Source organism: Dermacentor variabilis, chromosome 3 (genome assembly GCF_050947875.1).
Source record: "Dermacentor variabilis isolate Ectoservices chromosome 3, ASM5094787v1, whole genome shotgun sequence".
NCBI lineage: Eukaryota > Metazoa > Arthropoda > Arachnida > Ixodida > Ixodidae > Dermacentor > Dermacentor variabilis.
Window position 1 is genome coordinate 124,554,930 of NC_134570.1, and position 123,010 is coordinate 124,677,939.

The window sequence follows — 123,010 nt, forward strand, 5'->3', positions numbered from 1 at the left end:
TCGTCCTTGTATACTGTATTGTTGAGGCGTTGTATCATCGAGAGGCGTTCGGAGAGCCCGATCATCACAAGGTTGAACATCTTCGGCGAGAGGACGGAGCTCTGGGTGTGCCACGCTCTCCGAGCGGGACTTCTTCCGACGTGAGGACCCAAGTGGCCCCGGCGTCTATGATCCTGTGTTCCAGCAGAAGCATCGTATCCTGCGACGAAATGCCGGGTCCAAAGCCGATAATGTGGTGTGTGAAATAATCCTGGTCTTCGAGATACCAGTCGACTCTGTTGAGTACAGCATGCTCGACCACCTTACCCAAGCACGACGTGACCGAGATGGGGGGAAGGTTATCGACGCCAGGCGCCTTGCCCGGTTTTGGAATGAGGATCGAGTGGGCGAGTTTCCAGGCGTCGAGTAACTTCAGGAATACGGTTTATCGGTACATAGCTCGAATAATATTCGCATTACCTTCAACGGCCGTTGTGAGATGTGTTATGCTGTAATTTTTGCTAGTTATAACCATACATAGAAACAATAAAGCCAGAGAAACTATAGGAGAAAATACTTATGTCTAATTAAAATGTACAAATAAGATAAACGGGAAATGAAAGTAGACGGAAAGCTAACATGCCGCAGATTGGAGCCGAAGGCACATCTACCGCATTACGAGTGTGGAAGGGATCGTGGGGGGGGGGCGGAGTGCTTTTGAGCTTGAGCCCCCCCCCTAAATGTTTTTCGTGCTGACAAGCACTGCCGACCAAAACAACCCCCGGCGCTGGAAATCATTCTAGATTTTGTCTAGCATGTCTTTTTGCTACTCGAAAAGACATTTCGGCGTGATCATTGCAAACTCTGGCTGGATTTCGTGACAGCGCCCGTGCACCGGGAGTCACATAATGCAAGGAGCCCCATCTAAGCATCAAGTCTCAAGAGCTAGCGCTTCGACGGCGAGCGGTCTCGTCGCGGCATCACTCGGAGGCCGCGGAATCTAAGGAGCGCTTGGATTTCAATTCCAAAACTTTGTGGGTATAAGGCACTTCTAAACTTTTGATGCGAAAAGTGCATTACCATTTCTAAAGTCGTGCTTTAGATTTTGAATTCCGGAACTTTGTGGGTTTAATCTCGTTATAAACATTTGACGTCAAAGGTGCATTAATTTTCTAAAGTCGTACATCGAACCATGCAGCGAGACAAGCCAAATCAACACACTATCAGACAAGTCGGCAAAGAGAGCAGCGAGGTCTGATGAGACGGAGCGTTGTGGTGGTTCAGCTGTGCCATCATGTCACAGAAAAAAATATAATTTTTCACCGGCGCAAAAGCATCCATGTAAAGACACTAAAGCCAACAAAGGTAACTACGTTCTTATTTATTTTTTCTCCTTTGACTTTTATTCGCGAGCAGATGATGGTGGCTCAGTCTTGTGTGCGCAAGAGAAAAAAGCGTTGAGCAAGCGCGCCGCCTTCCGTCATGTTCGATTATAAGGGGGAGAGGAGGGAGAGAGGGAGGGGGGGGCGGCGGGTCTTAGGATTTTGTGATCTGTGATTTTGCAACGTGTTTATTTGCGTTGTTTGACGCATTATATACAGTGGATTTTTCTTAGGTATCTAGATACATAGATACTTACCTAGATTGTGGTTGGCGCATAACAGCAGTATTCGCTTTTGCGCCATTAAACCCTACCTACCTAAACGAAGAAGTCATAAAAGGACTTCCTCGTTCCCAGCAATGAAATTGTGAAATGACTTACCCCATGCTTTAAATCATCAACATCTTTGCATGCATTAAAATATGAACTTAAGAATTACATTTTGTTTAATTAGTTGCCCTGATTAACTTACTTTGTATAGAAAGTGTGTACTTCATTTGATAAATAGGGCTATACAATTTGGATTGGTAATCTGCGAATTTTTTTTAATTTTACTTGCATGACTCCTTGTATAAAAATAGAATGTATTCCTTTTCTCTACTTCGTTCACTCTTTATTGTAGATTGCATGATTTTACACTGCTGTATTAATTAATCATTTTATACCAATCTTCTTGTTATGCGAGGGTCCCGCTGCAGTCGTTTGTCTTTGGGACCCTCGCCTAAAAACCAACTATGTATCTTGAATGAAAAATAAACTGAAACTCAAACATTCAGCTTCGACCACTCGTGTGCTGTCGATGTAGTTCGTCAATTATTTTGTGTGCAAAGTACCCATATATCCAAGTGTGCGCCGATTCGCTTTTTATAAATACGTAGGCGAAAGAGTGGGCGAAAGTTTGCGTGCCTGTCGGGGTAGATGTGTGAAGATAAATTGCGCGAAACTTACTATGACAGGAACCGGCGCTACACCCTTTGTCATTGTTTAACGATCGGTACTCACTCTTGCCAACGTTCCAGGGTTGATGTCTTTGCTTTGGAGGTTAGCGATACAGCGCTGGCGGGCGAGTGAAGTCTTTTATTCTCGGTCAAAGCCATGTAGCTCACCTTGTATCTTCGAGTATACTGACTGCCACATTAGGCGAAAATTCCATGAATTAAAGTGAATGGTCGGAGCAATATCTGGGTTCTGTGGCATAAAAGAGTGGAGAAGATAGCACAGATGCGTCGTGTTTGCCGTTTCACCGTCGTCCCGCTGTCGCCATTCTGTAGCCATCTGGCCGTCTTCGTCACGCTGCCGTGATCGATTCTCTTGTCGTCATGATGTCTTGCTCATGCTGCTGTTGTCACCTTCGAATGTTTCTGCAACAATTCTCCACATTCTGCTCCTTTCGCAGGACCTTTTCCTTAAGCCTTAACTAAACTAATGCCAAGTTGTTGCAAGCTGAGCAACACTTGCAATATCGCAACACGTTATTGCTTATTTCTGAATTGCCGCTGTCACTTTGGACGAGTATGCGGCAAGGGGAATTTCTTTCAGTATGAACGAGACCATGAAGTGGATGAGAGTCGTTTATCCAAGACCAATAACATTCACCTAAATCAAGGTTAGATGGCACCTTCAACCTTCAGCACCCATGCCCACGGCGTGGGCAGTTTATCTGGGGTGAGCTTGGGAAAGAAGACAGTCGTGCCCTTCCTAGCTGCTGGCCGTTGGCCCACTTCTGCTAAAGATTGATCTGACGCCCAAGTAAACGTTTTTTCGGTGGGCAACCCAAGCATGGTAACTCTGCTTTGCGGCAACAATTCCAAAGACTCCAGGAAGAGCTGCTCGTTCTTGGGCCACCTCATCACGTACACGTACACCACGTCAGCCTTGGCCGTGTACCACACGTGCGGCGTGGCCGTGTCGTTCTGGTGCTTCCAGGGCCGCGATCCGTAAACGGCTTCGCCGTTGACCGCAAGCCACGCCCCCAGCTGAGTGAGCCGCTCTTCGAAAGCTGGAACGATAATGCCGTCCTTGGTCGGGCCGACGTTAATGAGAAGGTTGCCGTTGCAGCTGACCGTGCTGGCCAGGATGTCGAGGAGCTCGCCGATGGTGCGGTAGTCCAAGAGGTTTGCATCGCGTCTGTAGCCCCAGGAACGCTTGTCAATTGGTAGGCAGTTCTCCCACTTGTGTGGCTGAAGCACGCCCGGATTGAACTGGTCATCGCAGTTGAAGAAGTCGCCATGCTTGCAGCGCACGCCTTTGCCCCAGCGGTCATTGACTACCACGGTGGAGCGGACGGGGCTGTCATTGTACAGCCAGGCGAGGAAAGACGTGCTGTTCCAGTAAGTGTCGGGCGCTTCCCATTCTCCGTCAGACCACACAATGTCTGGTTCGTATCTGCACGTTCGAAATAAAGACGGTCATATTGTGTATAAAGTCCTGAACCAATTCGGCCAGCGCTGCAAAATCATGTTCGTCTGTAAGCACACGCACAACGCGACATATGAAGAAACGTGATTGCTAATGTACAGATTGTATATAATTAAGGGACAATGCAGCCAAGTCCAGGAATACAAGTGGCATCTGAGACCGCCACTGCGGAACACAAATTCATTTTGCCGAGTCTCCCTATCAAGAGTCTGGCATGCGCACTTCTAGTACCATTTATTATGTCCCATTTATTATTATTATTACGTCTGTATGGGCAGCTGTCTCAAAAATTCTCCTTCTCTTCATCTATCGCAGAATAGGATTTTGTCTGCATAAGTTACAAGGCGACCTCTTCCTCTTTTCACCATTGAAGAAATCCATCCCCCTACCCTGTCACCCACCGCGACTATTTACGTCTCGATCACACAAGCTGGACTGGAAAGTCTTGACTATTCGTCTCATTGAAGCTCGTTCATCAGTTAGAGTTAGAGTTAAAGAGCGTCACAAGTGTTTAATTGACAGCGCATACTAATGCTGCCGGCGACACCGCCGCCATGACAGCATATCTCACCCCGCTCCATGAAGAGGGAGGGAGAGAGGGTGAGCATGCAGGACACGCGCACCTCCCCCCATTCTCGTCTGTTTTGTTATGCATGGACTTCTATGGATAGATTGAGGTAACTACTTCATTTCACTTAGTCATACAGCAAAAGTAAAGCAAGGAATTACAAATTTTACAAGACGCCAATGCGCAGCTCTCCCTTTCCTAGTACTCTTTGCAAGCGCTGATTGAAGATATATCAATGCAATGCACACTGATGTAGAAAGTTACCCGCGCTACCAACCGCCACTCGTATGCTGCAAATGCTCGAGTTTCCATATTTACCAGAGGAAAAAAATTGAACATATTACGCACACTCGTGTGTTCCCTTCAAGAGTGAACCATACTGTTGCACATAGAGCACAATTTGCACAAAATGACGCTGTACTCATGCGTGCATCGCGAGTCATTCTTTTAGGTCTCTGTGGTTACGCAGATATTCGATTTTCGTTCCGTATAGCTTGACTAGGAAAAAAATATGTGCTGTCTAATGTGTGCGAGTCTAATGTTCGCTAATTGGGGAGCTTATTTGTCATGCGACATAATTGCCGCATTCCCCTCATCCACTTGGGCCTTTTTCCCTTACAAAGACCTCGAGCGATGTTTTCCAATGTTATCGCCACTCATCATGACACTATTCGATCAGGATACACAACAGCAGCGAGACTTTCATCTTCCTTGTGGTGTTTCCACCAGCCACAGGTGCGCCTTACTATTCTGGGCATAACTAATAAAATGGTCAATCACCCAAGACAAGTTTTAAAAAAAACAACGGTAGTGCTTCTGAATGAGACACATGGGGACTGAATGCAAATCTACATGAAGCTGTCTCAACCGCCACCTCAATAGGTGCCTTTGTCATTCCGCCTATGACCGACACAATTAAATTTAAATTGTCGCCTATAACAACATCTAATGCTGCTGCACAACGGGTCCGGGAAGAGCGACCACGCAAATAGGCCATATTTTACGACTCAACAACAGCAATTGCGAGTTTGCAGTTTGTCCCGAGCTAAAGAACTTACCACCAATCGGTACAGTATAGATAAGAAATTATCACCAATGAGCCCGTGAGAAAGGACATGGCATAATATTTTAGAGGCTGCCAGGAAATACCGGTATTACCGTTAATGACTTGGTGACGAGGCAGCCCAGTCCGCCCATAAAGAAACCCGAGTGGTTCCGATGCCACTATAAAGAACCGACGTTGCAAGACAACTTTATCTCGCAGCTCGGACTATAACGCAAACATTTTGGTCGTGTGCTAGTTTCCCCTTTGTGTCACCTATGTAAACTTGATCCTTCGTTAAACGGCCCCTCACCAGGCCACGCAGCAAATATTGGTTATGGCTGCAAGTTGTCGCGTGGTCTCTAGGTAGCGTTCTAGAGCTAAAATTTCCCAAATTAGTTCATTTATAGCAGAGATAGAAATGTACCAAGTGCGGCGAACCCATGATTTCAGGAGGCGAGCGTCGCCGCCAAAATAGACACTCCCTTCACTTGCCCCCGTCTAGACTCCGAGGCGAAATTCCTTCCCTGCGTTCCCCCATACTCGAGCCGGAGTACTGCGTGACGAATACGTCACGAGCCCCGCCTTCTTTCTTTTTCTCTCTGTCGTGTTTTTTGCTGAGTGACGCCTTCCCGGTGACGGTCTCGCGCACGCCCTCTTGCGTTTGTCTCGTTTCGCGCAGTGGACGATGTTGCCCGCTCTGCACAAGAACAGCTGATTGGCGGTTTAAATGAGTGCCACAATCAGGAGCACTGAGGCAGACGCGAGATGACGAAAGCGCATAACCGCGGCGCTGGAACACGGTAGAAAATGACATAGTTTCGTACTCTGCGAGGGCGACCGCACGACGTGGAAAAAAGCCGATGAAACGGAAATACCTGTCTCTTGCTGCGGTAAAAGGTTAAACAAAACAGACATTTGGTTTGCATGCTTTATTATTTCTCTAAATTTTAATTCGTCTACTGAAGCAACAGATTAAACAAATAACTGATGTTGCCTTGAATAATTATCAAAGTTTAGCGTCCCTCTGAGGGACGTCATAGCACTGTCATGTACGCGGGCCTCCTAGTGTGATCAACGTCGACTCTCCGGCTGGGTGCGCGTAACCCACTCCGAGAAAAAGGGGAAACAGCGTTAGGTTTGAAATTCAAGCTCTTTTCGTGCCACTTGGGGATGTAATACTTAGCAGACACGATCGTTAGCGCGAATTGTATGCACTCCGCTGCCAGCTCAAAAGGGCCATACCTGGTGAAGGGGCCTTTTAATGCTGCAACCGCCATCACAAATATCCTTGCTCCCATGCAACGTTGTTATTGGGTCGCGGTTGCACTGACGAAAGCATACTTGTTCCACATAGGCATGTCTGGCACGCACATGTGCGAGTCCTGCGGCACCGAAGCAACTTCTCGTTATGACGTCCAGCGCCGCCTTCTCCGAATAGAATAAAATTGGCCGGACTCAAGACCGGCTTCAGAAGGGAAGAACTATAAACCATGGCCGAGCGCGTCACTGGTGCAGGAACCGACGAAGGCGTTGCTACAATGCTTGAAGCCGACCAGTCTGCGCGACAATTTGTAGGCTTGGCGTGCTCCTTCATGCGTGCCCGCGACTAGTGCATGCTCTTTTACATTCTTGTTTCAACTTTTACGTTTTCAATTTTAGCAATGCAGAGTAGAAAACAGGACGTGTGTCTGGTTAACCTTCCTGCCGTTTCTTGCCTCCCTCTTTCATGGGTATTCGAAAGGCCCACCTGTATTAAAAGCAACGTAGTGTGCAGTAGTATGGCGGAATTAGCAATCAAAACAATTCGGACCATACGATTGGCAAGAAAAGAAGGCTTTAGCCGAAGTCGAAGGAGCGAAAGGATCAAGCGGAACCTTCCTGAATGAAAACTGTTAGATACATGCGTATAGCGGTCGGCGTGGTGTGTACTGTGCTATGGAATGATTCGTGTGGTGGTTGTGCTGATGTAGTATGAGTTATTTGTATACGCGGGAGGAGTACGAGCAAAGAGAGTTCCTGAACATATACATTCCGCGCTGACTGCCATATAATGCTACATGCATATATTCGACAGTTCCCGTTTAGGGAGCTTCCGCTTAATTTGCTTGCATGATGCCCGGCGCGGCATAAGCAACGCGTCGATTCCCTCATATATAGCGGAGGAGGGACGGCTGCGTGCGCACGCCTAGTTAATGCACGAGTGGCACATTTCCTCGTACTTGGTTCCCTTTAGTCACCTTTCATCCTCGCCATTCGGGTGTTTACCAAGGCGTCCCACATTGCTTGCTATCCTCCTTTTAGTACAGGCTTAGGCATTTGGAACCCAAGTTTAGCACCTCCATTTCACATACGGCGTATGGGGAACGGAGAAAGCGGACGGGCTCGTAGAATGGCTTTGCGCCGGCGCGTCTATTGTCATCGCGAACACTGTACTCTGTAGGGCAGCTATCAATCGTGCACACAATCGGCTTAACATGCGCATTCTGGCACTCTTTAGAGAAATAGATTTTTATGGTTTCACATATAATTTTTCGACCGACTCGCATATAATGCTACGCATTAAAATGATATACGGCGTTAGCACACCGGGGTGAATTCAGTATCAACTGAGGGGCGCGTTCAGCCGATCGTTTTGATGGACGAGCTTCGTGCGATGTGTCCCCGTCTCGTTCCGAAGGGGACACTAATAGAATCATCATTATCCGCTTATACCGGTGATTTACTGTCTCTTGCGGTCATGCTGAGCGAGCGCAGGCAGCAGGTAGCACAAGGTGCTGTGAATTTTTAGTAATATCTTCAAACCCATCTACTGATGATTTAGCATAGCAAGGACCAATAAGTCATTCATTGTAATGTGACCGTGATCACCTATTCACGATCTCCACCAGTTCCGGAATGGCCTTGGCGGGTGGAAACAGGGCAGTCTCGAATCCGGATGCCTTGTCGGCCAGGTATAGCGGGTGGTACCAATCCATCATGGAGTGGTACACGCCGAACCGCATTCCTCCGCGGATCCTAACAGCATCTGCCAGGTCCCCCACCAGGTCCCGGTGCGGTCCCACGTCTTGGGCGTTCCAGTTCCACGAGACGTTCGAGGGCCACAGCGTGAAGCCCTCGTGATGCTTGCCGGTCAACACCACGTACCGGGCTCCCGACCTAAATGCGCATGTGAATATAGCTTCAGTACAGAGGGCGAAAACTAGGTGATATAGTGGGATCATCAGCCTTTGTTTAACAGCTTCGAACACTGCAACTAACACATGTTCCCTGGTAACAACTACAACAATTCTGTTTCCTCGAGAAGCGGGATGAACCAGAGCAGCCAAACCACACTCTTCCATCAAGGAAACGCTTTTTTTTTGCGCGTAATTCACAAGGAAGAAAATAAGCTTGACGACTGAACAGACAGCTAACTAACAAACATTTGGTTTTGTTACTTGCATAGCAATATATCTTTACAGGCGAAATGGTGAAAAGAAAGGATAAAATTTACATTTTTTCCTGCTTTCGCCTCTGAATACACATATTGTGGTGCCAGAAATAAAACTAGAAAGTGGTTACCTCTCTGTCCTGTCGCATTCTTCCCTTCTTCGTGAATTGTCCACAAAGTAAGGCGTTTCCTTGATCAAAGAAGATTACACCATCCAGCCAAAGCAGCTCATATATGTTAGAGAGCCACACACTACATCTTGTTACTCAAAAAAAAAAAAACTGAAGCTACAGCTAGGGTAACTCCGCTTCTCGAGATTGCTTACTTGAAAGTGATTACGTGGCTTTCCGACCAAATCGTAGTACTAACATTGCTGTTAAAATCTGGCTATTGGCCAGATTTTAACAAAATTTATTTTTTCGGTCATTTGCTTTAGGACATGGTGTTGCGATTGTGTACCGTCTTGATATCGTACATATATTAGTGAAATCATGAGAGCTATCCCCAGTGTCGAGATACTTGTGCCACAAATGTACTACGAAAACAACTGATGTCGCGTTTAATGTTGTTCTGCACGGAATCGAGGGAGCATTTCGGATAAAATCTTAACGCCAATGTATTACACGTTCTCGGCGCGTTCTCTTGAATGGAGACGACATTGCTACTGCCCGGTTTATATATCATGTATTGCTCATCGTTCTATAGAACCCTTTTATTCTGCATTCCTTCGATGAGATAACTATGGGCAATTTAATTATATGTAAATTAAGCTAGTGATACCTTTACTACTATCATGTTCGACTGTTCAGCTCTGCGGCAATATGCCAGGCAGGGGAAATCTGGTAAAACAAAAAAATTCACGCAGAAACTCCTCTGGGTGTTGCCTAAGTATGCGTAAACATTGTGTCACTTGCTGATCTCCATGTCCCGGTGTCATTATTGCTTTTATCAAACTTTATCCGACCAGTATAAAAGACAGCGCCGCGGCGACACGAACTGCTTCGGACGACGGCGCAAGGTGAACTGATGAGGCAAGCAAACTACTGGAGGTGGCGGCGCCAGGTGCGCTGATGACGGTCCGATCATTATAAGCCTTTGCAGTTCCTTGGCGCCTTATCCAACCGCGTTATCCATCCAACCATAATCAACCGTGACCGACCATACTCCGGCGGCGGCTGCGTATGGCGCGACCGCGCGGGCCTCTATATTGAGGGCGGTCTCCAACTGGGACACAGTGCAACGAGTGTTGATACTTTCTTGCGCGTCGTGTTCTCGCAGCTTAGTTCGTGGTGAAGCGAGAGGCAACAGGAAGGTCGATTCGCTCGCTGCTGCCTGCACTATCTTGAAAGCGATCATCTTACGTGACGGGTGGCCGAATGGATGGACGGACATTTTTCCTCGTTTGGTAGGCATGTTAATGCTTACGCATTTAAAGGAAAAGCTTCCACTGTACAGTGGCACGAAGCTACGATGGAAACGCAATTGGGTTTCTCAGAACAGTTTTTAAAAGAGTTCGTCCTTGTCAATGCATCCAACCCGAGGGCAACGCAATTCCATGGCGGTCTCTCTACCATTACGTTTTCTTTTTTTTTTCTTTTTTCTTAACTACGAAGACTTTTTTCGTAACCATACGAGTGTCCTTCGTGGCTCTGCACTATATTTTATGGTGGATGCCAAAGGCTTCGTGAATTCGGCCCCAAATATAAAAGTGAACTTGACCATTGGCGGACCTTCGCTAAAAGAATGCATAGCATCAGGATTTGCTGCAATTTTTTTTTTTACAAACCATTTCAGTGCAAGACCATCTTTGGAATACGGGCCCAGTGATTAAAAAGTATGTAATAATTGTGCGAAATTGTCCATAACCTTCACGTTCTGGTAGCAGCTGCTCCGAGGAGAGATCTGCTGCTGGAAACTGCTGCATACAGCATGACAGATATTTTTGCTTACAAGATCTAACTTGAATCACCGAAAACAACAATTAGCGTAAAAGAGCCATAGTCTGCGCCGCTGGAAGTTTAGTGCCTACTACTTGGTGAAATACGCAACTGTTTTAGGCTAACCGAATTCAGGATTCGCTAAATTATCTGCGATATCTCACTCTTAAATGCTAAGGGTTAATTTTTTAGGTTATAGCAACTTTGCAAAACTGCCTGCGGCAGATTTTGTGGCACAGTTCCAATTTCTAAACTAATTGCTAGAAATTGAATAAGTAAGACCTTGGCTGATAAATTTATGGCACGTATTGCAATTTACGAAGAGTTGTCCGTGAGTTTGTAAGGCCTGTCCATGTGGAACGAATTCTGAGAATGGCGCCGCGTTCATGATATGCACCGTCAAGCTTGCAGTAAAAGTGGTTTGTTCTTCCCCTTAATTGTTTTAACAAAGCACCGTTTTATGTATTGAAGCATAAAAATAACTGGAACACCAATGTGACTTCGCACACTATGGGAATGAATTCATTATGCAGAAAAGAAGTGAGGCGTGCAGACAGGACACAAAAGTAGAGAAGTGGACAACACGTGTTGTCCACTTCTCTACTCTTGTGTCCTGTCTGCACGCCTCACCTCTTTTTTGCATAATGAATCCTAACCAACTAGCTCAGCTTTCTATCGTTCTATGGGAATGAACATCTCGAAACCTGTATCATCCGGAGAAATCGTTCCAATTGGATGCACCTCACAAGCTCACCGGCTACAGTTCAAAAATTGATGTACAGTAAATTATTTATTTAAATACGTGTTTTGTGTATTTGTGGCAATTAGTCAGCTATGTATTTTGATTTCTCATAAAAGTAATGTCCACGTCTTCGAGAAATCCAGCTCAAGAATTACATCACGTTAAACAGCGTAATACAAGACACAGGACCACGTTCTGCGCTTTTTAGCAGGGCCGGAACACGGACAAGTCCGGTTTCAAACCCTACTCCAAAACTTAATGCGCACTTTCTGCCACAGGTGATTTAAAAATATTGCTGTCTAGCAAAACCAAAACGCTCAGTATCGCCATGCCACACGGCTGCACTGCACTCACTTGGCGAAGATGTCTGCCCAACGAACGGGGTCGAAGAACTCAGCCGTGAACTCTGGGGCGAAATCCTGGTACGTGAAGCCCGGTCTGTAGTTGCGCGTCATGAACTCCACGTACGCGGGCTGCATTTCATGCCAGTTGTGCCAAAACCACTCGCTCCCGAAGCTGGGCACCGAGAACACGCCCCAGTGTAGAAACACGCCGATCTTGGCCTCGTCGAACCAGGACGGCAGGGGCCGAGTGTCCAGCGACGACCAGTCGGGACTGTAGCGACGGGCACGGGACGAGCCCGCCGCCGCGGCCATCGCGAGTAGAAAGAGCCCGCACGAAGCCGAGAGGTTCATCTTTGCGGTTTTCCCTGCCGGTCGCTCACCTTCGCGGCACTAGTAGAACGCGGTCTCTCCGACGCTATGCCTTTTCGAGCCGGTCCCTTTCAGTGATGCAGAGTTGGAGGCACCTGAAATTGGTGATCGCCAGTCGAAGCCTATATGCGGACACTATTCAAGCATGCTAAACAACCGAATGCGCAGTCTTGTAAGCGAGTCCTGCAGCCTGAGACAGAGTTTGTGTCAGCGTCAGCTCAGACTGCTTTTCATTAGACACATTCGAATGGTGAATGCAGTCCTCACTGCCGGTGGCGCTCAGTTCAGGGAATTAAAAGCGTCCCCTTTCGATTCCTAAGCGTTGCGTCCACTGGCTGCCGGTTGTTGGGGCAGAGATACCGTGGCTCACTCAAGAGAAACGCAAACTTCTAGCAAAGCGGTATTCTGCGGTAGATAAAGCCAGTTTTTTCGATAAGGCTCAGTGAGACGAAGAAGAGAAAAAGCTTCACTTACGCCCCGAATCGCCAATGGGATAAAGCCGGCAAAAGTGTGAGCGAAGTCGCCGTCTCATGGAGACTGTGTGTGTTTTTTTTTTACTTTAAGATGTAGAGATTCCCACTTGCTATGCGACTCATCTTGAAAGTATAAAAGCGCGGAGTAAAAAGAAAAAAGAACATAAAATCGGGAAGGGCAAGATCATGTAGCGGGAGGAAGTGTGTTCGCACACTTCTCGGCAAATACTCTTCTCTCGATTTTACTCTCTCTGGTGATAGTCGATGGGCGTTTCGCCCGCAGGCAAGAAATCAGGCCCCTATCTTTCACATGCCTCGCCAGGACGTGAGAGCAGCTCCGAACGACGGCTGTGCGCGTGCTACAGAACGGATAAGATATAACAGAGCCTCAGCAGGAAAACACTCAGCTCGACGTCCAGCTGGCATCGCGTTGCTGTCTGCGACCGCGTTGCTGCTGCGAACCTTTTCTCGAGCCCAATGACAATTCATTCGTGCACAACATCGTACATGTACCAGTTGTGTCGATGAATCATTCGCAGGCTCTAACATCGTCGGCGCGTTGCTTCGTCTATTCAACAACGTGTCTGGATTTTGACCTTTGATATTTTGACATTTGGGCAGATTGACATGTGAAGTTGTTCAACAGGTTCTCAGAGCCCTTAACCTGACTGCAGTATAAAATTATTACAATATTTATTAGTGGTTTACCGTGTCTTAGCTTTTTGCTCTATTTTTTGCATAGGAATTCCCCCATGGGCGTATTATAATTGTTTAACAAACGTGCATGGGCGTATACAGACAGCAACGGTTGCTTGCGGAACCTGCTGCCACTAAGCAAGCGGGCTTATTTTTCAGAGAGGTCTATCTCGAATTACAGCACTGCTAAGCATTCTCCTTGATTTATTCTTGTTATGTTTGAGGGGGTATGCCGGCGGACACTAATTTTATATGATGCAAGTGTACATGAAAATAGAATTGAGCATGTCACGTCGGTAATGAAATTGCCGGCTTAAATGTGAGAAACTTGACAGTGTTGTTAGTTGAGCTCTGTTCATATTTTGGTCACCGTATGGTACGTTTTAACTTTATTATTTAGGTGTGTGTGCGTGCGCGTGTGTATGTGCGTGTCAGTGTGCGTGCGCGCGTGTGTTATGAAAGGGTACATGACCCTTGACATGGCACGCAAAGCTCACCAATATGCAGTAGTATCGCTACTACCTCCAGGGGCGAGTGATGCGCGTTGTCGTTTAAGCGATCTCTGTGATGGAATATCCAGAGTAACCTGGTAGACAAATGGTGCGGAAAGCTCTACACAATATGCAATGAACCCTATGACATGCAATTCACGATACCTAAGAAAGCCGGCTGCTCAATAGAAAGAACAATTCACAGACATCGGTTTGGCAAAGCCTGTACTAAATGCTTGTTGTTAAAGACAGGAGAAAGTGACAGCGCTGTCTGCTCTTGTGAGGAGGTTCATAAGCGCATAGAAAACATGCTTTACACTGCAAGAGTTCTGATACTCACCGTAAGAGGCCATTTTGCGAAAGTACGTGCTCTGGATAGGAGGCAGATATCGCTAGATAATATCCCGGATACATGGCCGCCAGAACACTCACAACACTGTGCAGCACGCGCATTAGCGCAATTGCTTGGAGAAGCGGGAATATCTAAAAGTTACGAAATTTTCGTTTGGAGCTTTGATTACGACACTGTACTCGTCGAGATGACTCACTATTGAACGTCTTCATACATACATGTCTCGCGTATTCGCTCATATTATCATGTTCCTGCGGCTATGATGTGTGTGCTTATGTGCGCAGTGTTTTCCACCTACGGGGATCGCCGCGCATGAGTCAACATGAACGCTCGAATTCCTGTGAACTGAGCAGAAACAATTGTTTTTGTTGTCTGTATGGTAACTTTAGAACTGTCGTTAGTGTAGTAATTTCTCTATGCTTTGTCTGACGTTTTTTTTAAGCTCCTCTATAAACTAGCAGAAAGGAATAGTCGACGCCGTTAACAGACACGAAAATCTCCTTGCATATAGTCAATAAAACAGAGAGAGAGAGAGAGGGCTCTTTATTGGAAAAACAGAGAATTTTGCCGGCACGTATATAACTGCTGGCATGCTACTCTGTATAGGGATGGGGAATGGGATTAAAAGATTCCAGAAAAGAGTCCGAGAAAAAAAGGATAAAAGTAAATATGAAATGTCCGAGTGGACCTGATACTAATATTTACAGGTGACATGGCGGGTAAACTTAAGCTTTTGTATAGGAAGGATGCAATTTTTAAAGCTTTCCTATTTGACCAATTTCTGTCAGGTAATTGAACAATAAATCCAAAACCCGTCGCTGGTTTGAAGGGCCGGGCATTGGACCTAAGATGCTCGGTAACGTTAACGGTTCGTGGCAAATCATGTCCATTTGGTGCTCAAGAAATTGTCTCTCGTCGCGGTACGCGGGGCATTCTAGTAATATGTGCTCAATTGTCTCTAAGTTGCGACAGTTATCACAGTATGGGTTAGTGGTAAGTCCTATGCTGTACAGATAATTGTTCGTGTATGCCACATTCAGTCGAAGACGATGGTACAATGTCTCTAAGTGTCGAGGAAGTGGTCGTGGAATTTTCGGTCTCATTTCTGGGTCAATGTAACGTAGGAAGTTATCTTGGTGAAGCGGCAGATTCAAGATGCGGTCTTTTTCTTGATAGGCATATTTTTTTGCCATGTTTGAAGCATCGGCTTTTGTAAAATATGTTCTTTTGAACTTGCGGTAATGGAGTCCATTTCTGGCGGCTTCGTCCGCTCTTTCATTTCCCGAAATGCCGGCATGGCCAGGTATCCACTGGAACTTTATGCAATGCCCAGCAATCTTAGCCCTGTGGTGAAGATAAGCAATGTCAAATGCTGCTGGTTGATTATTGCAACGCTTGTGCCTGTTCCAGATACTTTGTAGGGCTCCTTTTGAGTCTGTGAAAATCACCCATGTCCTTGGCGGCTGCTGTCGAAGTACATACACAAGGGCCTCCTTAATGCCATATAGCTCCGCTGAAGTAGATGATGTCGCTCGCTCAAGACGAAACGAGAATGGTTGCCCTGTAGAGGGTACAAAAAGTCCGCATGATGAACGATGTGGAGTTGTAGAGCCATCTGTGAAAATGTGCGTTGCGGCTGCGTATTCTTTGTGCATATATTCTAAAGCTATCTGATAAGTCGCTGCCTGAGGCATTTTCTTTTTCGCACTGATTCCAGGTATATATGGCACGATTTCCAGTGGGGACAGTGTCCATGGTGAAATGTTGCGCGGCATAATTTGTGACGCCTGAGCAGGAATCGAAATAGATATGCTTCCGACGGCCTGCCCAAAGCTAGATGTAGCACGGGTTCTGGAAATATCCTTTAAAAAGTGAGTCTTCGTATGAATGACGTGGCGGAGGTGTATCCGAAGTGTCTCCTGCGAAGATAGCACTTCCAGAGGCAGGCATCCAGCTTCTGCTACAGTCCCTGACCGGGACGACCCCTTCGGAAGGCCAAGACATACGCGAAGGCAGTTGTTTCGTGCTGCCTCGAGTTTTCTCTTGCTTGTGGGAGATATTTTGTGCAGGATCGGGAGGTAATATCGTAGTGTTCCGTCGACGTAGGCCTTATGGAGGAGCACCATTGATCTACAGTTGCTGCCCCACTGTGTTCCGGCTAAAAATCGGAATACGTGCGACGCCGAGGAAATCTTCTCACTCAGTTTTTTCACTTGGGGCGACCATGTGAGGTTCCTATCGATCGTTACTCCAAGAAACCTTTGCGTCTTGACGTATGGAAGGGCACGACCACCCAACACTAGTGGGTATTTGTCCATACACCTCCGCGTGAAAGCCATGGCAACGCTTTTGTCGGGGGACAATTTCAGACCCCTTGGATTTAGGTAGGCCGATATATTTGCTAGCGCTCTCTGGAGGCGTTGTTGGGTGGTACTGCGGGAACGCGCCGCACTCCAAATGCAGATGTCGTCCGCATACAGTGTGATTTTGACGCCAGGGGGCAGGTTTCTTTTCAGATGGATGAGGACTAAATTAAATAATACCGGGCTTAACACAGCTCCTTGTGGCACTCGCTTCTCGACGGCATAAAGCGCCGTGGGGCCATCCGGGGTACACATGAAAAGTTGGCGTCCTTGAAGATAGTCTTCAATCCATGCGTAGAGCCGTCCTCCAAGACCAAGGGTTGCCAAAGCGTCAAGTATTGCTTTATGATAGACCGAATCATATGCTGCCTTAATGTCTAAAAATAATGCAGTAGGTATGTTTCCAGAGACCAATTCCTCTTCAATTGATGAGACCAAGGCAATGACATTATCAATTGCGGATCTATTTTGCCGGAAGCCATTCATTTCCTCCGGGTAAACTTTTGCAGTTTCCAAGAACCAATTTAGTCGTTTGTAGATCATTTTTTCGAATAGCTTCCCTACGCAGCTAAGCAGAGATATGGGTCTGAAGGAGGCGTAATTTGTTGGCTGCTTCGCTGGTTTCAATATAGGAATGACTTTCGCAAGCTTCCATTCCGTAGGAACCTCCCCAGTTATCCATGAGGCGTTGTAGTATTCCAGAAGGCGTAGGCGAGATGTGTGGCCTAGATTTGCGAGCGCTGCATAACTCACGCCGTCATGGCCAGGTGATGATCGCTTGTTTACGTCGCCGATTGCTGCCGTGAGCTCTTCGATGGTGAATGGTAGTTCTAAGTCAGGAAGGGTAGCTCGAGGTGGACTAGGCTGACGACTTGCAATTTGCCGCAAAGGTTGTGCCCCGTTGGAAAGGAGCCTGCAGTACTGCTCTGCCACCTCTTTCAGGGATGCGCGCTCATGTAATGAGAGGGCGATAAAAGGATACAGCTGTTGCGGCTCTTTGCGAATGCCTCTGACGACTCGCCAGATTTTGCTCAGCAGTTGTCGTATGTCCAGTGTCCCACAAAAGTCCCTCCACCTTTTTCGGTCCAGTTTGGTGAGGTAACGTCGTATATGTCTTTGTGTACGTCGACAAGTTCTGAGGTCTTCGATATCCTTCGTACGTAGAGCCTTCCTTTCGGCACGCCTTCGAATGGCACATAACCTTTCAAATTCCTCGTCGTTTGTTGGTACATTACAATGCTTAGTGGCAGAGCGGGTACTTTGTTTGAGGCAATGAGCTATTGTCGGTATTATTTCTGTATTCGTAGTTGAGGCTGTGATTCCTTTGTCTACGGCTGCTGTGTAAGCTTCCCAGTCTACCGACTTCAGTTTCACTTTTCTGGGCGACGTCCGAAAATGGAGGGCAGAGATTAGGAACGGGTAGTGATCACTACCTCGAGTCTCGAAATCTGTACACCATCCGAACATAGGGGCCACTTGACTTGATACGAATGTGACGTCAATGCAGCTAACAGTCGTCGGATTTTTAAGGTATGTTATGCTGCCATCGTTCAAGGGCTCTATATTGTATTTTGCAAAAAGCTTCGCCAGCTTGGCACCCCGAGCACATGTATGTGAACTGCCCCAGATCTCGTTATGTGCGTTGAAATCGCCACAAATAATATGTGGAGACTGAGTGTTTGTCAACAAGTTTTCCAATCTTGTCACGTCGAAAGGTGATCCTGGTTCCAAGTAGACGCCGATCAGGGTAAACACTTTAGATGCAATCACTGTGGTTGCGCAAATATATTCGTTCTTGTCATGTGGTGCTACGTCAATCGCAGAGGCAGGTATGTCGTTGCGAAATCCAACGAGAAGTCGGCTAATTCCATTTTGTCGCCTTGAATGATGAAAATAATACCCCTTTATCCTAAAGTGCTCGTCGACGCGAGACTCGGAAATGACTAAAAAAGGGAATCGGTACACTCGCGTAAGATGCTTAAAGTCTGCTAACTTAGAGCGCAACCCGCGAGCGTTCCACTGGAATATAGTACATGTGCGGAAGTGTTTGTTGGTGGACACCGCTTGTGAGACGATTGTTGGCGAAGCCATCGTTGCTACTGCGAAGAATCACGGCTTTGCGCCGTGAAAGATGACGGCATTAGCGGTTCCAAAGCCAGGACGGCCTCTATTTCAGGGATGCTCTTAAACGATGGGCTGGCACGCAGAATAGCCTTGATTGCGGCGAGCATCATGGGAATCAGCATACTTGGTATCTCATTTGCAGTGCTACCATCTAACAACTTTTCTTGGTTCTTCCTGTTCTTCTGCTGCGACCTTGAGGACACTTGTTGCTGTCGTGGGCTTGAGGTTATATCACTTGAGGGCTTTGATGGATTCGTTGCAGTTGAAGGCCTTTGCTGGTTTTCTTTCGCGACTGAGGCGTAGGACTTTTTCAAAACCGTGTCGCTGCGCTGCACCGTGTGGTGTTGCGTTTGGTTTGTAGATGTATACATCACATCCGGATTCGGTGGTGGTTCTCGTCGTTTCCGCACTTTTCCTTGGATTTGCTCCATCGTCCGTGCAAGAGTGGCTGATTTCTTCTTAGGACACCCTCCGTATGACGCAGCATGCTCAGCTCCACAGTTTGCACACCGAGGCTGGGAACGTGACGTACACTCCTTATGCGTATGTGGACCAGCGCATATCTTGCAGTGGATGGGGCCTTTACAATATTTCGCTATATGTCCATGTCTTTGACATCTGAAACATTGAGTAGCATACCCCATGTATTCCGTCACAGGATAACTGCAGAATCCAAGCGACACTCGGTTTGGTAAAGGGGCGTCCTTAGAGAATTCCAGGATGACCGAGCGTCTTCGGGTTTCCGTTACTACGCCATCTTCGTTAGGGACGTAGAAAACTTGCCTTTTAGCAGATATGACTCCTTGTTCGCTCAAATACTCCTTGAGGTCGTCATCTGAGTACTCAACAGGAACGTCCTGTATCCTCCCGTACGTGGCAGAGTAGGAGTATGGAACTCGAGCTTCTACAGGAATACCCGATAGATCTGTCACTGTGAGGAGACGATTGGCTGCAGGAAGTGTAGACACTGTCACCATGAGGCTGCCATCCTTGTTGAGACGGTGGCTGAGTATCTTTTCTTGGGCTGTTGTCACGACCGCAGAAGCCAGAAGATTTGGGTTTACTTTCCATAAGCTGCTGTCAGGCTGAGTTAGCTTGAATATAACAGGAACACCTGCGGCTCTTTTCTTTTTGTAAGAGACAACAGTGAAGGCTGTCTGGTCCATCTCTTCGTTGTCTCCTGTAGATTGCCTTGCGTCGATGTCATCTTCACGTAGCCTTTTCCTTGCTTGCTCATCTTCTCTGTGGTCTACAGGAGCAACGTGCTGACCTGATTGCTGATTGCTTGCGACGGATGCCATCAGAGCATCACGAAGGTTGGCCGACGGCGGAGGCTCGCCGCGCTGCTTCGGTCCGGTGCGCTTCGGGAGCCGCTTGCTGTGCTTCTCTCGCAGGACGGTGACCCCCAGGCCGGCGTTCGGTGAAAGAGAGGCACAAAGAGTAAAAAGGCGCTCTACACTTGCTAAAAAAGACTTAAAATTACAGACGGGCACACATACCCTATTAGATCGCAACGTAACATCATTTTCCAGCCTGAATCAGTCCTCACTTAACTCTAACGAGGAGCAGTATATTCACTTTGCTACAAATTGAACAATTTCCGTGCCTGTTAGTATACTATATTGTCTCAATGCCTATTAGTATAACTGCTGTTATTCTAGAAAATAAAGGTGGATTTCAAGCAAAATGTCGCCGCTTCCGCGAGAGTGGCATTGTTCATACCAGAGTGGGTTCAGAAAGCGACTGAACCAAACGCAGCGACAGATTCTTCAGCATACCGCAGCAGTTTCTCGTTTAAGGTTCGGCACGGCGAAGCCCGCGCCGAGCGCCAGGAGCATGCCTGCCGACTCGCTGTGCGGCGAAGAGACAGCAGGGAACGACCGCAAACGTGGCGCAGGAGTAAATAACATTTGAAGAAAGACATCTCACGCAGCGAAAAAGAAAATGAAATAACTTCCGAATTCTGAAGAATTCTTTCTTTTTTGTACCTTCGCTTGTACATAAAGCTGAGAAGCTGAGTACGCAAACAAAATGTACACCGAAATGAACATTTACAAGCATTCATTAGTTTCTTGTTCTGTAATTACGCACAGTACTTGACCAAACAATAGATTCACTCAAAGATGTAAAAGATAACAGTACAATAAGTAGGAATGCCATCTAGCCTATGAAAATTGTGAATATGGCACAGTTTTGTCCGTAGCGGATAATCTTAAAAAAACATTTTACTGCTCGAAGTTACAACGAAACAGTAATACAAGATGAGGTAGCATTGTAGTTTATGCAAGCAAGATTAAGGTAATGGTAAGCTGAAAAAAGTTATGAAGAACCAACCCGGGTTGCTATCCAAGAATTCGTTTGGCATGGTTAGTTCTGACACTATGTTGCACTACGTATTATCGGGGGCGACATCAGTTGCGTAGGTAGACGGGAAGGCTTGAGTGGCAGCTTACCATTGGGCGCATTTGGTACCCACAGCGATAGACGCACACTTTACGAAAATGAACAAAGGGAAAAGGCCGAGTGAGCTGAAAAATAGTTCAATAAGAACTCTCGCATGGTACATCAGGAGACCTAAGAAAACAATCAAGTTAGATGGACGAATCTCTCAACCTCTGGCAGACCTCAAGTGTGGTGAAATAATGACGAACAAAATATTGTATACCAACCCAAATAAATCGGAGTGGTCATTCCTGCTTGACGCGCCATGGTGGCCATGTCACGTGATGGCCACTATGGTCACGATGCCATGGTTGCCTGTCACGATGGCATCATGGAGTTGCGCGATGACGGCTTATATCGAGTGCTCGACAATAATAACTGGCACATCAGATAAATCAGGGGGACGTTTCTATGGTACAAGATCATATCATGAATAAAATTAGGCTTGCGAATAGAGGCATCAGAAGATGAGTACTACGGACCTTGTGGATCTCGTTCAGGTTGACGTCAGCGTTTTATTAAGCGTTTATTTCTGAGAAAATGGGAAGAACAAGCATTTCATTTGAGATTGTCCGAATTCTTTGTGTAGATTACGTACGACGGTGATAGCGAGAATGCAACGTTATTAAACGAATATAACGCGAAAACAAGTTCATTTATTAGTACAGTGTAGCACAAGGGATTCACCTTCACAGCATAGCTGTAGGGCACGCATATAATGAACAGGCTGAAAAGAAATACACACAGTCTTGTAGGTTAGTAGTAAATTGGATAGACCATTCGCATCTTGGCAAAAGGATAGGGTTACTCCTGAAGGGAGAAAGCCTCGTGGCCTAATGCGTCAATTGCGCAGTGATGATTATGATAATGACGAACGCGTTTATAGAGAAAGTAAGATGGTCTTGGGGACCCTATGGGTAGGCCCCAGTTCCTGGGCTCCAATAGCCTCGGTCGGCCGCAGGACATGGTTCAGAAGCGCCACTGTAACTAGTGAGTCCGAATTGGAGAGCTCTACCTCCCATTGCTCCATGTTAGTGATTAATGGTTTTCCTAGGCAATAATCTAGCCTTTTGGGTTTCCGCTCACATGCCCTCGAAATGTGGTAGACCTCCGCACCACGGCCACAAGTTTGGGTAACGCGTCCAATGTAGCGCGTGTAGCTTTAACAAATGCGAATAAAGATCCACCTGTATCTTTCTAAGATCGACAGCCTCTTCCCTCGAGATCAAAATCAAGAAAGGGGCTGACAGATGGAATAGCACACTCTGGTATAAAGTTTGTAAACAGGGATAAGGTGCCTCAGAAAGGCTGGCCAACGTTTCGATAGGAGGACCTATCTTCGTCAAAGGCGGCCTCGTCATCCTCGGCATGTCAGTGACGCCACGTGCATTCGTCGTCGGTGGCGGCTGGTTATAGAGGGAGACACTTCAGAGGTAATGAGCGCTGTCGCCCGGCATCTGTGACCGCCGTTCCCAAGAGACGAGGGGACAAGAGCGGGGGAGTGGGAAGGCGGAGAGAAAAGAAAGAAAAGGAAAGGAGAGAGGAAAAAAAAACGGACGGGGACACCAAGAGGGAAAAAAGGGGGGAGAAAGAGCAAGAAAAAAAAAGTAAGGCGGGCATGGGAGGGCGTAGGGGAAGCGAGAGGTTAGGGAGCAACGAAAAACTTAATAAGATTTTTCCCGACCCGCCCAGAGTAGCCTACAGACGCTACACTAATTTTAAAGAAATTCTTGTGCGTGCCAAACTAAGAACAAAGACGAAGCTGGGAACCGGTCCCTGTGGCCGCCCCAGGTGCTCTACATGCAAACATATTCAATCTGCTACTACAGTAAAAAGTACAGCGTCAAATTACGAACACAAGGTAACTTCGGCTTTCACCTGCACATCAAGCAACGTAGTCTATTGTCTAGAATGTGCCACTTCTAGCAAACAATACATAGGTGAGACTGGACAATAAATTCATACAAGACTCAACGGTCACCACGCCGACAGAAAACGCAATTTACCTAAAGCAGTAGCCAGCCACATTAATGAACATGGTCATATATTTGACCAAAGCAAGGCTCTATATACTACAACCAAATTTCCGTTCACCTCGCCAAAGGAGATATACGGAATCATACCTCATACCCCAGTTTAACTGCCTACACCCGACTGGAATTAATTTGGCCCGTGGCAACCTAGAATCAATAAAAGCGGTAACTTAAATCTTAAGTTCTCATATCATCGACCAAGACACAAAACACATTATGCCACCAGCTAACCTTAATTCTTAACCTCACCTATTCCTCCATTTCGAAAAATTTTTCCTGCCTACTACTCAATTTAATATATTCTTTCATGCTTTTAAGTTTATAGCAACTGCACGACCCCCTTTTCCCATGTACACCGGCCCCCGCCCGTTTCTGCCACGTCACCCTTCTATTCGTTATTCCGATTACGGTTCCTCCCCTCCTATTTCTCTTTTTTTTGTCTGTTTTCCATTATATGTTTATTGAAACACCCTCACCAACACGTTCAGAAGTCCCAGGCGTTATTATACCTTTTTCGGCGCCAGAGCCACACCAGGGTATCGCCATTTCTGTATACTGCCGTAACGACACCTACGTTGAACTGCTGGGGCTAACGGCCCTTGGAAGACGATGCCGCTGCCTTCCAGATACGCCATACACTGCATCCCAGAATCCCTTTCGCCATCTTAACTACAAGATTACTCGACGCATTGCTGCTATGCTACTAAAGTCACGGTTTCAACTCAGGGTTTTTTTTGCCTGTTGTGTTACTCGCGCAATGACCGCCTAACCGGCTCTTCTAATGCCACAAAAACATGCCGCCAACGACACCTTTGAATGCTCCCTAACCTCTCGCTTCCCCAACGCCCTCCCATGCCCCCCTTCCTTTTTTTTTCTTGTTCTTTGTCCCCCCCTTTATTTCCCTCTTGGTGTCCCCCCATTTTTATTTCCCCTTTCCTTTTCTTTCTTTTCTTTTCTCCCTGCCTTCCCACTCCCCCGCTCTTGTCCCCTCATCTTGGGAACGGCGCTCACAGATGTCGCGCGACAGCGCTCATTACCTCTGAACTCTCTCCCTTTATAACCAGCCGCCACCGACGACGAACGCACGTGACGTCACTGCACTGAGTCTTTAAAACTAATATGCCGAGTATGACGAGGCCGCCTTTGACGAAGATACGCCCTCCTATCGAAACGTTGGCCAGCCTTTCTGAGGCACCTTATCCCTGTTTACAAACTTTATACCCCACTCTTCCCCCGAGAGGCACTTATGAGGCGCTTATTTGTGGCGCTTGAAACACTGGTTTTCCAGAATTTCTGTAGCGCGGAACGGGGTATGTACCGCGGGCGACGGGGAGGGATCGTCCGACGCTGCTCGGTAACAAAGTTGGCGAGCTAGCGCGTCGGCCCTCTCGTTGCCCTCTAGTCCGGCGTCGCCCGAGCACCAGTCCAAGCTGTGGTGGTATGTTGGCGTGGGTTTGAGTAGTCGCGCCGCGGCTGTAGGCAGCTTACCCATCGTAAAGAGGCAGGACGCGTTTTGCGAGTCTGAAATTATTACGGGTGACCTACCCTCGCGCTCTCGTTCTCTGATGACCAGGGCAAGGGCCGTGGCATTTGCCCCCGCCAACGAAGCGGTGTGCTTCGACAAGGTCGTTCCCAAAATGAATTTTTGGCTAAAAGCCGTCAAGGCATAGCCTCGGCCACCTTCCTAGTGCCTGGCCGCGTCAACGTACGTGGTGGTAGGGTCCGATTCCATCGGCTTGCGGAGCCACTCTAAGACCCTCGCGATTGGCCAGTGCGGAATTCGCCAGTGCGGAGGCCGGACCCTCAAGGTCAGCAGTGTGGAGGGTTTAAAAAAAGGTCACATGCTGCCCGTACCATGTACATCTCCATCAAAAACTTGAAGACCGAGGTTTTGAAAACATACTTGACTTTGCCAATTGGATTTTCACAAAATATTAGGAACCGGACTTTCTCAGTCACGTGCTTCGGACGGATGAGGCTAATTTCTGCAGAAACGCACAAGTTAATCTTCACAACGCGCACTACTGGAATGATAGGAATGCCCACTGGCTGGCACAAACACGGCACCAATACCATTGGTCGTTTCATGTGTGGTGCGGTATTTTTGATGGCAACATCATCAGATCCATCTTTTTTTGACAACACACATACGACTCAACGCTACGTCAACGACATCCTCGAGGGCCCCGTGAACGATGTCTGTTACAATGTTCCACTTGAGCACCAACGTGTTTCAACACGATGGTGCTCCTGTGCATAGTGGTATCCAGTCTCGAGCGTGGCTCGGCAAGCTTTTTCTTGGGCAGTGGTTTGGTAGCACGGACCTGTACCCTGGTTTGCAAGGTCACCGGACATGACACCGTTGAACTTCTTGTGGGGCTACATGAACGATCACGTATATAGCAGCGAAATTTACCGCACGAGACGCGCCAAATGCAAAAATAAGCAGAGCCTACCGTGAGATTGCAACGTCGCTGGTCAAAGCTCCAACAGCACTAGTGTTGTAAAAGAGCAAATAGTGTATATTGCTTCAGGCTGTGACCTGTTTGAGCAAGTGCTATAAGCGGCAGTGGAAAATAACCGCTAAAACTGGTGTAAGACATGACTGTTTAACGTACCTTCATGATGCCACCCTATTCTCACATAAAAAAATCTTGCGACAAAGATATAAATAGATAAAAGACTCCTTTGTTTTGCCTCTTTTCCGGAGTTGAAGAGACAGAAAGGGTAAATGGCTAAACCAGTTGCAAGTTTCGATATTTCTTTGTGGGCGGTTGAGACGCCTTACGTGCTTTTGGTTTATTTTTGATGAAATAAACTCCTGAGCAGCTCTTTTCTGTTCTTCCGAAAGCTACCTTTTCTTTTTTCGTGCCCTTTTGCGCACTGTTTTTTCAACATTGGTTGAATTTCTTTTGTCGCTTTGTAACATGATACTCTAAGGTTAAAGCTACCCCAAGTGCAACATGATCTAGCACAACATTCTTGCGTCTGCAGATGCTGACGCTTATCGCACCACACTAGATAGGTCGTAAAACCTCTCGATCCATCCTACATGACTAAGCCTTATACGATACGGCGATAAACGAATGCAGCCCTATATCTTTCACAGGTTGCTGGAGGCGCTTGAGTAGCGGCGCGTGTGCACGCATCTCTTTCCTATTTGGCATATTTCGCGGCTATTTGTTTCTTCTTGGAAAAAAACAGCCAGGCACACTTCAGCACTAAATGAATGCTTCATTAGGAGGTTACTTAAGGTGCCCTACAACTTTGTAATTGACATGTTTGCTATTCAAGCAATAATTAAAAGGTTCACCAATGAAAAGCAATTATAACACTTAGTGATGGAAAAAACACTGGCTGTAAGTATACAGACGAGTGCCGCTACTATGCAGTCGGTACGGTTTCTCAAGAGCGCTTGGGCTTTTTTTAAAAATCTAGGTCCAAGTTAACTCGGACACCCGGTATATGCTAGTCTACATTGTGGCTACACTATAAAGACGAAACGGCAGCATGGCATACAATATGCAGAACAGAAAAATTCCGCATGTATTACTGCACGATCATCTTAAATATCAGTCTTACTTCCCGTACATGGGTAATCTAACGGGACATTATCTTGACAACTAACTGCAAGTAATGTATACGTCATACCCGAAGGTGTACTTGGCCTCTTGGCAAGTAAATGTGACGTACTATTGTGAACAGCTTCGGCCATAGTTCGCGAACGGACGATGACATAGACAGTTTGCACAATTCATGTGTCGTGCCTTTTGCCTCAAGGCGCCAGACCAACTTGTTCATGTGTCTACCTTAACGCTTGAGCACATCTTTTTTCCATTTGCAGCTGCTGCGGTAGCCGATGAGTGCGGATAGGAAAATTGCTTGAAAAATAATTAGGGACACCTTAACCAAACCGACAGGTCAAAATCATCAGCTGTCCACGATGACATCTCTCATAGATGCTGCGCGACGTTGTGTTGCTAAGTCTTCAGAACAAATATAGAATGTGGTCCGACTGAAGAAAAGCTGCCGCGGAAGGCTTCCGACGATTTTCTCCGCCCGTCAACTTCGTAGCATTAAAAAAAATTGTGGCTGCATTTCGGGAAACCTCCGAAAAGCCCAGAATCAATCATCACTGTGCTTGCAGTGTCGATACTAAACGCTCTTAGAATTATAAATAATTTCCAGCCGAGGAACGGCTACTTTTTATCAAGAACCCCGATAACGTCGGTGAGACAAGCTTTGTGGTGAATTTCTGTGTGCAGGGATAGCTTTGAGTTCTTTTATTTTTATCTTGCTGGCATCATCACTATACGTCACCGCGCGAATTTTCCGAACATTAAGGTGAGTAGGCCACGTGGCGGCCCCCACGCGAACTAAAACCCTGATGTCCTAAAAAAGGTGGACATGTGAATTCCTCACACGGTGTTCTTGCTATATGGCGAGTGACCGAGGGTATCATTCCTGCATTCAATGAGGCGACGAAGTGATACGGCATTATTTAATTATTTGGGCACTCTACAAGCATTTCCGTAAATCAAGATTTAGCGAGCGCCTTTGACTTTCAACACCCACGCCCACGGAGTGGGCAGCTTGTCTGCCGTCAGCTTGGGAAAGGTGACTATTGTGCCCCTTTTATGGGTTCGCTTGCTCGCGCCGTCTCCGACCAAATCAGCTGGTCTCCACGTAAACCGATGTTTGGCAGCAAGCCCCAGCATGGTAATGATGCCATACGGGGACATTTCCAGTGAGGCCAAGACGAGTTGCTCGTTCTTGGGCCACCTCATCACATACACGTAGAGCACGTTAGACTTGGCCGTGTACCAGACGTGCGGCGTGGCCGTGTCGTTCTGGTGCTTCCAGGGCTTAGATCCGTAGACGGCTTCGCCGTTGACCGCAAGCCACTTTCCTAACTGAGTGAGCCGCTCTTCAAAAACCGGCAAAATGACGCCTTCCTTGGTTGGGCCTACGTTGACGAGAAGGTTACCATTGCAACTGATTGTGCTGGCCAGGATATCGAGGATCTCGTGGATGGTGTGGTAGTCCGAGAGGGTTGCATGGTGTCTGTAGCCCCAAGAGTATTTGTCGAGAGACAGGCAATTTTCCCACTTGTGCGGCTGTAGCACGCCCGGATTGAATCGGTCCTTGCAGTTGAAGAAATCGCCATGCTTGCACGAAACACCTTTGCCCCAGCGGTCGTTGACCACAACAGTGGAGCGAACGGGGCTGTCGTTGTACAGCCAGGCGAGGAAAGACGTGCTGTTCCAGTAAGTGTCCGGCGCTAGCCAGTCTCCGTCGGACCATACAATGTCTGGACGGTACCTGCAAGTGCAATAATTTCATGATTTTGCAGGTAGTTACAAAACTAAGTGTCGCCGACGCAGCAGAACTGCATAAATCCGTAAAAGGCTATTCCGTAAGTCCGTAAACAACCACCGTGAGTGATGCGAAAAGGTGTACTTATTAGATTTTAAGAATATCTAAGTGCAGTGTATAGAGTCATAATTTATATTGCAGTGTTTCCTTGACAATAACCTCGAGGGCAATTTCGCGCTGATGTTGGTACGATCGGCCCTTAGAGGCACTGCTAAAGACGTTTTAGGATTAGTTGGTGGCTGTGGTGTGTTTTGCGCTTATACCTTTCAAGGCTTCTAAGGGTTTGTGCTTTATAATGTATCTCGTTCCCTATTACGTTTTCATTCTACGAAGTAATTGGCACTTCAAATCACGAAACATATCTTGCTTGAATGGTTGCAAAAATATCAAGTAAAAAATTCGCGCTGTCTTTTGGCCACTGTTATTCCATCCTCTGTGGTCTTTCGTTCCTGGCACTGGGCGTGTTTGGTCTCGACGTGGTGTCACAAATGAGATCAACGAAGTGTTGTCGGCTGTCCATGACGACGACCAAGCTGTTCTGGAAGAAACTCTCTGCGCTCATTTCTTGCCTGTTGCCTTAAGGCGGAGCGCCGTGTACGCTATCTTCTAGCCAGCAAGCCTGTCTGTCTAGCCCTCGCTTCCTACTAGGAACACCGTAAGTCCCAATTTAGACTGAACAATAAAGTTTCAAAACTAGACCTTCCACTTCATCGTGGCAAGGTCTTTCTCTGCACCAGCTAGTAAATATTGACTTCGAAAACACCACTTCCTGCCCGACATGGTTAAGCAGATTCGAAGAACATGCGTTTTCATCGCATCCTAACAAGGCACATGCCGATATTCAAGTACGAATATTGCTCTATTTCGTCCGTTCAAAGTGCGTCCACTCCTCGTGAGTTTGGGCTTCAGTTATGGCCTGAATGGCTGCAAGAGTTTAGCTGTGAACTCCACCACTAATTTCGTGAACCATCGCCACGAAATATACAATGCAGTACAGTTTCAGACATGTGTCCAGCAACCAGGTGAGACGGTGGTCAGCTACTATGATTAACTTTGCAAGCTCTGCAAGAGATGCTGCTACCAGTCGATAAAAGTTAAAGGAAGACTTATTAGCGACTGCTTCATTGTGGGTCTGCGTGACTTCCATCAGTCATCAAGTTCCTCCATCAATTATGTCATGAACCGAGTTTAACTCTCAGGGAAAGGTTGATCCTAGCAAGGCAAGCCGGAAACAGAAAACACTAGAGCAATGAGCTTTCGAAAGTTCAAATGGCATCACATTAGCTCAGCCTACACGCTGCTCACTCGCGTGGCAACGACCCCATCGAGAACGGTGTAACTCACGACGCTACGACAAAAACGGTCCAATGTCATCGGATTACTGTGGCCGTGCCCCACATACTAGCAAAGTGTATCCGGTACGCTACTCGTTATGAAATCTCCGAAATAAAGCAAGGTATTTGCAAAACGTCTACCGTGCCCTGAAGAGGCAGTTTTCCACAATGGTATGCTCGAGCTACATGCCGTTCATAGCTCAGAGCAAGGCAAGTTCACCAAATGCATGCTCAACGCCAACACTGAAGTCTTGAAGGTGAATTATGTAGCTGAGGATTCAGTATTCTAGGACGCTTTTCCCAGGACGCTTTTGCTAATTTGTCGCCTTCCCTCAATAAGATTACCAACATCCCTCCAGAGCCAGTACATAAGTCACAATGTGTTCTAGGCATATTCATGACAACGCTGTTTTATAGAGGAAAGTGAACTCAGCAGCGCTTATGCGTGGTGCGGTCTTTTCTTGTCCCGCTTTTTCGTTTTCCAGCAGTCCATGGACTCCTGGTGACCAAGTTTCTCGTCTTCGTCTAGAATGTCTTCGTCTAGAAAAATAGCCCCAAGTCAAGACACCCTCAAAGAACACGGCTGTATTAAAGGAAATGCTTTTCTCAAAGCTACAGACAGTTTATTCTAAGGCCTCGGCTCTCTCAAGAATATAAGATACAGTTCAAGGGAGGCGAATTTACATTTTTACTCAACGTTAAATGGTGCATTCCTAAAAAGGTGGTCCGCCTAAAGCTGCCCAATCTAGAGAAAGAAGCCGGGTTTCCATGTGTTGATACACCTACATCTTGGTGCTCCCAATCAGCGGTTTTGCGTAATGACACTGGCGATAAATGACTGTGCGTAGAGCTCACCAAGCTAAACTACGCCGTCTTGCGAAAGCATCTTCTTATTCCCACAGTTGGCAAAACCTTTGGCTTCTCGGAGGTGACACATTGTTTTCCAAATTAGACGTCACACCTGTCACGTCAGGATCTCAGATAAATGACAAGAACTGGCCACATTTTTCCTGCATTATGGGCATTGGTGCTTCTGTCGGATGCCTTTCGGCATCGCCTCAGCACATGATTTCTTTCAGAGGTATACGGCCCGGATACCTTAGAGCTTGTATGGCACTGTTTGCATGATCCACGACGTCCTTGTCTTTGGTCGCACTTTAGGAAGGGCATGACTCCTGCACGCAACGAGTACTGAAGCCTCTTTCTGAAGCGGGTATTGCGTTCAACAAAAAAGTGCAGGTTTCGTCAAAGTGAAGCTTCTTAGGTGTGGAGGCGTTGGCAAGAAGCATTCGCCCCGATCAATACAAGCTATCGAGAAATGAACGCGCCAAGTAAGGTGGCTGGAGTTCAACCCTTTTAGACAGGATCAAACATCTCGGACGCTTCCTCCCTCACGTATCAGAATAACAGCTCCATCAGAGAGATTTTCAGAAACAGCTCTTCGTAAAGATGTTTCCATGAACAAGAAGTGGTCTTCTCTTCAACAAACTAAAGCGTGTGCTTACCTTGTGCCTGTGTATGGCCAAGTATTATCTGCAATACCTTATGGTATCTTTGACTGGTCGCCTCCATCCCCTGAAGCAGAGTCGGGCAGATCCGGCGTTCCCCGAGCTCAGCGGTAGAGAACAAGCGCGCAAGCCGAACATGCGACTTGCTCTTGGAGGAGGAAATGGTAGATGCGAACCCACGTGACTACTACCGACGTGCGATGTTTGGTCTATCGAAAGCTCCCCGCGCTGCCGGGAAAACCGGCGGACGCGCCGGAGGGGTCGAGCGTTCGTCGAGACGCCAGCATGCAGCGACCTAGGTTGCCTCGGTTACGGTGGGCCGTCGCCAACAGCAGTGACGCGGCGCTGCGATGACGTTTCGATCTGGACGACATCTCCGACGACAGGGCTCGGAGCGCCTCAGAGCGCTCGAAGATGGAGGAGAGCAATCAAGAAGAACCAGAGGAAAGCAGGGCGCGCACCCTCTTTCAACCAGCCGAAGATGACGCCGCTCGCGAGAGCGCTCCAGAGCGCTCAGAAACGACCAGCCGGAGATGGAATTAGAGTCCTCTCGGCAGATCCAAGTTCCTTTGCTTGGGAGCCATTATGCTCCAAACTGGGCCCTTAGCTGAACAAAGGCCTGTTACTTTCGCTTACCGGTCTTTGACAACGACATGAGCACGCAGCAACAATACTATGAAAGAAGCCTTCACGTATGACCTCCGAGTTTGCAATAGTCTCCTGCTCAGTGGCACTCCGATCACTGTCCCAGCAGCATATAGTGCAGCGACTCCGATTCTCATTCACCGAAGCCAGCAAAGTATGAACACGTGCATGGCACGAGCTAAGGAATCGGTATGGCAGCCAGGTATCAAGACGGACATTGCACCCTCACAGCTAAATGTGAACAGTGTGATTCATGCCGAAAAATTATTCCGAACGTCACCAAAACCGCAGTTTTCAAGCCTTTTTTCAGAAATACTTAGTGCTGACCTGCTTCACCTCGAAGTCGCGAACTACCTTCTAGTGGTGTATTACTATTCTCAGTACCCTGAGGCCGTCACGATGAATGCTACAACTTCAGGGCATGCCATCCAAGTCCTCAAGAGCATCATCGCTTGACATGGTATCTCGTCAATGCTGCGTGCGGACAACGGATCACCATTCCTCTATAGTGACCTTGCGCCAGTTTTTGGCCTCATATAGCACTGAACGCAGTACTACTAGCCCCAACCACAGCCCAACGGAGAAACAGAGCGCATGATGCATGCGGTCAAGAACTTGTTGCGGGAAGCTCAGGACCCATAGATGGCTTTGTTTGAATATTGCGACGCTCCTAGCGCCGCTGCTTTTAATCCCGCCCAGACGCTCATAGGTAAACGGTGCAGAACTCGGCTGGTCAAAAAATTAAGATAGTTATAGCCTTTAAGCATCGCTCAAGAAGTAGCTGCTGCCAATGATGCATAATATAATCACCCCAAGCAGCACACTTCAATCGCCAACATCATGTAAGGGAGTTGCATTCATTGATCGGCGATACTCGTGCTTGGGCATCCCGAACGTGTGTCTCCCAGAGTTTCTAACATGGCACAGTGCCTCAGGTAGTATCGTACAGTGTACAGACTGAGGAAGGTGCTGTGCTGCATCGTAAACGGATTAACTTAGTACAGATTTTTTAGAAAGTCTCTGCAACCGCCAGCAGATACTCCAAAGCTACTCGGCCCAAGCATTTCGGCCCACCGTCCTCTGTAGCAACTGACTAAACTGCGTAGTCTGCAAGCCTGATGTCACGTAAAGAAGCCTCCCGACAAGAAGCAACTCTGTATTTAGTGGCTATGTAAGGAATTGTGCGCCGCGTGGGTGACTGAACCTTTAAATACAGTGCAACGTCGGAGATACTCAAGGGTGCAGATGTGGGGGCGCTACCTCGGAGGTGCTGGGGTCATTTGCCAGCTGCTTGCGGCTGCTCAGGCATAAAAAAGTTCGCAGAGCCGGCGTGGTGTCTGGCATCGTCATGTAAATGAAGTCCTGTATTTCGTTCCTGGCACTCGGCGTGGTTGATGTCGACGCCCTCCAAGCTACACACGGCACCATAATTTCACGTGGGAGCTGCATTTTTCTGTTCAGCCACGACAAAACAAGACTATGTTGCTCTTCTGGTAAGATTCAGTATAGAATTTGTCTACTGTCCTAACCGTCGAAATTCCTGATGATCTAGCACTATCTTTCTTGGTTGTAAGCAACGTGTCCCTGCCATTGGGTAGTCTCCATATTGCTGATTTCATGTTGTCATCGTTGTTTAGCGCTTACTCAACCTTTACAAAATCTTGATTTCGAATGTACTTCTGCGTACGCACACAGTGGTGCCCTGCTGCTTGCAACATAGTGCTAAAGCGTTGCTTGCAATGACACATCGAACTAATTCAATTCGCCCCCGTAATGGCTCTTTTGTGTCATTAATATGACATGTAGAAATTAATCGAGGTGCTTGTTGTATATTCACGCTTATAATTTACTTCGATTCCGGTTGGCTTTACGTTGAAATTGATAGCTTCCACGGCAATTTTGATGACTTGTCTTGGGCAGTGTGCTTACCGCCGACGAACCGCTGTGCGCTCAGAGACGAGGCTCGTGGCTAGCATGAATTTGACGGCCATGCCACAATAAACACCCTGTAAAGGAAGTGCCGCCATCTGCTCGCTGATTTGCTTTTCATTATGTTTGACAGTCGATGGGGGCAAAATGCGAAAACACCCGTGTACTTAGATTTAGGTGCACGTTAAAGAACCCAAGGTGGTCGAAATTTCCGGAGTCCTTCACTACGGCGTGCCTCATAATCAGAAAGGGGTTTTGCCACGTAAAACCCCATAATTTAATGTCATTTTAATTTTATGTTTGACAGCGGCACTGCTGCGGCACGCACACAAGCAGCGAGGTAGGCTTTTTTGAATACTTTCTTTTAAAGACAAAACAAAGTGTCACGCAAGAGACAACTCACTGAAAACATTTGAAAGTTATGTTTAGAGGGTGTTGCAAATTATAGTGTTAGCTTCAGTCGAATATAAAACCACAAAAAAGACAGTTGTACACCAATGCCTTCGAAAGGACCGAGTAAACTCTGTGGGCTTGGACCAGTATAAACTGGGATATAATAAAGAAACGTGAAAATGTGCCGTCATCCAGTTTCACTGACGATGAAACAAGCGGTATTTAAATCGCTAAGTATGGACAGCTGGGCTAGTTGGTTATGATTAGCATTATGAAACATCGTTCCAGCGCACAATTGAACACGGACGAGAAGAGAAAGACAACACGGACGCCGATATCGCTAAGTATGAACAGCTGGGCTAGTTGGTTATGATTAGCATTATGAAACATCGTTCCAGCGCACAATTCAACACGGACGAGAAGAGAAAGACAACACGGACGCCGGCGTCCGTGTTGTCTTTCTTTTCTTGTCCGTGTTCAATTGTGCGCTGGAACGATGTTTCACAACGGCATTTAAAGGCGTGTCGTAGAGCCGAGTGAAGAATAACAGCTATACTGTTGTGAAAGGGATTGCTACACGGCTGAGTAAGAACTGCATGGTCGGCGCTCTGAAGTTAAGCTAATTTGCCATTTCGCCAGGTTGGTATAATAATAAAGGGGCGTCTAGCAAATCGTAGCATTTGCTACAAAGAAAACCCATACGGGTTCCTTGAAAGAAAAGCCTCGCAGTTGAAGGAAAATTCGTCCTGGTCCGGGACTCGAACCCGGGACTACCGCCTTTCCGGGGCAGCCGCTCTACCATCTCAGCTAACCAGGCGGCTAGCAGATGGCCGGGCGAAGTCGAACTTGCCAACGACTCGAAGCAAAGGCAAGAGTATGACGTAATAGTTTTTCGGAAACCCGCGACGTGGAGAGAAGTTATTAACAGAGGGAAAATGAGACGTCCACCCAATCGTAGGAATTGCTACAAAGGAAACCCGTACATGTTCCTCGAAAAAAAAAAAAAAGACCTGGAACATCGCAAAGTAGCGAACTCTCCTGCTTCGCTTTCGTTCCCATTCCCTTCTCTCTTTCGCTCTCCCTCCTCGACCGTTGCGCCGCCTACTTTGCTTCAGCGTTGCAGACGACGTTTCGCCGAGTGAGTCCACAGAAAGCAAGGCGGTAGGCTTTAAAAGGTCGCGCTACTTTCTAGCTCCGAGTAACTTCCTGTAAATTACTTCCTGTAAATTAACGTAGAATACGGAGGATTATACAAATTCAGTAACTGCAGCTTTCTTTACTGATTGGATAACCATTTACAAAAAAGTATCTAAACGAGTGCTAACGCCATCCCATGACGACTACGAATGTATCGTGTACGCTACAATTAGATACGCGACATTTGTCAAGCGCGTGTCGCAAGATCTTGTCGCGAATGGTTGTAAATAACACGCTTACGATCGAACGCTGACATCCCGGCCCCCGGAGGCCCTCAGTGACTTAATCCGTACTGTCCTTACCAGGTGAATTTTTAGCGCCTATCAGATATGACGCATAAAGGCTGACAGAGGGCGCGAACGATCGTTGCTCCGAAAGTTCGATAGACTATTAAAAGCTACAGAGCCGCCTATGTACTAGTCTTCGTGCGTGCTTGCCAATCTTCTAAGCACATGCAAAGGCTCGAAGATGTGTGCTGGTACTATTATGTCTCTCGTGCCTCAAAGTCGACAGAAATATGCGCGGCCGATCATCGAGTCGGGACTCTGCGTAAATAGAAAATGAAATCGTTTTTTTTTTTTTAGCATTCGTTCGCGAAGCTGGAAAGCGGTAACAAGGGCATAGTGAGCTTACATTGAGTAAATTATTTTTAGTCCGTCAGGTTAGTGACTGATCTCTAGTAACCTTTCATCGTGCACGAAGAGACGCACTTCTCGTCGCGAGCGGAGTTGTACCATCAGTAATTTAGAGGTGCATGCATTGAGAAGATTGCGCTCGCTTCGAAGTAACATTTGCGAGATATGCCTTTAGTGAACTTATGACGAAGTGAACGACTAAACGAGCCAGGGAGCGAGTGGGCCACCGTGCGTTTTCTTAACGAGCGTTTCACTGCCACAGTTTCACCTTAATACACTTTAAATCTCGCGCGAATTAGCACGTGCATCTCAAAGACCTATGATTATGTCGTTCGGCTAAGAAGGCGTCCCGTAACTTCGTTTCGGGAGAGCCCGCACGCTTTTCATCGTTGCCTTTTACCGCAAATTCATCGCCGACCGCCAACGAAGAACACGAACGAAATGGGCAAACAGATCTATTCGCTCTAAACAAAGCAAGTAATCTATTACGTTATGGCCCGCCGCAAATTACGCAAGCCTCGACGCGTGCTATACAATGAGAGACTAGCAACTTACTTGCTCATACTTGCTTGAGGCTCATTTCGCAGTTCTCCCTCCCAATTAATAACTCGTTGAACCCTCGTCTTCTTAACCCATCGCGCTTGCCAGACGGTATCGCGAAGAGCTTTTTATTGCGATAACAGTTACATGGACACTCCAGGCGCATTTCTGGCGTCGCCGTGAGGTTCCGTGTAAAGTCCAAGAGCGATAAAATCGTCACCCCGCGCCGTATGCTGCACGTGCGAGTGAAAGCGTGCGAGCGTGGTCCAGCGAACGCGGCTCATTCTTCTCCAGTGGCTGCTGCTTACGGCGCGGCCGTGCGGGCGCCGAATCTTGAAAGCAATCTGCGACGTGGCCATAATGCGCGCCCGCGCGGATCGCACCTTCAAATCCAGCTCTGATGTTCGCAGGGTGCGCGTAGTGCCGGTAGCTTCATATGCGCTGTACTTTCGACGTTTCGTTCGCGTTGAAGCGACAGATGCACGAAGGTCAATTTGCTCGCTGCTGCTGCCACGGTTCCTCACCCCAGAATTTTGAGACCATCGAGGGAGATGTGTTCATGTTTCCCTGTGCGCGCGTGACACCGTGCTTGTTAATTTAGTGAGTAAGCGAATCTTTACAAGTTGGTACGGCCCATAAAACTACTATCCTTACTTCGCATAGCGAATCAGCTGTCGCAATCGATGTTCGCCTTTCGGGCAAAACTGCAACCTTCTTTACGGCGACGCTGCTAAGGGCTACTTTCCCCACTATCTTATCCGCGTGTAGAAAAAAAATCTCGTAGATATTGCAATGCCGGGCCGACCCGCGGCGGAGGTGAGGCAGGCGTTAGACACGCCCTACACATGAGCCGATCCCAAAACCGGTGCAATACCGGGCCGATCCGCGGCGGAGGTGCAGTTCGCCATTAAAGGGGCCCACATACACAGCTTCACTGGTCATCCTTCTTGGCAAAGTGGAAAAAGATATTAAATTATGGGGTTTTACGTGCCAAAACCACGATCTGATTATGAGGCACGCCGTAGTGGGGGACCCCGTAAATTTAGACCACCTGAGGTTCTTTAACGTGCACCTAAATCTAAGTACACGCGTGTTTTCGCGTTTCGGCCCCATCGAAATGCGGCCACCGTGGCCAAGAATCTTAAATGGACGGATGGATGGATGGATGGAAAAACTTTATTTTCGTCAGAACGCATGTGCGGACGATTCCGTGCTAGATGGCCATCAGCTCATGGCTGACGGCGACCTGGGTGGCCCACTCCACGGCCCTGGTCTGGACGACCGGGTCTGAGCTGGCCAACACGGCCTCCCACAGCTCGAGAGAAGGATCACGCATAATATCCGCCGGTGGCGGCGCTATGCTACAGCTCCATAATATGTGGTCATAGGTGGCCAGTTCCTGGCACCATTTGCATTCCGGCTGAACGTCCGGGTAGATTTTGTTTAACACGTATGGGTTATAGAAAGATCTCGTCTGCAATCTTCGCCAGACGCTTTCCTGCGCCTTCACCAATTGCTTGTCCGGTGGAGAGTAAATTCTCCGCTCAAGTTTGTAATGGTTAGTAATGTCGTGAAAGGACACCAGCCCATCTCTCGTGGACCTCCCTGGAACGTCCGGCTCACCTGCTCGGCTGACGAAACCTCGAGCATTCATGTGAGCCGCCTCGTTCCCAGGGTTCCCAGAGTGGGCCGGTACCCAGACAATTTCCACCTCCGTAGTCCCTCGCCCCGTGGCCCGATCTAGTAATCCTGCCGCTGTGACAGAGATTCTGCCCCTCGCCAAATTTCGGATGGCTGTTTTAGAGTCGCTGAAAATCAGGTCAGCTTCAGTATTACCTATAGCTATCGCTATCGCCGCCTCCTCTGCAGTTTCTGAGGAGCGGGTTTTGACTGATCCAGAGGTGACTAAGCGTCCCCGCCCGTCCACCACCGCAACTGCAAATGCGTCCTTGTTCTTATACTCGGCGACATCTACGTAGACTGGCCCGTTGTACTTCCCGTACTTAGCATGTAAAGCTCTGGCTCTTGCCTTCCTACGGTTCTCGTGATGAATCGGATGCATATTGTTAGGTAAAGGTTTCATGTACAAGCCCTTGCGCATTTCTCGCTTCACCTGAATTTTCATATCCCCAGCTGGAGGATCAACTCCAATGCCGATCCCTTCCAATATATCCCTCCCTACTTTCGTTTTGGAAAGTCTACTGAGTTGCATCGCCAAGTGTGCTTCCCGCAGTTCTTCCAAGGTGTTGTGCACCCCTAATCCCAGCAGCCTTTCGGTAGAAGTATTGTTAGGCAACCCAAGGGCCGCCTTATACGCCTGTCTAATCATAGCCTCCACCTTGCCTTTCTCCGCCGCGTCCATCTTCATATAAGGCGTCGCATACACTATTCTACTGAGCACAAACGCCTGTACCAGCTTACACAAGTCTTTTTCCTTGACGCCTTGTTTACGATTGGCGATTCTCCTGATAAGTCTCACGGTAGCATTGACAGTATTTTTCAGCCTTTCCAAGGCCTCCCTATTCTTCCTGTTAGTCTGCAGATACAGCCCCAGGATCCTGATCGTTTGAACTTCAGCGACCGGTGCACCCCCCACTTTCACCTTCAGCGGTGGTGGCGGCACATAGTGCCTCGCATGTATCCCTCTTGGTTTATGCCTAAGCACAAAAAGCTCGGACTTGGGCTGAGAGCACGAGAGTCCTGCCTCCCCCGCTAGCTCCTCCACAATATCCACTGCCTGTTGTAAAGTTTCCTCCAATTGTGCGTCGCTTCCCCTTGTTACAGTTAGCGAACTTACATAGTGACGCCCCTAGCCAAGTCACTCGTTACAACGAATACTGGAATGTAAAAACATACCGCACGACCTATGGACTTCAAACACTGGAAAATCAGTTACCGAGATTATTAAATAAACTGAATAGAGAAAATATACAGCTGGAAATATGTACATTTTAAGAACTCCGGAAATATTATATGTCCGAAAGGTCAGGTCTTTGACTGTCACTGAAAATCTGCAATTAGGCTACTCTCTTTTTTCTCTTATTCCGTTATCCTCGTTCTCAACATACTTATGTTTTAATTAAGTCATTTCTCCTTATTCTAAGTGACCATGATTTCATTACCCACTTTTATTATATATGCGTTGATGTTATTTCCACCTCATGAGTGACTAGTATTTATGACTTGTATTTAAGGCTTGTATTTAAGACTTGTATTTAAGACTTGTATTTATTACTTGTATTTATGACTTGTACTTATGACTTGTATTTTTGAATTGTAGTGAATTGTGTTTTTCTTACCTCAGCAAGCTGTACATTGGTACGATTTCTTTCTTTTTTAATTGCTTCAAGGTATTTGTTCTGTCATTAATTTCTGCCTTACATCACGATCATTCTTTTTTGTTTCTATTTTCGGAAAATGGAATTAATTTATCAAGGTGTATTGCGTACGGTACTGTGTATTGTGTTTTTTGTTCTATTTCTTTTTCTGATGTAAGCAATGCCGCTATACCGCTGTCATGTGCATGAGGGCCTGCGGCTTTGTCAAGCTGTCATTTATGACTGCTTTTACTCCTGGCCTCCATTGTCGTGTATCCTACACGTGACAGAAATAAAGGCATTATTATTATTATTATTATTATTATTATTATTATTATTATTATTATTATTATTATTATTATTATTATTATTATCCCGCGACATCGTGCTTAGCAGCCCAACAACTTAGCCACTAAGCAATCGCGGCGGGTGTTCACACAGTGGAAGGGCAATGAATGTTTTGCTTTCGCTGAATCCATGTCGACGTCGCAAGGCGCAGCAGCTCATTTCATGGAAAAAGGTGCGACGCCCTGTCGCACTTGGTGTAAACCTTAGTTCAGGGCATTCGCAAACAACAAACACAACGTACACGGAAAGGCAACGGCGCAAACATGCGTTCCTCGCCAGTCTGTCAACGCATATTAAGCATAAATGGTGGTGGCTGTAAACAGGTGGTGGTGGTGGTTGTGTAAACGACTTTGAACAAACGAAGCCGGCGCGAAGTCCTACGTGACGCCAGTAGGCCAACAGCGACGCGGCGTTGGCCTCGGTGAGGGCGCGCGAGGAGGAAGCGGCATTCTTCAAAGTCTGTCGCTAATTTACCAAGTTAAAACGGTTTAGGTATACTTACTCACGAGTACACTGACTCATACTTGCTTCACGCTCATTTCACAGGCGTGAGATAGAGCGTTAGTGGGTGGCGAAGGGTATGAGTAAACTTGGAGTAAACTTGGAGGTTGACAGGGAAGCGCGAGAACAAGTTAAGGACCGCGCAAAAAGCGATGGAACGAAGAATGTTAAGAACGTTAAGAGACAGGAAAAGAGCGGTGTAGATCAGAGAGTAAACGGGGATAGCCAATATGCTAATTCACATTAAGAGAAAAACATGGAGCTGGGCAGGCCATGTAATGCGTAGGATAGATAACCGGTGAGCCATTAGAGTTACAGAATAGTTGACAAGAGAAGGGAAGCGCAGTCGAACACGGCAGAAAACTAGGTGAGGTGATGAAATGAGGAATTCGGCAGGCGCAAGTTGGAATCAGTTGGCGCGGGACAGGGCTAATTGGAGATCGCAGGGAGAGGCCTTCGCCCTACAGTGAACATAAAATAGGATGATGATGACGACGATGATGATGATGATGATGATGATGATGATGATGAAATGCTACGTCAACTAAGCACCGTAAAAGTCGACAGAAGGCTAACCTATTGACGATCTCCAGGAGTTCCGGAAGAGTCTTGGCTGGCGGAAACGAAGCAGTCGAAAACCCCGTCGCGTTGTCGGCCTGGAAGAGCGGGTGAAACCAGTCCATCAAAGAGTGGTACAGGCCGAACCGCATCCCTCCGCGGCGCCTGACGGCAGCGGCCACGTCCCCCACCAGGTCCCGATGCGGCCCCACATCTTGGGCGTTCCAGTTCCACGAGACGTTCGAGGGCCACAGGGTGAAGCCATCGTGGTGCTTGCTTGTCAGCACCACATACCGTGCACCCGACCTGAAGAAGGCGCATGCGACTCGTATGAGTCAGCAGTGATTGCAGGGTAAGCAAGGCTCGCGAGTATCGTGAGGCAAAAAGGTGTGCATACATTTGTGCATATGTGTAGAGTGTGCGCACGTTTCTTGATGAATATTCATGTTTATGTAAGGCGAAGATTACATTAGCAAATTCACAATAGGATCACTTATTAGTTGACTACGTGGCCCTGCATCAAACACACATCTCGTAGGTCGACAAATCCACGTTTTTGTTCGCACGCAGGGACATCAGCTAGGGTAATAATGCCTCTAGTTCCTCTACTCCTCTCAATGGTAAAAAACAAATCTTAATGCCATTTTGAATGTCACATGTTCAATATTACTCAGCCACAAAGCATGAGGCAGCAGCATAGAACGCATTTACCAGTAACAGCAAATATTTTCTTTTCTGCACTCACTTGGAGAGGCGGCTGGAGGTATGAATTGGCCTTTGCGACTTTCTCAGTGGTTATAGCAGTCTGCTTCGAGAAAAATGTGAACAGTTTCTATAAATGATGCGCACCGTGCTTGACATGTCCTCTTTTCATCGCCCCGTTGGAATAGTTTCGTGTACATCTCCAGAAATACGGAAATCGCTGTACTCGAGTCATCCAGTCCCTCACTTAAAGGAAACGCCGCTTCACTGCGCTTCATAACAAGAGAGCGACGATGATAGCTAGCGCGAGTAATTTCAACGCGGGCATTCGAAAAAATAAAAAAAAAACGCAGTTTCGCCCGAAAGGCAATCGTTCCATTGCGACAGCAAATTAGCAGACAGCCGTACCAAGTAAGGATAGCACCCTTATCGGCCGTATAAAAAAAATTATGGGGTTTTGCGTGCCAAAACCGCTTTCTGATTATGAGGCACGCCATAGTCGAGGACTCGGGAAATTTGGACCAGCTGGGGTTCTTTAACGTGCACCTAAATACATAAGGTACACGGGTGTTTTCGCATTTCGCCCCCATCGAAATGCGGCCGCCGTGGCCGGAATTCGATCCCGCGACCTCGTGCTTAGCAGCCCAACACCATAGCCACTCAGCAACCACGGCGGGTATCGGCCGTAACAACTTGTAACCATACACTTGCTAACTAAATAATAAGCGAGGTGTCAGCGCTCACAGAAAAGATGAGCACATCACACTCAATGACTGCGGAAACTCGCCGTGTAAACGCTGGCGTGAGGAAACGCGGCAGCAGCAGCGAGCGAAGTGACATTCGTGCTGTCAATCGCTTCAACGCAAAGCGAAAGCCGAGGACGCACAGCACGCACAAAAGGTGGAAAGGTCTTGGTAAGTCGGCGCTACGTACTAAGACTCAGCCCCCAACGCAGATCACTCTCAAGATACGGCCGCGCGAGTTGCAACCGGTCAGACACAAAACTTAAAGGGACGCTGAAGGCAAATACTCAGTCGGCGTGGACTGTTTAATTATCACTCCAGAAACCTAGCAATGATTGTTTCGTGCCGAGAAAAGACTGTTTACGAGAAAATTGCATCTGAAGGGTCCGAATACAGATCTCCCGCCGCCCAACCGGGGGAGTGGTGACGTTGCATACGCCATCACCACCCTTTGCTGCCGTCGGTGAGTAACGGCGCCCAACAGAAGGCGGTACCGAGCCTAGACAGAGCGGTGGATTCGCCGCTGTAGCTGCTTTTTGGTCAAGCGTAGACTATTTGGGCATCCCGCGACCTCACACGGAAGTTGAATTCTCTGTTCCTTGCAGTTTGGGCGAGTTTCGTGAGCGAGCAAAACCAGCGCAGCATTACGCGATAACGAAAGTACTGAAACGCGAAAGCGTGGTAGGCGCAGAGTCAAGCGAAAACGAAACCTTTCGGCCGCCCGCGTCATTGTCAAGGGTAATTTCAATGAGTTCTTCTTTCTAAAAATGAAATACAACTTGACAAGTATATAGCATTTGATTTCATCTTACGATACAAGGATGTTTTTGGCAACGAGCAGTTGCGTACTAGCGACATAACTTAACTGAGGAGTGCTTTCGTCATCGGGCAAGTGCTTCAATGTTCCGGGAGAATCTCTAATAATTTCCTGCATTTACCTAAATTGCTCGATTATTAAGGCTGTTCCCGATAATATTGACGCCTTAGTGATTCTCTGGCACTAATCTATCACTTTAGCTTGACTTAGTATCGGCCTTTAGTGCCCGTTTAAGAATTAAAAAAAACATGCAGCACCTATGAAAATTTTTGGCCAGTGGCGTTTGTCGGTTTCCCGGAAAGTCGGGGCAGGCATGCCACGACACAGCAGCGGTACTTTGCACAGGCTAGTGCACATCAGCGGTGCTCTTCGGTCACAGGGAAAATCGAATCAGTAATCGCCCACGCACACGCCCCCCTTTTTTAATTCCATTACGATTGTTCGCCTACTTCAGGCACCTTCTTTCTATCTATCTATCTATCTATCTATCTATCTACCTATCTATCTATCTATCTATCTATCTATCTATCTATCTATCTATCTATCTATCTATCTATCTATCTATCTATCTGTCTGTCTGTCTGTCTGTCTGTCTGTCTGTCTGTCTGTCTGTCTGTCTGTCTGTCTGTCTGTCTGTCTGTCTGTCTGTCTGTCTGTCTAAACTATTACGCCATGTGACCCAAGTTGTCTACCAACTTGAGCCACTAGGTATGCTCTCGGAGTGAGGGTGGTGATGCCGTCGTGATCGTTCCATCTTCGTCATACAGTCATCTCAATCCCGTTGTAGTCATGCCGTCCTCGTAACGCTGTCGTGCCACCGCCATCGTTTCAAAAAGCTAACTACGCCCTCATTACAACATCGTCATTACTTCAGAATCGCCGTATCATAGTCGTCCTGGCGTTGTCCCCGCACCGCCTTCGTCATTCCAGCGACGTCATTGCATCCTCGTAATTTCACGGTCGTCGCCGTGTCGTCGGCATATCGCCGTCATCCTACCCTCATGGTGACGGCCGATCCCAGCGAGCAAAGGCCACAGAGAAATGGGGCGATCAATGACATTGTACGTCGCATATAACCGAAGAAATAAAATCTCAGAACGACCACTACAGATTCTATAAATACAGGTACCTTCGGCTACATTGTCTGAATGCTAATTGCATTAACCTTGATAGACATCTTGAGATTGGTTCTGCCGAAATTCCTTTTTCCTGGCGACATTGGAAAAATCTGGTGAATACTGTCTTCCTACGAGGTTATTAAGAACTCGGATACCTAGAGATGATCGTGCTCAGGCGCGAGACGGATGGTCCGACGTTCGAATGGAGGTGGCGCAGTGAGTTTCACTGCGATCCCAACTGTAAATAAGGGCGAACATATTAGCGTGGTTGGGAGGGACGCTGAAGGACGCTTTTGAAGAGCGGCGACACGTCACAAAGTAGGAACAATATGATGGAGAGCTATAATCATCATCAGCAGCAGCACCCTGATTACGCCCACTGCAGGGCAAAGGCCTCTCCCATACTTCTCCAACTACCCCGGTCGTGTGGTAATTGTGACAATGTTTTCCCTGCAAACTTCTTAATCCTATCCGCCCACCTAACTTACTGTCGCCCCCTGCTACGCTTCTCTGACCTTGGAATTCAGTCCGTAACCCTTAATGACCACCGCTTATCTTCTCTCCTCATTACACGTCCTGCCCATGCCCCCCCCCCTTTCTTTTTCTCGATTTCAACTAAGATGTCATTAACTCGCGTTTGTTCCCTCACCCAATCTGCTCTTTTTTTATCCCTTAACGTTACACCCATCATTCTTCTTTCCATAGCTCGTTGCGTCGTCCTCAATTTAAGTAGAACCCTTTTCGTAAGCCTCCAGGTTTCTGCCCCGTACGTGAGTACCGGTAAGACACAGCTGTTATACAGTTTTCTGTTGAGGGATAATGGCGAACTCCTGTTCATGATCTGAGAATGTCCCATTTCTTATGGATTAGGATTGTGTAGGCGGTCTTCCAAGAATCCGGTACGCTCGACGTCAGGAGGCATTGCGTATACAGGGTGGCCAGTTTTTCTAGAACAATTTGCCCACCATCCTTGAGCAAATCTGCTGTTACCTGATCCTCCCCAGCTGCCTTCCCCTTTTGCATAGCTCCCAAGGCTTTCTTTACTTCTTCCGGCGTTACTTTTGATATGTCAAATTCCTCTAGAATATTTTCTCTTCCGTCATTGTCGAGGGTGCCACTGGTACTGCATAAATCTCTATAGAGTTGCTCAGCCACTTGAACTATCTCATCCCTATTAGTAATGATATTGCCGGCTTTGTCTCTTAACGCATACATCTGATTCTTGCCTATTTCTAGTTTCTTCTTCACTGCTTTTAGGCTTCCCCCGTTCCTGAGGGCATGTTCAATTCTATCCATATTATACTTACTTATGTCAGCTGCCTTACGCTTGTTGATTAACTTGAAAAGTTCTGCCAGTTCTATTCTAGCTGTAGAATTAGAGGCTTTCATATGTTGGCGTTTCTTAATCAGATCTTCCGTCTCCAGCGATAGCTTACTGCTATACTCTCTAACGGAGTTACCACAGACTTCTATTGCACACTCCTTAATGATGCCCATAAGATTGTCGTTCATTGCATCAACACTAAGGTCCTCTTCCTGAGTTAAAGCCGAATATATGTTATGTAACTTGACCCGGAATTCCTCTATTTTCCGTCGTACCGCTAACTCCTCGATCGGCTTCTTATGTAGGAGTTTCTTCCGTTCCCTCCTTAAGTCTAGGCTAATTCGGGTTCTTAGCATCCTATGGTCACTGCAGCGCCCCTTGCCGAACACGTCCACATCTTGTATGATGCCAGGGTTAGCGCAGAGTATGAAGTCTGTTTCATTTCATTTCGGAGTGCTATATTCGGGTGCAACTTTAAAAGGCAGCGGCATGCCCCCATAGAAGGCAGATGCTCACGAACCTCCGCCAATGCGCGAGCACTCTAGAATGACGTCATGAGCCGGACCACCGATGACTCCGCCAACGTAGAACATGCAGCCCGACCTTCGAGCTGGGCCGAACCCCGTCAGCGGGACTATTTTTTTCGTCGCGGAGGCATCCGCTGCCGCGCTTCGGTCATCTGGACGAGGCCTCTCCTGTCTTCAGCTGTACCCCGTTATAGACAGATATATTTCCATTGTAATCGCGTTAAAGAGATTGGAAGCGGTTTGAATGGTTGGAGATTCGCTGGAAGATATTTCCTAGACCGCCAAAAGTGTCCTTCGTATTGCAGCCAGAAGCGGAATCAATTTAAAAAAGTACATAAAACTGGTTTCATCTCTAAGGAGCAGAAGACGTGCCTAAATGCATAGTCGTTAACAGTATTTCCTTGCTGCACAAAAATTTGTAGAAACTTGGCAGGAGTATTTGATGTGCCGCTTTGCATTGTCTTGTATGTGATCATTTCATAGTAGAAACAAAAATGAAACAAATTTTAAACGCCTTCTTGGAGTAATAAAATTAAGTGTCTGCAAAGAGATTCTGGAAGATTTTTCCACAAGTTCTTTTTCGTGTTAAGGCATAGTGCAACTCGCTACTCATTTCCATTTAATTTAGTCATCATTTGTTCAAATAACTTGAATATTCTGCTGTAGGTTATCATATAAGTAGTCGAACTAATTAAATTTAGATAAATACTATAAGGCGACGTGGATGCAGCAAGGTTTTGCAACGCCGGTGAAAGGGTAGAGGAAAATAAAGTAGAACGCACAAAATGTTATTCTCTCAGTGCATTTCTCCCTTGAATGATATTTCCGCCCCCTAAGTCGCTCTACCCTCGTGTTCAATGCCTTGTATTTCCTTACACTGCACTACGCAGATTCCTCGAGAACTTACACGAACAAGCAAGACTATCTATCGGAACTACGTTGCCTACGTTGGTTGTACATGCACTGTGCTTAACTCCCTACGTATTGAAATAAAAGCAGACAATCTCAATTTGCTCATATTAGGATAGACGGACGCCACCTATTTATATTTAATGGAGCTAAAAAGCTACTAGTGGAGGTGAATTATGATATTCCTGAAAATGCCCGTGCAACGCTCTATTCCATGTCTTTGATTTTCGAAATGAAGACGTGTTGCCGGCTGCCACACGGCTGTTGACACTTGATTGACAGACGGCCGAGCCCCTGGCCTTGTGCACAGCACTCCTTTATTCTCAACTCGACATTCTCGCCGCTAATACATCTTCGCACGTTGCCACATCCACCCCCTTACGCCCCCTCCCCTTTAGAAGATGCCTCCGCGACGAAAAAAATAGTCCCGCTGACGGGGTTCGGCCCAGCTCGAAGGTCGGGCTGCATGTTCTACGTTGGCGGAGTCATCGGTGGTCCGGCTCATGACGTCATTCTAGAGTGCTCGCGCATTGGCGGAGGTTCGTGAGCATCTGCCTTCTATGGGGGCATGCCGCTGCCTTTTAAAGTTGCACCCGAATATAGCACTCCGAAATGAAATGAAACAGACTTCATACTCTGCGCTAACCCTGGCATCATACAAGATGTGGACGTGTTCGGCAAGGGGCGCTGCAGTGACCATAGGATGCTAAGAACCCGAATTAGCCTAGACTTAAGGAGGGAACGGAAGAAACTCCTACATAAGAAGCCGATCGAGGAGTTAGAGGTTGGATGCTCGGTATGAGCTGCACGTTCTATTCTTGGCGGCGATTACAGGCTATAATTTATGAGTGACATTTATTTGCCACTCAGTCCTGGTGACGACGTGCTAACACACTTATTTCTTGCTCTTTGTTTCAAGAAATCGTCGATTATCTCCCTTTCAGTGCGGTTTTTCGCCTTCCTTAGAAAGGTAGTTTTGTCCAGGAGTGGCACGCAACTACAGCGCTTGCAGTGGTCGGCCAAGTGCCCGCCCATGTTGCTGCTGACCGCCAACCGGTGCTCTCTCGCTCGATCATTAAAGCATCGTAACCGTTTGTCCAACATAAGCTTTTCCGGACTTTATGGGAATATTGTAAACTACATCGCTAACACAATCGGTGTAACGTGTTGCGTGCTTCTTTGAAGCATGTAGCCGGCAGCCTATTCGCCATCAGAGAGCAAATCTTAGCCCGTTTGCATGGGACGGAAAACGCAATGCCAACATTGTATCTGCCTGCGACTTTCTTTATATTGTGTGGCAGCTTATGTGTGTGAGTGCATCATTCGCTCCCTCGTATGCGAACACTTTCACAGGACAGCTTGAAGCAGACCTGCTGGAATACTACCCTTTAAAACCCCACACCTATCTGCGTTACATTGACGACGTATTTATAATATGGGAACGCGTCACAAGCACGTTAACTAACTCTACGCTAACCGACTCAATCGCTTTCAAACGACTCTACTAGTTAGATCAATTTCTTCGACACGATGGTCTACATAGAAAATGGAAAACTGAGAACAACACTTTACCGGAAGCCTACGGATAGCCAGCAATAATTAGACTACAATAGTCGTCACCCGCGACACTGCAATCAAGGAATTTTTGTCGCACAAGCGAAACGAATAAGAAGAATCTGCAGCGAAGACCACGATTATATCCACCACCTAAATGACCTTAAAAGAACGCTAGCAGAAAGAAACTATCCACAAGTTGCTCTCGATAGAGCTTATGATGTCGCGTCAAGATTGGAGAGACAGTCGGAATTAGCGAAGAAACAGCCTACACCAGAATCTGACAGACCACCAGCGTTTATAACAAAATATTCTAATGCGCTCCCAAACATAAGTAACATCTTATAAAAATACCACCCAGTATTATCAAGGAACGAGCGTCTGAGAAAAGCGTTCCCGGATGTACCAAGGGTTACCTATCGCTGCAAATGAAACATTAAAGACATGTTAGTGCACGCGAAAGTCAGCCAACATCATTCCCCTGTAATAAAAGCATGTTGTCACCCCAGGTGCAAAACCTTCAGGCACCTTCAAAGCGACATTAAAATTAAAAGCACCCCAAATTGTTATACACACGAACAGAAATCTAGCTTTACTTGTAGCGCTGTCCTGCGTCTCTGTCACGTCACTGTCTTTTTGAATTGCGCTAAAGTCTTTGCCATTATGAGTAAACAGTACCAACTAGCCCAAAAATCAGCTTTGTTACTTGTAAAAGTTCGGATGTGATTTATATGCTTGAATGTTCCTTCTCTAAGAAACAATGCATCGGTGAAACGGGACAATTAATGAACGTCAGATTAAACGGATATCGCGCGGACACAACTAAAAAGCTTGAATATGCCATCGCCGAGCATTGCAACCAGCCAGGTCACAACTTTGATGAACTTAAACTCCACAACTTCCAGTCAAATTGCCGTTCTCAACGAGAAAGAAAATACAGAGAATCATACCTTATCCATACGTTGAAGACATTGCAGCGAATTGGCAAAAATGAATACTTCTTTTTGGGCGAGTTGGCTCATCTTGAAACACACGGGTAACAGCGCAAACAGACGACCACAAGAAGGGAGACAAGTACGCATATGTGCGTATGTGTCTCCTTTCTTGTGGTCTTCTGTTTGCGCTGTTACCCATATGTTGCAATAAGCATAAGCGTTTCAAGCAAGCTTTAGAATCTATTCGCTATGCTATATTTCAAGCTATAGGCAACCACACTTACTTTGGTTGCTTGGTAGTTATTTTTTTTCTTTCTTTCCGTTTTTTTTATTTTTTTCTTTATTCATTTGTTCCGTTTCAATATTTTCTTAATTTTTTTTTGCCAGCACCGGTTTCTGCCGCTCCTGCTATTATCTCTTTCAGAGACACGATAGCCCACGACCTCCAGACACGCCGGCTGCCACACGGCTGTTGTCACTTGATTGACAGGCGGCCGTGGCCCTGGCCTTGTGCACAGCACTCCTTTATTCTCAACTCGACACTCTCGCCGCTAATACATCTTCGCACGTTGCCACATCCACCCCCTTACGCCCCCCCCCCCTTTAGAAGAACCCCACCTGTATATACTGTGGCGAGGAATGCATATGTCGCCTTGAAGAAGACAAGTCCACTTGTCGAAACGTTGGCTCCTGCTTTCACCGTATTCTCGTTTTACTCGTCCTAAATTTCCATCTCCCGCCTTCCCCCGGTTTTCCCCAGCTAATGTGCGTGTGGTATTACGTGCGTGTTCATTGTTTTGACTTCTGCACTTTTTTCCCGCGTTTTATCGTCTGCAAGAGCCTTTCGCGCACACCCGTAATAACGGACGGAGGAAGTCGAGCGTCTTCCAACTGGATAATGTGATTACTAAAACATGCGACGGGATTGCGCTCGCATGACTTCATTAATGCCGAATTGAGGCACGCGTTAGCTATTCCCCTCTTGATGAGTTCAGAATTTGCGCTGTCAAATTGTAGAAGGGCTTTTCTTAGCCCTTGGGTTTTACATCCAGCGCATGTGGGCCTTCGCGAACCAAGTTTACGGTCGAGAAATTGAATTCAGTTATCTTGTGGCAATTTCCACGTGAAATCTAATTCGCCCGACTTCAGAGCACACATTGATAAAGACATACCAGCTCGTTCTATTTACTGTACTTGTGCAATGTTATAAAAAGTAGGCAGGAAAATAACGTTAAAACAGTCAATCACGTTCGTGGGCCAGTAATTACTAACAGTTATCAATTATATTTTTGAATCAATTATGCTTATTTGTAATTGGTTACTTTTTTTCTGCAATCTGTACAAGTCTGCTGTGTATGGAGCTTATCGAATAAGTGCGAGGTAGTCCGTCGAAATCGCATTTTTATAACAATGTAGCGCCCTCTGTCGGTAAATTGAGGAGGCACGCATATCCGCCAGCGTTAGAAGACAAGAAAAATAAGGTGCGTGGTCCGCGTCTTTATCGCGGTATCACGGTGAGCACGGTATGGCGGGTAGAATTCTGCAGCAAAACAGCGGCAAACCAAGCCATCGAGGATGCCGTGCTGCTAAAATACCCTCAAGGTGATGCTCCAACCCATGTCATGGCGAACGCTTCCAGTGTGGCTTGGCGCTGTGCTCCATCAACGAGTTGGCTCCGAGTGGCACCCATCGGGCTTCTTCTCTCTGAATTCATCCTGGTGAAAGTCGTGGCAGCGTTTACGGCCGTGAGCTCCTTGCCAATTATACCAAGCGTCAACACATCCGACACATTCAAGCGTGCCTGCCGTCTCACATCTTTATCGACGTTAAATCGGCTTCTGTCACTTTGTAGTGCCATCTCTCGTTAACTTGAAGAGGCGCACTGGCATTAGAAGACAAATAAAATGAAGGTGTGGGGTCTGTCGCGTGCACGTATGCATAAAGGACACGGTCGGCAGGATGCGCTCGCACCACCAGACACGTTGACCTCTTTTACTTGTGTGCCGTCCGCACAGTAATATTTCAGAATGATAGCATCCCTGGCAGTAATAGCATTTGCTGCGACAAGATGCAACTGTGCGAATCGCTCAAACATACTGACTGCCACAAAACGCCTAAGTGACCTTGGCCATCGGAGCTCATCAACTGCTGATGTGTGAGCCAATTTTCCGCTGAGCATGGAAAAGGAAATGTGCGTGAAAGCGCGCTCACCTCGCGAAAATGTCGGCCCAGCGGTCGGGGTTGAAGAACTCGGCCCTAAACTGCGGAGCGAAATCCTGGTACTTGAAGTCCGGCCTGTAGTAGCACCTCATGAACTCCTCGTGCTCGGGATCTCCTTCGCGCCAGTTCCACCAGAACCACTCGCTCCCGAAGCCCGGCACAGAGTACACGCCCCAGTGGACAAAGACGCCGATCTTGGCCTCGTCGAACCACGAAGGCAAAGGCCGAGTATCCAGTGACGACCAGTCGGGGCTGTAGCGACCGGCCGAGGAAAAACCTGCCAGCGCCCAACAAATTATGAGAACAAGTAGACACGCCGTAGACAGGCTCATTTTTCTGTCCGGCACGTGGTTCACGTGGTATCCGTGCCGAGAAGTTGCTTCGGCCTCTCGAGAATCGCGGTATTGGTGGGCTCCTCCACCTCGACAATTAAGCCGTTCCTTCTTGAGTGTTCCAAGATCTGCCAGGTGAAACGAATAGCTGGACTTTGTGAATGCCAGCCACCGTTCGTCTAAAGGTCATCCTGCGCAGCCGTCATTCGAAAAGGTTACGCAATTGCGAGTACCCTCTATGTCACCTCAAACTGTTTCTACGCAATAACGGCACGAGAGAGCCCATTGTTTGCCATCTGTTCAACGCAGCTGTTCAATCAAATGCGAACAGAACTGCTCTAGTTCTGTAAGAGCCTTAGCTGTAACCGTGCTTTTTCTCCACATGCAAACTGCGATCAACACAAATGCACAGTGCATTTCGCTTACAGAAACATGCATTGGCAGAAGAGCACACAACGGTCAACGTTTGTTTATGACCTCTTTATAAAGACTTGAATCGTAGTCACAGATAATCGATGAGAAGACGAGTGACGTACCACAGGACGCTGCGCAGCTCAAGAGGACGTTACTGGTACTTTCGACGCTGGTCGCCTTGTTAGGAAATGGAGGGGTACATAGGAGGCGGACTGTATTAAGTATGTTCATCTATATTTATTGTAGAGTGCCTCCTTCTCTTTGAAACACTTCTCGTTAAATGCGACCAAGCTTCGAGCGGTACAAAATCGAGCTGCCGTTTTATCTGGGGCTCACCAAGATAGCAAACTGAGACCACCTGTGTGGAACGTCACACGTGTTAACAACACTAAAAAAATCCCAAACACAATACTCGAATTGTGCTGGCCCATGCAACTGTTGTGTGCTTTTCGTGCTCTCTGTCTAGGCTATTTCACAATTTGAGTTTGAGCTTACTTGCAGCAAACACCAACAAAGGCAATGCTACGGGTGACCAGGAGAAAAAAAACTTGTTTAGGACATCTTCAGGAACTTGGACACCACAACAATGAGCAGGACATGCAGGTTTGGTGAAGAGCGCAATACAATGCGACAGCACACAGTGCAATGCAACAACATTTCATCTTGTAGGTTCTATAAATTAGACATATGCTTTAAAAATAGAGAGCAAAAATAAAACAACTTAAATTGGACATGACACCATAGCAGAGCCATAAAGCACAAGTGACCAATTTACCGATGTTTGCATATACTGAGAACTGCTAATCGGTGAAGCGCACAGGGCTATCTAGGTTTGTTCATAGAGAGAGACTTAGGTATTAAAGATCTCTTGCGTTAAAGATCGCAATTGTGACACATTCGCTGTACATGATGAGGCGGACACCATGTGCAAATCATTGCTATTACAGTGATTTAATCGTTCTTGGGCCTAAACACGCTGAAACGTAATATCCAATTACTCCAACATTTCTGCTTAGCACCCACATCGAGAAGCGCCACCTCAATACCAGCGGCGAAATAAATTGATGACCCAACTAGCATTTTTGTCACTCTTTACATGCCTCACTGCTGAAACGAGGTGTTGTAGTTTGTCCGATAATTTAACGAAGTAGCTAGGAAAATGAAGAGAGGCATGGTTTTTGATGCAGACATTACCAGGAACAAATCAGAAAACGGCAGGAAGGCTATCTTTCTCAAATGATAACGTCACTGAGCATAAGAAAGCCTAGAGACGATGGGCATCAAATATTCACTCAACAGAACTACATCCTTTTGGTTAACATTAGGTTGCACTAAATATAATACGGAATTAATCCGGGTAATACTGTGCGAATAGTTCCCTGCATGTATTAGAGTTCTTAATTATTTTCACTTAATATTTTTAGCACTTTTACGCTGCGGTCATGTTTAGATACCTCGAATGAAAGGTCTCTTACACGCTTACCAGGAACACGAAAAAAGTGCTTATACTTCAGTAAGTATAAACACAGGATTACACAATTCACCATATTCTAAATACAATCCCACGAGATTTCAAGATTTCATAAGTAATGAAGTGATTATTTAGTAAGCTTTAAGTTCATACTAACTACGTTATGTCTTTATGAAGGGACGTAGGCCAAAAATTCCCTGTCAGTGAACAAAAAGTCTACTTTCAGGCCGATGAACGAAAACACACTGTAGAATAAAGGTTGGATCAATAGGCTTAAGGTGCCTCAGACAGAACTGCTGTCTAATACGGGTGTCACAGGGCGCACTTTTGATCGCGATCAAGCCCGATCGGGATCGAATTTCTTGGTCGTGATTGGCTCCTTTGCATAAAATGCGCGAGAGAGCCAATCGCAGTCGCGAATTTCGATCCGGATCGGCCCCGACCGCGATCAGAAGTGTACGAGTGAAACCGGTATCAGGCGCTTAATTTGTTCATTTTTTTTCATTATTTTCATTTTCGCCGTTCATACTCGTTCCAGCCAAATAGAAAGCCTACCTCTAGATGCGTGTCCAGTAGTTTTCTCGGCCGTTTGATTACTCGCGTCCCGTATTTAGCAGAACTTATACGCAGGCTATAGAATGATGTGAATGCTAACACTTGTTTACATCCGCATTTCAGGTATGACGCAGTCTTGAACAATCGCCACGAAAGCAACAAGTCTTACATCGTCGCTGCGGACTGCAGGCTAGCTACGCATACACTTTCAATGGAAGTGCCCAGTCCTCGCTCGCGCATGACTCAACGCGGAGTAAAACAATAGCCTGCTCAGATAAATGTCGTACTTTTTTTCGAGCGAACGTTATTTATTGCGGGAGCAATTGTGCAGACGCTTAAGGCACCGACGTCATTGTTATGCGGCCATGATATTGGCGCTCATGCGCTTCCCACGCGTGAGAGGGCTGGAAGGTGGCCTTCTGAGGGCACAGAACGCTTGGCTGCAAAGGCAACGAAACGAGATGGACGTGCCATCCCGCTGCGCTAAGTCGGCTCAGCCAGGGAAGCGATCTGGCTACTTCTATTGGCCACGAGCGCTGTGCGCGCACACATTCTTAAGCATGAAATGATTTTAGCTCGCGCTGTCGGCGACCTTCAAGTGACCTTGAGCCAAAGGCCACAGTGCACTCAAACCAGTGCATCCGGGCAAGTTGCAGAAACGCCTTTCTGGTATAACCCCTGGACCGAGTTTAATGAAATTTGTTGCATATGAGAGGCAAAGTTGAGCTGTCTTGCCTGTTGGAAGCGTAATTTCAATTTAGGGGCTTAATTTTGTAAATTTTTTTCGAAAATTCGTGTGTGACGAAAATGGAAGCACGAAGTTTACATATTAATAGCTCTGCATCAAGGACAGATATCGCGGTTCTGTGAACAGCATCTATTAGATCATTCAAAGCGGACCAATTCAATACGTCAATTTATATCTTACGTGAGTTTGTTACGTTGTGTGCTAGGGTTCTGTAAAACCTGCATTTCCATGTCACTGAATTTTTTTAGATTCTTGTGTAACATATCAATTTTGTCCACGTTAGATGTACCATTACATGCAATTCATATTGTCGCGATGCAGAACAGGACGTGCATCTTGGGCGTGGGCAGGCTTATGGGGCTTATGGCGTAACCGTAACAGCCATTGAGCAACTACGGCGGTAACCCGCAGTGTTGTCTGAACAAACCAATCAAATGCTCCCCTCGTTCATAGGAGGTCAATTTTGTTTGCTTGAAAAACGAATAACATTGCCTGCACTGAGCTGTTTGTCTTGTCTAATTGGCTCACAAGAGGCGAGGAGCATGCTCAAGTGGAGAGGGATTGGATGGGGCCGAGCCACTGCACTGAATATCGATAGCCGGATGGAGAGGGTGGTGCAGGCGTCTGCGATTGGTCCGCTTTCTCTTACTGAGCTTGCGGTGGCTCGCCGACAATCGCGACGGCATGCAACGGAAGCTTAAGAATGACGCTAAAACGGATCCTCAGCAAAGAAGAGTCGGCAGAAAGAGGTCGTAAACGTGCCGAAAGTTCTCGAAAACGCTACACGGCCAAGCAAAAACTTTTATTACACGCAAATAAACCCATGCTCTCCGGCAGGGGCGAGTAGCGAGTGTCGGAGCGATCGGCGGCAGCCATCTTTTATTCCTTTCGGAACGGAACAGCCTGCGGCTATTCAAAAGAAAATTCAGTTTTGTTCGGCATATTAATGCATATTTAACGCGTACACGTCACTTCGACGCGGTGAGTTTTTGTGTTTTTGTGACGTCGCGTGACAGACAGGGGAAGGGGGTGCAGCCCAAAAACTTTGGGCCAATAGTTGGGGGGCTAATGGCAAAAGGCGTTGAATCATAAATAACTATTATTGTTTTGTTCGGTCAAATTATGCATAATGAGTGTGTACACGTCATATTAGATGGGGAGCTATGGCGGTTTTCGTGACGTCGCGTGACAGACAGGTGAAGTGGGGGTGTCAAAAAAGTTTTTGACCAATCGCGGTGGGCGTAGTGCAGAATTGGAATAGAAAAGTTTGGAATAGCTTTATGTTATAGCGCCCCATGCTGCTGATATGAAATGTAAAGGCCATGAAAAGAACAAGTTGAGGACAAATATTTTAATGAAACTTTGTTAACCTCCCAGCCTTTTTGCTATTTGCATCTCTCTCTCTCTCTCTCATTCAAGAACCTTGTTTACATTTTGGTACATATGCAACGACCAGGGAAAAATCTCAAAGGCGCTATCCTTTGTTAGAATGTATTGCGCAGGAGCAGCTGTCATCGGTCGTGTATTGTGAGCAATTGCAACAAAATTATAGTTGCAACAGAAAGATCTCGGGAGGTACAAACCGGGTGTTATTTTTAAATTATGGGGTTCCACTTTCTGATTATGAGGCACGTCGTAGTAGAGGACTCCGAAAATTTCGTCCACCTGGAGTTCTTTAACGTGCACCCAAATCTAAGCACAACGGGTGTTTTCGCATTTCGCCGCCATCGAAATGCGGCCGCCCTGGCCTGGATTCGATCCCGCGACCTCGTGCTCAGCAGCCCAACTCCATAGCCACTGAGCAACTACGGCGGGTAGTGTGATTTTTAAAGATGAAAACCGGGAAGGAATCGTAGGTGTTGTCTCACAGCCCAATATTTGGGATTTTTCCGTTATCATTTAGAATGGATTACCACAACGATGGTCTCGTCATGAATGCAAACGCGCTATTGAAACAAGTGAAATACCTACCAGGAACATGTAATGTCAAAGATAGCTGCTCGCAAATCATGTGACGAGATAATCTCTACAGATATTCGTTTTCAGACATCATTAATGCATTTAAAGGAAGCCGCATTGAGAAAATCAACATAGAGAGACGTGTCTGGCGATCCCTTTTTGTATTTTGTTCTCTTGACTTTAACAAGACGAAAAAACTACAAAAGATAGTGCACAAGGGCATACTTCGCAGGAGGTTTTATGTTTTTCCTTACCTTACAATGCAGCCATTGTTATCATATGCATTGAGATCATTTTTCTTGTCCATATGCCGGGCCTTTCTTTCTCGTCTGTTGTTCTGTTTTACTTGTTGCGGATGTAGGCTCTTTTGACGAAATGAATTGTATTGCCAGCGAGACGATTTAGCAGCCCTTTTCTCATCCTAAGTAACATAATCGGGTAAACAATTTGAAACAGAACAGCGCGGTTTTGACGAAGACGAGCAGAGAGAAAAGACGCGGACGAGCGCTGACTTGCAACTGAAGTTTATTGCTTGGAACGAGGAAAATATACCAGCTTTAACCAACAGGAGAAACCAAAAAAAAATCCATACGTATATTCACAGTCAATTATACATGCTGCACTGTACAAGGGAGATAACTGTAATCATCATATCCCAGCCGCTAAAAATGCCAGTTCTTTGGACGTAATCGATAAGGAGGGGCTACTGACGCATGCATCTTTTCAAACATCAAACATGAAAATCAATTCGTCTCTTTTCAAGAGGGAGCTGTCTACGCCATTCTGTTGTCATGTGACAGGCTTTATGTCGGTCAAACGGGGAGATGCCTTAATGAACGCCTGAAGGAGCACAACAACAATGTGCATAATACTGTAAAAGGGCGTCTTGGCGTCCACTGTAGAGACTGCGACAGCAGGGCTTGCCACCCTGACCTTACTCGAACACAAGTTTTAAGAAAACGTAGTAACCAACTAACGCGTCAAATCATCGAAGCAGCGCACATCTCCTGGTCATAAGACGCATGCGTCAGTAGCCCCTCTTTATCGATTACGTCCAAAGAACTGGCATTTTTAGCGGGCGGGGGGGCGGGGATATGATGATTACAGTTATCTCCCTTGTTCAGTGCAGCATGTATGATTGACTGTGAATATATTTATGGTTGTTTTTTTGTTGCTCCTATTGGTTGGAGCTGGTATATATTCTTCGTCCCAAGCAATAGCAATAAACTTCAGTTGCAAATCAACGCTCGTCCGTGTCGTTTCTCCCTGCGTGTCCCCGTCAAAACCGCGCTGTTCTGTTTCAAATATGGCTTACCAAAACGGCCAAACGTCCGCTTTAACGGGTAAACAACCTCTCAGCGTCAATGCTACCGCTCGCAATGCAGAGCAATGTTAACGCTGCGTTAATTAGTTTTCTAGCGCATTGGCACGTTTCTATGGTGTGCAACACGATTGGAAATGCAATGCAATGCGTTATCGCCATATACATGTAAACGCGGCTACAAAAGAAAAGCAACAAGCTATCGTTCACTCGAGGCCTTCAGCATCTGTACACTATATATATATATATATATATATCGGTTCTCGCTTCAGTTTCAGACGAAAAGTCGCATATACCATATTCATATTATAATATGATGAACAATATATCATCATGACATGCTCGCTGAAAGTGGGCAGCGTTCATTAGTTTCGTAACACCTACATTCATTATTATTATGTAGGAAAGGCCAATCTTCTAGGGATTTCCATAAATTTTGTTCAAACGAAAAACAGAGAGGTTTTCTGGCGTATATTTGCACTCTAAGAAAAGTTTACACCCTTTGGAGTGCCCCTTCTGCCGCACAACGATAATCATCTGCCTTGACGCGTTTCCTTTCTTTAACGCTGCGATCCCGGTACTTTCCAGTAACGAACGGCACGCGCGTTATCAGCATGATAGCATTCCTGACAGGAAAGTAGCGGGCGCGGCGTTTTCAAGAAAGGAAACGCATCAAGGCAGATGACGATTATCGTTGTGTTGCAGAAGGGGCACTCCAAAGGGTGTAAACTTTTCTTAGAGTGCAAATATAAGCCAGAAAACCTCTCTGTTTTTCAATAAAAAAGCTTACTCTCTCGATCTCTTTCTCCTCTCTCTCTCTCTCTCTCACTTATATGTATAGTCTCATGTCTATACCCTGGACGCTCGATGGAAATGCACACGGGTAGTGATACCACCACTTCATTTGTGTAGGGGGCCAGCTCTATTCTCTAGTGAATTACAGAGTGAAACAACAAACTGTATTAAATATCTTGAATACAACGAACATATAATTCAGTCATTAAAGGAAATATTTCCACGCATTTTTTTCTCAGTAGGTTGGTGCGTCTGCTCGAGCGGATTCTTACCTGTATAGGTGGGCATGTCCTGGAGACAGTGCAATTGTAAACTGCTCTCATCCCAGAGATGGCGTCCATGGCGTAGTAGAAAGTGGGTGACAAGAGTGAACCGGGGTCGCCTCGACGACGTTTATCGCGCGGTGTAGGTTTCCGCGTTTTTATAATTTACCGGAGAGGTACGTAAGCGAGTTGTTGCAAAAATGTATCGCAGTATGTGGCCATTCTTACGGCACTTACCCGCTTCACAAATACTCCACTCCGCATGGTGGTGGTGGTAACAACTTTATTGAGATTCTGCTCAGTTATCTGGCAGGCCCGAGTCCTAGGATGGCCCCTCACGAGGAGCGACCCTTTCGGCCCAGGCAACGAGGGCTTTTTGTCGTTTTTCATCCGGCGTTCTGAGCAGCTCCTCCCACGTCTGTTGTGAGGGAGCTGGCAGGAGCGACCTGGGAGGGGGTAAGCCCTCGCACCCCCAAAGAATGTGATTTTGGGTAGCCAATGTTTGATTTGTGCAATTTTGACATATTGGGTTCCATTGCCCGTTGGTAATTATGGATAGCCAATGTGGGTTGGGGAACGATTTAGTTTGGATTCGACGCAGGATCGAGGCTTGCGCTCGCGTGAGGCTTGCGTTTGGAGGCGGGTAAATTCGCCTTTTTTGCTTGTAATAGTTTGTTATTTCCTGGTATGTCGTCGGTGCCTCATCCATGGGATCCGAGTCTGAGGGGCACATCTCCCGGTTGATTAGACCTCGGGCTACCCAGTGCGCCTCCTCATTCCCTTGATTCCCCGAATGGGCAGGGACCCATACGAGTTCAACAGTGTTTTCGTTATTAAAGTCCCGTAGGACTCGCGCTGCACATACGCCTATGCTGCCTCTCGAAAAGTTGACTATTGCCCTTTTGGAGTCGCTTATGATTGTTTGCACGGAGGGATTCATGATGGCCAAAGCAATGGCAGTCTCTTCCGCTTCCACGGTGGACGCTGTTTTTATGGTCGCGGCGTTGAGGATACTTCCCTCTCCGGTCACGACGCTCACTACGTAAGTTTGGTGATTTTGCTTTGCTGCATCGACATAAGCGGTGTGCTGGTTGTTTTGGTACCTTTCCTGAAGGGCCTTGGCTCTGGCAGACCGCCTCTTGTCGTGTCTCCCAGAGAGCATGTTCTTGGGTAATGGTTTTATAACCAAACGGCTTTTGACCGCACCGAGTAATGTTGTTCTTCCTGCTGAATTCATAACGGGATTCAGCCCGAGTTTACTTAGAATAACTCTGCCAGTTGCGGTGCGGGAGAGTCGTTCACGTTGGGCTGTTTTATGGGCCTCCACGAGTTCGTCTAGGGTATTGTATATACCTAGCTCAAGTAATCGTTCAGTGTTCGCATACCTCGGGAGACCAAGGGCAGCTTTATGAGCTGTGCGAATGACGCTGTTAACCTTTTCCTTGTCAGAAAGGCGTAGGTGGTAGTAAGGGAAGGAATACACGACGCGACTGATCAGGAAAGCCTGCGTCAAATGGCAGATATCAGCCTCCTTCATACCGCGGTGTCGTGTGGCTACTCGTCTGATTAGGCCACATATTTGGCGGGCTGTCGTCCGTAATCGGACAATCGCCTCAGAATTATGGGTGTTATGTTGAATTAACATGCCCAGGACTCTTATAGTCAGTACGGGCGGAACTGGGCCGTCTTCCATACTGACTCGTATAGGGAAGGTGGCGTCCCTTTCGGAGGCGTGTTTGGTTGATTTATCACGGATGACGAGAAGCTCCGATTTCGTCGGCGAGCACGCTAGACCATTCTGTCGCACAAAATTTTGTACGGTATCCGCGGCCGCTTGTAATGCTTCCGTGATTTCTCCATCGGAACCGCTATTGGTCCAGATGGTGATATCATCGGCATAGATGGAGTGTTTGATATGCGGGATGCTTTCCAGTAATGGAGGCAGGTTTCGCATGGTCACATTGAAAAGGAAGGGGGAGAGGACCGCACCCTGAGGGGTGCCCCTTGTACCTAATTGAAATTGTCCGCTTTTAATGTCCCCAAAATGTATTTCTGCAGTGCGATCCTTGAGAAAGCTTGTAATATAGCTATAAGTGCGCTTCCCGACATTCATTTGGGCTAGATTTGTGAGTATTGAAGCATGTGACACATTGTCGAACGCTTTACTCACGTCCAGCCCTAGAATTGTACGGGTGGCTCTTATAGGGCCCGGATGTAGGATATCGTGCTGTATTTGCCACATAATGTCTTGAGTGGACAGATTTGATCTGAAGCCTATCAACGTATGGGGCAGCAGCCCATTGCTTTCAGTGTACTCGTTTAGCCTGTTAAGAATGACGTGTTCCATAACCTTCCCCAGGCAAGAGGTTAAGGAGATAGGGCGGAGATTCTCTAGCTCCAGCTTCTTGCCTGGTTTGGGTATGAAAATTACGTTTGCATGTTTCCAGCTGGTGGGTATAGTTCCCTCTTTCCAGTGGATGTTGAAAAGATTTGTGATTTCGGTAACCGACTGATCGTCTAGGTTCCGTAGCATTTTATTGGTGATGCGGTCCTCGCCAGCCGCCGCTGTTGTCTTGATGTTGTTTAGGACAGCACGTACTTCAGATTCCATAATGTCGCTGTCTAGTTCCCTGTTTTCCTTTCCGGTATAAGCTACGGGTAGAGGAATATCGGTGCTTGTATTAAAGTAGCGGTTTTTTAGAGCTTCAAAAAGGGCATCATTATCTCCCGGGAAAGAGTGTATGATCCTCTGAAGGTTCTTTTGTGATGCTGTTTTAGTCTGACTAGGGTCAAGTAGGTGTTTAAGCAGGAACCAGGTGTTTTTGCACCCTAGCTGGCCATTAAGGCGGTCGCATAGCTGGTGCCAGTGTTCCTGACTGAGCTTTCGTGAGTATTTCTCGATATCCCGTTCCAGTTGCGCGATGCGTCTGCGTAGGCCACGGTTGTGTTTCTGCGCGAGCCAGCGCTTCTGCAAACTCCGCTGCGCAGACCATAGATGGACCAATTTAGCATCTGGAGCCGGGCCGTCCTCCTCCTGGTCTACCTCCGTCGTCGAGTTAGCTGCGTGTTTGAGAAGAGTGGATATCCATTCTTCAAGGTTTGTAATGGTTGCGGGTTCGCGTCTATTGCGAACATACCGGAAAGCGTCCCATCTAGTGTGCTTAATTTTCACCTTATTTCGCTTGTAGCCTCTGGAGGGTACCGTAATGGAAAGAATGTAATGGTCGCTACCAACGTTTAGTTCGGTATTCTCCCAGATGGCATTGTCTATGTTCCTGGTGAAAGTCAAATCAGGCGAGGTGTTTTGACTCACGCTATTGCCTATGCGGGTTGGTCTTTCAGGGTCAACAAGAAGAGTAAAACCAAGGTCTTGAGCGGTCTCCCAGAGTTTAGTGCCCTTCTTTTGACATTTTTGGTAGCCCCAGGCCGAATGGTGCGCGTTAAAATCTCCCAGCAGCACGAGTTGTGCATGCTTTGCAGCTTTATATGCTTTGCCTATTAGTGTAGCTACTGCTAGGCTTTTATCCCTAGGGGGGCTATAAACATTCAGAATGTAGAGCGTTTGGTCCGATCGTCGTTTTGGCAGGATTTCAACGAAGGTGTATGACACCTCCGTGAATTCAAGGTTTAATTGGTTGGCGGTCAGATTTCTGTTCACCATGATCGCCGTGGCCGGAGAGATATCTGGAGCGGTAATTTCATTGTAAGCCGCAAAACCTGATAATTTTGCCGCTATCCCAGTTTCCTGAAGGGCAACTATGTCAGGTTTGGTTTGGTGATTTTGAAGCGTGTATTCCAGAGACCTGCGTTTACGGCGGAAGCCCCTGCAATTCCACTGCCAGATTACGATTGGTGCTTTGGCCATAACGTTTGTTTTTGCGGTTCCATGCACGGTGAAACCGTGCTAGGTGCTTTTGTGAGCACTCCGGAAGCGCGTTGAGTCACAGAATCGCGTAGCATGTTTGGTTCTGGCGTTGGTGCAGGCGGAGTTACCACCTGAGGCTGAAGGTAAGGTTGCGGTTGGGATTGGGGTTGTGCCGTGGTTAATCCAATGTGGGACATAACTGCAGTCATGGCGGAGCTAAGAGCGGCAACACTTTCTACCAGCTGTTTGTTTTGGGCGGCTTGCTGAGCAACCATACTCTCGATCACGCGTTCCAGTTTTGAAATTCGGGGGTCCGGCGCGGCGACACTCTCGACGGGTACTGCGGCGGGGCCTTCCGCCTTCCGTTTAGTGCGGCGCGCACCATCTACCTCCATGTCGTTTTCTGCATCCGCTCCACGCTTAGCACAAGCCACGATCTCGCTCGCGTTTTTTGTGCTGGGGGCATTACTAGGAGTATGTCCATTTTCTAATTGTCGAATTTTGTTATTAGCTGCAGCTAATTGTTGTTGGAGTAATTTCATTTGCTCCGCCAGCTCCCTTACCTGCCGGTTTTGGGGCAGCTTCTTCCGGGGCTTCGGCTGAGGCTTGGCTGTTCCCCAGGCGACTTGTGTGCTCTTGGAGCTCGAGCGGTCTCCAGGTGGCCGGGACGCCGACCGGTGCCTCACGCTATCGCTCCGGCCGCGAAGAGGTGGAAAGGACTCGGTTCGGCTCTGGCCGCTCACCTGACCCCGCTCCTGTGGTCTGGACGTTCTCGCCGACGCCTTCTTGCCGTTTTCGTCTCCTCCACATGGTGACGGCGTGGTGTTAGCATTGGCTGGCTTGGCGGGCTGCTTTTTTCGGATAAACCGATATTTGCAACTCCTGCTGCCGGTCGGGTGGCCTCCACCGCATACTACGCAAGAGGGAGAGCAGGTTGGCTTTTCTCCGTTGGGTGGCGAAGGGTGTTCTTCCCCGCAGCGCCGGCATCTTGGTTCTGTCGGTCGGGGTTGAGGGCACACGTCTGCTCGGTGCCCCAGCTTCCAACAGTTGAAGCAGGCCTCCGGCCGTTCTCGGAACGGGAAGACTTCAAACGTGAAAGCCAGGTAACGTACGAATTTCGGGAGCTTGACTCCGGCGAAGGTGATCACGAAGTGGCGAGTCGTGCCCATTCTCCGCGCGTTCACAATTGTCAGGTCAGGATTTCTGTTGCGAAGCTCGGCGTAGATGGTTTGGTCCGTTTCATAGCTGTATGCCCTGTACACCACCCCTCGCACCGAGATGTCGTGCGCCGGAATGTACGTTGTCACAGGCGTATCAAGCTTATGCTGAGCGTGCTGCAGCTTTGTGATGTTGTAGTAGGCCTCGGCACGCTGCCGGTCCGGGGTACTGACCGTGATCGTGTTGTTGGTGGGGTGGATCCTCACCTGGTGAATAGGGAGGGCTTGGCGAACGTCGAGGTTGGCGGCGGCGCATATCGCGTCCGCGAGTACAGCTGGCCCAACCTCGGTCAGGTTGACGGCACCTTTCGGTCGAAAGACCACCTTGTAATCGTCCACTGGTAAGCGTGGCATGGGTCGACGGCGCACGATCGGAGGCGGGCGGGCCCGTCGTCGCGGTATCGGTGTTGGCTCACCCTTCGGCGAGGCTTCGCCGTTGTCGGGCCTCGATGCGGCTCCGGTCCGGCGTCGATATCTCTGCTGCATGTCCAGGGCCGTCTTCCACGTCCCGTCAAACAGCTCGGCTGGGTCAATGTCTTCGCCTTCTACGGCGTACTCCATGGCTGGGCTCGGGCGAGGCGAGGCAGGCAAACGCCGCACAACGCGGCCGCGGCGGAGGCGAGACGCCGGTTGCCCTTAGGCAAGCGTGGCGCCCCGGCTTGATCAGGATAAAAGGGCTAACTGCCAAACAACTGTTACTTGCAGGGGTCTTCCGCTGGTAAAATCGGGTGCCAGATGAGTTAGGGAAGATCCATAGCAACTTTCGTGGTCATAGGTAGCCCGGTTGCGGTGAAATTGTAGAAAATATGCGGACGGGTGAGATGTGTTCCACAAGAGAAGCACTTCGTCTTTCTCCACTCCGCATAGGTTCCAAACTGAGCGTTGGATCTGAACCATTTTTATTTTCCTTGTCGTCATCATTGGTACGCCACGCTTCGACCATAAAGCGCACTTCATTGTTATCTCTGAATAGTGCTACACTGTCTGAAAATTTTGTTGCACGCTGGCAAATAACCACAATGTAAGGAAATGTCACGCGATGCTACACTGGTCAACGAACGCTTGGGTTCAGGTAACCTCTGCCTTACCACTACTGTGACCGCCACTAAACTAGTCCCCGCCACTAAAATAAAGTTCATAAACCAAGTCCATACGGTATTATGCGAGCTTGTTCGTATGGTTTGCATAACACACGTCCTGTTTTTTCTTGGAGTTCAGAATATTTCTTTTCTGCACGGCAGTGCATATTTTTGGCAACTTATTTGAAGTCGTGAACATATCGTTCGCCTGGTATCGATTCCCTACATTTATACATGTGATAGAGAGAGGATGTTAGGAATACTCATGACTATAGAGAGAGAGAGAGAGAACAACTTTAGTAAATATGCCTTACTCATGACTATGCTTTTTTTAAACTCTCAAAGCTATCTATAACCAAGTGCGAACTGGAAGACGTGCATCTTCAAACGTTCAGAAATAGTTGTTGCGGCAATACGTGGACTTCTATTAAACGCCTACCCTGTATACTAAGGCCTATATTGTGCGCAGACAACTTGGTGAGGGCGGACTTAAATGCGAACTCACATGGTATTCTACACTGTTCTGTTGGTGCGTTAACTTATTCATTACAGCAAGAAACGTGACCATTTTCTTTGCTTTTATGATTTACCTTTTTATTTCCAGACTGAATGTTATGGCCTGATCACTGGTGTGTTGAACGGATGTGTGGTAGGAACAATTGATCATGCAATTTTTTTTAATTATCATGTGAATGAAGCACCGCAAGGAAAACGAATGAAAGTGATATCTTATTTTTAGTAGAAGTACTGAGAGTTTAAAAATCTGAAATATACAAAATATACAAATTATTCCTAGTTCAGAACGTCTGTGGTCAGATCACGCGAAAAGAGAAAAATTATTTCGGAGATTTGTTTTCGTCGATATGAGCCGTAGTCAATCCCATGCTACGAGGAATAGCAGTAGCTTCGCAAATGTTATAAGGGCTAAGTTCCTATTGTGCAGTGACCATTTCTATTTACTCAACGTAGCAGGCGCCTGGGTTGTTCATTACTGCATTCTTTAAGCTCGCAAAGCAATGGTTGTCAGGTCGGGAAGCACGCAGAAACCAACACATACTTGATTATTGCGTTCGATCACATTTTCTGTGCAGGCAAAGTGGTCTAGCATGCGTTCAAATGGTGCTGGCGCGTCCACGTGCTGTACACTTATGTGGACCGTTGTACATTATTGTACAGCAATGAATAAGGGCAACTGCACAGGCTGTGTCCAAGTTGTAATATATTAGACAGCCAGTCAAGTTTCGGTGGAAGGTCGGTCTGAAATCCAATGCGTGTTCTTGCGCGAGTTAAATCCCCACATGACGGAAAGAACTGCTGGTAACAATTTGTACATACGCTGTTAATGAAGCACTGATGTATAAAAGCAACCAACGAGGCGAAGGGGGAGGAGGGAGGGGGTGAATAAAGTTGCACTCGGTGTTATTTGAACACAATTATGAAAATACCACACACTCATGAGTATCTACCGTCGTTCCAGACATTGTTAACACTAGCTATACGTCGGATCAAATATTGACGACCTAGCTGAGACAAGATTCTGTGTCTTCAATGATGCTGTCATTTAAATGTTACCTTACCGAGTGGACAAAAGCGCGCATTTTTGAAGCATTGGAGGCTAGTTTCGACGATACCTCGAGTCGAAGTTTTATTTTTCTAAACTCCTCAATCTGCCATAAATGTTGCCAAATGGGACAAATAGTTCAGTCGTCATATCAGACGGTGCACGATGTTGCTAGTAGAATAATTTGCACACAAATGTTTACCGACACGTAAAAAAAATCTGTCCAAGAAACTAATCTATTTCTATAAGTGCGGCAACCAAAGGGTTCATTAAATGAAGGCCTGGGACCTCTAAGCCCGCGAAGAAACTCGCAAGCCTCTGATAGCCCTAAACAATTTATTGTGATAGCGTTTCTACGGACAATCTTGGTTTCGTTTCTACTGTGTCACGGCATCATGACGCAGAAGGTGGTCAACCTGACCCTGCAATCTCCTCAGATATTAAAACGAAACTTACTCAAGAAAGGCTGCGACACTGAAGTTATTTATGGCGCTTTGAGGCTCCCGTGCATTTTTTTCTATGGTGCAGAGGGCTAGGCATTCCATTTCACACACACACACACACACACACACACACACACACACACACACACACACACACACACACACACACACACACACACACACACACACACACACACACACACACACACACACACACACACACACACACACACACACACACACACACACACACACACACATACAAAAACGAAATGTGGTATTATTTTAGTACCTTTGAATGCTCAACATTGCCATTACACTCAAAAGTGCTTCGACTGGGGCTAGTTAGTATGACATGACTGAAGTTGAATTGAAGCGCGCTCTTAAACAAATGTACACCTTTTGGGGCTTACCTTGCCACACAGCGATAATCGTCATCCGCCTTGCTTGCATTTCCTTTCTTGAAAACACTGGGCCCGCTACTTTCCTGTCGGGAATGCTCTGTCTTGCTGATAATGCACCTGCCATTCGTGACTTCGAAGTACCAGGCTCACCGCGTTAAAAAAAAAAGGTAATGCGGACAAGCCTGATTACGATTATTGTTATAAAGCAAGATAAGCCCCAAAGGGTGTACATTTGTTTAAGGGTGCATTGAAGTGAGCACACACCGACACTGACGAGAAAACAAGAACTGAACACGGACTTTGCGCAAGATCCGTGTTGCTCTCTTTGTGATAATAGATATTTGCGTTCACAGACATATTATGAACGCATGGAGTCGATGCTGGGCCAAGATTGTGTTAACGGCTGATAATAAGTACAGAGAGTTACGCGCCTTCGTGCAAAAAAAAAAAAGTCAAGACCATGCATGGAGTTAAAATGGTTGCACCCATTGGTGTGTGTACTTGTCCCGCAACCATAATCATCATCTGCCTTACTTGCGCTTACTTTCTTGAAAACTCGGCGCTCGCTACTTTCCTGTCGAGAATGCTCTGTCATGCTGATAACGCGCAAGCCGTTCGTCACTTGGAAGTGAACACACACTAGGCAGTAAGTAAGGCACACTAGGCTGACAGCGTTAAAAAAAAGGAAATACGGGCAAAACAGATGAGGGTTATCTTTGACGAACAAGGTAGGCCCCAAATGGCGTAATATTTTTAAATGTGCAGTAGAACTGTAGGAAAAGATGTGCAGCTCAGAAAAGATAACACTCGGACAGACGCGTTATGTTTTTTTTTTTTTTTAAGAATAAGGGGGGCTAACGCTTTCAAAAAGCTGTCTCACCAACGACTGCTACAAAAAAATTCTTCCATTTAAGCTGCAGCCTCGTATTTTAAAAGCGATTATGAAACTCCTTACTTACTAGTTATTCCGCGACTATTGAAGACGTGTCTTACAAAAAAGATGTTTGTGTTCCTTTTTTTTTGTATGGTCTGTCACGTAGTCTACCACACACAGCGGAGTACTATAGAACTCTTCATCGGGTGACGTGGAAAGGGCGCGCGGCGAGCCTTTCCTCCTCCCTGGCCTGGGCGATCCTGCGCGACGCTCTTTGAATGTGTTGCCGTCGCGCGCTGCGGAACGATTGGGATATGCCTTAGGTCGCTGTTCGTGAAAATGACGTGACGTCAGTTCATACAAGCTCGTCGCGTAACCGCTGTATGTAGCCTCTCGGTGCAGCGGTGACCAGAATGTGAGGAAATTTCTCTCGGCTGCGCCAACACGCGACGCGTACCATCAGCCTCAACGTGTGTATGCCCTGCAAGCCATCTTGGCTTTACCCGCTTTTGCTCGAAGAAGAGCAGCGCCGTCTACGAATTTGCCAGCCTGAACTGGAATAATGTTCCGGCTCTCCGAGCGCTTGGCGTGGAAACTAAAGCATAAGAGCGGATGCTTGTGTACGGCCAACGCAATGTAACCTTGAAACACCTAAGCGCCAGTCGGTACAAAATAATTTTGCCAGACACCGGCATCGTTCTCGAGCATTTCAAGTCTAGTAGACTTGAAATCACTATGCTATGTCTATGCTAGCCAACTGCAGGCAGCGCAGCGCAAAGCTCTTCGCCTTTGTTCTGTTGCTCAAAGTGACGATAGCACCAAAGCTAGTCCTTTACTCTATTATAACACGATTGGCTAGCGGATGGGCCGGCGTTTGTGTCGCGGTATGGTGACGAAGCGCCGATGAGAAGGCGACGGAATCGTAGACGTAGAGAGAACGTGTTTTGACTGTTCTGACCTTGGTTTGTTCACTGTAGTAGGCTGGCGCCGTAGCGTTACCTGGTTTTTCAAACTTCAGAGGAGCAACGAGAAGGTATTACTGATACAAGCACATTACTAAGTACATGTTTTATGCTTAGAACCTTCAAAGCACGTAAAAGACATGGCGAGCCTACAAATAACCTTAAGTAGGGCTTTGATTAAAATGCATCGCGATTCTGCATCTACTGATGCTTTCTTGTAGAAAGACATCGGGCCGGCGTTTACAGGTCCACCGGTTATATAACCTACACGTATGGCCTGCCCAGCTCGACTATTTTCTCTTAACGTCGAATAGAGTATCGGCTTTCTCCGTTCGCTCACTGATCCGCACTGCTCCCTTCCTGTTTCTTACCGTTGCACATAACATCTTCCGCTCAGTCGCTCTTCACGTGGTCAGTATGTAGATGCAACTTACTACTTTGTTGCAGCTGCAGCTTCTTGGACGCGCTTCCATGTGCAGTGCGAGCCTTAAAGGTGTAAAGTGCAGCTGCACACATGAGCTGTTTTTTTTTATAGCCTGCCAGTAACTTTTCTGTACTAGTGATGCAGAGTGCAATGGGAAGACGGCTAACTGCTTGCATAACGCATTTTGATCACTCTATAGACAGTTGTGCTTCTAGTGGCTTGACAATCAAATTTTACTGAGGGCTTCATTACGCATTGCTCGTTTATGCACTCATTGAAATGTGTGTTTCAGGACATTTGAGAACACGAACTTACCTGTAGTAGAACCCATTGCTGCTTCCTGGATGTAGTCTGCTGTCGCAAAAAAAGAAAGTAAGCGCAAAGCCACGCAGTAACAACTGCTGGCGCGCGCTTCGGAATAAGCGGCACGTCAACATAAAATATAATGACGCATACTGGTATAGGAGGCCACAAGCTTCCCAGCTAGCACCGCAGCAGACGTGCTAATAAGTAATTGAAAACGTTCAGCAATCGTGACTGCCGATGCAGCCTTTCGAAAGAGCGAGAGAGTTGGCAAGTACCTATCGTCTGCGAGAAAAGTCTCGCGTTCGCAGCGAGCAGGCGTCATAGCAGGCGACGCTTGTAGCATGTCGCTCAAAGGCGCAACACCTTGTCCCAATTTGACAATACAAAATTTTTATTTACATAAGTATTTGATGAGTATTTTTTACATAAGCACATGCACGGTTGTTGTTGCTGTCGTAAAAATAAATAATTATTCGTTGGCGCTAAATCGGGAACAGAATTGCAGAACTATGCAAGCCCTGGTTTGGTCTGGTGGAAAACCGAGCTTTGATGTCAAATTCACAAAAGCTTTATGTAATGTATTGCACATTATATAAAATATTGTAGAAATAAAATGCGATTTTACGCGAGAATATCTTAATATAGCTTCGTTTTTGTCTGCCGCCAGAAAACGCCACTAAATATCGAAGCCAATCCGAAGCCTGTACTTCCCATCATTCCCATGTAGGTTGAGGCAACGCTCAGGAGAGCCCTTTGTGACTCTGTCACCGTTACATGCATAGATTTTCTGTTACTATTTTCTTTCTTTCGTTTTTGGCCTAGGGGACGTGCACAAGCCGATTACCTCTTCTGAGGGCCTGGTCAGCAACGGAAGTAAATGCAAAAAATAATCTCTATCTGGTCAACGCTCAGACCTGCTTTAGATTACCTCTTCTGAGGGCCTGGTCAGCAACGGAAGTAAATGCAAAAAATAATCTCTATCTGGTCAACGCTCAGACCTGCTTTAGATTACCTCTTCTGAGGGCCTGGTCAGCAACGGAAGTAAATGCAAAAAATAATCTGTATCTGATCAACGTTCAGACCTGCTTTACTCAAGGGCTTCATGTAAGGCCCATTAATTTGAACAACATGGATTAGTTCCGTTCTCTTCGCAAGCTCGCATTAAAGAAAAACATCCGAAGTCATTTATTTCATTATGCACACAGCACTTTATGTCACGCCATTGCCTCTTAGCTAAGATTTGGAGAAACCATAATGGAACGGAATATAGGCCAATGTGCACGGCCAATTCGGAACTCGCGAAACCCACTGCGTCGTCTCAGTGGCTATAATGGCCTGCTGCTTTGCCTGAGGTCGTGGGTTTAAACCCGACAATTACGGTCGTTCTTTTTCTTTTAATCGACAACTACAGGCACGTGTATCTTTCCATTGTAATTAACAGTAAGAAGCCCCAGATTAAGATTATTCAGTCTCCTCGACTATGGCACCCCCCATTGGCCCCTGTTTAGATACGGGTCGCTAAAATCATTGAACCAAAACTAACGATAATTTACGCCGAGCCATACACATCAGGCGATTGTTCCTCGTGGTGTCCGTGTGTGCGTTTTTAGCCGTCTCACAGCTTGGAAAATCTATAGCACGATTAGGTACTTAATACAGGTGTGGCTAATATCGATTACCATGTCGCACCGAGGCTAAAGTGTTCAACGAGCTCGAAAGGCCAATTTTGGAGTTTTGATTGTTTTTTCAATAAAATGCATACTAAACCATTACAATACAAGGTTTATGCATCGGCAATTACAAAATAAACTGTTGAAGTGGTGTCGCTAACTTCATCTGAGCTTGTGGCCTCAGAGTCTAGGCTACGTGAAATTCAAATAATAAATGGTTATTCAATCAACTAATACATGCCGTTCCTCGCTCTGTACTGAACCCTGTTTCCAGGAGTCGAAGAGACAACTGTGTTAACGTCAGAAACAGTAAGGATGCAAAAGAGCCTAGTGCAGTTCATTCAATATGTCAGATATACAACCAAGGTGATTCTTTTCTCACCGTCATTGCGCTTTATTTTGTGAATGTTAACTTATCCGACACATTCTTTTCCTTTGCTGCGAGCTACCTATCCGCAATAGTAAATTATTTCTGAAGACACCAAACAGCGCCGCGCATCCGCGAACGTTTCGCGGTGGTTTGCAGTAGATTTACGTATTTGTGACATTTTTCAGCTTTGTTAAAATATATTCGTAACTCCTACGACCAAGACAAGAGCTCCTTGCGTTTTCGGAAACTTGATGCAAAGGAATAAATTGGTTGATCAGCGAGCCAAATGTTACGGCAAATTTACTTTACGAATTCATAAAACGCCTTTCATACTCTTAATGTAAGGGGTAAGCGGTCGTTGCCTTACGTTAGCTACTTACCGTGATTTTTTCTTTTTTTTTACCACAAACCAAATCTCAAATCTGCTGAGCGAACTAAGGCGTACTACGGCTCGGGCTCACGTATAATGAAGATTCGTATCCCTGAGTATGCTATCGCAGGGCATATTTGCTCCTAACAGGGCACTTTGCTACTGTTAAAGTGGAACTTTAACAGGTACAAAGTCATACTAAACTAACCAATGCCGAATTGAACATGGAGAATATATTGTCCCGCTCTTACGAGCGGCGAATAAATAGCAGGATGATCAAACTAAGTATCGAAGAGCGCGGTGGAAAACAACGAGCTTACGACCACGCATAGTCGCTGTGGCGTTGGCATCGCAAGCGCCACGCCTGTAGAGTCACCAGCCGTGCTGCAGACGGCAGTGTATACACGACATTCCTCGCAGTCCTCGAGGGGGGAGGGGGGGGGGGGAGGGGCTGGGCGGCAAAGTCAACCGAAGAAGGAGCACTTCCGTTCAGGATTCATGGGGGAGCCTGACGGGCAGGCGAAGGCATGGGCGAAGGGCGCAAAGTTACGCACCGCCTTGTTGCAGTCGACGGCTGGCTCGCGCGAGCAGGTCATGAAGCAGAGCGTCATGAAGAAAACCTGGTCTCCGCGGAGTCCGCCGACCAGATTCTGCGGCCCGCTGCTCTCGGCCACGGCGGCGCGATACGCCGCGTGGGCCACCTCGAGAGCGGGGATCTCGGGAAACACGCTGCTGGCGGCGTCGCTTGGTCCGACGTCCTTCGCGGAGTCCAGGCACGCGTCCTTGTCGGCGAACGCCGTCGTCGAGTCTCTGTTCGCATGCAAACGTGCAATGTCGCGCATTTGTAAATGGATACCACCTTATGCTAAAGCGGTGTCCTTTTTCGGCTCCTTTCGTGGGATCTTGTAGTCGTTCGCCTTCTAACAGCATACGCAGACCTGTCCTTTGCGACATGCCAGTAGGAGGTAACAGTAAGGAGGCGGCGCAGCTAAAAGAAGGTAAGTTTAGGCGATATCGCCGCGAAGCTTGTTCGCTTTATTTATTTGGTTATTTTGCTTTTTCACATTACAATACGAAAGGAGGCGACAGGAAAAGGCGTTTGCTGAACGCTTGCAGGGTCCCTCCCCCTTCCCCCCCACCCTTTCGACCACTGGCAGAAACCGGAAAACACGGGAACGCATTCGACGAGTCAATAACATCAAATATAAAGGAACGTATCATACAAACTAAAATACAACATCTAAACGATTTCTGTAAAGGATCACGCGGTACGTTTTCTTGAATGACACGAACATAAATTATCGTCGTTATGACTTTCACTAATGAAATCACGCTTTCCGTTTTTACTTGCAAAACTATATAATAATATTCCCATTCAAAGCGTTAGTGAATATAAATACCTTGGTCTTGTTTTCACACCCAGTATGTCTTGGTACAAGCACATAGATATATTAACCTCAAAAGCATTGAAAAAGGTAGGCTATCTGCGCCTCACATTGATCACAGCACCGAAGGATACTAAACTACTGTTGTATAAATAACTAATCTGGCCCCTACGAGATTGCGCTTCTGCTGTGTGGAGTCCGCGCACGAACAATGCGACATTAATCAAGTCGAGGCCATCCGAAAGAAAGCGATTCGCTTCACATGCCGCATATGTTCGATAGGGATTTTTCAACTTCCACAGCGCTTTCATCCCTTAGCTTGCAACCTCTCTCAGGTCGCCGACGCCAGAATCACTAAAGTTTCTGCCTTGCATTATTAACTCCTCTTGCCGGATTATTTCAGATATTTTCCTAAATCCTACTAGACGATCTGATACTAGAAGTCACCATCATCTAAACATCACGCCTTATTTTGCCCATGCGGACACTTTTAAATACAACTGCTTTCCCTGTGTACTTGAATATTGGAGTTACTTGCCGGGTGCTACTAGTTCTCTTCCCTTAAACTTATTGTTAGCGACTATTGAGTATTTTCCCTTGCTCTGTATTGTTCATATTGCCTCTATTATTTACCACTGTTCTGCTTTTCACACGCGCTCCGGCAATAGCCCAATCGGGCTGCAGTATGTACAACGAAATAAAATCAGTTTAACCTACACTAAAATAATACTGCTCAATTCAATCTTATTGCTGGTGAATGGATGCCTCTTTAAGAGAGCTTCACCAATTCACGCGGAAGGGTATTGTAATGCATTTGCATACTATGGCTAGTGCGACGGCGACGAAGTTTATGTTTTCATGTTTTACTTAACTTCCAATGGTTCATTAAGACAAAGTTTTGACATCTCAGTGAAAATGGCCAGCTGAAACAAATACAATAGTCATGCAAGTTTGAATTCACACAAATGAGTTATTTTAATTATTTAGATGTGATAAAACGCACGCTCGTCAAGTGCACAATCGATGTATTGTCTCTTATTCTCAGAGTTTGCCTTTGCATTACTGGAAGCTTTGAGAGATTTGTTGCAGTCAAGCTGAGAGGCTGCTAGCGCGTGACGTCGCAGGCTGGTCATGCGCAGCTAATCCTAGCCGCTCAGTGCAGCAAGCCGGCTTATACAGGTTCTCCCAGCTAAAGTTACGCACTACGCACCTACGCACTTCTGAGCTGTAAATGCGCAAGCATCGATGTCCAGTTGAACGCCGCTGAGTGGTCCTTCGAATTATGAACTCCTCGCAGTCAAACGTGCGCGTTGACAGGCTTGACCAACGCCTCCTAGACAGTATAACGCCGGTGTACTTCGATCGGTGACGTCATGCTACCTATCCCGACTGCCACAGAATTTAATGGGGACGCTCCCGAGTGAGTAGCACTGATATTGAAGTCACCGCTTTCGTCACGCCGGGTTTGGCAATGGAAATTTTGGTCCAAGTAGCATGCAGTCATAAAGCAAAATGCACAGGCCTGCTATCGAGGGGCGCTGGTTTAGCCCATGGGGTGAGACACCCGGCCTCTGAGCATGGAGGCTCAAGTTCGAAACTCACTACCGCCGACGTTCTGCCTCTAGAATTTATTCTGCTTTTTATACATCAATTTCTTTATAGCGATTACCAAGGCACAGTTACAACACATGCGAGAGCTTGCGCGGACAAGGAATGTGCGGATAACACAGGATTGCGATAGCGAGGGTGACATGTGTCGCGGCGATGCTCTCCCTCCGCACGCGACAAACTTTTGCCAGCTCGACAAAAATGGCTCCCTGAGACAAATTCAATATTCATGAAGTGTGACTTCACATAAATTAGTTACTTTAATTATTTATATGTAATAAAATCCACGCTCGTCAATTGCAAAGTCGATTTATTGCCTGTTATTCTCAGTCTTCTTTTGGATTACTGGAAGCTTTGACAGATTTGTAGCACTCAGGCTGAGAGCGCGTTAGCACGTGACCTGATGGAGGTGACAATCACCTCCGCAGCTGTCGGAGAGTATGAAGCGAGGAACGACATAGTGCACCTCGCTTCTCTGCGTTTACCTGGACAAGAAAGAGTCGCCGAACGTCCCATCGGGGCGCCACCTGAGCCCTCCGCTGTCCACGGCCTGTACGAGGCTAAGCGCCATTAAGAAGCCCAGTCCGCCGTAGAACATGGCCTTCGTACCGTCGGTGTAGTAAAGTGGTTTGGACACCGCACCGACGGCCAGTTTCACTTTGCCCAGAGGACCGTCGTAATGGTTGTAGGGCAGCGCGTAGTTGACCGCATAACTGAACGCGCCGGCGTTCACCAGCGACCTGTAGGCCGCGGCACTGACACGACTCGCGGTCAGCCAATAGTCTGCGAACGACTGGCCTGCGCTGGGGAATGCTTCGTACAGTTCCTCGAGAACGGTGTCGTTGTCGAGGTACTCGTCCGGGGGCCAGAGCATGAGGCGCGTCGAGGCCATCTTCTCGGCGGTCAGCCGCCGGCTGTCATCGTCCATCCACGTCGTCGCGTTGGCCAAGGTCGCAGCGGCCCACACGAGGCTATCGAATCCGGCGTCCACCGATTCGCGCTGCGGCCTGGATAAACGCGCCACGGAGTACATTGCGACGACGGGCAAGCTGTAGGACGACTCGACGAAGCGCTCGCAGAAGTACGGCTTGTATTTGGCCACCGCCGTCTCGCTGCCGTAGCGCGCCACCAGGAGCCGGTAGTCGGCCGCCGCCGCGCACAGCTGCACGAAAGCCCAGCCGATGAGGTCCAGCAGCTGGTCGTTGCTGTACCGCGCGAACAGGCGCCCGAGTGTCTCAAAGAAGCCGGTGTCGCTGAGCAGTACCATGTCGTTGGGTGCGGCAGTGGGGTAGAGCGACAGGTGTTCGAGAGCGCGGAGCCACCTGTCAGATGTGAGTGGCGCAGTACGGTTGCCCATGTTCGAAACAGGAACCACTGCAGGGTGCAGGATCTGGGGCGTTCGGGCGGCGTACAGTTTCTCCAGCACGTCCTGTTCCATGGTGCGCAGCGCCTCGACGGTCGATGGGTCAATCTTACGCTGTTGAAGGCTCAAAACGCGGTAGAAGGACTCCCAGTACATCGAATACTTGCCTTCTGTTGTGCTCAGGTGGTGCTGTCTCATGAGTGGCAGAAAGGGGGCGGGATCTATTGCGAAACGCCAGCTGCGAGCCGAGCGGGCCTCCCTAATTCGCACCCACAGTGGGACCTGCCACTGGAACGCCAGCTTCAATAAAACGCCAAGTGCGTCTGAGCCTGGCTTCTTTGGTGCCTCTGGCCAGGACAGGTTGACGGCGTCCATGTACGTTCGGAACATGCCCAAATTCGAGCCGTATTCAGAAGGGGAGCCCATGCAAGACGAGTACATGGCCACCGGTTTGCGTCCTGCGCGGAGCTTCTGCGAGCCTCGAAAGAGAGTGTCGCGGAAGTCTGGGAACCAGGACTTGCGCACGTCGTCCATGGTCGACTTGGAGAAATGGAGGTAGTCAGTACGCTGTCGCTTGTACCAACCGGAACAGACGTAAGCACTGAAGTTCTCGCAGGGGTCCAAGTTTAGGTCCAAGTCCTTGGTGAGAAGCTGTGCGTGCAGGGCGCAGCTTTCCGTCTCGCACACGGGTTCCGGGGTTCCAGACGGCATCGTCCTCGAAAGAGCCATCAGGGTGCACACAACCACGACGATCGCAGTCACGACGGCGCAGGCGATGGTGGCAAATTCGCGGCTATCGGCCATAGATACTGGCGAGGGCGTTGGTACATCCTGAGCGACAGGTCTCGACTGCACGTCAATGAACAAGTTAACAGGCTTTTAGCGTCGTAGACGTGTTGTGGTGGCGACATCTTGTAACTCTGTGCTCAAACAAAACGCACGTGACATTTATTTCAATGACGTCTTCGTGCATGCTGGAGTAAACGTGTTAGCAATATTCATAGCGGGGGTATTCTCAAAGAATGAAATATGCGTTTCTCTCTCTGTCTCTCAAATAAGCTTTACGCGCAAGCGTACATTCCCTCTCTCTCTCAAATAGGTTTTACGCGCAAGCGTACGTGCCCCGTCTGTGAAATCGGCGAGATTAACGGAAGCCGCCGAGTTGGAAGAGGAAAGCGAGCGTCGGAGGAGGAAGGCGAGTGAAGGTGTAGAGGTGGAGCCCGCGCTGGGGAAAGTACGGAGGAGCGCTCGGCGGAGGGAGGGGGGGGCGGAAGAGAAGAAGGGGACGGCGCGTCGCGTAATAGATTGTGTGCCGAGGCCGGCGTTGGCGGAGGCGCGCTGGGTTCACCTCCTCTCGCAGTTGTTACATGTTCTATGGTCACGGCTGGATCTGGCCGCTGAATGTGGACACGGCTGGATCACGGTCGGATGGTCACGGCCGCTGGATCTGGCGATCGAGAGGCCTAGCGAGAAGGACGGAGCAGCAACGCAAGCGGCGGCAGGCCGAGCGCGAGTCGACTGACCCCAAATTCGTCAGCAAGCGCCGGGCACGAGCTGAACAAGACCGGTCAATGGCGCGGGCTAGGCGTGCCCAGGGGACTCCCGAAGAATGTGCTAGGCGGCTTGCGACAATGGGGGGTTTCAGACAAGACGGCATAGCTTAGAAATTCCGGAACAGCACCCATACGCTTGCGCGTAACTTTCGTTCAAAAAGTAAAACGTCACTAATTTTTTTTCTTGTACGAAGAGTTGCGTAATACATTACACAGCATTCTTGTTGATCGCCGTGCCAAAAGAGTTCCCCACCAACGTAGGAATTGCCGGATGTGTAATTGAAATTCTAGAAGGCAACTTCACAACTGCGGTTGAACGCGATTGGCTGACACGCCGCCGGCGATGCTCTGTTGTCACGCCGTGAGAATTATTGCCTTCGCATGTCGCCCACGATATGCTAGGCTAGGTTAGCGTAACGTGCGTCAGATGGCGCGGCGTTCTCTCAGAACGGTTGCAAAGGGCGTCGAGCGTCACCAACGTGTCAGCCAATCGCGTAAAACCGCGGTTGTTGAGGCGCTGTGCCTTCTCGACATTCAATATATGCTTCCCGAATACTCGACGCAGCCGTGTACGTATTTGATGTACTATGTTTTCTCATTGACACCGTAATAATTGTAGGGATCGAATTCTGGGATTTTACGTGCCAAAACCACGATTTGATTACGAGGCACTCCGTAGCGGGAGACTCCGGGTTAATTTTGACCACCAGGGGATCTTTAACATGCCTCCAATGCACGAGACACGGGAGTTCTTGTATTTCATCATCATCATCATCATCATCATCATCATCATCATCATCAGCCTGGTTACGCCCACTGCAGGGCAAAGGCCTCTCCCATACTTCTCCAACTACCCCGGCCATGTACTAATTGTGGCAATCTCATCCGCCCATCTAACTTTCTGCCGCCCCCTGCTACGCTTCCCTTCCCTTGGGATCCAGTCCGTAACCCTTAATGACCATCGGTTATCTTCCCTCCTCCAACGAAATACGACCGCCTCGGCCGGGATTTGATTCCGCGACTTCGTGCTTAGCAGCGCAATACCATAGCCGCTAAGCCTCCGCGACGGTAATTGTATATAGATTCTATGCCGCAAGCGAATGCTTTGCTCATTGCAGCGGTAGCCACGGTTCCGACGTACGACTACAGTATGCATTCGCATACTGCAGACTCATACGCCTTTACGCTCATAAGTTCAGCGGCAGATTAGAGCAAAGAGGCACAAATTGTAAGAGTCCGCGCACGATCCGACGTATCTGGCTACATTCACCGAAACCACCGCATCCGACGAGTTCCGTCAACTTTCAACGAGGCTCCAACAGTCAGAGCAGCTGTCCCTCAAACGTGACGCCGCGTCATAATGGAACGCTAAGGGGAGGCATAACACAGAACACCGTATTGGAAGGCATGTCTGGCCGTATTACAGAGGGGTGTCCAAGCGGCATTGCAGCTAGATGTATGTCTGTCAGCAAACTATGAAAATCCAGGTGTTTTCACACAAAACTACCGACTGAATAAAGTATTTTTAATACGCTTTCCCTTGCCTTCAACTAGGTAAAAGCGTGCGCAACAGTAAACACCATACTGAACGAACTATACTCACGAGGACATTGAGGTCATCGACTGTGATCGTCTTGGCCGACGGGCATCTTCTCGGACCTTGTATGCGACGCCTTTGCGTCGGCTTGCCACGACAGGCCTCCCCTCCCAAGCCCACGGACTGGTCAGTCGTGGCGGTAGTCATGGCCGTAGCAGTCGACTGCCCTGACTTTAGGGTGCCAACGTCCGCTTCGACTGACGAAACGTGTAAACTGACCGGCGACGCTGCTCCGTAGAGCACGGAGGCGATGCCTGGGTCCAGGATTTGGTCGTCCGCCCTTGACATCAACAACCGCGAACCGCGGTCGTCGCTTGTCAACCGTGCACTCTTGCCGCTGGTGGAACCTACGACGTCGACTGCTGGGCCACTCGGACTGTGCCGCTGAGCCACCGTGGCGTCGGGCGCAGTTTCGGAGTGCGCGATGTCGCGGACGGCCTCTCGCTTGCCATCGGGCTTCTGGTCGTCCCGCTTGGCACACGCTTTGCGGTCGAGTTCAGCAGTAGGGGTGGGAATATCTGGCTTGACCTGGCCGTACTTGCCTTCGTGGGGCACCTTGCGACGTGCATCTTCCGCGGTAAGGACTTCGGTCGGCGGGGACATCGCTTCTTTCAGCGTCTCTCGATTCGGCTCGTCCGGCTTGGCCGGAAGTCGCGAGCCGTGCGACTTGCGAGAGGCCCTCGGAAGGTGGCCCTTGGCCGCGCCATGTGGTGTGGTACGACCAGGCTTCCGCTTGGACTTGCCCTCCTGGTTGCCTTCGACTTTCGTGGCTTTCGGCATTCCTTCTGCTCTAGTCGGAATAATGGTGCTTGCTCGCCTGTACGCTGGCGCAACCCGCTAGCTCCGTCTTCTTCTTCTTCTGGTTCTCGCACGCTCACGTTGCATATGGCCACACGCTGATCATGGCCTCCCAGACAGCCGTCGCCACCACGGAGACCCCGCGCAAATATAAACGTCAGTAGTTTCGAGCCTAATGAAAAACTGAATTTAGAATACTAAATGAGCACTGAATTTAGAATACGATAACTTCACAGACAGTATGACCACGGGCTGAAAACAGCACAAGAACTTCCAGCTGAAACCCTATCAGGATGACTGTCAATTAACGTTAATTCGATTAGCAATTGCAGCTATGTAGCGACGACACACCATACTGCCACTGCCGAAACGCGTCGCGTATATGGCATGTGCAGGTAGGACCGCCACTAGAGGGCGCGTGGCCTTGGTGAGCGATTGTTCGCACTCAATGAGTAATATCTGTTCTTGTATTCCTGTGCACGTGCGACCCCATGCTTGTTCATTTATTTGTAAGCGAACGCTTGGTGTAATTGACAAGGACGTTAGAGCTACGAACCTTAATTAATTCATGTATTTGCCTAATACGTTGCTGTCGGTATCATTGGTTCGCCTTTCATCGAAACTGCCGACAAACTTATTGGCGTGCTACGAATTGGGAGTAAATCGCACGGGATACGAGGGGGCGGCAGGGGGGGGGGCGATTACATCGCTAACTGATAATTTTTCGTACACCAGCTCGCTGGGCAGTTCTTAGCTTTTTCTCTATCTTCTTTGTTAACCTCCAAGTTTCTGCCCCGTCTGCTACCGCAGCCAACACAGTGACATGGACTACCCGACATTTTAGAGTTCTTCCTTTCTAGCGCGCACGTCGCTTTTTGTTCATTTAGAGGCCGCTAATGTGCCGCACACACTTGGTACCTACTTTGTCTCAATATGTACATGCTCGGTTTAATTACATAATATGTACATGCTTGGTGGGCATCATCTTCGGTGAGCCACTTTTGCTGGCCTTTCCGGCCATCTGGCTATCAACTTCGCATACTTCGGATCATGTAAGCACGTATGCTGGTTAGCGCCAAATCTCGACCGAGGAAGGCCACAAGCACGATTTGCCCACGGCTGCAGCAGGAAATCACGAGCGGGGAGCACCAATTATGGTGCGTGCAAATTCGGAGTCATATCGCTGTGCAGACCGCAGGAGCAAGTGCTTACCTCGAGAGACTGAACACGAGGTAAGCACTGCAACTGAACAGTTCTCCACGACCAAGAAACATGGCACATGTACAGCGACCACGGCCAAGTTGTATAGCAACTAATCCAGACCCTACACTCAATCACTCCGGTCTACCTTGCGCAAAAACTCAGGCTACCGAGCGAGAAGAGCAATCCTTAACGAGACCAGCAATTAAATGTGGGTGTGTAAAAGCTTGCATTCAAGAAATAAGCTACTCCGCTCTGCAAGAACTGAAGGCCAAACACATAAAGAAAAAGTGAAATCCCACAAAGCACACGGTGCAATTGAGGCTAACGCAAGACGCATGCCGATGCCGCATCAGCTATTTCAGAAAGGGAACTGCACATGGCAACATACACTAGAATATACTGATACTTTGGAGTGCCGCCGTCCGCTTCGACTGACGAAACGAATAAACTGGCCGGCGACGCTGCGCTGTAGAGCACGGAGGCGATGCCCGAGTCCAGGTTTTGGACAGAGCATGGTATCACAGGTCTCATAAATAACCTTAAGTTGACTACTCCTTCGGGTGTCGCAAATATATTAACTCAAAAATTTTAAAGAATACAGTCACGCTATCTAGCAAATCTTTATGCATTATTTTCCGCCAGTCGTTATCATCAGGCCAACTTCCCTTAGACTGGAAAATTGCAAAAGTGATACCAGTACACAAAAGTGGTAGCAAGAATTCCCCAGAAAAAGTATCGTCCAATATCATCGATAAGTATTTACTGCAAAATGCTTGAACATATCATTGCATCTCACATATATCATCATCTGGAATCAAATATATTTTTCTTTATTAACCAACATGGGTTGAGGAAAGGCTTGTCATGTGAGACGCAGTTACTAGAATTCACTACAGACTTGCATTTTAACATGGACCGTAATCTTCAAACAGATTGTTTTTTTCTCGAATTCTCCAAAGCCTTCTGCCATGTGGCCCATTGCCGTTTAATTTCTAAGTTATCCGCTCTCAAATTAGACTGCTTAACGCTCTTCTGGATTCGTAACTTCCTAACAAATCGTCAGCAACTCACAGTCGTTAATAATTTTACGTCACCCCTTGCATATGTCAGTTTCGGTGTACCGCAGGGTAGCGTAGGACCCTTGCTTTTTCTTATTTACATCAATGATCTGCCCAATAACATCTCATCCTGCATGCGTGTTTTCGCCGATGATTGTATATTATATCGCCCAATTCGCAGCCTTGATGACCATCGCATCCTTCAAGAGGACCTTTATCTCGTTACCAAATGGCGTGAAGACTGGCACATGGAACTTAACTCATCGAAATGCGAACTAATGACATTCACGCGAAAAACATCAATTCATAGCTTTTCCTATTATATCAACTCAAATATAGTATCTCAGTCATCAGAATATAAATATCTAGGCGTGAATCTTACACTGAGCCTTTCCTGGGCCTTTCACATTGCAACCATATGCGCAAACGCTTCCAAATCTCTTGGGCATATTCGTCGCAACTTGCGTAATTGCCCGTCTAACATTCGTAAATTAGCATTCGTATCATTTGTACGCCGTCAGCTTGAGTTCGTGTCCCTTATATGGTCTCCCTACCATGAATACTTAATCCGCATGTTAGAAGCCATCCAAAACCAAGCTAGTCGATTTATTTCCCGAAATTACAGCTACCAGTCAAGCATTACTCAAATAAAACTCAACCTTTGCCTGTAATCGCTGAGTAGCCGACGTGACATAGCACTCCTGTCCTTGCTCCATAGATATGCTCACCAAATGAAGCCATCAGACTTGCCACTAGAACGCGCGTCTTGCGCATCACGATGACTATATACAGTCAGTCACTTAAGCCTCACTCGCATTTATGGCAACACAAACGCATTTAACTTCTCGGCTCTACCACGAGCGATTCGGTTATGGAATTCGCTTCCTAACAGCACTGTCGCTCAAATGAGCAATGATAAATTCAGACAACTACTGAACCTACAGTCTTCATCATAACAAATATATTTATCTGTACATACGTCATGTCATACAATACTGTTACATATGGGTCATGACTTTTTTATTGTTGTTGTTATTGTTGTTTCAATTTTGTTTGCTTTATGTGCTCGCGCTATGTACGCTATTTTGAGCGAGTGTTACATCGCCTTTTATGCTACCGCGAATTGTACTTTTCATTCCTTTCCCGACAACTCTTTGTATTGATTTAGCGTTTTTATTTGTTACACTGTTTTGCAAGCACGTGATCATTATAAACATTTTTAGCTCTCACATTTTTAGCGCTCATATATCTGTTATCTCTTGTCATTTGTTCAATGACACCCCCCTTACTCAATGCTCCCCTTGGGGCCTGTAAGGTACTTTGAAATAAATAAATAACTATGTATGTTATCATGCTATTAGACAGTGACTAGTATTAAGGATGAGCAAAGAATCGATTGACCTTTATGTTTGGATGAGGGAGAAGAATGATCTCGAAGAGGAAGAAGAATGATCTCCAAAAAGAATGGAGAATGAAAAACCTTACATGGATAGAAAAAATTATACTTCACACAAATTGATTGTCTTGAAAAGTGCAAGAAGCTGATTAAAGGAATGAAACCGAAAACCACGAGTCGTCGAAGCGAGAACGAAACGATGTATTATGCTTAGTTTTGTCAAAAACCCAGTATACCTATTGCCGCTTCTGTTTTCTTTTGGCAGCAGGTTTAGGCGCCTTGACCAGCGTAATTCGCGGTTTTTAAACTGCAAATGCTAAAGAAACCAGAGGAGGACATAGAGCTGCAGAAGTTGCTGCTTGCAGCCTGAACTTCAAAATAAGGGATCGCCGGACTCCTCTGTCACAATGGAGAACGACTCACTTGTGCCACCTTGATGGCGTGCAATAGCATCTGTTGCATATGTAAATTTGTCCTCCACCCTCACGACTTATTCATATGCTGCCTCAGTTGGCACATCTAAGTGACCGAGGATTTTGATCTTTCTTTCCACAATTTTAAACATCATAAAAAGCGGGCCAGCTGCTGCGAGGTCCTAGCTACTTTCCTTAAGGAGGTCGTGGCATGAGCTGCACTGCGTATTCTTTAGGAATGTGCGCATGAAATATCCACACACATAGTAAACTATGTTTGACTCAAGCGCATCGATTGCTTCTTCACCACTTTCAGAGGGCCATTCTGTAAAAACAGCACTCGCCAGAGCTAGGTGCCTCTTCAGTCGTTCAACTAAAGTTAGTCAATGGAAGTGGCTTAAAAGAACACCCTTGCCCTCCTAGCAGTTGCTCTTGTCAGAAAGCTTGAAAAGATTTGATACAACCTTGTGCCTGAAGTCGGCAGAAAACTGGTATACATTTGGAGTTTCATTGCAACCATGCTGCTGCCGAATGAGCCCGAATATATTCTCAAGGGGATCCTGGTTCAGCCGCTATGTCAACAATACTTAAAAATTAAACGGCTTCTGGAGTTCTTGTCACAGCAACAAGATTCCTTTGATTGTGATCCACCATCCAAATAAAGTCCAAGGCTGGCGAGGGCAATTGAACTTACAGGACCTAATTCAAAGCATGGAAGCCTTCAAATATTCAATGTGCTCTGCGGGCGAGGTAACGGCGTGTCTCCTTTTCCGCTTTTTTATGCGCACTATGGGCTGTTCAAGGCTTCGAACAGATTGCCCATTTATTCTACAAAGCTGCCTGTGAGTGTGGCAGTAGAAGGTAGAGCGCTAAAAGCAATGAATGGCCTCAATTGCCAAATGCGCACTGTTACTTAATACTTGCGAGGGAAATTTTACCTTAACGTTGCCGAAAGGAGTTTCATACAAATACCTGTCACTGCCGATAACCAGATTCTTGAGGTTACACAATATCCCTCATACTGTCCCTATTGTGGAGCAAAGCCCACGGCATATCATTGCACCTGGGAGTGTCCACACCCTCCGGGCTGCTCCCCTATTCCTTCACCTTCACCTTCCTCCTGGGAGACTGCGCTGACCAGCTCAGACCCGCAAGAGCAGCGACGGCTGATCCGGCGGGCATGCGGAGTGGCGCGAGCCAATGGGGCCATGAACTAAGGGCTCCACCCTGCGAGGAAGTCGCCGAATCTGATGACAAATAAATGTTTTTTGTCTCTCTCTCTCTCTTGAAGTTTTTATTGTTGGAAGGCTAAGCGTTTTTGCCAGGTGCGCTTTGGGCTTGTCAAATAGGGGTTAAGGGTAAACTGACGGAACTCTTCTGGCTAGCGTTGTCCGTGCTTGTCCAGAGGTCGCAGGTGAATCTGAACGCAAAGAATTGCTTGAAAGTCTTTGTTGAGGCACCTGAAAGACTCAGCTAATATCAGTATTAGCGGAATGATGGCTGAGGCTCTTTTCCATCTTAACACAGGCCTCCGCCGACTTGATATCTCATCGAAATACTTCTGCATCCGCCGCTCTGTTCGTGGTGTAAAAACCTTCTGAATTTGGATCCTGCCTCTTCCTATTGGTCTAGATGCGGGCCCCTGTGATGAGCACCAAAACGTGCTTTGCGCCGACTCTGTTGGGGCATAACAGTAGCAGATGAGACAAGAACACGCACAAGATGGTGAGCAATTCGCTGCACACCAGCTCTGAACGCTCCTCGAGCGACAGCCGACTGCGAAGGAACCCGCGAGACGCGCTTTGTACAGGGTCTATTAAAGCACAGCAGTAACACATAGGACACAATAACCCAGGCAAGAAGTTCAGCAAGTAATCGCACACCATATGTGCAATGTATATAATACATTAAATTCAGTACTTTCACTTAATTTTACCAAAGGGTGATTCGGTTTTGGGGACGAAATAAGGTGCCAGCGGACACGAAAAAAAAAAAAGAAAGATTACTCAGTCGGCCATGGCCACGGCTACATGATGAAAAATGTGACGCACGTTCTGATATCGCTCACTCTTTTTTCTCATGATTGTGTGTGTATAACAACGGCCTGCTGCAAGTGTGCGGCTTTTCTCGCACCAACTGTCGTACAGAGTGTCCTTAATGTGATCAAACAGTGCAAAAAAGTAAGACACGAATAAGAAGACGACAAAATCTGACGCTGACTCGCAACTAAAGATTAGTCGCTGTGGTTGCTCAGTGGCTATGGTGTTTGACTGCTCAGCGCGAGGTCGTCGCGGGATCGAATCCCGGCCTCGGCGGCCGCATTTCACAGGGGCGAAATGCGAAAACACCCGTTTAGTTAGATTTAGGTCACGTTAAAGAACCCCAGGTGGTCGAAATTTCCGGAGTCCTCCCCTACAGCGTGCCTCATAATCAGAAAGTGGTTTTGGGACGTAAAACCCCATAAATGATTTTAGTTAAATATTTACTTCGGAAACAACAATGGACTGTCCTGACTGCCGATATGTAATGCAGAATCTAGTTCGTTAGCGTGTCTCCACCTATAAGTTAACGAAACCAATATTACTTAACGATTCAGGCGACGACGTTAAACGACCCACCGGTATTGCCGTCCTCAGTCGCAGCAGAATGCGGCTCCCGTTTCGATGCAGACATGTTCCGCATGGTTCACGACCAAAACCAAGCTTTCGGGCTTGCATTTCCGCTCGCAAACACGTCACTTCACCACAAGTTAAATAATGCGAGATATCGAAGCGCAATAAACTGGTTTTGAAACAAAGTAAGCAACCAGAATAAGTGTACGAACGAATTAATCTGTACCCGCCTGCACGCGAACGTAAGGGTAAAAATCTTAAACATAGGCCAGAAGTGACGTGGGAGATCGATGATGCTGAACGTTATTTTGCGTTTACGATAGCTATAAAAGAAATAGTTATTACTCACGAGTATAATTATTAATTGGAAATTATAATTTAGAACTATTTGTCGTGTAATAAAAACGCTTCGATAAGTGTGGGAGAAAGGTTGCCGGTTAAAATTGTGCTTATTACGGCGCCTCTAGCGGGAGAGATTGTGCTAACGAGGGAATATTTTTAGTGAAGGTACTATGCATGCCTTGTCTTATTAGAAGCTCCGCGGTGAATGTTTCCGCCATTGAGTTTCATATTACTCTATTTAGAAACTCTATGGCTTGCGTCCTCTGTGGCGATTTGCTGAAGTTGAGAGTGTGCGACCTTTGGCAGTGTTGCCAATTTAACAGTTTTTCTGCTAAATTTAGCTTTCTTTAGCGCTGCCCAGCGGGAAAATTTGTTCACTTGCGTGCGGCGGGTTTTTTAGCGGCTTTCATGTGATGGCTTCTTTTTTGGCGATACAATAACTTGATTCTCTTGTACAATAATTCGCACTTCACGCGTCGCACAATGTGCAGCTTATACATGCCCCCTTTGAAAGTTAGAGGGAATTATCCTCCTTCACAAACTGTGTGTTTTGCATTGATCCTCCATGTCTCCTTGCCTCTTCTGGACTATATATCTAGCAGTTTCGGCAGTTATTAGCAGATTAACTCGTCACCATTTTCCCAGACGCACCCTCAAGTGGACACATTCCTTGAAAGAGGGTCAACCATGTTTTTGGTCTGTTCCCGGTAGTTCCAAAAACGCCTGCACGTCATTCGAGACCTTATATTATTGGCAATGCTCCAGTAAGTTCTCTTTATTTTGGTGCAAGACTGCCCAGCTTGTTTTCTCAAGAAAGACACCGTAAAATATGCATTTCGTATCCTGAAACACTTGATATTTGCATATTGAATTAGAATTTGCGCCATCTAATTTCACCGTGGACGTTCTATTATAATTTCGGTGCGTCGGAGGAAAATTATGCCAGTACTAATCCTTCGGCTTCGAGAACATTTGTCTATGAAACATTCGCGCTGCACTGAAACACTTGCAAGTATCCGGAAAACATAAATATTGCAGGCACTAATGCTACACACAGAATAACAGCAGAAAATACTTCAGCAGCCACCAGTGAGGATACCAGTGAGCTCACATTTATGACTTGGCAATGCCTGCCGTATGTCGACCCGTCTTAAGTCGAAGAGCTTCCTTTGGCCCTTTTGCCCATTTTTGTGGTCGGTGGCCGGACTTTCTCCACCGGTGCGAGAAGCGTGCACTCTCGCACAACTGAGTTGCATGGGCCGCGGCGCGAACTGAAGTTTTCCTGGGATATTCGCCGTTGACCCTCGCTCCCGAGCCTTCCCAGCCTGATAAATGAATGAATTCTGGGGTTTTAAGTGCCGAAACCATGATTGATTACGAGGCACGCCGTAGTGGGGGACTCCACATAATTTTCACTGCCATCCGTAACGTGCCCCCAATGCTCGGGACACGGGCGTTTTCTCTTTTCGCGCTCAGTATAGTTGCTTGAATACTTCTTCAAAGATTGTGCTTAATAGCATCGTAGAGATTGTGTCTCCCTGCGGCACCCCTTCCTTGATATGTAATTTTCTCATTTTCTTGCGGAGAACCAATGTAGCTCTGGAATCTTTCTAAATACTTCCCAATATTTTCACGTATGCCTCCTGTACTATTTGACTGAGCTTTTGGCAGCTGACCTCTCTTTGTCGGTCGTGATTGCTGCAACCGAGACACTAATGCAAAAAGTAAAGCGTGGAGCACGAAGGGTAAGGGCAGAGGCCCAATGTCCTAAGTTGAGGCTGGAAATTGTACCGTATGAGCATGTAGTGTGTCGCACAACCCTAAAAAGATTGCCATCCATCCCAGTGCGCCTCTAGTTTTTTTCTGCCGCGAACAGCTTCAAAGCTGTGCCCTCGAGTCTGCTGTGAAAGCAGACGAGGTTGCCGTAGAGGGCATGAGAAGCCTTTCGGCAACTGCTCCAGAGGTGTTTTGTGCCATCCCGATGCCTTGCGGTGAAGTGTATATCGGCCAATCCAAGCGTTGGGTGAACGACTGCTCAAGCAAGCATGCGCCAAAATTAAGCGAGAAAGAAGGCACGGGCGCCCATATGTTGGCCCACGTCACTGCTTGTCTTGTAGTTGGGAGGCTCGTTTTTCGGACACTAGGCACAGAGAAACATATAGGTCAAGAGCTGACACTCTCGTAGAGCCCTGCGGCCGAGCTGGATGGATGGATGCTACGAGCGTCCCCTTTGGAACGGGGTGGAGGTTGCGCCACCAAGCTCCTGTTATCATATTGTCTAATAATTAGTATCCTACCTATGTTAAAAAAAAAGAACGAGAACATACGATGAATTCCCATAACCAAACTTTCTGAACCCCTACTGTGAACATTGTTTTGGTACGCCTCCATTGCTTGTCGTTTCCCTACTTTTGTTCCACCAATCTTTCAATCACCTCTTACTAATCTCAGTTGCGGACATGTTTACTTTCCCCCTGCTCTCGCTGAACCCAAGGGCTTCAAGGAGGACAAATGCGCCTAAATCGACCGCTACTGCATGCCTTGCGGCCAGTGTACCGAGCGCCTGGCGAGACTGCTAATATTGCCTTTCGAGGTTTTAGACACGTGGTTTAGCTCTATTTTGGTTTCGGTTTCAATTGCAATATTTTCGATTCTGGTTTACCTTTCGCTGCTAAGATGTTCAACTACGTCGTCTATAGTGCAGCGCAAGAGCTTTAATATGTCATTTTTAAGCATGCCATACATATAGACGCATTAAACTCTCGGATCGCAACCCTTTTACTGGAAAAGCCACAAAGCTACTAAAAGAACCTCAGAAAGGCTAGATTGGATCACGCATATTGAAAAACTAATGCAATTAGAGCTCTTTTTATTGCAATTCTTTTGCCATTCTTGAGCCGCTTCCCTCAGTTGCAGACAACAGGAAGCTGTTGCTCTTTACAAAAACGTTTGTTTTCTTGTTTACATAGGGGATTCTACAGAAAAAATTTTGGGTCACACACTTGATGAAGACACAGACACATACAGACTACAAGAAGAATGTTTTAGACATGACAAGCAACGCGTCAAGTAAATGTGTCACCTGCGAACCGAGCCAGGCACACACAGCATGCATACACAGTAAGGCAAATATTATTCACAAAACGATCCCAAATGCACATTACACTGCTCGAGCCGCGCCAACTAAAACGTTTGTGTGATGGTACGGGTGAGCCACAGCTAACAAATCTTGTGCTTTAAACCTAAGACCTCGCGAGTGACTTGTGGAAAATTACGCGTTGGAAGTCATGCATATGCTCTTCCGCAAAAGACTGGTGCAAAATCAAACGCAAGGTAAACGTCTGCCACGGCTCGGACTCCATGCTACACCTGCAAAATACGCGCATCCAGCATAACAAACGTCTTCTTAAGAATGTTCTTAACCCAAGAAACAGCCAAATTATCTCCCCTGAGAAGAGAAAACACTTTACCGCACGAGCGAGGCGACGCGTCGAAAAGCGCGGTGGGGTAGGCGTAACCAGCGGCACATGACCGGCGCAGCATCAACGTCGCTATGGAAACGGAATGCGTCGACGTAACCCCGTAGGCGTACGATGACCTTTCAACATTTGAGGTGAGGTAGAAGCGGACATCGCTACGCACCCTGGCGGGTGGTCAGACCTTTACTTGCTCGTCGTGAAATGGCTCGAGTGGCCGCTCTTTACGTAGGTCTTTAAGTATGGAAGAATTCTAGACTAGCCGCTCACAGTACGTCACCGTTAACAACCACAACCACAACATCCCAGTAACGACAGGTGTCCCGAAAGGGTTTGTCCTCGGCCTGCTTCTCATTTTAATTTATATTAACGATTTACCAACGCATGTCCCTAGTAATATTCGCATGTTCGCCGATGATTGTGTAATTTATCGCAAGGTTAATAACGTTTCTGACCAAACATATCTCTTCAAGACGACCTTAACCGCATTCAGGAATGGTGTACCAATTCGTTAATGGAAGTTAACCCTCAAAAATGTTAAATCTTCTCCTTCACGCGTCGCCGCAACCCACTTCATTTTCCATAAGTCATAGCTAACGTTCCTGTACAACCGGTTCTATCATACAAGTACTTAGGCATTACCTTGTGTGGCGACTTGTCCTGGAGCACACACATTACGAACATTATTTCATCCGCTAATTGAATTTTTAAGACACCATCTCCGCCAAGCCCATAAACATGTGAAGTTATTAGCGTACAAATCCCTTGTCGGACCAAAATTAGAATGTGCCTTACCCATTTGGAACCCGCACCAAGCTTACCTTATAAATGCACGCGAATCAGTCCAAAACAGAGCAGCCAGATTCATCCATTCATCATATTCTTACGACATCAGTGTGTCAGCGTTGAAAGCTGAATCCGACTTATTGCCCTTATCACTTTGTCGCCGCATTGCCAGCCTTTGCTTGTTTCATAAATTTTCCATAGTTCACTAGGCCACGCACCCTACATCGTCCCTCCAGCCCGCCTATCTCATCGCACTCGTCAAGTTTCCCGACCTCGTGCCCGAACTACCACCTTTGCCGCTTCATTTTTTTTTCCCGTACTGCAGCAGACTGGAACGACCCTACCCATAGACATCGCAGCCGTCACGTGCTCGTCCAACTTTGCCAATAATGTTATCAGTCATGTATCGTTGTGTTAACACTTGCTCACCAAAGATATGTACCCATTCCTTATGTAATGGCCCCTCGTGGGTCTTTAAGGTAATAAAATGAAATGAAATGAAAATAAAATGAAAAGTATTTTGCTCTACGGACTACGATTCAGTGCCGCAGCGGCAAAGCTTCTTGTAAACTTCCGTTGGAAGTCTTTATCAAAAAGAACAGAGATCGTTGCATAAGTGAGCCGTAGAGAACACTTCTTAACTCAGAGTTCCACTTCTTGCACAGCCGCCTTTGACCTGCACGTGTTCTACATGCGATGCTTCCGTATTTTTATTGCACGCATACATGAAAATGTGATATAAATGGAAAACCGTTCCTGCTATTAAACAGTCGTAAGGTAGCGCTTGCCTTTGTGTTTTCCTCCCATGTGAGTTGTCTCTTTGCTTGCGCTAATTTTCCTCCGCAGCAATGGAATTCTACGAGGTTTATTACATAGCTCAAAAAATGAAGGGCAAAGTTTCTGCTTCCGTAATATTGTGCGAGAACCCCACGGGGCTGTGCGGATGAAGTAACGGATCTCAAAAACGTCTTCGCCGGTTAGGCAGTTCTTGTAACGGAAAATTTCGCGAAACTCATCTAGTTGAGTATACGCTTCCGTCAGAATTCAACGCGATGCTTGTTTAGCCACAAACAACTAAGTATATAGACCGCAAAGAAGCGGTGCAAAATTTCATGACGCTAGGAGGAGCTGCAGAGTGCGAATGTCTAAAGTCCCTTGATCATTTGAAAGTAGCGCCACTCTTTGAACTCTGCCGCCGCCGCGCGACCTCCTCGCCTCCTCCTCGCCCCTTACGCGTCCCCCGCCCCCTGCGGCAACCAGTTTTGCCCCCGTTTTTCTGCACGACGATTGGTCTCCCTGCTGTTACCCTTAGAAACGCGCGGATCTTGCGTCTTGCTTGTGTTTTTCTTTTTCGTTCGTGCCATTTTTCTCCTCAGCTCGGCTGGCTCGGCGCTTTAGCTTGGCGCAACGAACGTTGCACGCTGCGTTTCCTGCTCTTTGTGCTAGCGCTATGCCGTGCTGTTGCGCATATAACTGCAGCAAGAAGCCTGAAGATGATTATGCCATTTTTGATGATACCACAAGGAAAGCATGATGGCTTGCGCAGGAAGCAGTGGCTGCATGACATTGGCCGAAAAAGCTGTTGCGACAAAAAATAGCGTTGTTTGCGAGGAGAAGCGTCTTATTGCTCTTAGCAAAGCATCCTGTAGTGGTGCGTGTTTTCATTATTCCGGCCTTCTCACCGGTGTTTTTGTTGTGGCAATTTGTACGTTGCATAAAAAAATTACCGACGATTACGTTACTTCCTAATGCGAAATTTGAGCGCAGCAAATAAGCTGTTTCACCTTTTGGATAGATTGAGGCAAAGAAATCGAGCAACACATGTATGCGCTATCACAGAATTTTTTTTTTTATTTTTCACACGTATTCCTTTAACAAAGACTCCACTAACAGTTCTTGACAGTCATGAAGGAAGCTTTGTGGTCGGAGAAATAGACTGATATATGTTCGACTTGGTACACCAATGCTTGATTCTCAAAGACGAGATCTATACAAGTGCCTCGCGAGGTTGTCACAGCCGTGGGGGAAGCAGAGGCTAAGCGCCGCCGCCGAGAAGACCCTGCCGTTCGCGCCGCCGAAGCGGAGGCTCATTGCCGCCGTCGAGAGCAACCAGCAGTAAGCGAGGCTGAAGCAGAAGCTCATCGCCGCCGCCGAGAAGACCCTGCAGTTCGCGCCGCCGAAGCGGAGGCTCATCGCCGCCGTCGAGAGCAACCAGCAGTAAGCGGAAGCGGAGTGGGGCGGCGTGTACACCCAGCGGCAAACGATGGGGGCAGAAGCGCGCGCAGCAAGCGGACAACACGATAAAGGGAGGAGGGAAGAGATAGCAGCGACTGACTGATGCCTTTGACTGATACTCTTTCTGCATGGCGGCGACGGTGTTTTATGCAGTCACGTTATCTTGACTCTCTAGCGGCGTCAGCGGCATCCAGCGGTATCAGTCGGTCGCTGCTAGCGCTGGGGGGATGAAAGGGGGGCGGAGCTGGTTACGAGGCCGACGACGACGCCGACGACGACGCGAAACCCAGGAACGGACGCCAAAGAGCTGCGCTCTAAAATGCGGTTGTCCTCAGTATGCTTAATATTCTGCGGTGGCTCCATCACCTCGCGCATCACCAACTGTTGTTATTCAGTCTGAAACGCACCACTATAGATTCTCCTTTCCACTTTTACTGAATATTCAAATAGCGGCTTGGAAAGGAGCTATTCTTTCTAGCGTACGTCGATCTGTGCGTCACTCAGATACAATGAATGCAAGCCCTGAAAAAAATAGTGGCAAGTATACCCGTGGTTTGCAGGTGATTAGCACTAGCTAGTCCACATTGCGTTTCTTTAAGGTTAGAAGGTGAAAGCCTTTAGATCTGTTTTAAGGTCGCGTTGTGAACAAAAAATATCGCGTGATCCAAGGGAGGCCAAAGGCGACCCACAGCATGTCCTCCTCTCTATAAGAGAATGATTAGCCAAGTTAATTAATCTTTCATCAGTGATCGGATTAGTGTCGTAAAAAGGATTAAGGTGGATTAGAGTGTATTAACATAGATTATGTGGATAAGGGTTGATGAAGGAGTATTACGACCATTAGGGCGGATTAAGTTGGATTAGGGTGCATGAACAAGTACTGGGGAGGATTAAGGTGGATGAAGAAGGATTCATGTCGATTAGGGTGAGTTGGGGTTGATGAAGAAGGATTAAAGCAGATTAGGAAAGATTAAGGTGGATTAGGGTTGATGCAAGTGAACTAGGGTGTAATAAAGTGGATTAGGGTGTATTAAGCAGGATTAAGGTGCATGAACAAGAATTACGGTGGATTGGGGTGGATTAAGGTGGATGAAGGAGTATTAAGGTTTTAAAGCCTACTGTCATAAACATTATTTCATACTATTCATTCTTCTATCTTAAGGCTCCCTAATGACCTTAATCCACCTTCATTAACCTTAATCCACCCTAATCCACCTCCACCGACGTTAGTCCACCCTAATCCTCCTTAATGCACCATAATTCTCCTTAGTCCACCCTAATCCTACTTCATTCACTTTAATCCACCCTAGTCCCCCATAATCCTCCTTATTTCCCTTTTATCAACCTTCACCACCCTAAGCCTCCTTCATCAACCTTAATTCAACCTAATCTTCCTTAACCCACCATAATCCTTCGTTCACTGTACTCCAACCTAATCCCCCATAATTTACCCTAATGTACCTTCATCCGTTTTAATTCACCCTAATACACATTCATCGACTTTAATCCACCTTAATTCTCTTTAATACACCTTAATCCTCCTCAATACACCTTAATTCATCTTAATCCAATCACTAATCAACCATTACTTAACTTTGCTAATCAGTAATCCTCTCTTATACACGGCTGCGTATGCTTTCGTTCGCTTCCGACCTTCCTTCGTTCACGTGATATTTTCTGTAGCTCACAACGCGACCTTGAAACGGAGATCTAACGCTTTCGATTATAAGTCCCACACAAAGGGATATGCCACAAGCAATACTAGGTCAGACGCATGAAGTAAAGCATCTCATCATGTGGCAGAAAAATTGTCTGGAGTATAGAACTCGCCTCAAAGCTTCTTTTACATCAGTATAACCTGTTAATACGGCTTTAAGAAAAAACAAACCTCCTCATAAATGTTGCCTTTATCATTATCGATGCAGTTATCAGCATTTCTCAAAATTTTCAACACCACTGGGGCACGCAACTATCCCAAAATAACACCGCTCCATAGAATGATTCGGACCATCCGCAGGTGCCCAAGAGAAAAAGCGTGCCGTGCGCAGCCGGCGGGCGAGGAGAATCGAGGAGGAAAGCGCCGCGAGAAGGAGAGTGTCGCTACTTTCAAGTTATCTAGGAGCTTTACGAATGTCAACCCCTTTGTTAATTTTTGCGTACATTGTGACTTCACAAGGCTGTGCTCAATGTAAGGGTGAGGTTTATATATATATATATATATATATATATATATATATATATATATATATATATATATATATTACTTAGGGCTCACTGTTGAATTCTGATAAGTAGGCTCATCATAATTCTACAAAGCCGGTCGCAGTTGGACTCGCACTCACCCATATATTACTCGGCTTGCCAAACGCTAAATGTTTAGTAAATATTATTATTATAATTATTTGTTTTTAACACATATACACAATTAATAGGAAAGGGAAAGCGAGGAGCAGGCTGGGAACTGCCACCGGAAGGGAAACATTATGCACAAGAGTCCTAACCATACAAGAAAGTTCCTTATTTCACGTGTGTCACAGTACCTAGTAAGAAACAGATAATTAGGGCACGTGATCTTGGCAGAGCTGAAAGCGCTTCGTATAAGTTTAAATATGCGGAAGGAATCTTGAGAAAAAAAGAAGAAATTCTGATTTGTGTGTTTGTTTGCGCGTGCGCAGCGCGCAAGCTTTCGTTTGAGTGGAGCGCGCATGCGTTTATGCAACTTCGAATAGAACTCGGTCCTTCTTTCTGGCACAGTGCGGTATCGTCGACAATACTGGACAGTGCTAAAATACCCCTTTTGACACGCCCGACCCCAACTCTCACAGCGCTAATTCCACAACGTACAATGTTTGAGCTTCTGCTAACAGAATAAGTAAGATGACAGAACAGTTCACAATGCAGCCAATGATTAAAGGCACAAAAACGATATATGTACCATTGTAAATTCATTTTCCCCACTTTTAGCTCAGTCAAAACTAGAGATGGACGCACTGCAATGATCGCGCTCATTGCATACCTTCCCTACTCTTTATTTTGTAATCGAACTGACGAATTTATGGAGCTACAATTATGGCGCCATGTAAGCGCAACACTGATACAACCTGCTGCATCTACGGTAACGTCTGCCCTCGCCACCTGTGTTGCCTTTCCACGCTAGGGCAATCCGTTCTGCGCATTCCTTTACATCAACTGTCCCGTGGGCACTGGGATTACGTGACTTACGATTAGCTATTGGCATTTTCTTGTTTTCGTTCGGTTTCTCCTCCCTTCTCCTTTTCTTGACCTCAAGTGTGCGCTGGAAACCATCTACCCACAAGTCGCTACTGCAGTGGCCATATTGGTCCCTATTTAATGGTGACATTAATTTTGATTTCGCCATTTCCATATCTTGATCGCATACTTTGGCTCACAACGACGACGCTACTCTTATTTACGTTGCACTGTGGAGGGTACAGTTTGCCTTCTCCAAGTATTATAGGTGTTGTGTGGCTCGGCTACGGACCTGTAGCAGTGGCGTCGGGTCAGAGGAGCGAATCCTCACCACAGCCTCTTTTCTTTCTATAGTTAGATGATGATAACCTAATTTATGTGCAGTTTTCCTGCCACGGCTTTCTGATGACGGCAGGGTCGCACAATAAGCCAAGCATGCTCTCGCATTAATAATCTTCAATAGCCTGGCAAGGGAACAAGAATTCATGATCGCCAGTAATCCTGTAGAGTATGTGAAAGAACACAAGTATCTAGGTCAATTACAGGGGACCCTTAGCATGACAGTCAAATTTACAGAACAACAATGGGTTGGAGTGTGTACGGCAGGCATTATCAAATCCTGATAGTTTACCAATGTCGTTGAAAAGCGTACAATCATTGCGCTCTACCAAAGCTAACATATGGGCCAGAAACTTGCAGGTTAACAAAAAAGCTAAGGACCGCGCAGAGAGCGACGGAATGAAAAAAATTATGCAGATCCTATGCACTGTGGGAATCGATGCAAGTGAAGCTTTCCACGCTGGATGCTTTAATTGACCATAATTAGCGGTGATGTTGACGGCTAAAGCTCAATTTTGTCAACGTTTAGGCTAACACGAGTGGCGAGTTGATGTTAAACGTTACCTTGCGTGCACCACTGCTGTTTGTCTGCGTAGTACATAGAACACACAGGGAGAGGTGTTTGCTTGAGGCGTTGTGCGCCATATTTTATAACCTCTGAGAGGGTTGAGCGTTGTCATTGCCTCACATGGCACATTGCACTGCCACAGAAGTATTAAACTTGAATTGGATTATGGGGCTGTACATGCCAAAACCACACTCGGATTATGAGGCACGCCGTAGTGGCGCACTTCGGATTAATTTTGACACCGTGATGTCCTTTAAGGTGACCCAAAAACTAAGTGCACATGCATTTTCTATTTTGTCCCCGTCGAAATGCGGCTGCCACGATTGGAATCAAATCCATGACCTCTAGGAATGCCTTAACCGCGAAGCTGACATGGCGGGCACAGAAGTGTTGATTTGATGGTTGAGCGCTTCTGTAGTGTCTCCTGGACCTTGCGGTGCACTTTTATTATTGCGACTCTGCTTCTGCACACCCTGCATAAGTTGCCCGCTTGACACATTTACGTGGCGTTTATTTTTCAGAAATAGCAGCAACGTGTTGTACCATACCTTGAACTTGAGCTTATCCTGTGTCCCCGCAACTGCTGTCGTATAGTAATGGGATTTCCTTGCCTTCTCACATCACTTCCCCCCCTCTCTTGTATGGGAACTGCTTCTTCTCCTCCTCTATACAATTCCACCTGCGTCCCCTCTGGCCTCACACGTTAGTAGAACGGGAAGCACTGCAGTTTCTGCAATGTTTCTGAGGGGAGTCACAGATAATTACAGCTGTCAAGTGGCTAATGTCCAGGGAGCTCCAGGGGGTATTGTGCACATTTGACGCGGTGGCGTGAAACAGCAGCATCCCACAGCAGCAGCAGCATTAGCCACAGTGGGAAAGTCGAAGGAAGAGGCAAAGCTTTGCTTTAGGAAAGTTGCAGTTTCACCCAAGACGAAGCATAGATTGTGACAGCAAATTAGTAGACAGCTAGGTATATGAAGTAAGGATAGTAGTTTTATCAGCCGCATAAACTTGTAAACATTCGCTTACTGACTTAATTAACGAACACGGTGTCACGCGTGCACATGTAAACATGAACACATCTCACTTGATGACCGCGGAAACTCGCTGTCAAAATGCTGTAGTGAGGAAGCGTGGCAGCAACAGCGAGTGAATTGACCTTTGTGCTGCCTTTCACTTCAATGCGAACTAAGCGTCGAAAGCACAGTGCAGACGAAGCTACAAGTGCTCGGCACACTTTGTCAACATCGCAGATCACTTTGAAAGCGAGGTCCTTGTCGCTTCTCCCACTTCAACCGCGGCTGCACATGGCATGGCCGAGCGCGGCCGTGCCCAGTTTATCTTGGGGGTAACCTGTGGTAGGTGCAAAAGGCTGGCAACCCAAGATAGCTAATGGCTTTGTGTGTGCTGCGTTCTCATTCGTTTAGTTCACGCTGAAGCGAGAGGCAGCACGAAGGGCAATTCGCTCGCCACTAGTGTCACTCTTCATCATGTCAGCATCCCGACAGCGAGTGGCTGCCACCATCGAGCGAGATTTATGCTCATGTTGCTTGTTAGTTTAGTTATTAAGCCAATGTTTACATTACTTAATACGATCCATAAAACTACTGTCCTTAATTCCCACAGCTGCCTCATAATTTGCTACCATAATCAATGGTGTGTTTCGAAACTGCTACATTTTCTACCCTCCCTCGGTTCCTTTGACTCGCTGTAAAAAAATGAGTTTTGGCATCTGTTAACTGAATCTTCCATGCGTTTCGCAGAATTTGAAGGCTCATTTCTCACAATTTCACTAAGAACAGAATTTCTGCTAAAATGAGCATTAATTCATTACTGCTGGGCTTCTATTCCTAAATTGCTACAAGTACTTTAAGGTGATCAACTACAAGTTAGTGAAATCTTCTACATCTGCAACAGGACACCTACAATAAGTGTTTCTATTAATATATATATATATATATATATATATATATATATATATATATATATATATATATATATATATCCACATAAATACATACATATATATATATATATATATATATATATATATATATATATATATATATACAGGGCATCCTAACCATCATGAACCAAGATTTAAAATTATGCAAATGTCGTGTAGCTGGATAAAACCAAGGTAATGTTGAGCGCCATCATTTGAAGATACTCAGATTATTTTTTACATCCCACCTAATTACATAATTAGCCTTAATTAATAAAGCAACTTCTCAAACATTATAATTGGATTAAAAGTGTCAATGAGAAAATGGTGGAGCAACATGAAAAGTTCCCTATACAGCTTTCTGTTGCTCAATATGCGCTACATAAAAGTGTTTTTCGGAGTGCGAAAGAAGCCCATGAACACATGCTAAATTGCAGCGCAAGTGCCTGCCCGATGCGCTTTGCATGCATTCAAGAGGCTGTACAGATGCTAAACATTTAGACGCACATGCGCAAGATAATGCGGATAAAATGTCATTATGAGGTCTTACATTTCAAACCAACAATATGGCGCTGTGAGATGGTATACTGCGGGCTCAATTTTCTTTATCACATGCGGTCATTTAACACACATAAGAAGCTTGGTAGACGAGAATTTATGCACCCCACCCCCATCAGACGAAACTGCCACAAGTGGGAACAGAACCCATGACTTTGTGTTCAGCAGCAGAAAACGATGGCCATTCAGTCACTGTGATGGATTCACACGTGCACAGATGAATGAACAGGCAGTAGGTCTGTCAGTGGGTTACCTCCATGTTTTTCAAACTGCAAGAAAAGTGATGCGCAATTCAATGAAAATAAAATATATTTTAATGCACAGTGTGTAGTTTGGCTTAATGCAGATATACACAAGATATATTCCGCTGAATATGATCTCTTTAAAGAGAAATGGCACTTTGATGTACAGGCAATCAGAGCATTGCAATAGCACTTCTCATGGCATAGCTAGGAAACAAGCGCTCACACTCCCAGAAATGGCACTTGCTCACAAGGCAAATAGAGATGGCAGAATCATAGCATCTGGCACAAGCTTACACACAGCATACAGCTTGAGCTCTTCTTGTGCTGCTCTTATCAAGCAATTACTAAATTTAAACGAGCACTCACAAGAAAATATATTGTCTAATTTTCTTCTTTTTTTCCGGATTATGAAGCTTTCGGTGCACAAGTAAGGCACAAGGCATCAATTTCTAAAACATGAAATAAATAACAACACTGTCTTTGGATGCAACCAGCTTGGTATCTGCACCAAGCACAGCAATGCTATGGGTATGGAAAAACAAGCAGGTTACACCGTGAAAAACTGGAGGTGTCATTTGGGTGGTATAACAAATTAGTGGCCAGCATGCCAATGAGCACAGTGCAGTGGCCGAAGGCAGCACAATTACTGTGTTGCCAAAGCCCGGTTGTGCATCTCCATATTGGCTCTTCCATTGTCTCCTATTCTGCACATCTTCAATTTCGACAGGGAATTAGGCCACGCCTCAGCTGTCACTTCCACAGAAACGCACAGTACCTCTTTCACCTTCTCTCCCATCTTAGCCTATCGAGTGCTCGGTGCAATCAGCTTTTGGCAGCATGATCGCACTACGGCTTCGGAGTTTCGGAGTTTCACTGGCCCAAGCATTGCGCGTATCACGAATGTGTGGCGCTTTAGACCACCATCGCCAATTTTCATGTCGTAGCCTGCAGCCTGCTACGCATCCACACCACAATACACTTGGCATGTGTTCGAATCAGTCGCACCAGAAGACGTAATTGTTTTGTTACACTCTTGAGGTATTAAGGTTTCATACGATAATCACTGGGTCAGCAACTAATGTCGGTTACGAAAGGAAATGAAATGGAAAAATGTTGCTTTTTTAACATACATTGCTCCACATGTACACTTTTTAGAAATAAAATGTTCTGTATCGGATACCAAATGGCACAAAATTTGGTGTCATAAGCAGACGCTGGCAAGAGAGTGCGCACAGGATAACTTGAATGTTGTTCATTAAACTTACGGCCATTTGCTCTAGCCAGTACTCTTTCTAAATTTCTTTTAGAAGAAAAAGAAAAACAGGCCCTGTGTGTGATCTTTCCTATTTTAACATGTCTCATCATGCCAATCAGTAACAGCTGGCTGTTCTCTATGGTGCAAAAATGTATGTGCCATGCTATCTGCCATCAAGTGAATTTTGCCACATATCTGGAACAAAACAGTGTAGCCCTTGTGTTCCCCTCCCTGCTTTCAACACCAGTACCAGCAGAAATCAATGCCTATAGTCTGCAATGCATCCATTTTCTTGCCTTCTGATGCGATTGTATTGCTGTACATGCATGGAACATTATACACTATATAGCGCTTTGTACTCTGTTAAAGCAATTCTCAGGGCATTCAATAACAAGGTGTTGCAACAACCATCTCCAATTATTAAAACAAGCAGATGAGGCAACATGCTCCTTTATGTTAGTCAAGATACGCAGCTTTGGAAGACATCAAAATTTGTGCCAATAAGATTACTAACAAATTGATATAAAGTACCTGTTCAACTTATAAATTTAGCAGGAATACTGGGACCTTCGTGCGTCAGTTTTGAGACTGTCTCAAAACTTGCAACAAAATGCATTGGGAATCTTTTTATTTTTGTGATGCTTTATGCTCTGTTGGTCAAGACTATGTGCCAGAACACCAATGTACTTCATGGGAAAACATTGGGCAAGATAGCTCAGAGCTGTTTCTAGTCTCAAAATTTTTACTAAATGGACGCGACTTGAGCACTAATTGGTTTCAGTTTTGGAACAACAACATATGCCCTAAGTTATTTATATTCATAAGGTATGTTGAGTGAAACTGAGATAATTATTGACTATATGTATGATTACTGTGCAAATTCTGGTGTTTGCTCCCCCCCCCCCTGCCTGATAATAAATGAAGACAGTCGATACAGAAGCAATCAGTATATCCGACAGCTGTTAGTACATTTGAACACAAGTAGGAACCGGTAAATGCAGCACTAGAAGAAGAAGAGAAAACATGACGGCGTTAATATTGCTCTTAGTGCCACACCGACAGTATACATCACGAGCTTATTACAAAAGGTGTTAGCTTCTTTTAAGCCAGCTATGTTCCATACAAGAATAATTTCCATGTATTAAAGCTATGTAGGCTTTTTGCAGAGCTAACAATTCATGCACCAACAGCTGCTCTTTGCAAACTGTATAAAAGTTCCGACAATATCTTGCACATCAGTCATAATGTACAGGGACACAAAAATACACTACTTTGTCATTGCAACAAATAAAAAGTCCTTATACAGCTATAGTAAACATACATTAGTTTTTCTGCACAAGGCAGATCCAGGAAATTAAAATATGTAACTGAAACATAAAGAAGGCCACGCACAATCAGTCCTCATGATGAATATGAAAGAAAAAAAAAGACTGCCAGCTAATGCACCAACAAGAACAATCCACGCAGTTATAAATGGCAAGAAAACAAAAGCCATTAATTACAAGCACTTACACATGACAATTAACAATTAATGAGTGCTAAAAACAAGCAGAACCCAAAGAAAAATGAGGTGGACACAGGGCAATCGTCACCCCCTCCATTGTTTTTTGTGCTGTCTTCATTTTTAGCACTCATTATTTGTGTCATGCATACACCAGCAAGATGCCACCAGCAAGAATATTAAGCATAATTCTCCTTAGTCCACCCTAATCCTACTTCATTCACTTTAATCCACCCTAGTCCCCCATAATCCTCCTTATTTCCCTTTTATCAACCTTCACCACCCTAAGCCTCCTTCATCAACCTTAATTCAACCTAATCTTCCTTAACCCACCATAATCCTTCGTTCACTGTACTCCAACCTAATCCCCCATAATTTACCCTAATGTACCTTCATCCGTTTTAATTCACCCTAATACACATTCATCGACTTTAATCCACCTTAATTCTCTTTAATACACCTTAATCCTCCTCAATACACCTTAATTCATCTTAATCCAATCACTAATCAACCATTACTTAACTTTGCTAATCAGTAATCCTCTCTTATACACGGCTGCGCATGCTTTCGTTCGCTTCCGACCTTCCTTCGTTCACGTGATATTTTCTGTAGCTCACAACGCGACCTTGAAACGGAGATCTAACGCTTTCGATTATAAGTCCCACACAAAGGGATATGCCACAAGCAATACTAGGTCAGACGCATGAAGTAAAGCATCTCATCATGTGGCAGAAAAATTGTCTGGAGTATAGAACTCGCCTCAAAGCTTCTTTTACATCAGTATAACCTGTTAATACGGCTTTAAGAAAAAACAAACCTCCTCATAAATGTTGCCTTTATCATTATCGATGCAGTTATCAGCATTTCTCAAAATTTTCAACACCACTGGGGCACGCAACTATCCCAAAATAACACCGCTCCATAGAATGATTCGGACCATCCGCAGGTGCCCAAGAGAAAAAGCGTGCCGTGCGCAGCCGGCGGGCGAGGAGAATCGAGGAGGAAAGCGCCGCGAGAAGGAGAGTGTCGCTACTTTCAAATTATCTAGGAGCTTTACGAATGTCAACCCCTTTTTTAATTTTTGCGTACATTGTGACTTCACATGGCTGTGCTCAATGTAAGGGTGAGGTTTATATATATATATATATATATATATATATATATATATATATATATATATATATATATTACTTAGGGCTCACTGTTGAATTCTGATTAGTAGGCTCATCATAATTCTACAAAGCCGGTCGCAGTTGGACTCGCACTCACCCATATATTACTCGGCTTGCCAAACGTTAAATGTTTAGTAAATATTATTATTATAATTATTTGTTTTTAACACATATACACAATTAATAGGAAAGGGAAAGCGAGGAGCAGGCTGGGAACTGCCACCGGAAGGGAAACATTATGCACAAGAGTCCTAACCATACAAGAAAGTTCCTTATTTCACGTGTGTCACAGTACCTAGTAAGAAACAGATAATTAGGGCACGTGATCTTGGCAGAGCTGAAAGCGCTTCGTATAAGTTTAAATATGCGGAAGGAATCTTGAGAAAAAAAGAAGAAATTCTGATTTGTGTGTTTGTTTGCGCGTGCGCAGCGCGCAAGCTTTCGTTTGAGTGGAGCGCGCATGCGTTTATGCAACTTCGAATAGAACTCGGTCCTTCTTTCTGGCACAGTGCGGTATCGTCGACAATACTGGACAGTGCTAAAATACCCCTTTTGACACGCCCGACCCCAACTCTCACAGCGCTAATTCCACAACGTACAATGTTTGAGCTTCTGCTAACAGAATAAGTAAGATGACAGAACAGTTCACAATGCAGCCAATGATTAAAGGCACAAAAACGATATATGTACCATTGTAAATTCATTTTCCCCACTTTTAGCTCAGTCAAAACTAGAGATGGACGCACTGCAATGATCGCGCTCATTGCATACCTTCCCTACTCTTTATTTTGTAATCGAACTGACGAATTTATGGAGCTACAATTATGGCGCCATGTAAGCGCAACACTGATACAACCTGCTGCATCTACGGTAACGTCTGCCCTCGCCACCTGTGTTGCCTTTCCACGCTAGGGCAATCCGTTCTGCGCATTCCTTTACATCAACTGTCCCGTGGGCACTGGGATTACGCGACTTACGATTAGCTATTGGCATTTTCTTGTTTTCGTTCGGTTTCTCCTCCCTTCTCCTTTTCTTGACCTCAAGTGTGCGCTGGAAACCATCTACCCACAAGTCGCTACTGCAGTGGCCATATTGGTCCCTATTTAATGGTGACATTAATTTTGATTTCGCCATTTCCATATCTTGATCGCATACTTTGGCTCACAACGACGACGCTACTCTTATTTACGTTGCACTGTGGAGGGTACAGTTTGCCTTCTCCAAGTATTATAGGTGTTGTGTGGCTCGGCTACGGACCTGTAGCAGTGGCGTCGGGTCAGAGGAGCGAATCCTCACCACAGCCTCTTTTCTTTCTATAGTTAGATGATGATAACCTAATTTATGTGCAGTTTTCCTGCCACGGCTTTCTGATGACGGCAGGGTCGCACAATAAGCCAAGCATGCTCTCGCATTAATAATCTTCAATAGCCTGGCAAGGGAACAAGAATTCATGATCGCCAGTAATCCTGTAGAGTATGTGAAAGAACACAAGTATCTAGGTCAATTACAGGGGACCCTTAGCATGACAGTCAAATTTACAGAACAACAATGGGTTGGAGTGTGTACGGCAGGCATTATCAAATCCTGATAGTTTACCAATGTCGTTGAAAAGCGTACAATCATTGCGCTCTACCAAAGCTAACATATGGGCCAGAAACTTGCAGGTTAACAAAAAAGCTAAGGACCGCGCAGAGAGCGACGGAATGAAAAAAATTATGCAGATCCTATGCACTGTGGGAATCGATGCAAGAGAAGCTTTCCACGCTGGATGCTTTAATTGACCATAATTAGCGGTGATGTTGACGGCTAAAGCTCAATTTTGTCAACGTTTAGGCTAACACGAGTGGCGAGTTGATGTTAAACGTTACCTTGCGTGCACCACTGCTGTTTGTCTGCGTAGTACATAGAACACACAGGGAGAGGTGTTTGCTTGAGGCGTTGTGCGCCATATTTTATAACCTCTGAGAGGGTTGAGCGTTGTCATTGCCTCACATGGCACATTGCACTGCCACAGAAGTATTAAACTTGAATTGGATTATGGGGCTGTACATGCCAAAACCACACTCGGATTATGAGGCACGCCGTAGTGGCGCACTTCGGATTAATTTTGACACCGTGATGTCCTTTAAGGTGACCCAAAAACTAAGTGCACATGCATTTTCTATTTTGTCCCCGTCGAAATGCGGCTGCCACGATTGGAATCAAATCCATGACCTCTAGGAATGCCTTAACCGCGAAGCTGACATGGCGGGCACAGAAGTGTTGATTTGATGGTTGAGCGCTTCTGTAGTGTCTCCTGGACCTTGCGGTGCACTTTTATTATTGCGACTCTGCTTCTGCACACCCTGCATAAGTTGCCCGCTTGACACATTTACGTGGCGTTTATTTTTCAGAAATAGCAGCAACGTGTTGTACCATACCTTGAACTTGAGCTTATCCTGTGTCCCCGCAACTGCTGTCGTATAGTAATGGGATTTCCTTGCCTTCTCACATCACTTCCCCCCCTCTCTTGTATGGGAACTGCTTCTTCTCCTCCTCTATACAATTCCACCTGCGTCCCCTCTGGCCTCACACGTTAGTAGAACGGGAAGCACTGCAGTTTCTGCAATGTTTCTGAGGGGAGTCACAGATAATTACAGCTGTCAAGTGGCTAATGTCCAGGGAGCTCCAGGGGGTATTGTGCACATTTGACGCGGTGGCGTGAAACAGCAGCATCCCACAGCAGCAGCAGCATTAGCCACAGTGGGAAAGTCGAAGGAAGAGGCAAAGCTTTGCTTTAGGAAAGTTGCAGTTTCACCCAAGACGAAGCATAGATTGTGACAGCAAATTAGTAGACAGCTAGGTATATGAAGTAAGGATAGTAGTTTTATCAGCCGCATAAACTTGTAAACATTCGCTTACTGACTTAATTAACGAACACGGTGTCACGCGTGCACATGTAAACATGAACACATCTCACTTGATGACCGCGGAAACTCGCTGTCAAAATGCTGTAGTGAGGAAGCGTGGCAGCAACAGCGAGTGAATTGACCTTTGTGCTGCCTTTCACTTCAATGCGAACTAAGCGTCGAAAGCACAGTGCAGACGAAGCTACAAGTGCTCGGCACACTTTGTCAACATCGCAGATCACTTTGAAAGCGAGGTCCTTGTCGCTTCTCCCACTTCAACCGCGGCTGCACATGGCATGGCCGAGCGCGGCCGTGCCCAGTTTATCTTGGGGGTAACCTGTGGTAGGTGCAAAAGGCTGGCAACCCAAGATAGCTAATGGCTTTGTGTGTGCTGCGTTCTCATTCGTTTAGTTCACGCTGAAGCGAGAGGCAGCACGAAGGGCAATTCGCTCGCCACTAGTGTCACTCTTCATCATGTCAGCATCCCGACAGCGAGTGGCTGCCACCATCGAGCGAGATTTATGCTCATGTTGCTTGTTAGTTTAGTTATTAAGCCAATGTTTACATTACTTAATACGATCCATAAAACTACTGTCCTTAATTCCCACAGCTGCCTCATAATTTGCTACCATAATCAATGGTGTGTTTCGAAACTGCTACATTTTCTACCCTCCCTCGGTTCCTTTGACTCGCTGTAAAAAAATGAGTTTTGGCATCTGTTAACTGAATCTTCCATGCGTTTCGCAGAATTTGAAGGCTCATTTCTCACAATTTCACTAAGAACAGAATTTCTGCTAAAATGAGCATTAATTCATTACTGCTGGGCTTCTATTCCTAAATTGCTACAAGTACTTTAAGGTGATCAACTACAAGTTAGTGAAATCTTCTACATCTGCAACAGGACACCTACAATAAGTGTTTCTATTAATATATATATATATATATATATATATATATATATATATATATATATATATATACAGGGCATCCTAACCATCATGAACCAAGATTTAAAATTATGCAAATGTCGTGTAGCTGGATAAAACCAAGGTAATGTTGAGCGCCATCATTTGAAGATACTCAGATTATTTTTTACATCCCACCTAATTACATAATTAGCCTTAATTAATAAAGCAACTTCTCAAACATTATAATTGGATTAAAAGTGTCAATGAGAAAATGGTGGAGCAACATGAAAAGTTCCCTATATAGCTTTCTGTTGCTCAATATGCGCTACATAAAAGTGTTTTTCGGAGTGCGAAAGAAGCCCATGAACACATGCTAAATTGCAGCGCAAGTGCCTGCCCGATGCGCTTTGCATGCATTCAAGAGGCTGTACAGATGCTAAACATTTAGACGCACATGCGCAAGATAATGCGGATAAAATGTCATTATGAGGTCTTACATTTCAAACCAACAATATGGCGCTGTGAGATGGTATACTGCGGGCTCAATTTTCTTTATCACATGCGGTCATTTAACACACATAAGAAGCTTGGTAGACGAGAATTTATGCACCCCACCCCCATCAGACGAAACTGCCACAAGTGGGAACAGAACCCATGACTTTGTGTTCAGCAGCAGAAAACGATGGCCATTCAGTCACTGTGATGGATTCACACGTGCACAGATGAATGAACAGGCAGTAGGTCTGTCAGTGGGTTACCTCCATGTTTTTCAAACTGCAAGAAAAGTGATGCGCAATTCAATGAAAATAAAATATATTTTAATGCACAGTGTGTAGTTTGGCTTAATGCAGATATACACAAGATATATTCCGCTGAATATGATCTCTTTAAAGAGAAATGGCACTTTGATGTACAGGCAATCAGAGCATTGCAATAGCACTTCTCATGGCATAGCTAGGAAACAAGCGCTCACACTCCCAGAAATGGCACTTGCTCACAAGGCAAATAGAGATGGCAGAATCATAGCATCTGGCACAAGCTTACACACAGCATACAGCTTGAGCTCTTCTTGTGCTGCTCTTATCAAGCAATTACTAAATTTAAACGAGCACTCACAAGAAAATATATTGTCTAATTTTCTTCTTTTTTTCCGGATTATGAAGCTTTCGGTGCACAAGTAAGGCACAAGGCATCAATTTCTAAAACATGAAATAAATAACAACACTGTCTTTGGATGCAACCAGCTTGGTATCTGCACCAAGCACAGCAATGCTATGGGTATGGAAAAACAAGCAGGTTACACCGTGAAAAACTGGAGGTGTCATTTGGGTGGTATAACAAATTAGTGGCCAGCATGCCAATGAGCACAGTGCAGTGGCCGAAGGCAGCACAATTACTGTGTTGCCAAAGCCCGGTTGTGCATCTCCATATTGGCTCTTCCATTGTCTCCTATTCTGCACATCTTCAATTTCGACAGGGAATTAGGCCACGCCTCAGCTGTCACTTCCACAGAAACGCACAGTACCTCTTTCACCTTCTCTCCCATCTTAGCCTATCGAGTGCTCGGTGCAATCAGCTTTTGGCAGCATGATCGCACTACGGCTTCGGAGTTTCGGAGTTTCACTGGCCCAAGCATTGCGCGTATCACGAATGTGTGGCGCTTTAGACCACCATCGCCAATTTTCATGTCGTAGCCTGCAGCCTGCTACGCATCCACACCACAATACACTTGGCATGTGTTCGAATCAGTCGCACCAGAAGACGTAATTGTTTTGTTACACTCTTGAGGTATTAAGGTTTCATACGATAATCACTGGGTCAGCAACTAATGTCGGTTACGAAAGGAAATGAAATGGAAAAATGTTGCTTTTTTAACATACATTGCTCCACATGTACACTTTTTAGAAATAAAATGTTCTGTATCGGATACCAAATGGCACAAAATTTGGTGTCATAAGCAGACGCTGGCAAGAGAGTGCGCACAGGATAACTTGAATGTTGTTCATTAAACTTACGGCCATTTGCTCTAGCCAGTACTCTTTCTAAATTTCTTTTAGAAGAAAAAGAAAAACAGGCCCTGTGTGTGATCTTTCCTATTTTAACATGTCTCATCATGCCAATCAGTAACAGCTGGCTGTTCTCTATGGTGCAAAAATGTATGTGCCATGCTATCTGCCATCAAGTGAATTTTGCCACATATCTGGAACAAAACAGTGTAGCCCTTGTGTTCCCCTCCCTGCTTTCAACACCAGTACCAGCAGAAATCAATGCCTATAGTCTGCAATGCATCCATTTTCTTGCCTTCTGATGCGATTGTATTGCTGTACATGCATGGAACATTATACACTATATAGCGCTTTGTACTCTGTTAAAGCAATTCTCAGGGCATTCAATAACAAGGTGTTGCAACAACCATCTCCAATTATTAAAACAAGCAGATGAGGCAACATGCTCCTTTATGTTAGTCAAGATACGCAGCTTTGGAAGACATCAAAATTTGTGCCAATAAGATTACTAACAAATTGATATAAAGTACCTGTTCAACTTATAAATTTAGCAGGAATACTGGGACCTTCGTGCGTCAGTTTTGAGACTGTCTCAAAACTTGCAACAAAATGCATTGGGAATCTTTTTATTTTTGTGATGCTTTATGCTCTGTTGGTCAAGACTATGTGCCAGAACACCAATGTACTTCATGGGAAAACATTGGGCAAGATAGCTCAGAGCTGTTTCTAGTCTCAAAATTTTTACTAAATGGACGCGACTTGAGCACTAATTGGTTTCAGTTTTGGAACAACAACATATGCCCTAAGTTATTTATATTCATAAGGTATGTTGAGTGAAACTGAGATAATTATTGACTATATGTATGATTACTGTGCAAATTCTGGTGTTTGCTCCCCCCCCCCCCCCTGCCTGATAATAAATGAAGACAGTCGATACAGAAGCAATCAGTATATCCGACAGCTGTTAGTACATTTGAACACAAGTAGGAACCGGTAAATGCAGCACTAGAAGAAGAAGAGAAAACATGACGGCGTTAATATTGCTCTTAGTGCCACACCGACAGTATACATCACGAGCTTATTACAAAAGGTGTTAGCTTCTTTTAAGCCAGCTATGTTCCATACAAGAATAATTTCCATGTATTAAAGCTATGTAGGCTTTTTGCAGAGCTAACAATTCATGCACCAACAGCTGCTCTTTGCAAACTGTATAAAAGTTCCGACAATATCTTGCACATCAGTCATAATGTACAGGGACACAAAAATACACTACTTTGTCATTGCAACAAATAAAAAGTCCTTATACAGCTATAGTAAACATACATTAGTTTTTCTGCACAAGGCAGATCCAGGAAATTAAAATATGTAACTGAAACATAAAGAAGGCCACGCACAATCAGTCCTCATAATGAATATGAAAGAAAAAAAAAGACTGCCAGCTAATGCACCAACAAGAACAATCCACGCAGTTATAAATGGCAAGAAAACAAAAGCCATTAATTACAAGCACTTACACATGACAATTAACAATTAATGAGTGCTAAAAACAAGCAGAACCCAAAGAAAAATGAGGTGGACACAGGGCAATCGTCACCCCCTCCATTGTTTTTTGTGCTGTCTTCATTTTTAGCACTCATTATTTGTGTCATGCATACACCAGCAAGATGCCACCAGCAAGAATATTAAGCATAATTCTCCTTAGTCCACCCTAATCCTACTTCATTCACTTTAATCCACCCTAGTCCCCCATAATCCTCCTTATTTCCCTTTTATCAACCTTCACCACCCTAAGCCTCCTTCATCAACCTTAATTCAACCTAATCTTCCTTAACCCACCATAATCCTTCGTTCACTGTACTCCAACCTAATCCCCCATAATTTACCCTAATGTACCTTCATCCGTTTTAATTCACCCTAATACACATTCATCGACTTTAATCCACCTTAATTCTCTTTAATACACCTTAATCCTCCTCAATACACCTTAATTCATCTTAATCCAATCACTAATCAACCATTACTTAACTTTGCTAATCAGTAATCCTCTCTTATACACGGCTGCGCATGCTTTCGTTCGCTTCCGACCTTCCTTCGTTCACGTGATATTTTCTGTAGCTCACAACGCGACCTTGAAACGGAGATCTAACGCTTTCGATTATAAGTCCCACACAAAGGGATATGCCACAAGCAATACTAGGTCAGACGCATGAAGTAAAGCATCTCATCATGTGGCAGAAAAATTGTCTGGAGTATAGAACTCGCCTCAAAGCTCCTTTTACATCAGTATAACCTGTTCATACGGCTTTAAGAAAAAACAAACCTCCTCATAAATGTTGCCTTTATCATTATCGATGCAGTTATCAGCATTTCTCAAAATTTTCAACACCACTGGGGCACGCAACTATCCCAAAATAACACCGCTCCATAGAATGATTCGGACCATCCGCAGGTGCCCAAGAGAAAAAGCGTGCCGTGCGCAGCCGGCGGGCGAGGAGAATCGAGGAGGAAAGCGCCGCGAGAAGGAGAGTGTCGCTACTTTCAAATTATCTAGGAGCTTTACGAATGTCAACCCCTTTTTTAATTTTTGCGTACATTGTGACTTCACAAGGCTGTGCTCAATGTAAGGGTGAGGTTTATATATATATATATATATATATATATATATATATATATATATATATATATATATATATATATATATATATATATATATATATTACTTAGGGCTCACTGTTGAATTCTGATAAGTAGGCTCATCATAATTCTACAAAGCCGGTCGCAGTTGGACTCGCACTCACCCATATATTACTCGGCTTGCCAAACGCTAAATGTTTAGTAAATATTATTATTATAATTATTTGTTTTTAACACATATACACAATTAATAGGAAAGGGAAAGCGAGGAGCAGGCTGGGAACTGCCACCGGAAGGGAAACATTATGCACAAGAGTCCTAACCATACAAGAAAGTTCCTTATTTCACGTGTGTCACAGTACCTAGTAAGAAACAGATAATTAGGGCACGTGATCTTGGCAGAGCTGAAAGCGCTTCGTATAAGTTTAAATATGCGGAAGGAATCTTGAGAAAAAAAGAAGAAATTCTGATTTGTGTGTTTGTTTGCGCGTGCGCAGCGCGCAAGCTTTCGTTTGAGTGGAGCGCGCATGCGTTTATGCAACTTCGAATAGAACTCGGTCCTTCTTTCTGGCACAGTGCGGTATCGTCGACAATACTGGACAGTGCTAAAATACCCCTTTTGACACGCCCGACCCCAACTCTCACAGCGCTAATTCCACAACGTACAATGTTTGAGCTTCTGCTAACAGAATAAGTAAGATGACAGAACAGTTCACAATGCAGCCAATGATTAAAGGCACAAAAACGATATATGTACCATTGTAAATTCATTTTCCCCACTTTTAGCTCAGTCAAAACTAGAGATGGACGCACTGCAATGATCGCGCTCATTGCATACCTTCCCTACTCTTTATTTTGTAATCGAACTGACGAATTTATGGAGCTACAATTATGGCGCCATGTAAGCGCAACACTGATACAACCTGCTGCATCTACGGTAACGTCTGCCCTCGCCACCTGTGTTGCCTTTCCACGCTAGGGCAATCCGTTCTGCGCATTCCTTTACATCAACTGTCCCGTGGGCACTGGGATTACGCGACTTACGATTAGCTATTGGCATTTTCTTGTTTTCGTTCGGTTTCTCCTCCCTTCTCCTTTTCTTGACCTCAAGTGTGCGCTGGAAACCATCTACCCACAAGTCGCTACTGCAGTGGCCATATTGGTCCCTATTTAATGGTGACATTAATTTTGATTTCGCCATTTCCATATCTTGATCGCATACTTTGGCTCACAACGACGACGCTACTCTTATTTACGTTGCACTGTGGAGGGTACAGTTTGCCTTCTCCAAGTATTATAGGTGTTGTGTGGCTCGGCTACGGACCTGTAGCAGTGGCGTCGGGTCAGAGGAGCGAATCCTCACCACAGCCTCTTTTCTTTCTATAGTTAGATGATGATAACCTAATTTATGTGCAGTTTTCCTGCCACGGCTTTCTGATGACGGCAGGGTCGCACAATAAGCCAAGCATGCTCTCGCATTAATAATCTTCAATAGCCTGGCAAGGGAACAAGAATTCATGATCGCCAGTAATCCTGTAGAGTATGTGAAAGAACACAAGTATCTAGGTCAATTACAGGGGACCCTTAGCATGACAGTCAAATTTACAGAACAACAATGGGTTGGAGTGTGTACGGCAGGCATTATCAAATCCTGATAGTTTACCAATGTCGTTGAAAAGCGTACAATCATTGCGCTCTACCAAAGCTAACATATGGGCCAGAAACTTGCAGGTTAACAAAAAAGCTAAGGACCGCGCAGAGAGCGACGGAATGAAAAAAATTATGCAGATCCTATGCACTGTGGGAATCGATGCAAGAGAAGCTTTCCACGCTGGATGCTTTAATTGACCATAATTAGCGGTGATGTTGACGGCTAAAGCTCAATTTTGTCAACGTTTAGGCTAACACGAGTGGCGAGTTGATGTTAAACGTTACCTTGCGTGCACCACTGCTGTTTGTCTGCGTAGTACATAGAACACACAGGGAGAGGTGTTTGCTTGAGGCGTTGTGCGCCATATTTTATAACCTCTGAGAGGGTTGAGCGTTGTCATTGCCTCACATGGCACATTGCACTGCCACAGAAGTATTAAACTTGAATTGGATTATGGGGCTGTACATGCCAAAACCACACTCGGATTATGAGGCACGCCGTAGTGGCGCACTTCGGATTAATTTTGACACCGTGATGTCCTTTAAGGTGACCCAAAAACTAAGTGCACATGCATTTTCTATTTTGTCCCCGTCGAAATGCGGCTGCCACGATTGGAATCAAATCCATGACCTCTAGGAATGCCTTAACCGCGAAGCTGACATGGCGGGCACAGAAGTGTTGATTTGATGGTTGAGCGCTTCTGTAGTGTCTCCTGGACCTTGCGGTGCACTTTTATTATTGCGACTCTGCTTCTGCACACCCTGCATAAGTTGCCCGCTTGACACATTTACGTGGCGTTTATTTTTCAGAAATAGCAGCAACGTGTTGTACCATACCTTGAACTTGAGCTTATCCTGTGTCCCCGCAACTGCTGTCGTATAGTAATGGGATTTCCTTGCCTTCTCACATCACTTCCCCCCCTCTCTTGTATGGGAACTGCTTCTTCTCCTCCTCTATACAATTCCACCTGCGTCCCCTCTGGCCTCACACGTTAGTAGAACGGGAAGCACTGCAGTTTCTGCAATGTTTCTGAGGGGAGTCACAGATAATTACAGCTGTCAAGTGGCTAATGTCCAGGGAGCTCCAGGGGGTATTGTGCACATTTGACGCGGTGGCGTGAAACAGCAGCATCCCACAGCAGCAGCAGCATTAGCCACAGTGGGAAAGTCGAAGGAAGAGGCAAAGCTTTGCTTTAGGAAAGTTGCAGTTTCACCCAAGACGAAGCATAGATTGTGACAGCAAATTAGTAGACAGCTAGGTATATGAAGTAAGGATAGTAGTTTTATCAGCCGCATAAACTTGTAAACATTCGCTTACTGACTTAATTAACGAACACGGTGTCACGCGTGCACATGTAAACATGAACACATCTCACTTGATGACCGCGGAAACTCGCTGTCAAAATGCTGTAGTGAGGAAGCGTGGCAGCAACAGCGAGTGAATTGACCTTTGTGCTGCCTTTCACTTCAATGCGAACTAAGCGTCGAAAGCACAGTGCAGACGAAGCTACAAGTGCTCGGCACACTTTGTCAACATCGCAGATCACTTTGAAAGCGAGGTCCTTGTCGCTTCTCCCACTTCAACCGCGGCTGCACATGGCATGGCCGAGCGCGGCCGTGCCCAGTTTATCTTGGGGGTAACCTGTGGTAGGTGCAAAAGGCTGGCAACCCAAGATAGCTAATGGCTTTGTGTGTGCTGCGTTCTCATTCGTTTAGTTCACGCTGAAGCGAGAGGCAGCACGAAGGGCAATTCGCTCGCCACTAGTGTCACTCTTCATCATGTCAGCATCCCGACAGCGAGTGGCTGCCACCATCGAGCGAGATTTATGCTCATGTTGCTTGTTAGTTTAGTTATTAAGCCAATGTTTACATTACTTAATACGATCCATAAAACTACTGTCCTTAATTCCCACAGCTGCCTCATAATTTGCTACCATAATCAATGGTGTGTTTCGAAACTGCTACATTTTCTACCCTCCCTCGGTTCCTTTGACTCGCTGTAAAAAAATGAGTTTTGGCATCTGTTAACTGAATCTTCCATGCGTTTCGCAGAATTTGAAGGCTCATTTCTCACAATTTCACTAAGAACAGAATTTCTGCTAAAATGAGCATTAATTCATTACTGCTGGGCTTCTATTCCTAAATTGCTACAAGTACTTTAAGGTGATCAACTACAAGTTAGTGAAATCTTCTACATCTGCAACAGGACACCTACAATAAGTGTTTCTATTAATATATATATATATATATATATATATATATATATATATATATATACAGGGCATCCTAACCATCATGAACCAAGATTTAAAATTATGCAAATGTCGTGTAGCTGGATAAAACCAAGGTAATGTTGAGCGCCATCATTTGAAGATACTCAGATTATTTTTTACATCCCACCTAATTACATAATTAGCCTTAATTAATAAAGCAACTTCTCAAACATTATAATTGGATTAAAAGTGTCAATGAGAAAATGGTGGAGCAACATGAAAAGTTCCCTATATAGCTTTCTGTTGCTCAATATGCGCTACATAAAAGTGTTTTTCGGAGTGCGAAAGAAGCCCATGAACACATGCTAAATTGCAGCGCAAGTGCCTGCCCGATGCGCTTTGCATGCATTCAAGAGGCTGTACAGATGCTAAACATTTAGACGCACATGCGCAAGATAATGCGGATAAAATGTCATTATGAGGTCTTACATTTCAAACCAACAATATGGCGCTGTGAGATGGTATACTGCGGGCTCAATTTTCTTTATCACATGCGGTCATTTAACACACATAAGAAGCTTGGTAGACGAGAATTTATGCACCCCACCCCCATCAGACGAAACTGCCACAAGTGGGAACAGAACCCATGACTTTGTGTTCAGCAGCAGAAAACGATGGCCATTCAGTCACTGTGATGGATTCACACGTGCACAGATGAATGAACAGGCAGTAGGTCTGTCAGTGGGTTACCTCCATGTTTTTCAAACTGCAAGAAAAGTGATGCGCAATTCAATGAAAATAAAATATATTTTAATGCACAGTGTGTAGTTTGGCTTAATGCAGATATACACAAGATATATTCCGCTGAATATGATCTCTTTAAAGAGAAATGGCACTTTGATGTACAGGCAATCAGAGCATTGCAATAGCACTTCTCATGGCATAGCTAGGAAACAAGCGCTCACACTCCCAGAAATGGCACTTGCTCACAAGGCAAATAGAGATGGCAGAATCATAGCATCTGGCACAAGCTTACACACAGCATACAGCTTGAGCTCTTCTTGTGCTGCTCTTATCAAGCAATTACTAAATTTAAACGAGCACTCACAAGAAAATATATTGTCTAATTTTCTTCTTTTTTTCCGGATTATGAAGCTTTCGGTGCACAAGTAAGGCACAAGGCATCAATTTCTAAAACATGAAATAAATAACAACACTGTCTTTGGATGCAACCAGCTTGGTATCTGCACCAAGCACAGCAATGCTATGGGTATGGAAAAACAAGCAGGTTACACCGTGAAAAACTGGAGGTGTCATTTGGGTGGTATAACAAATTAGTGGCCAGCATGCCAATGAGCACAGTGCAGTGGCCGAAGGCAGCACAATTACTGTGTTGCCAAAGCCCGGTTGTGCATCTCCATATTGGCTCTTCCATTGTCTCCTATTCTGCACATCTTCAATTTCGACAGGGAATTAGGCCACGCCTCAGCTGTCACTTCCACAGAAACGCACAGTACCTCTTTCACCTTCTCTCCCATCTTAGCCTATCGAGTGCTCGGTGCAATCAGCTTTTGGCAGCATGATCGCACTACGGCTTCGGAGTTTCGGAGTTTCACTGGCCCAAGCATTGCGCGTATCACGAATGTGTGGCGCTTTAGACCACCATCGCCAATTTTCATGTCGTAGCCTGCAGCCTGCTACGCATCCACACCACAATACACTTGGCATGTGTTCGAATCAGTCGCACCAGAAGACGTAATTGTTTTGTTACACTCTTGAGGTATTAAGGTTTCATACGATAATCACTGGGTCAGCAACTAATGTCGGTTACGAAAGGAAATGAAATGGAAAAATGTTGCTTTTTTAACATACATTGCTCCACATGTACACTTTTTAGAAATAAAATGTTCTGTATCGGATACCAAATGGCACAAAATTTGGTGTCATAAGCAGACGCTGGCAAGAGAGTGCGCACAGGATAACTTGAATGTTGTTCATTAAACTTACGGCCATTTGCTCTAGCCAGTACTCTTTCTAAATTTCTTTTAGAAGAAAAAGAAAAACAGGCCCTGTGTGTGATCTTTCCTATTTTAACATGTCTCATCATGCCAATCAGTAACAGCTGGCTGTTCTCTATGGTGCAAAAATGTATGTGCCATGCTATCTGCCATCAAGTGAATTTTGCCACATATCTGGAACAAAACAGTGTAGCCCTTGTGTTCCCCTCCCTGCTTTCAACACCAGTACCAGCAGAAATCAATGCCTATAGTCTGCAATGCATCCATTTTCTTGCCTTCTGATGCGATTGTATTGCTGTACATGCATGGAACATTATACACTATATAGCGCTTTGTACTCTGTTAAAGCAATTCTCAGGGCATTCAATAACAAGGTGTTGCAACAACCATCTCCAATTATTAAAACAAGCAGATGAGGCAACATGCTCCTTTATGTTAGTCAAGATACGCAGCTTTGGAAGACATCAAAATTTGTGCCAATAAGATTACTAACAAATTGATATAAAGTACCTGTTCAACTTATAAATTTAGCAGGAATACTGGGACCTTCGTGCGTCAGTTTTGAGACTGTCTCAAAACTTGCAACAAAATGCATTGGGAATCTTTTTATTTTTGTGATGCTTTATGCTCTGTTGGTCAAGACTATGTGCCAGAACACCAATGTACTTCATGGGAAAACATTGGGCAAGATAGCTCAGAGCTGTTTCTAGTCTCAAAATTTTTACTAAATGGACGCGACTTGAGCACTAATTGGTTTCAGTTTTGGAACAACAACATATGCCCTAAGTTATTTATATTCATAAGGTATGTTGAGTGAAACTGAGATAATTATTGACTATATGTATGATTACTGTGCAAATTCTGGTGTTTGCTCCCCCCCCCCCCCCTGCCTGATAATAAATGAAGACAGTCGATACAGAAGCAATCAGTATATCCGACAGCTGTTAGTACATTTGAACACAAGTAGGAACCGGTAAATGCAGCACTAGAAGAAGAAGAGAAAACATGACGGCGTTAATATTGCTCTTAGTGCCACACCGACAGTATACATCACGAGCTTATTACAAAAGGTGTTAGCTTCTTTTAAGCCAGCTATGTTCCATACAAGAATAATTTCCATGTATTAAAGCTATGTAGGCTTTTTGCAGAGCTAACAATTCATGCACCAACAGCTGCTCTTTGCAAACTGTATAAAAGTTCCGACAATATCTTGCACATCAGTCATAATGTACAGGGACACAAAAATACACTACTTTGTCATTGCAACAAATAAAAAGTCCTTATACAGCTATAGTAAACATACATTAGTTTTTCTGCACAAGGCAGATCCAGGAAATTAAAATATGTAACTGAAACATAAAGAAGGCCACGCACAATCAGTCCTCATAATGAATATGAAAGAAAAAAAAAGACTGCCAGCTAATGCACCAACAAGAACAATCCACGCAGTTATAAATGGCAAGAAAACAAAAGCCATTAATTACAAGCACTTACACATGACAATTAACAATTAATGAGTGCTAAAAACAAGCAGAACCCAAAGAAAAATGAGGTGGACACAGGGCAATCGTCACCCCCTCCATTGTTTTTTGTGCTGTCTTCATTTTTAGCACTCATTATTTGTGTCATGCATACACCAGCAAGATGCCACCAGCAAGAATATTAAGCATAATTCTCCTTAGTCCACCCTAATCCTACTTCATTCACTTTAATCCACCCTAGTCCCCCATAATCCTCCTTATTTCCCTTTTATCAACCTTCACCACCCTAAGCCTCCTTCATCAACCTTAATTCAACCTAATCTTCCTTAACCCACCATAATCCTTCGTTCACTGTACTCCAACCTAATCCCCCATAATTTACCCTAATGTACCTTCATCCGTTTTAATTCACCCTAATACACATTCATCGACTTTAATCCACCTTAATTCTCTTTAATACACCTTAATCCTCCTCAATACACCTTAATTCATCTTAATCCAATCACTAATCAACCATTACTTAACTTTGCTAATCAGTAATCCTCTCTTATACACGGCTGCGCATGCTTTCGTTCGCTTCCGACCTTCCTTCGTTCACGTGATATTTTCTGTAGCTCACAACGCGACCTTGAAACGGAGATCTAACGCTTTCGATTATAAGTCCCACACAAAGGGATATGCCACAAGCAATACTAGGTCAGACGCATGAAGTAAAGCATCTCATCATGTGGCAGAAAAATTGTCTGGAGTATAGAACTCGCCTCAAAGCTCCTTTTACATCAGTATAACCTGTTCATACGGCTTTAAGAAAAAACAAACCTCCTCATAAATGTTGCCTTTATCATTATCGATGCAGTTATCAGCATTTCTCAAA

At 46.1% G+C, this 123,010-nt stretch overlaps 3 protein-coding genes across 5 annotated transcripts; all 3 read right to left on the reverse strand.

Annotated features, from left to right (window-relative positions):
• Positions 1 to 2,422: 2,422 nt before the first annotated feature.
• On the reverse strand, positions 2,423 to 12,894 carry LOC142576261 (alpha-L-fucosidase-like). The gene is made up of 4 exons (XM_075686305.1): positions 12,688 to 12,894; positions 11,855 to 12,308; positions 8,260 to 8,547; positions 2,423 to 3,745 (listed from the first exon to the last, which is right to left on the reverse strand). The coding sequence occupies exons 2-4, from the start codon at positions 12,193 to 12,195 to the stop codon at positions 2,968 to 2,970; spliced, it is 1,407 nt and encodes a 468-aa protein (XP_075542420.1). The 5' UTR covers positions 12,196 to 12,308; positions 12,688 to 12,894; the 3' UTR covers positions 2,423 to 2,967.
• Positions 12,895 to 25,446: 12,552 nt separating this feature from the next.
• Positions 25,447 to 75,255, reverse strand: LOC142576262 (alpha-L-fucosidase-like). Of its 3 annotated transcripts, XM_075686306.1 has the most exons (5): positions 75,121 to 75,255; positions 74,275 to 74,530; positions 52,309 to 52,840; positions 41,487 to 41,774; positions 25,447 to 28,509 (listed from the first exon to the last, which is right to left on the reverse strand). In XM_075686306.1, the coding sequence occupies exons 3-5, from the start codon at positions 52,647 to 52,649 to the stop codon at positions 27,732 to 27,734; spliced, it is 1,407 nt and encodes a 468-aa protein (XP_075542421.1). In that variant the 5' UTR covers positions 52,650 to 52,840; positions 74,275 to 74,530; positions 75,121 to 75,255; the 3' UTR covers positions 25,447 to 27,731. The 3 variants fall into 3 exon arrangements, with proteins under 3 accessions (XP_075542421.1, XP_075542423.1, XP_075542422.1); XM_075686308.1 differs by lacking the exon at positions 74,275 to 74,530 and having other exon boundaries at positions 75,121 to 75,217; XM_075686307.1 differs by lacking the exons at positions 74,275 to 74,530; positions 75,121 to 75,255 and adding an exon at positions 55,090 to 55,286.
• A 1,762-nt stretch (positions 75,256 to 77,017) lies between these two features.
• On the reverse strand, positions 77,018 to 82,103 carry LOC142574153 (membrane metallo-endopeptidase-like 1). The gene is made up of 2 exons (XM_075683306.1): positions 81,233 to 82,103; positions 77,018 to 78,925 (listed from the first exon to the last, which is right to left on the reverse strand). The coding sequence occupies exons 1-2, from the start codon at positions 82,004 to 82,006 to the stop codon at positions 77,195 to 77,197; spliced, it is 2,505 nt and encodes an 834-aa protein (XP_075539421.1). The 5' UTR covers positions 82,007 to 82,103; the 3' UTR covers positions 77,018 to 77,194.
• Between the last annotated feature and the right edge of the window lie 40,907 nt (positions 82,104 to 123,010).

Excerpts from the sequence above, each read along its gene's own strand:
- LOC142574153 (XM_075683306.1), bottom strand. The coding sequence starts at position 82,006 with ATGCCGAAAGCCACGAAAGTCGAAGGCAACCAGGAGGGCAAGTCCAAG. Across the intron at positions 78,926-81,232 it reads TCGATGACCTCAATGTCCTC|TCGAGACCTGTCGCTCAGGA; the intron begins GTGAGTATAGTT and ends ATTGACGTGCAG.
- LOC142576262 (XM_075686306.1), bottom strand. The coding sequence starts at position 52,649 with ATGAGCCTGTCTACGGCGTGTCTACTTGTTCTCATAATTTGTTGGGCG. Across the intron at positions 41,775-52,308 it reads TGGGCCGACATTTTCGCGAG|GTCGGGTGCACGGTATGTGG; the intron begins GTGAGCGCGCTT and ends CGCCTTCTTCAG. Across the intron at positions 28,510-41,486 it reads CTCCTGGAGATCGTCAATAG|GTACCGTCCAGACATTGTAT; the intron begins GTTAGCCTTCTG and ends TTGCACTTGCAG.
- LOC142576261 (XM_075686305.1), bottom strand. The coding sequence starts at position 12,195 with ATGAACCTCTCGGCTTCGTGCGGGCTCTTTCTACTCGCGATGGCCGCG. Across the intron at positions 8,548-11,854 it reads TGGGCAGACATCTTCGCCAA|GTCGGGAGCCCGGTACGTGG; the intron begins GTGAGTGCAGTG and ends ATGCGCATTTAG. Across the intron at positions 3,746-8,259 it reads CTGGTGGAGATCGTGAATAG|ATACGAACCAGACATTGTGT; the intron begins GTGATCACGGTC and ends TCGAACGTGCAG.